This window comes from Aythya fuligula, chromosome 1 (assembly GCF_009819795.1).
Source record: "Aythya fuligula isolate bAytFul2 chromosome 1, bAytFul2.pri, whole genome shotgun sequence".
In the NCBI taxonomy this organism is placed as follows: domain Eukaryota; kingdom Metazoa; phylum Chordata; class Aves; order Anseriformes; family Anatidae; genus Aythya; species Aythya fuligula.
Window position 1 is genome coordinate 195,262,066 of NC_045559.1, and position 142,403 is coordinate 195,404,468.

A 142,403-nucleotide genomic window follows, 5' to 3' on the forward strand; every position below is an offset into this window, starting at 1 on the left:
GAAATTTCACAGCAGCCTAGTGCTGTCTCAGGCAGGGCTGCTCCAACATCCTGCTCGTCTTCACCGGCGTGCAAGTGACTCAAAGTGCTCCGGAGTTATACCCCAGCGACAGGAACAGAATGGGAAATAGGCAGAGATATATCACCCAGCTCGCTCTTCGGAGAGCAAAGGGATGTTTGAGTAACCATTGACAGCCACAGAGCGCTCAGGCTGTTTGTGTTTCAAGTGGACGGCCATTTGGGGTGATGTTCATGGCATTGGGTGTTTGCTTTACCAACAGGCAGCATGGATGAGCGGGATTTCGTGGAAACCCACCTGCCTACTAACAGGTCCCCAGTGTTTTGGTTTCTTGTCTGCCTTGTAGGATTTTTGTCAAAACAGCTGTGTGTTCAGCACCCACACGGTGCGTGAGGGGAGCGTCAGCTGCAGTTCCCCAGTCTGTAAATAACGCAAAGAGCTCTTCTCTCGCTCGCCAGATTGCTTCAAGGAACTGAACATTGCCCTTCCTGCAGAACTACCTGTGTTTCGATAGTGATCTTTGACGGTAAAGAAATGGACACAACCCATGATATCTGTACTCAGGCTGTCAGCCCGGTAACTTCTTCCTCCACGTGTGCACAGCGGATCCACGCCGGCACCCTGTGAAGCTGAGTAATTTGGGCCTGGTGGAGGCCATCATCTTCAGATGGGATCCTTGAGTGATTAAGCATTGTATAAGGGTGATTAAGGATTTTGGGAGCACAATTCTTTTTTAGTACGTGAACGGAGCTTGGCATACGTGGGGGGGGGGGGGTGGTGGTGGTGTCTGTGCCTCCTGCAGGCTAGTGTAACAGAAATAATGCCACTAACAGAGGCTACAAGCCTCTAGGAATGACTTTGGTGTCCAGATGCAGAGGGTGAATGCCCAGGGGAGAGGAAGGGAGAGGAAGGGCGAACAGTGACTGGATTTAGCCAGGCTACCACGGGCGGCTCCTCGCCCATTCCGCCCCCCACCCTCTCCCCTCTCCCCCATCCCCACCCCTCTTGCCTCGCTGCCACACCACCCCAGCCTCCCCCTTCACCCCCAGCCACCAGCCGATCCCCCAAGGGCTGAGGGCAGGCTGCGGCAGCCGGGGGCCGAGCCGAGGCAGAGCCGCCCCGCCTCAGCCCGCCCTTCCCCGCGCAGCACGCCGGGCCGCCATGGCCGCTCCCTGCGCCCGGGGCTGAGGGCCGCCCCGCCGCCCGGCATGGAGGAGAGCTCCAGCTGCGAGAGCCTCGGCGCCGGGCGGCCGGCGGCCGTGGGGAGGCCGCCCAGCGGCGATTCCCTCTCCAGGTAACGAGCAGGGTCGTCCCCCATTGCCCTCCATACCCGCCCGGGGTCGTAGCGGGGTGTGGGATTTGGGATTTGGGATATGGGGGGGAGAGGGTGCTCGGAGGGATGCAGGGCGCGGCTCTGGGGCAGCCACTATGCGACCGATTTAGGAATGAATTGTGAAGGTTTTGGTAGAGGTGCCCCCGCCGTCAGTGTGTGATCATGCTAATTAAAGTCACGTTTCTTCGGTGGGTTTGGGGAGGGAGCGGTAAAGGTGGGGGTCTGCTGGGAGGGGTGCCAGGAGCAGCCCTGGTGCTGCACCCCAAAGGGTGCTCGCTGCGTGCCAGGCTGGGCCTTGGTCTGAGCCTTCAGCAACAAATCCGCAGGGACGTGTCCCCTCCCAGCTCTAATTTGCAGTCTTAATGGGCTTTTAATTCTCTATGGGTGATTTCCGAGGTCCTTCAGTCACACAAACTGGAAAGAGGCGTCCCGTGCGTCGCACAGGTTAGCGGGGAGGAAATGAGAAGTATGCACAGCAGCCACCGAATACAGCATCCACGTACTGTATTTATACCCATAAAAATCAGTTTTCTCTGTTGGTATTACGTGAATTTGGGATGGAACGCACAAGAATTATGTTGGTCTGAAGTTCACGACTCGTGGAAACGCTTGATAATTATGTTTCAGGTGAAATTCATTGTAGAAGTTGAGGGGAGACCTCATCAATGTGGATAAATATCTGAGGGGAGGTTGTCAAGAGCATGGGGCTGGTCTCTTTTCAGCTGTGTCCAGTGACAGGATGAGAAGCAACAGGCACAAACTGAAGCCCAGGAGGTTCCAGCTCCATGAGGGGGCACTTCTGTACTTTGAGGGTGACAGAGCACCGGGACAGGCTGCCCAGAGAGGCTGTGGGGTCTCCTTCTCTGGAGATATCCCAAACCCGCCTGGCTGCCATCCTGCACAACGTGCTCTAGGTGATCCTGCTCGGCAGGGGTTGGACTGGGTGATCTCCAGAGGTCCCTTCCAACCCCAGCCATGCTGTGACTCAAAAGCATGTCTTGCTGTAGGGTGTAGGAGCACGGGGCAGGGGAGGGATGGGACCTCAGAGTGCCTCAGCCCTCTGTCCCAGTAGGGACAGCACTGGGGGCAGGTCAGGCTGCTCAGGGTTTTTTTCCAGCCTGGTATTGGAAACCTGCAAGGACAGAGACCACACAACCTCTCTGGGCAGTGCATATCCTCAATACTTTCTGTGGAGGCTCTAGGGGTGCTCATGGATCCACCCAAAGTCCACTCTGCTCCAGGCTGGACAAGCCCAGCTCCCCCAGCTTCTCCTCAAAGGGCATGCACTACAGCCCTCACATCTCAGAGGCTTCTCCTGAGCTCCCTCTGGTTCATCGGTGTCTTTTCTGTACTGGGGGGTTAAAAGCAGGATGCCCAGAAACACTACAGTGAGTGCTGAGTAAAAGGGATGATCCTATCCCTGGATCTCCTGGCTCTGCCCCTGTTCCTACAGGCCATGGTGGCGTTGGCCTCTCTACCAGGTTGCCCCACACGCCCATGCTCAGCTTTATTGCCCCCCAGGAAGGCACAACTCAGTTTTCTCCTGGGATTCTTCCTTCTTGAGTCCTTCATGACTCCTCATCCTCATTTTGCCCTCCTTCATCGGATTATTCTGTTCTCTCTAACAGTTTCTTTGTGCAGTTTACCTGTGCCCTTCCAGACGTCTAGAGGCCTCTTTTCACCTTTTCCTCACATCCCCAGTATACAATTTTTTTTCCCCTCTGCATCAGTTCGGGCAACATGGACCCAATCCAAAGGTCAGTCACCATAAGAGACACTGGGGCCTGAGGCCATGGAAGGAAAGCTTTTCTTGGAAGAGCCTCTCTCAGCAGCATGCCCTGCACAGAGGGAATTGCTGGGAAATGGGGATGGTAAACCTGTCTCTACTGAGCATGCACGAGACACTCCTCCAAGTCTTGAAAGGCCCTACACTTGAATGGATTTCTTGGGGTATTAAAAAGCTTATCCTAAAACTTCCAGAATTTCAAGTCTCTGCTCCAGTGTCTAACTTGTAGGATAAAGCTAGCCAAATTTTTGATGTGTTCCAAACAACATTTCTTTTTCTCTAGCTGGGTATCAGAAATACATCTTTTTCCTTTGCTGTTACTGATTGAAAAGAGCTTGTCTTGAGTATTCTGTGAAGTGGTTAGTTGGAATGGTGAAGATTAGAGCAAAATTACATGGACGTAAAATGAAGTTCTTGTAATGACAGACGCCTGGGGACCTTCAGAATATTTATTACCAGCTCCCCCTACAAATCTGGTGATACTCGTACACAAATGATCAGTTTTCATATGAACTGGACTATGATCCCTTGCTCTTTTTATGTTTTTTTTTTAGTATTTTTTCATTAAATCTGCAGTGCAATCTGATTTTATGCACCAAAACAATCTCCCTGAAGCTAATGCGTCGAAACATATTTGTACGGACACACTTATTTTCATCTTTTTCTTACTGTGTTTATTTATTTGTTTGATTGTTTTTTAAGTTCATTTTGGGGTTGATGTGGGGAGCACAATGAATTATGAGGGTGCTGTCATCAGGCTGTGTAATCTCTTATTTAAAAGGAACGGCAACAACAACTGAGCAGAAAGGCACTCATCCTAGGTTCACAGTTAACTAGCAATGCAAAGAGTGAGAGTTTTGTTTTAGTGACCTGTTTTATGCAAGATTCCTAATACTCAGAAAGGTGCTAGTATCAAATATATCCAGCAATACATACTTGGGATTCTTTCAGTTTCAGCTCAGAAGCTAAGTGAGTTTCATATTTCTGGAGATATTTACGACCTAACACCTCAGCAAGGCACGTCTGATAGAGTTTACTCACACGTAAAGTTGCTCACATAAATAAATGCCTTAGAAAAAACATATATTATTATGTTCATTTGTCTTTCGATAGTGAAAATGGAGTATTATAATAAAGGTATTTGACAGCAAAAGTTGCTTTGATGTTTTAATAGACCCAAGTAACCTGCAGTACCAGTGCTCCTTGAGTAAGATATGAGAATAACCAAATAAATGTTATCTACTTTCTGTCCCAACTATAAATATTTGAAAAAGTGTGTGAGGCCCACAGTAGAGCTGTTTGTGCATTGTAGAAAACCCCAAGCTCCGTATGGAAATACTGAGTTGGTTCCAGATGAGCAGGTCACAGGTAATTAACCCAACTGCCCTCTTAATTGTGCTGATAGAGCTATTCTGCTTCACAAGCCTGAGCTATCTCACCTCGTGCTAGCTTTGGGTGGCAAGGCACTGGGTTCTGCAGCTCCCCGTGGTTTCCAAAGGACAATATTTAGGATGGGCTTTCTCCCTGGATCCTGTTCTTGTGGAAGGCAGGTGAGCATGAGCCAGCTGCTCCTAGAGAGCTGCACTGGTAGGGAACTAGCAGCTTGCAAGGAGTGCTTGGGTGCCAATCCAGGCCAGGAACAACCCACAGGACAGAAAGGAGCAGGGTAAAACACTGATCCTAATGTTGTCTTTGAACTGCAGCATGGCTACGTGCAGAAGAGCAAGCTTTACTCAGTGCTTTGGACTCCTTATTTATCTTTAAAATGGCCTGGGGATGCTGGGTGAGTGAGAAATACCTTTCACCTGCGGTAGGTAAGCAGACTTCTTTGGAAAGACCTCCCTCAAAATGAATTTTTAGGTGGAGTTGTGGTTTTGCTTTTTAATCTGAAGCTGCACGTGGGCCCTCTGACCTCTGGAATTCAAAGTAACAGCCAGCAAAATTCCGCCGTGACCTTGCCTTTTGGGAAGGAAAAGCCAGATATAGCCGTGTATGACTTTAACAAAGTATGCGACTTTAAGGAAAAGGTGACATCAAACTTCAGATATCTCATTTACTTCCCATTAACAGGGATTGGGTGTTTTGTTTGTGCAGCATGTGATTCTGTGCCTTGGTCTCTGAATGAACATATCTCCTCGTGTTCCTGTAAAATGTTCCTTGAAAAGCATATTGCAGCCCAGCCTGAACAGCGGTCAAAGGAAACAGCTGAGAGTCTTTCTCTTAGGCCCGCTGGAGGTAAATTTGTACTGCCTGTGCAAACATGTGGAGGTGATTGTACTGGAAGGAAACTGCTGCAGGAGATGTCAGTGATACCTCAACCTCGGTATGAAATGAGATAAGGCAGTGGGCAGATGTTTCCTGCCAGCACGAGGGTAGCGGTGTTTGATGTTACCACTTTCTGGTTGCTTGTTGCCACCTCTCTGCTGGTGATTATCATCCGCTGAGGTCTGCAGCTACAGAGGATCCCGTGCACTTTCTGCTGCAGCATGTGAAAATAATCACGCTCCTTGTCCTTATGTTTGCAGGGATAACGCTGAAAGCATAAGCTCTGTGTAAATCAGTGCAGCCAGGCCTGCTGAAGCAATAGCTCCATGAGGTATGAACTCCCCCGTTCATCTCCAATAAGGTCCTGTCAATACCTGCTCTGATTTAAGGCTGTGTTGCAGGAATTCTTTCCCCGCAGAAGAGAGCGATGCTGGAAGGAGCTGGGGCTGTGAGCCGTTGGCTGAGGAGGGCTCGCTAGCACCACATTGCTACCAGATGTGTGAGATTTGCTGATTGAGTTGTTTTGTGATGAGTCATTGAAGTTAGAGTCTGAAAAGGAAGATTTTTGCCAGTTCTGGTGTTTGGTGAAATGTGAGTAGCTGTCTTTTTCTTCCTGGAGTTTGAGAGTATTTCTTGCATTTGATTTCTTGTATGTCCAAAGCAGGATTTCTCAAGAGTTATTGCTGCTGAAGACAAGTACATTGCTGGCTGAGTGTTGATAATGAACTGATTTTCTGTATCTGAGAAACTTAACACTGTGCCTAGAACCAATTAGCAGCTCCAGGCAGGCTCATTATCGTTAATTTTAACAAGAGAGTGATAATTTATAACACTTACTTGCAACTAAGGTCTGTTCTGAGAGAGGTTCTTCAAGTACTGTATGTTGTGAAGACAAAGAACAGTTTGACTTCATGATATGTAAAATCATGGATTAACAGAATGGGTTGGGCTGGAAGGGACCTTAAAGCCCACCCAGCTCCACCCCTTGCCATGGGCAGGGACACCTCCCACCAGCCCAGGTTGCCCAAAGCCCCATCCAGCCTGGCCTTGAGCACCTCCAGGGATGGGGCATCCAAAACTTAAATGGGAATCTGTTGTTAGACTGTGAAGACTTGGGGCAGAAAATCATGAAAATACAGATCTGAAGTCTGTTTGAATGGCTATTTTTTTTTTCAATGCACTTGGGAAGAGAAACTGTCACCTCTGAAGAACACGGGAATTGTTTTTAGCAGCAGTTTTTGGCACCTGTGTTTCAGCTCCTGCCTCTTGGCATGTAAGGCCTTCGGCCTTAGTTTTCCTGTTGGGCACGTCCTTTGTCCAGGCTCTAAATGCTCAGTAAAAGTGCACGTTTGTTTTTTTAAGTACATTTCCATTTGAGATCACAAAATATAATTGACGTTTACCTGTTTCTTGTGTCATAATTGATGTTCTATTGCTGTTCAGAGGCCATTTCTGTGTTGAAAAGCCAGGGAGCAGCTATTGCAATATGCTGAAGCCAGCACTCCTCTATTTTTACTAAGGCCTGGCGGGTCACTCCACGAAGCTGGTGGAGCAGAGCGCTGGGGCTCCTTGCTGAGATACTGGGCGAAGAGCGAGAGGATCTGGGCATGAGATGAAAAACTGCTGTGGGGAGATGAGGCAAGAGCTGACAGCTGGTGAGGAGCAAAGCTGGGCTCAGAACACGGCTCCCTTGGGTCCTGTCAGGCGCTGCCTTTTCTGAAGAGAGCTGGTGCTGTTGTGTTGACTAACAGCCTGTTTGCTGGACAGCTTTAAGTCTTATACATGGCTCCTTAACCACGGGCTGCTTGCAGCACAGGCACCATCGCAGAGCCCGAATTTAAGACTTCAGCTGACCCGGTGATGCCAAATTACACAACCCCTATCTGTTATGTGATTGTGCTCCTGCTATAACTTAACACTGATCTTGACCTGCTTTGTTACCTATTTCTGACACTTTAATGGTCACTTTTCCTTCTTTACTAATTCTTTTATCGCTCTTGTACAAAGGCAAGAACTGCGTTTGAGGAGGTCGTAATGCCTCTTGGGCGGCTCAGCAGAATCAGGAGTCCTCTTTTTCAGGAATGTTTTCCTGATGCCCTGCCTTGCTGTTACTGTTTTTTCCTGCTGGAGGTATCAGGTGATGTAAAAAGAGACCCGATCCATACCCTAAACAGCTTGTGTTACCAGAAGGGGGGGGGAGAAAACCGGCAAGCATACATTAGAAATGTGTTAGAAGTCTTCCAGAGGTCACGCTGATAAGGTGCCATGTACAAGGTGTAGCTGTAAAAGGGGACGTGAGAAAAGTGATCTTGTCATTTGTCCACGGGAAGCCCATTCCAGCGTAACGAAGAGGGCGCCGGGAAGGTAATGAAGTGCTTCGCTTGTAGAGGTGATCGGGATAACCCCGCGATGGGAGACTCTGCAGAAGAGATGTTTTCACAGTAATTACCCCAAGTCTTTGTTTTTAACTAAAAAACATCTGGCTGTTTTATGGCCCCAGTAACTGGGAGATAATTGAAGAAAAATTCCGTGAAAGACAACAACAGAAAATCAGTGGAACTTTTCAAAAACAAACTCTGTTTTTCCTTTTCCTACCATCTGTGGTTTCTTTTGCCAGACGATGTTCTCACTCAGTAATTTTCCAGTGATTTCAAGGTAGTTCTGTTCCTTGCTTCTCTTCCGCCTGTCTGCTCCATAAATTCTTTTCCATTGTTTTCTGAGCCCTGATGCATTTGATGAAGGGAAAGCGTTAGCAGTTTTCTCGTCCATAACCCCTACAAAGTGATATTTCCAGTCATTTTGCTCCCACTTGACAGATCTCGTCATCCTGCAGTCTTCTGGCTGTGGCTGCAGTATCACTGATGTTAGATCACCTGAAGGTTTCTGTTTGATTTGGATCAGGTGTGGGTGTGTGATAATGTTTCTGCTGTTAGTTAGAGAACACAAGTTTATGTTTTTTTTTTTTTTTTTCTTTATTCTGGGAATACAGGTGACACCTGGTTAGAATAAACAGTTTTATCTGGATTAATTTACTGTGATATAAAGAGTGTGTGCCAGCACAAAGTGTTGCACTCAAAATCTTGTTCATGGGCAAAAAGGCAACACAACTGTATCTAACAAGAATTTGTTGTTTGGGTAACTGAAATCCTGCAAGCCAAATCATTATTTGTCCAGATTGAATTGCTACAGAAAAAGAATAATTGGTTAAAACTGTCATACGTGCAGTTGTTAGTTTCTGCCCGTTTTCCTGGAGTTAGGCTCACCCCTTTCTTGCTCCTCTGCTTTTTATGGCTGACGGTTTTGTTCTGGTGGTGGTGGCTCTTACAGAGAGTTTTCAGCATCCTTTGCTGTGAGGAGTGAGAGATTCTTGGTGGTGGTGCCTGCTTTCCTTACTGCAGGATCCACCTGGGATCATTTCAATATGTTTGATAATACAACTTTACAACTTCCTTATTTCATCAGTCTGCAATTCCATGTTGCCTCTGTTTTTTACTATATCTGATTGTTTTTACAGATACTAGATATTCTTTCTGTGTTCTCTGTTACCCCTAAAACCAGTTTTGTCCAGCTCCTGGTCTGTGTTTCTTCAGCTGACCATTGGTGAGTTGTTTATAGCCATGGGGTCTCCGTGCCAAGCCCTTAGCATCCTTTATGCTCCTCTGTGCCATGTCCTGCATCTTCACTCTCCAAGCCTTTGCTATCGTGCTGGGCTACTGCATTTCTCTATACAACATGGTTGTGTTAGTTGTATCTCATTCCATATAGAATAACTGCTTAGTACTGCTGTCAGCACAAAACTGTGGTTGCACCATACACAGATAACAGAAATACAACAAATTAGGTATAGGCACCTGGCCAAAGAGAGAAATTGCTGTCACAACTAAACCAAATTTTTAAACAAAAATTTAACTGATGGACTGAATTGGTCCCACATTTATTGATGTATCTTACATTGCTTGTTGTTTAGTGAGCAAATTGGTTTTGTGATTTATTTTATTATTTATTTTTTTAACTTTCCTGGCCCAAAGGACACTGATACCTGAATCACTGAACTCCTGAACCACAGCCTCTTTTGTACCTCCTGCCTCTCCTGAGAGTAAAGTATTCCTGCTTATTTTTATTGTTCTGTTAGAAAATCCCGTAGTTGATTTGTGCAGGTAGGTGGCAGGACCAACCCTATCAGCTGTTTCAGCTGACTGCACTGAGCTGGTTGCACGTGTGACTGGAGGAGCCGTCCTGCTGCTGTGGAGAATCCTGCAGATGCTGGAGGTAGCGGGGAGTGACTGCAGCCTGTGCTACCAGAGAGGCACTGCTGGAGGCACTGATGGCTAAACCAAGCTCTACTTGACTCAGAGCAGAGCTTGGTTTAACCAGTGGTTGGATACCTCTAATGAGGACAAAACGATCAGCACCTCATAGTAATATTAATAATATTTGTAAGCGGAACACCTCTGGTAAAGAGATGAAAAATGGGGGATCTTCTGCTTCCATTTTAGCCAGGTTGGATTTCAGAGTAGGCTTCTCTTGAAAATCTGGGCTGAATCCTTCAGTCTAGGAATCGTCATCCCATCTCTACATAGAAAATGACCCCTTACACCTCTGACAAAGTTTTTCCAAAGCCTTTTTGCTCAAAGGTTAGGGATGCTACCAGAATGGTCACTGAAAGCCAGGGTGAGAGGAATAGGATGGGGCTGTTCGTGGACGTGCTCAGGGCTTGTGCCCTTCACTCGCAGACACTGCTGGGGTGCAGCTCCTGGTGGCCACTGCTGCTTCTAGCACCATGGGGGCGATATCTCTTTTATTTATTTATTTATTTATTCTAATAACTTCTAACTAATTAATAACATTCTTATAATGACTTCTAATTCTGGACTCCACCTCGTGCTTCCACCTTGCATAAAGAACAACACAGGCATCCTGGATGGGATTTGCCTGCAGACCTCTCTGATGCACATCTCTGCTAGTCTCTGGGTTTCTTTTTGCAGACAGTGGGGACTCATCTCGGTTTCTCCCCAGTGCGTGTACGAGAGCCTGCAGCGACGACTTCAGATGCAAACACCTCCACCCCCTCCTCATCTTGCGTCAGGGACAAAGAGAGTATGGAGTTTGGATGGTCTCCACTCCAAAAAAAGGAAGGAGCTATTTCTTAACTCCTGTTATTCCTCTTTTTCACATGGTAGCTAAATCTCTTGGCAACTGAGAAGAGAGCGGAGATTTGTGGCCTGGTTTCCTAAGCCACGTTTCTTCGTGTGCGGGTGTACATCTGTCTGCTGTGGCCACCAGTAGATTTTGTAACCTTTGAACAACTTTAACTGTGCTTGACAGAGGAGTAAAAGTAGTAACTTTGGACAAGCTTTGCATTTAAACAGATGGAGCTGTGAAGGGTGTCCACGTCAGCTTTTCCATTAAGGAAAATGCTTGTTCCCTTTTCAACAGAAGGAAATACCTGGATGAGAAAGATGTCGTGAACGTGTGCAGATTCTCTTGGCCAAGACTTCTCTCGATTGGAGAAGTACTAATCTGTCTCTCATTTTTGCTTTCCTTCTTTTGTCGTGCCTTTTCTGGTGTCCACAAAAGGCCGTGCTCAACTGAAAACAAAACCAAACGCAAACCTCTGTGCCACACGGCACTCACCTTGTGGAAAGCAGGGTAGGACCCAGCTCAGACTGCCACATCTCCGTGTGGGGCAGGTATCTAACACCTCCCTACCCTCAGCACCAGCACACTCCCCAGGTAATTCAGCTGAGCAGGGATGGCTCTCCACACTGACAGCTCAGAATGATGTTCTCAGCTCCCCTGACAGGATTTCCATCGGCTGAGTGGGAGCATGGAAACTGCTGGTATGTGCCAGGAGGAGCTGAGCCTGTCCAGACCTCGTTGTTCCTACTCCTTACTGGGTTAGGTTGATCTCTGCAGGCACTGATTGCTTCTGGAGGCAAGCAGAGGTATCCGGAGGAAGTGGCTGTGGCTAGATGGTGGGAGATAAGCTCACGTTCAAACGCACGGGAACTGGTATGGACAGAAAATGTTCAGCTGAGCTCGTAAACTTTGTGTATGTCTCATTTCAGTGTAAGGCGCCTTTGTTTTCAGCGTGTACCCAACCTACAGCTGGCCAGTGGGGTGGGCGCGCGGAGCCCTTTGGCAAACTTGGGCCATAACAGGAGGAGTCGATGGCTGCTGAGCACTTTGGAAACTGGGCTTTGTATTTAGGTAATAAATGGGATTATGTGCTTGGAAAACCTGGACCCAGCTGTGAGCGGTGAACCTGGGGGCTTTGAAGAACCTCAGACCTCAGAGTTGTTGAGCATGTGTATCTTCCATCAGCCTAAGGAGAGCCCAGCGTTTTTGAAAACCTCCTTGGTTTGAACTTTTGGAAAGAAACCCACCAAATTATCAAACTCCTGATAGTATTTTAGCTTTGTAACTCCTCTGGGGACCACCTTTGCGGAGGGACTGTGCTGCCAACAGAGCACTGCTGTTCCAAATCCTTTTTTGAGCTGACCGTGGCAGAGCACGCAGCTGCACGGTGTCTGTGAAAGCATACCAGGGTGTTTTGCTGGGTGATACGTGACTCTGCAGACTGGCTGTATTTATATATCCTTCCCTCCTTCATTTGATTATTCCCAGTATGGAGCAGCTCCTGTCTTTGATGAGTAAATTGCTGGTATTTTTAATTCCTGTGGGTGTTTGGTTTATTGGGGCGAGGGGGCTGCGTGGTGCGTGTTTGAAAGAAAATGAGAACATTTAACAATACGTGGTACTTTCTTACCCAGGTGTTTTTTAAACAGGGACATAGAAAAAAACCTAAGGAAAAACTGAAAGAGCACATGAACCGGGGGAAGTACCCATGCGTTTGGATAAACCACACGTAACTGGGCCTCAGCATGTAGCTAGAAACAAGAATTACCAAAATACAAGCAGTAAAAGAGAAGTTGTACCTGTCTATTTATCCCTACTTCCTTCCTGTCTTAAGATGAGTCCCTCCCAGGATAGGTAGTATTTTGACTTCTTTCCTTGATCAAATGAATAGGTTCCTTTAAATCAAAACAGAGAAGAAAAAAACAACAAGGATTTTAAAATAAACAAAGTATTTATTTTTGTTTATAATGCTTTGCTATATGAGGTCATATGTTGCTCTCTGTTTTCCTGTTTCTCCTTGCCCTCAAACTTTAGGGTTATTGTAGTTCAGCATGGGATTGTCAAATTTGCATCAAAACCCCCATCTTTTTTTTTTTTTTTTTTTTCTTGCATGTTTTACTCTGGCTTCATATACTTTGAAGGAAGGAGGTGGAAGCTTGTATGGTAAATACTGTGAGCAGCAAACGTGGTTTTGAACAGCATTTATGATTTCCATAATGACTTTTGTCTGTATTCAAAGTACCCGAGGAGGAAGTTGGATGTTGCCAGCCCTCTGTAGCCAAGGTGCGGTGGTAAATCCAAGGTTGCTCAGCTGGAGGAGATGAGAACACCACCCACGTCTCCTGCTTCTCTGCATGAAATGAGCCCAGGAAATGGCCTCTTGCCCAGGTAGAGCTAAGAGACACCGATGGTCTCTTAACACCAGCAAACGCTAGGATTTGGAATCCCAAAGGTCTGCCCTGGAGATTGGAAACCCCAAAGTTTTTAAGCACAGCCCCAGATGCGCAGAAACATCTGCAGAAAGTGTCAAACCTCTCTGACACGAGCAGTAGGGCAGAGCCACAGCAGCTGGCCTGGCTTTCCCTTCATCTCACCTGGAGATGGGTCGCTGGCCTTGCCCACCCATCCATGAGGAACTGGAATCAGACGAAAGCGTTGGATTATCAGCCTGCTTTCAGGAGATAGGAATTAATTTTGGACTCCGAGAAGCTGGTGAAACAGAGGCAAAATGTCAGTTCCAGCAGAAGTCTAAGAACTCCTTAACAAAATTCATTTTTTTGGCTTTCTGTTTCCTTCCTCAAAGCTGTGTATCATCCCACACCAGCCTGGAGCTTGTCAGAAACCCAGCACCCCTTTTGTTCCTCGTGTGAATGCAGATCATTTCCTAATCATCTTCCACGTGCTCATCAGGACACATTGGTTCAGGCCTCTCACTGCTGCTGTTCTTCCTCTTTTTTTTTTTTTTTTTTTTTTTACCTTCTGGGTCATTTGACTCATGACAGCGTGCTGCGTGGGGCTGTTTGCTGGTATTAATTACATGCCCCGCATTGGTTTGTCTTTGGGTGTTGGCTTTCTATTCTTGGAATCCTGCAAATATTTTCGACAATCAGCCTATTGTTCAGCAAGCGCTCCACGCACACTGTAGGCCTTTTGTGATTTTCTGGTAAGTAAAAAAAAAAAAATAAATGAAAGAATGACTAATGGGGCATGAACGGTGCTCGTGACACTGTAGTGCATTGTGTAACTGTTGAGAGCAGCATCTGCATTCCTAGAAAAGCGTGCTCACGGTCAAAATGTAGGACGTTCCCTCTGGCTCATGGGAGAAGACGTACTCTATATTCAGCTCGGGATGCTGCCTAAAAGGACCAACTTCTACAAAATGCCATTTTCTTCCCCTGGAACGTGAAGTCAGGCTGAGACCCGCGTTTGCTTGGCAACAGGAGCGAATCCTTTCCGTTCAGGCAAGTGGCATGGGGGCTATTTTCGGTCCGTCACGCACATGCGCGGCACTTTGTTCGCTGAAATCTCTTCTTTTTATGTTGCCAGCTCTGCCATCAGCAGCTCTGGTGAATGGCGAGGGCACGTTATTTTAGTGTATGAACTGGATGCCAGGGAGAGCCTGGCACCTGCTTCTCTTCTTCCCTTCAAGAGCGTGTCTGTGTGAGGCTTTCTGCCGCCTCTGAGCCTGTGGCAGGTTGTGCAGAGGAATGTGTAGGGCTACGTGTGCAGGGGACTTCCCATACAAACACAAGTACCTATAAGGACTGCGGGGTCCTCCTCGCCTTGCTCAGCCCCACGGGGAGCTGCTGGAAGCCGAGAGCCTGATCTCTCAGCAGCTGGGCTCCCCAGGCAGCTCCAGCCAGGACAAAGTGATATTCACAGGGAACAAGCGCTGGTTTGTCTCCTGCTGCTCCGATAGGACCCAAAAGGTTTTTTGGTATTTCTCTTCCCTTCTGTGAAGGAAATGGGAGCCTTGAAAGCATTGAAGAGGGAGAGCTGTTGGCTTGAGTGTGGGAAGCGAGCAGGGAGTGCTCAGTACCTCTGCGTAATTCTGCTCTTAAGAAAAGTGCCCAGGTGCTGCAGGTGCTGTCAATTTGAACCTGTTGGATCCTGTTCCCTTGGCATCCAAAGCTTCCAAATGAAATTGTATTTGCCACCAGTCGACATTAATTTGCTGTTTCCACCTTGATTAATTTTTAGGAATGCGCGTAATGAGAAACTTCCACAAAAACAGGAAGAAAGGAAATGGAAATTTGCGCTCTGCGGTGCTTTTCTCATTTATGACCTTTGCAACTCAAACTCCGTGTCGTTCCTGTGACTACTGAAACAAAACACACAGGTTGATAGAGAAGAAGTGGTGTGAGCAGCCAATGCCAATTAGCATCTGAGTAATTGGCACACCTTTGCAGGCAAGGAAGCAGCTGCTTGTAGTGGCAAGGAAGGAATATTCCTAAAGAAGGCGTTGGAGGGATGACTTGATCATCTGTGGCTGCAGTTGGGTTGTTATTTATCACAGGGAGCCAGGTTAGTTTTTTCAGATAGCAGTTGAAAAAAAAAAAATACATAAAATTGTCCTAAAGCCCTACGCATATGCTGTAAATAAAAATGGCTTATTTTCCAGAGATGGCTTATTTTCCTTTCTGTCTCAGCAGGTTTCCTGAGATTTCAGGGTGTTAAACTCCCATCTATTTTCAAAGTCTGAAGAAATTAACAGTGAGTAGTTTTTCAGAGAGTTGGTACCCAGTCCCTTTCTGCATAGGATCCTTACTTACCTTTAGGAAGGTGTATATTTATGTGTGTGTGTATATATATATAAATAAATGTTTTTGCCAAACAGAAAGAGGCAAGCTTCCTAAGAACTCTTCCTCGAGATCTAGGGCCTGAATTCATGGGGTTGCTCCTGGACCCTCATGTGGTCAAATTGCCACCTTTGCTTTCTTCTCTGGAAAACTGTTGCTTATGTACTCTAGAAAAGCAGTAATTTCATCTTCAGGCTCCCTAAATAACAGCTAGCAAAGCAAACAGCAGCAAGTTTATGTTCCGTGTCCTTTGCCTTTGCCTACACCACATTATTTGAATCGGAACGAGGGTCGGGGGGTGGAGGTTGCCTCGGGTGGCTCTGGCGGATGCTGTTTGATGGCAGCTTTTGAAGACTTTACCGCCGCCTTCCCCCCCAGATATTTCCCCTGCACCTTCATAGCGTAAGTTTGCGTGTCTCAGACATTTGTTTGCAGTTTCTGTATGTCGTTGCTGATGGTTCAGGCTGAGCGTGCTGGCGTTCCCTCAGTGCTGCTGCAGCCAGCAATGCCTTTCAGCTGCTTCAACAGGAATCACCAGAGGGCATCTGTCTGGGGTTGGGTTACGTTGGAAAACCACCTGGCGTGTTGTGGGGTAGTCCTTAATAACAACAACGAGCACTTCATCAAGAGTTGAGGCACTGTGCTTGGTTTCCATTGTACTTTGCACATGAATTGTGTGTTCGGGTTCCCTACAGCCCAGGGGCTAACGCTGCACGCAGGCACGGTGTGAGACCCGTGTGCTGCCAGCCCTCATTTGGGCTCATTTATCACTCAAAATCTGACTGTAAAAATGCATTTAAATAAGAATAATTATTAAGATGAAAGACGTATGTCAGTGTTAATGGCATCCTAACCCTGTTTTCTGCTTCTGCTGGGGGAGAAGTGGGAACAGCAGTGACAGGAGCAAGGTGCTTTCCCTGATGGTGCTCCTGAACCCAGCAGGGGTCTCTTTTGGCACCTCACAGACATCAGGACGGGTGCTGTGGAGCTGCCTGGGCTTGCAGCATGGGAAGAGCAGCACTTCTGGAGGTCCTTGGTCTTCATGGGTCTGTTCTGGAGCGTCTGCACTCTGTTCCTTTCCTGTAGGAAGAGCCAAAAGTACTTGGGGAGCCCAAATGCTGTGCCCTAAAACCTTAATGATGTTCCGAGGCAGTGGCTATTTACACGCCTCCCGGGCTGTGGGATCTTTCTTCTTGTATTGGCAGCAGGGACGAACTCTGGATTGCCTAAACCACTGAAGCTAATCAACTTCTGGTGTGCCATCAGGCTAATTAGTTCTCCAGGCAGCGGATCTGGAGCCTGAACGTGGCAGGAGGTGGGGAGTCGTGAGGCAGCAGCGGTTTGGTTCTCCGCTCCCTCCTGTGAGCAGCTGAAGAGGACAGACACGAGCAGCCCCTGCACGACCCACACGGAGCTGTGCAAGGGGATTGTCCGTGTGCACGCAGGCTCTGCTTCCCAAAAGCTGCCCCTGATGCCACTGGTGGCTTCTGCAGGAGCATGGGGACGCTGGTGGAGGGATGCTGGTGCTGGGAGCCTCTGAAAAATCCCTTCGAAAATGCAAATGCTTTCCTTCATTAAAACCCACTTGAAGCCAGGCGTGATCAACAAACACAAAACGCTCTCACAGCTCAGGATCGCTGTGGATTATGGTTCTCTTTTCTTTCTCTCTCTCTCTCTCTCTCTCTTTTTTTTTTTTTTTTCCCTGCACAGAGCAGTTTGCCCCTCAGCCTGCCAAAGCAAAATTAACCAAGAATTTCATAAAAAATCTTTGATTTATTATGATTAGATAATCACTGCTTGCGTAGTAGGTAAGGGCTGGGATCGTACGGGGGCAGACAAGTTGTGTAAGCAGAAAAACTTTAATCATTTTGGTAGTGCTTTCCCCTGGGAGCAGTTAGGAGCAGGCCAGACACAACGTGGGGGTTGCTTGGGTGTAGCTTGCCCTAGCTTGGGGGCGGAGGGAGAGACTGATATTCCCGGTGAAAGGTCTTCCCAGCTTCATTTTCTGTGACTAAAGGACGTGAAATCCATGATGCAGATGTTTTTATTAACACCTTACTGCTCGGTGACTTGGCGGTGGTCACTCTGAGGGTGCAAACGAAGCCAGGCACCTGGGTTAGCTGCTGGTGCATCCCTCGCTTAGTTATTTCCACCTGTGCTGAATGTCTTGAAAACGTTGCTCACCTCAAACACACGTTTCAGTGCACACACGCCTGGGCTGGCGGAGGCTCCTGCCGAAGCTCTGGCTCCCCCGGCTGGAGCTGCGGGAGGAGAAGGCGCAGCGGGGGCCGAGGGAGAGGTGTCAGAGCCCGCGGCACCTCCAGCATCTGCTGATTTTTAGTAAGTGCCGTCTCCGTATGGGATGCTGTGCAGTGAATTAGTGCTGCTTTGAGGAATGATTAAAAAAAGTGTGATTTTTTTTTTCTTAATGTGCCTTAAAAAATCAAATTAGTTAAACAGTTGCAAACACCAGGGTGAGCACTTGGAAGGTGAGGTCTGAATGTGAGGAAACCAGGCTGAAACGAGGCTCGAGGGCACGCATCCAAGGGGTCTGAGCTGGTTTGAGGGAAGCATCGTAACGCTGTGGTTTAGGGCTAAGCCTGATTTAGCATGCCTGCGGGCTGCTGCGAGCAGAAGTGCTCCCAGCCTTCCTCATCTTCTCCAGATACGGATTCCCTCCTCCTGTGCGCTGCCTCACATTTATACAGCCACGTGGTGAGTCCAGCCAGCGTTGTTATCCAGCAGAAGACTTTCTTCATGTGTAGCAAGCGTTTGCTGCCCTGAGAGATGAGCAAGTGGAGCCGCGTGTCCCCGCGATGCTTGCCCAGGTCGAGGAGAGGAGGAGGAGGTCGGTTTGGTTGTCCCACGAAACCCCGCGCTAATTCCATGTACACGGGGGGCCTTTGGGTCTGTGACAGCAGCAGGCTTTGCTGGTGTGGTTCCCGTTACGTTGGTGTGTGATTATTTTCTGTCTGGGCCAGCCACGGCGGCGTTTGTGTGCTGGGATGATGCTGTCCGTGGCTGGTGGGCTGAAGAGTTAAGCGAGTTGGGAAGCCGAGCGATGAGTTCATGAGCTGCATACAATAAATGCATTCAGCGGAATCGTGCTATTCAATGGGCACAACGGCATCATTTATTTTAATTTTATTTATTTATTTATTTATTTTTACTGTTCCCCAAACTTCCATTTCTAAGTTTCTGTTTCACAGGATTAAAAAGTTGCCAGCGAGCTTTAATCCTCGGAGGGAAAGGAGTGAGTCCCAGCAAGAGCCCAATTTTAGCACAGCACCTCCTGTTTCTAACGCCGCCCGTGTCATACTTTGCCAAACTTCGAAGAATAGAAATAAACCCAGAACATTTTGGCCTTTCCGTGCCTGTTTACCAGCAGTTAAGCAGCAAAACAATTTTCAGACAATTAACAGATCTCCAGGCCCTTTGGAAGCTCAGATAAAGCTGTTTGTCGGCTGTCAAACGTCTAATTAATACAACTACTAAGGGGAACACTCCTGGGAATATCCTGCCTTTGCCAGGGCTGGGTTTACAGCTCGGTAGCTGCTCCTTAAGGCTGGCTTTACACCCAGGTAAAACCTTCCTGGGGTCACTAAGGGCATTGATTGCTCCAGGTATTGCTGCCTTGCTGTGGCTTTGGGGTTGGGGACGTTGTTCCACAGAGGGAACAGCAGTCGAGTAGGGTTATTATCAAATGCTAATTTCAAGCAATTACGGTTCTAGGAGAGCTTGCAGCATAAAAATGCCATAAAATAAGCTTATTTTAATTGCTTACAGCTGGCCTAGAAAAAAAAAAAAAACGTATAGAAAAAGATGATGGCTGTTTTTGCTTTGTTTTCTAGCAAGTGGCGCTTTGTATCGTGGCAGAGGTGTGCTGGTATGCTGCGAGTCTTCCTAATTCTCCTGGGGGTTGTGCTTATACCTGAAAGAGGAAAGCTACGTGTGATGGAAAGAGTTTTAATCCTGAATTTAGTCCACGGCTGTAAAGCTGCGGTCGGAGTTGTGCTGGCGGGCGTTCAGGATCCTGTCTGTTTTCATCCAGTTGCAGCGCACTAATTCCTCCCATCTGAAGGGCTGAAATTGAGGCCCTTGGTTTCGGTGATTTAGGATTTGATCAAGTTTGCGATCGTGATGGTGTTAGCTCACTCTGAGCTGGGATTTGGAAGTGAATCGTGTGTGCTTTGGTAATCAGTAGCCATGGAAGGTAAAACAGGTTCTCCGAAATTGCTGCTGGGGACTAAATAACAGAATGGGCAAGGTGGAAACTGGGAAAAACTGCATGATAGACTGCAAGTAAGTGGCCTTATCTGTTAGCTTTTGAGTAATGGTGAGCACAGTTTAATTCTGTGGTGTTTCTCTTTACAGTGCTTCCACTTCTCACTCGGACCACTCTGTCCATACCAAGTCTGCTTCTGCTGTGTCATCGGACTCGGTCTCTACCTCAGCAGACAACTTTTCCCCAGATTTAAGGGTACGTGTGCTTTGTCTTAACAAAGAAAAGGAAAATACGTGTGTGTGTGTGTGTGTATACATGTATAAATATAGCTAGTGGCCTCCTTCACTGGCTCTTTCTTGCTCCTCTGAGTTTGGATACGGTGAAATGATTTCAGCTTTCAGGGTAATGCCAAATTGTGTGTAGCCAAGGCATGAAAGGTCCCAAAGTCAAACCAGTGAAATAGAAATTGAACTTTAATCTCTACCATATTATTTCCCTCTTTATAAAGTTGTTTAATCTTCAAAAAGCTGTCTCTGCAGCCCACATTTGGAGATGAATTTTCAAAGGAATTCCTTTTTCTTTTAAGTGCTTTAAGTAAGTGAAGATCCTCAACTAGCCAGTTACATATCCTTTTCTTTCCTTTCTGTGTGTGTGTGCATATCTATGAGATATTCTTTTTGAAAACTCCTGCTTGTTTGTAAACACTGAGTCCTTGGAAGTATCTTTCAGAGAAAGATTGTTATCTTCAAGCTGATAAAGTAGTCTTCTGTTACAATAAATTGCTCTTGCATTAAAAGTTCCAAACAGGGCTCTTCTAGGTCTGTTAGTGATTTGTTAATGTCACATCCAAAGCTTTAGTTGAGTGTCAGAAAAGTTTTGAAAACTGTCTGTGCGTTCCTCTTAGGAAACCAAGGGGTTTGCTGATTTTCCTTAGCTTTGCAAAAAGGTCCCCTGAGCACAGAACTGGTGGTGTCAGTGCTTTCTGGTAACGACTTGTAGCATTTCTCAGCTGTGGTTGAACAGCTCTGTACAAACACAACTGCATAAAAACTCTGAACGCAAAACTAATTCCTTCCTCTGACAACCATGACGATTTTTTGTTTTGTGAGTTGTCTCAGTGGTTCATAATTAGCAGAAAGTCCTCCTGTTCATAACTGGCAAGAAAGCAAATGTTTCTTCTTAGAGTTGTATTAGCCAGTATTAAGCTATGATTTGAAAATGAGTCAGGAGTTTGTGTAAGTGTTGTTTTGCACCTTTTATCTATGGATACCAAAAAATAGTCTTCAGAACATGTCTGGATAAAGTTACATGTAATAGGTCTGAACCTTTTCCCCTGTGAAGTGTTCGGTTTCCCCAACATACAGAAAACACAGAGTTCAGGCTAAGTGATTCATTGATATAAATATATGTATAAGACTGCAAGCACTGCTACAGCTGTAACTGTGTATATAATGCCATAAGTTTTACACAGACTTTGTTTTACACTTAATTTTGCACAACCGGGTGCACAACTTGACTGCTCTTTTGCAATTTTTGTTATGTGTGGGGATTACCTTTACAGATAGAGAACCAAGCAATGTTCCTCAAGGCTGTCTTTGCTTCCTGGTGCTTGAGGTGGCTCAACACATTTTCCTTGTGACTCTGGATGTGTCTTGTGTCTCCTTCCCTCCTTTTGTCACCTTCTCTGCATGACATGTGAGCCCTATGTGGCAAGGACTCCTCCTGCCATGTATTTGTCTGGTTCCCCCTCCAACAGGGCCCCCATAATCGCTGGTAATCAGAAATGATGTTAGCAGAGGAATGTTCACTTAGCTGCATGACACGTTTTTCAGGCTGAAGATGCGTATGTGCTGTTTGCTGGAGGTCATTAAAAACCACTACTTCCTTGCTGTGCCCCGGTTCCTGTAATTTGCAGAATGATTTCTTCACAGCCTGCCTTTTTATTTTTTAATTTTAATTATTAAGCAACCTAAATTTCTGCCACGGCTGGAATAAATGCCGCTCCCCTTTCATTTTACAACAGCGTTTAAGGAAGGATGGTGAAAGCAGGGGATTATTTATCTACAATAGAGGCGCTTCAAGCCAAGCGTGAGCACATGCCTCTGCTGGCAGAATGCTTCCTGCTGGTAATGTGCATCAGCTCTGTCGGGCCCGAATTCAGCACCTCCTGCTGTGCTCCACCTCAAGCCTGCTCCCGCAGAGGTGGTGCGAGTGGCTGCGATGCTGTCGTGTGCAAGCACAAAGCTGGTTCCTGTGATTGTGCTTGGGTGAGAGCTCGTCGATGCTGGCTGCAGAAAGTTGATTCCTGTGCTCCTACATGTAGTGGGGTATGGTGAGGAAAGCCCGGTTTCTATTAGGACAGGTTGCCTTTCTCTCTCCTACAGGATTTCCAGCAATAGCCAGGTCTTTCTTTGTGTCTGGTGCTGGCAAACAAGCCTGGCAGGGTGCGATGGAGATCTGTCCCCTTCTCATGGGCAGCCCCTTGTGTTGGTATCGCCAGTGTGGCTGCAGTCCCACAGCAAATCCTCAAGGCAATTACAGTCAGCACTGATGTATTTGTGTGTTCTGGGCTTGTTCTTGCAGCCCAGCACTAGCTGCTCAGTGAGAAGGCTCAGGAATGGAAGGTTTGTTCTGTCTGCTGATCAGCTAAAACTGATGTCTTTCAGCTCTCAGAGCAAGTAGAACAGATGTACTCGCTCTGGGCTCATCATTCTTCATCCAATTTTCTCTCAGTTAACATCTCTGCCATGTGACACTTCTTCATTTTTTTTTTCTAAGCCAGCTCACTGAGAAGTTCTTCGAGGTCCTGATTGTTCTTCCAATTTTCTTTGACCTTTCTGAGGTGTGGCTTTGCCTTTGAAAATGCAGATAAGTTCACAGCATTACCTTAAACAGCAGCACGAGTGTGCTCGGCACACCGGGCTGTTCCTTGCACACCTGAGCATCTCGTGGCACTCGGATTGACACAAGACAGGGAGAACTCCCAAGTCTTAATACCTACTGAGGTTTGAGCTGAACACCTTATTTCTTCTAAGAATGAGAAGTTTGTTCCACAGTGCTCCAGGACAAATGTAAGAGAATAAGCACTGCAGTGGGAACTAACACGTTTCTGGTACCCCTGTGATACGGGAGACAAGTACCTGGGCTCCCCGACGTTCTCGCAGGAAGGGGTTGCATCAGTGAGTTTTAAGAGGCTGAAAATAAGCATTTCAGGATTTGGGAGTGGATCTGCTACCCGTGGGGTTATGCTCCCGATGCGTATTTCAATTTTCCCCGCTAGAACGAATCGCCGCATAGATCCATCATCACTCCTACCGCTGCTTGCTCTCTGCCTCTGTGTGCGCATCGACTCAAATTTAGGAGCTAAATTTCTGTGGTGATGGAAAAACACTTTGTGATAGCTACAATTAGCACTCTTTTTTTTTTTTTTTTTTTCTTCTTTCTGTGGGGAGTTTTTAGCAGGGTAGTAGGCGTCCGTCACGGGGAGGGAACGAATGGGAAGGACCCACATCATTTCTTGCGGTCTGTGCCTGCGGATTTCTTTTGGAGTGCAATTAACACTCAGTGTGTGTGCGTGCGTGTGGGTAATGAGGTAAATGAGACAACCACTGGGGATTCCTACTGAATGCATGTGCAGTATTTTTCCTAAATCCTTTTCCAAAGTGGTTCATAATAACTTTCATGATTTTTTTTTTTAATGTGTATTGAGCATTTCAGTATCTGGAGCTAGGATTAAATTTATACAACACTACAATTTATAGAATTTTCACTTCATAAACTAACTCTAAATAACTTTTGGCTGCTTTAGTTGGCTGGAATTTTAAATAAAATAAATTAAAATGCCACCCCTCACCCCCTTCAAAAGCCCAAAGCACTATTGGGTTCGAGTCCTCTACTGCCCCATCCCTGCCTGATCTCAAATATGAAGCTGGTTAGGATTGATTTAGGGAATGTGCTTTTTGAGGGAATTTTTAAGCATAAGTTACTGATCAAGCAAGACCAGAACTGAGTAATTAAAAGTGAAAATGAGCTGGAAATTCATTTGGGATGGGAGTTTAAAAACGTTTTGGAGCCAACGTTGCCAAAGATGTGTAAGTCTCTCTTACAGATTTGGGAACTTGGTGATTAGTAAAGTACAACGAGATTCTTGCTCCACAGTCCTAAAGGTGGTATCTTCTCTTACGCATGTGGGCAGGTGAGGCTGTGCAGTTTATAGCACTTCTCTTAAGCTTTGTTGCTAATGCTCAAGCTTATCAGTCGGGGCTTTCATTTTGAGTTGGCTGTTGATTTACAGGGTAACGCCTGAAAGTTACTACGCTGAAAGCTTTGGAGTAGCTGTTGGAGAAGGGTTGGATCCCTTCCATCTGCAGTTGGGAAGTGATGCATGCGGCCAGCAGTTTCCAGCCACTTTCCTTAAGAACAATATCTTCGCCTGAAAGTTAAAGGTTGATTGTATTTAGTTTGGGATTGTGGGCACAGAATCGTCTAGGTTGGAAGAGACCTCAAGATCATCGAGTCCAACCTCTGACCTAACACTAACAAGTCCTCCACTAAACCATATCACTAAGTTCAACATCTAAACGTCTTTTAAAGACCTCCAGGGATGGTGACTCCACCACTTCCCTGGGCAGCCCATTCCAGTGCCTCACAACCCTCTTGGTAAAGAAGTTCTTCCTAATATCCAACCTAAAATGCAGCAACAGACTGAACCAGAGCTTGGAAATTCATCGTGTTGGCTTTATGTTGCTTCTTGCTGCTGTTCTGCAGACAGAGGAAAATCTGTTAGTAAGTCTCCACCTGCTTGGTTGTGCAGCCTTCAGAAAAACGTGGTTCTAGTCTTTGATTTTGCCTTTGTTCTTTATGACCACTTTGTATGTGTCCTCCCCTTTGAGGACAACACTGAGATCCACAATTCCTGTGATTCCTCTGACGTACAGCAAGATACTATACAAGCACGTGTCCTGTTCTCCATGATGGTTTGCTCCATCCATTGTAGCATTTTTTCCCTTAATATAAGAGGAATCAGTGGGTTTGCAATGGACTTGTGTAAAAGATACAAGAACACTTTCATGGCGTTCCCAGGACTCAAAGGTTAGGAAAGGGAGGAAATGCGCAGTTGCTTGCATAACCTTCATTTGTTATCCATGGCGTGCATTGTTGAAGACTTTAGACAAGCCCATGTGGTTTATTTTGTAAGATACATAACTCACGCATGACAGAAGGTATATGAAGTAGTTTTTTCCTTCCAAGACAGTGAATGGATGCCATCCCTGTCTTCGGTAGGCTTCCAGAATGAAATTCTTTTGAGCAAGTCTGCGTTCAAGCTAGCCAACCGCAAGTTCTCTGTAGTCAACGGAAAGAAAGATGTCGTTTACAGCATGATTTATTGTGATTTATTTAAGGAATTGCCACGCTAGGTGAGAACACGATGTAGCTGAGCCGTGGAAGCCCTCGCTGCAGGACGTTGTGAGCGCTGTTGGAGGGGCAGCAACTGGTTGTTCGGAGCGGAGCTCACCTTCAGCTGTGCTCCCGTGAAAGCGTATTTCTGTCTTGTTGGAAAGCTCTGTCTGTTTCTCCTCCAGTTACGAAGAGAGTTCAGAATAACCCATCCAGATGTAGACCTCTAAAATTGAAGTAAATGCCGTTCCTCGGGCCGTGTTGGGTAGGATTAACTGCAATGCCAGTCGCTGACTTTGCCACCTTCACGTTACTTTATTCTAGCTGTGGTGCAAAGTGGCTTAGACTGGCTTTATGTAGAACATGTATATTGTTAGTAGGAAAACATATTGAAGAAAGATGTGATTTTTTCCCCCCTATCCTTTGCTGTAAATCACTGGAACTAGCCTCAGCGAGCTTTTCCATTGCTATCTCCCTGCCAACGCAGGAAGTGTGTCAGGCTTTGGTTATGCGTAACACATGTTCGGCGAGAGCGGGGCTGTAGAGAGAGGCATCGCTTTTTAAGCTTTAGGCATTCATTGAAGCTATTTTTTAAAACTTTTGCTTTTAAGGCACTTCTTGGTTAGTGGATGATAGCTTAGGAGCACTAAATCACAGGGAAAACATCTGCCTGAGCACCTCCTGAGTAGTTCAGGGCACCGTCCTGCCGCTCGATCCCACCCCTCGCGCGGCGGAGCTCTCCTGTTTCAGCCTCTTCACGTGGGGCTGCCCACAAGAAGACCGGTTCGTAGGAAACACAGAGATGTCTCATGATGGGAGCCCTCCTTCCCAGCTCACCGGACTGCGACTGCTATTAAATTACAGCCCATATTGTATAAGCAACCAGATGGGGAAGATAATTGACCCGTGGTCACAGAAGGCTTGGCTAGATGCGAACCGGTGATGCTGCAGTGGATGCAAACAAACTATCCATTTTTTTGCTGTCATCTGTGAAGACCTGACCATATGTGTTGCTCTGTGTCACCACTTTGGGCTCTGTTATAGCCTGACACAGAGTCACACATCACATTCCTGCAGGTGTACTGAAGTAGAAGCTTCCAGGGGAGAAAACCCAAAGTGGCTGAACTCGGTGCCAAGTCCAGGAGGGGCCAAAGCTTCACACTATCACAGAGAGCAAGCAGGGGGACTTAGGGTGTCTGAGAAGTAGGAAAATCTTAGGGGGAACAATTCTGACTGTGTCGAAATTCTGGTTTTTGGCTATCCTAGTTGCATGTGTGTGTCTGTGGGAAATGGGCTTCCTTTCTCCTCTGGAGCTGACGACGAACAAAGGCACAAAAGGCTGGTTCTGGAGGATGAATGATGCTCTTGTCCATAGGCATGGTCATTCCAGGGCAGCCCAGCGAGTGACTGGAATTCAGCCCCCGCCGTCAACTTGTTTTTGTAAGACTCCGGTTTCCAGGACTGTAACTGCTGTATATTTCATGAGAATTACAAGCTTTTTAATCTGTTTTAAGAGATGGAAAATCTTGGTCCCCTCCCTCCAGGCTCTAGCCATTAAGTCCCTTTCTGTACCTCCCCCGTCAAGGAAACAGAAACACTGAGTAGCCAAACTCTGGGTTGCAAAATATTGATTTCATGCAAATTAGATGGGGGGAAAAAGCCAGATGCAGTTGGTTTTCTGTCTCCTTTACACGGGAAATAATACTCCCTGAGTGCTTCTCTAGTTAGAAGAGAGCAAAGACAGCAATCGTAGCTAATTTTTATTATGTAGAGGTACCTGAACGTCTGAATATGAAGTAATGGGAAGTGAAGGAAATCTCTGGAAGTGTTTATGATTGCCATCTACTAGGAATGGAAAATTGAGGAGAAAAAGAAAATGGCCTTCAGATGTTCCTCAATAATATTTTCAGCTCCTCCTGATCAACTGCTGCGTTTCTGCTAGCTACAAAGTGCAAGAGTTCTCCTTTGGCTGACTAAAACCGGGTAAGAGGTGGTTATTTATTTTTCCTGTAGTTTTAGTTTTGTAGATCGAAGCACGAATCGGGCAGGAATGAACAAGCATGGTATTTAAAAGGAGCAGTCAGATTGGTGACTGCATGTAGCACCTGCCAAGATCTGATTTTTTCCGTAGATGTTTTTGCATCGAATGAAATGTCTTCTTTCCCCCATGTGTGATTGTTTATTGGTTGTAACTATATAATTATTTATGTCTTGACTCCTTGTCATACACACCAGTCATCTCCTAACTGAAGTTCCTGGTAACAGAGACACTTTTCTGTGGCTTATTTTGGTTGGCAGAATTTTTAATTCATTGGTCAGAGCCTTTTTCTGTTATTTTTTCAGACTGATGGTAAGAACTTCACTGACTGAGTTTAAGGTTTTCCTTGAAAATTGTAATCTCTTTTCCCCTTATCTGTTTGCTAAACAAAGCACAGTAAAAACAAAGAGAGGAGAGAGTGAGGCTAGAGTGCTGTCCAAAGTTTTTGAGCAGCCGATGGAGAACAGAACTGTTGTCTTTCAAGATCCCTTGGCTCCGAGGAAGGTTCTGTATTAAAAATTGTTGGACTTGTTCGAATAGATAATATCGGCCGTCTTCTGTGCCAGGGACTGTTGCTGTGTCGAGTCAATGACGACTTTCTGCCGGAGCCTAACAAGAGAATTGTCTCGAGGCACCAAGCCATGCAAACTTGAAGAGACAAGCCAGCCGTGGTTGGGCGAGTGGCCCTCAACAATGCGTTCCTTTGAGCTTCTGAGCTTTGCCTTGTCTTTGTGCAGCAAGGGCCCACGGGACTCAGCAGCCTGAAGAGACTGCTCTTCTCCACCAGAAGCTTGGGTCTGAGTGGAGAAGGCTCTTTGTGGAGAAACAAAGCAGAAAACCCCAAGGAAATACTGCAAGGTGGCTGCTTCCTCCTCCGGAGAAGTTCCTTTACTACCCAGCTGTCTATATTATTATTTTTTATTTGTAACACACTCGTCTCAGTTTCTTTCTAAAGATTTTTCAAGGTGGTGGGAAGGAAGCAAGTGGATTTCTCAAGCCTTTTTATACTTTCTCAAAGCACACACGGTAGGTAGAGATCACAATTGGTGATTTGTTTTTTTGGACTAGGAAAGCACAGCTGAAAGGCAGCTGCGGCGTGTGTTGTATGTGATTATCTAGAGTGCTGTAATCATCTGTTGTCAGAACATTTTATTGATAAATGCCTCTTGTGATGTTTTTTTTTTTGACCAAGCTAGGAAGCCTTCTTTGGTTGTATGCTTTCTTAGGAGCTGAATAAGTTTGATGTGGTCTTGAACAGTATGTTTGATTCTCCGTGTGCTATTCTGAAATGATCCATGAGCCCATGGTGTTTTGTCTTTTTCCCCTATTCAACTTCTAATATCCCAAAAAGGGTAAGACACAAAGCATTTCCCTGCGATTAATATCTTGCTGGTCTGAATGTCTAACAGTTTTCCAAAGCATCTGGTCATAATCCTCAGAAAAATCCCCGCGCCTCAGACATGCAGAGATACTGCTGTTCTTTCTGCTGTGGTATTCTTAATGATTCAAAAATAAGCAACATAGTCCATTTACTTGCTCAATTTGTGTTTTATTACATTTCCAGTAGGATACTTAGTACATAAATCTTCTCAGAGTACACTCGAAATAGCCACAAGTGGCAGCTGAAAATCTTGCCAAAGTAGCACAGCATTTGCAGTCTAGAGGAGGATTTATCAAGTAAGCACAGCCACTGCTTCACGGCTCTCTTAATTGAGCATTAGGAAGGCAGAAGCATCTTGGCAGCAAAATGCTAGGAAAAAACGTGCCCTCAAAATTTACCCCTTCTCTGGTGTAATAAGTGCTTCATTTAGAGAGGAAATCAGTGTACCAATGAAAAATTATCTGAAAGAAGCTTGTGGGTTTTGATTCTGCACATATTAGTGGCAATTCTGCAGCTTTTGTTAACACAGGCTGGACAAAAGTAGACCTCCATGTGTTTTCTAAGGTGAGTGGAGAAAGAGCTTCTGTATCTGTTTTATTTTAGAGTTTTTCACACCATCACTGGCATAATGATGCATCCTCATACACCTAACCGTGGTGGCACTGTCCTTTGTTGATTGGCATGTATGGCAACAGTTGTAAAAGAGGCAAGGGTTGTGGGGTGGCAATTCAGGGGAAGCAGCAGGTGGATGTGGACTGAGACAACCGAAAGGCAGTTTGAAGGAGAAAGGTGTTGGTTACTGTGATTTACTACTTCAATTTACAAATAAAATAATAAAAAAATAAATCAATTATGCAAAAATAATCCTATGGCTAAGCCTTTGCAGAAAGACTGATGTTATCCTCTGAGACAGGAGGAACCTAAAGCTGAGGCAGCTCTAACCCTAAAGCTGTCACTGGTAACTCAGGTAACAAGCCCTGTGCTTTGAGATTGTGCCTGTTTGAATGAAGTTGATGCAATTTTTGGATCTGAGTGTGCTCATCTTTTGCTGTCTCTGCACACAGTAAGTTTGGAGCTCTCTGGAAAGTACAGGCTGACTTCTCTGTGGGATGTGCAGGAGACAGGGCACCACTACACTGGGCACAGTGAGACCCAGGAGCTGGTTTTCACCCTGCCATACAGCTATCTGCATCAGAGTGGGTTATCCTTGTTCTCAGTCATCCTAAAGGTGAATCTTCCAGGTCTCCTTTTCACTGGCTGTACAGAGAGCCTGTGGTGACTAGCTCGGACGTAGATCTGTGGTTTTAGGTGAAATAGATACTCCTGCAGCGTGCTGGCTGCCCTGCCTGCAGAGCAGCACGAGTGCTGATTCAGGAGGGCACTTAGTCATCTGCCAGCCCTTGAGAGAAAGGCAAAAAAAAAAAAAAAAAGGCATAGATTGGATAACTACAAGCAGATTCCCAGGTAGTCCATTACAATTGGAAGCATCAGACAAATGTTTTCCTGTCAGAGATAAAAACCTTTCCTTGGCTATTGAGTTTCAAATCCGCAAAGTTTTTTCCATAATTTGAGAACAGCTTATTTTTACACACAGAGAGGTAGCAGGTTTCATTCTTATATACACAAATGCACAAATTCTTGTGCCCCCAGCATGTATCCTGCCTGCTGCTGACCGGCGCATGATCACGAGACAGACGTGCCAGACCCGTGAGTTCAGGGGCTGCAGATGCAAAGGCTTTTTTTGTGCGCATAATGTTTGTCTGTATGCCCAGGTTAAATATGTTTACGTCAGGGGACCAGGTAAGAGCCCAGTTTCCTGCTGTAGGAAACAGAACAGGGCTGTGTGTTGCTGGAACAGATGCAGCTCCAAGCCTGGAGAGCTCGGCTTTTGGATAGGCAGAGCAGACGTGGTTTGGGGGGAAGGAATAATGCAGGAGCGGGGTGGTCAGTGTAGGCCTGGACGTGGCTTTATACATAATTAATCTATTCACAAAGTGCAAAAATCCTTTGGAGCGTGTAGGAGGTTAGCGAAGAGAGATTAACGCAGAGGGGGGGAAAACGACAATATTTTTTAATTGTCGTGCATTTTAATTTTGTCTAAAACGGAAAGGATTCATTTTGTTCGTTCTAGTTGTGGTTCAGAATAAAGGAGTCTACGCAGAACTGGGGAGAGACGGTTACACAGCGATTTGTTAACACACCTGCAGTCTCCCCTTGAAAAAAAAAATGCATAAAGACAAAAAAAAAACCACAACTTTGTCTGTGTTTGGGTTTCAGGACTCAAGTGTTCAGGAGAAAGTAGAAGAGAATAATTAGAAAATGGGTAGGAGCGGCCCCAGGTGCTCTCTTAGCACACTTTGTCCTGAGGCTGCTGGTTTGCTACCAGAAAGTTTGAGCTGTGGATGTTGGTGTCAGGGCCAAAGGTACTGTCCCAAATCACAGAAGGGTTTGGGTTGGACAGGATCTTAAATGTCATCTAACTCCAACCCCCTGCCATGGGCAGGGATGTCACCCACTAGACCAGTTCACCAAGCCTGGCATTGAATGCCCTCAGGGATGGGGCATCCACAGCTTCTCTGGGCAGCCTGTGCCAGGGCCTCACCACCCTCACAGTGAAGAATTTCTTACTTATTTATAATCTAAATCTTCCTCTTTTTAGCACCTTTCCTGTGAAGACAGGCTGAGGGAGTTGGGGTTGTTGGAGTTGGGGAGAAGGCCCCAGGGAGACCTCACAGCGGCCTGTCAGGGCCTGAAGGGGGCTACAGGACAGCTGGGGAGGGACTCTTTGTCAGGGGGTGTGGTGATAGGACATGGGGGGATGGCTTTAAACTAAAAGAGGGGAGGTTTAGGTTGGATTTTAGGAGGAAATTCTTCACTCAGAGGATAGTGAGGCCCTGGCCCAGGCTGCCCAGAGAAGCTGTGGATGCCCCATCCCTGGAGGTGTTCAAGGCCAGGCTGGATGGGGCTTTGGGCCACCTGGGCTGCTGGGAGGTGTCCCTGCCCATGGCAGGGGGTTGGAGCTGGGTGGGCTTTAAGGTCCCTTCCAGCCCAAGCATTCTGTTCTGTGATTTAAAAAAAAAAAACAACATTAAGCTAGCCCAGGCATCTTGTCTGAACCAGATATGGGAGCAATTATGTGAGCCGCTCTGCTGGCAGGTTTGACAGGAGGCGGTGATCCTGGCTCAGCCTCAGCCAGGGCAGGATGTGTGCTGTCATCCTGGCCATGCAGCACAGCTGGTAGGTAAAAGCCCGCAGGAAATACAAGAAGAAAACCTATCAGTTGTTCTGTTCACAGGCACAGGGAAACTCTAAATGCAGAATTTGAGGCACCCTCTCAGGTACCGTGGCCCAGCACCCAGCGATGCTCAGAGCTCTGGGCCCTGCACGTGGATTTCTGGCACCAGGCTCACTCTGCACCCCCTGAGCTGGCTGCAGCCACACAGGGTTAGCTGCCTGCGTGAGTCGTGCAGGAACATGAATCGGGAGGGGGATTTTCTGGCTGCTGCTTTAGGAAGCAGCATGAACACGTGGCTGGAGAGGCTTGGCAGGAGCACGCTGTCCTGAATCCCAACATGAAGGCGTGAGGGATGAGGCGAGGAGCAGCCCTACCCCCTTAGCAGAACCTGAAGCTCCTTGCCTGCCCCCGTCCACGTGAGCAAAGTCACTTTCTTGCTGAGATCTGAAGGGTTTGCCCGCAGCAAAGGGTTTTCCTGCCTTTGGCACCGTAAGTGGGAGGGTGGGAGAGAGCTCTGTTTCCTCAGCCGGGGGCGGGTGGGGTGGAGCTGACACCGTCTGGGATCCTGAGCTACGAGGAGCAGCTGTGAAACGTCGTGAGTGTGGGTTTGATCTGCCAAGTCACTGCTCGAGAGCAGGACAAAGGTGGGTGGTGGCATGAAGTCCTCGCACCCTCCCCGAGCTGAGGCAGGGCTGGGTTAGGTGCCGAGGTGCCTGCTCACTGATGGGTGCAATGGGGAGATGATGTTGCTTGGTAAAAGAAGGCAAATAAAGATCATTCTGGCGTGTAACTAACCTCATCATCCTCCTGGAGATTCAGTTACCAAGCATCGTATTTTTGTGAGAAAAAAGATACTGAGGACCTAGTTTAGCTTAGAGGCAAGGCAAACTAGCCCACAGGTTTTTGGTGCTTGTGTTTGTTACAGAAATCAGTGCTGGCTGTGATGGACACGGCCAGTGTGTGGCTCTGCATCAGAGCGGCCCCATCTGAAGTAACACGGTTCTGCCCAACTCTGGCCCCAATCTTCACTGCGGATCTCAGAGCAATGATTTTTTTTTTTCCCCTGAAAATTTAAAAACCTGAGGCTCAAAGAGGTGCAGCATCTCACTTACAGGTGTGTATGATTGCTGAGGCATCAGGAGCCAGCCAGCCTCTCAAGGCAGCTGGACCGGTGTCCCTGAGCTCACCTACCTGCTTCCTTGCCTCCTTGTAGCCCTTACTTTTGTTTTGCAAGATGTGCAGAGGGTTAAATTTACGTTTTTTTAGAGTCCAGGAGTGTTATTTTTAGAGCCTTGAAAATAGGCTAAAGTACATCAAAAGGATTTTTCTGACAGCTGATGAGCCGTTATGGGGCGGGGGACACACACACAGTGGGATGGGGAGGCTTTCGCATCATTTCCTTACTCATACAAGGGCAGAGGGTCCCTCACGGAGCTAGTGGTATCCCAGAGCTGCACATGGCTACTTCATCATCCCCTCCTTTTCCTCCCCTTGATCCGTTTCCAAAAATGTTCTGTTCTTATCCCCCCATTTCTCTTCCCTCCTGTAGCTCCCCGTCCTTTAGTGCTGCCCCAGATGTCTTCCCCGTGCCCGCTGCCTGCGTTGTCAGCTGTACAGATTGTGTTTCCCCAAAATCGATCTGAAGGAGCCGTCGGTGGAGGCGGGTTTCAGCAAAATGCCTACTTCTCATTTCTAGGTTTCTGCCAGGATGGTTTCAGGTATTCCTGTTCCAGCTCGGAGGCTCCTTCAAGGTCTAGAGCTAGGCAGATGCCGCAAAGACTGGTACACTGGAGAAGTGTTTGGGCTGGGCTTTCTGACCGTGTCTGTCACAGCCTCTGGGAGGGGTGAATGTTATATCCCTGGGGGATGTGTGTGCATGGGCTTTGCAACCATCAGGAAAGCAGTCCGGGAAGCCCTGAGGTGCGTTGTGTGCCCGAGGTCAGCTGGAGGATGGTAAAAACAATGATTTAGCCCTTAACTCTGCGGAAAAGATCAAAATAAAGCATGTGGGGGGAACAAAAGGCAAAAAGCCTCGATCCTTGAGTGCTGTGCTTGCAGGAGGTCATCTGTCCACTGCCCTGCGTGGAAGCGAGCGTGGATTTGGATCGCTAACCCCTTCCCCTGACCCTGGGGACTCCGTGTGTCAAAGAGCGTGAGTGAGCAGCTGGATTTTATTAGGCATAGAAGAGCCAGTTTTTAAACCAAAAAAGGCTTTCAGCTTTGTCTTTGACAGGATGGTGTGGACACAGATCTGTCTTCCCTCCCCTGCTTTCAGTGCGGTGCAGAGCCCACCTGAGCGCTGCCCACCTGCTGACCGCAGCAGCTCTTTGCCGTTCTGAGTGCTTTCTCTGTACCTCACCTCATGCTCATTTTGGCTTGAGACAGAGCTCCGTCCTCTGAATGTTTACTGCTGGACCTGCTCCCACCAACATCTGCAGGAGAGCGGCGAGCCCAGCTGGTGGCCGGGGCCATCCCACAGCAGCTGCTGCCCGTTTGGGCACGGACCTGCCTGGAGGAGTCGTGCACCGCGTCCCGAACGGGGTTCTCACTCACGTCCTTCCAAGATAAAAGGCAGCAAAGACGCCCACCGCTCAAGGACTAATTAGCGAGGAGCCTCCGTCTCATTTGGCATAATCCGGAGGACATCTGGGTGACGCCGAGTTTCTGCCCGGCTGATTTCAAGGCTGCTGTTGGAGCGCAGAAGTTGCTGCAGAGGAGCTGGGGCTGGGGCTGCATCACAGGCTGTCAGTCAGGGCTCTGATGGGGCGTGTGATCTTTGGCCAACACAGCTGTGCTGACGAGAAGTCCCCAGCACAGTTATACCAGCAAAGCCCTGTTTTCACCGGTATTGCTTTGGGGGGGCAGAGGGAAGAGAAGTTTTCCTGCGAGTTCAGCGCTGACCTCCCTCTGTCCGTCCCCCACACCCCAGCCCTGCTGCACTGGCAGCCTCCCAGGTGAGAGCTGGTGTAAGTGGGTGCGTTCCTGTACTGCTCTTCCTGCTAGGAAGTCAGCTCCACGCTTGCTCTTTTGTCTTTTTTTTTTATTATTGTATTTTTTTAAGTCACTTGAATGCCTTTTTTTTTTTTTTTTAAACATACATCTTGTTCTCAAGAAGGCTTTGATCTCGGTAATCTTTTCATCTATCCATCAGTCTGCTGTGTGAAAATGCCCGAGCGTGCTTTTATTGTGGCGTGGGATTTCTTTGGGTTTTGTTTTCCTTTCTCTGCATAGTTTAGAGAATTTTTCCTCCCCGAGGCTCTCCCTCTGGCTTGATCCTACATGAAAGTTGACCGCAGATGTGTCAGGCTCTAAGTGCCACTTTAGGCCGTGTCTTTGAATCTTCTTTGTAGGGATTTCCTGATACCAAATTAAACCAATTCTTTCTCCTTCCTCACGTTAAGATAAAGGAGGCGTTTTGGCCAGGTCTGCACATTTTTGTGAGCAGCCGTGAGCGCTCTCTGCCTATCTCCACCAGGAAGGATGCACGCCAACTTTAAATCCAAACTCTTGTGGCTGTTACAGGATGAGGCAGAGATGGACTAGCTTACCTGCTCTTCTCTGCCTGTGTTATGAGGTTGAGCAATGTGGCTGACTGTGGTTTTTTGTCTGATTCAGGGCATTACTATTCAGATCCATCTATGCTTGGCCACGTAGACTTAGCCTTAAACTTGGTCTTGCCTGCTTCTTACCTGATGTCCAAACCTATGGCTATGCTTCTATAGTTAGGGATGTGCTTTCTTAAAATGGCCATCTCCTTGTGCTGTGCTGTTCCAGAGAAAACTCCTGTTGAAATGCAGTTACATCAGTGAGAAGTAACGCCCTGTGCTTAACTTCCACCCAAGGGAGGATGGAGGAGGGGGTGTTTGTCAGACACCCCTTAACCCAGACACCCCAGAAAACCTGATGACCTTTTTACAAGTTATGACTACTGAGCCAAATGAAGGGCTTTGCAGTTTTTGGACCCTTGCTGGGGACATGGATGTGATAAGTTGTCTACTGTCATTCTCCTTAACGTAAACTATAATTTTCTCTATGTAGTAGTCGATAGCATCATGGTATTGGCTGATCACTTTAATCAATCCCTTTGGTTCTGCGTGTAGCTGTGTGGACAGAGAGTTTAGCTTGTGATGGTGTCTAGGCTGAGGAGGAGGAGGTTGGGGTGTGAAAGCCAGCAGGTAAGTGTGCTGCCAGAGCACACAGCCTGCTCCAGCAGCTTCTCCGTCACAAGCATCCTCGCTTAAACACTTCTGCCTGGCCCAGTGGCATGCTCCAAGGTTGCAGGGCTGTGCCAAGGTCTCTCATGCTCAGTGTTGACCTTACAGAGGCTGAGACACTGGGCAGTACCTCAGGATCCTTGAATATTTGTTGTTCTTGACGTTGTTGGCCTGTTGCAGGTAGGTGTAAACTTCTCACTGTATGAAAAAGTGATGATTTTTTTTTTCTGCCTCTTTTTACGCAGGTCCTGAGGGAGACTAATAAATTAGCTGAAATGGAAGAGCCACCCTTGCTACCAGGAGAAACCATTAAAGATATGGGTAAGTGAAGAGTAAATTTCCTGTTTGCTTGACCAAATAGAAGATCACAGAGCAAAATGCCCTGCTGGTCATTGACCAACAATAGCAAATTGCTGATGTTTTGTGACCTGTGATCAGATTGTTTCATTAATCATTGCGCATCGTGTGAGCCATGGTAACTGTGTGGTTCCTCTTGGCGTGGAGCAAGTACAACACTATTCAATCTTCCCTTCCTCTGAAAGTGATATTGAAGAACATAACTTCAGTCTTAAAAAAAACAACAAACACAAACACACTTGTCTAACCCCCCAAGAAAGCCAACCCTCCAAACCAGAACATCTCAATGCTCAGTTCTTTTCTCTGCTGCTTTCCTAAAGACTCTGAACTCTTCCTCTAACCACGGGCTGCAGGCTGATATCTAACTCACTCCACAGGCACAGTTAGCTCTGACAGCAAGACTGTGATCTGTTCCTGGGAATGGTTTCGTGTGTCTTTCTCCCATATGGATTCTTATATCTAACAAAGACTGAGCTTCTTAGATTTCCCACTGGTAGCAGCACTAGTACAGCCCCTCTTTCACTCTTGGCATCCATTCTCCCGAGCAGTGAAGGAAATTTAATACCTTGGAGGAGCCTGTTCATCAGATGGATGCTGCTGGAATCATACAACCCTGGTAGGGTTAAAGTCAAGTCGCCAGGCATATGATACTACGTGTGTAGGTGTGAGGGTAACTAACTAAAATTGTTTCCTTAGGAAACCAAGCTAACAAAATGTAAACACGAAGCGTGGTGTGCTTTGTAAGTTGGTAAGACCAGCTTGAGATCATGCCTAGGCTTCCTTACCTGGAAAACGTTTTTCTAGCTACTTTTCCCCTTTACTGAGAAGTCAGATGCATGTGCACATTTTTCTTATTGGATGATGACGATGATGATTATTATTACTACTATTATTACTTCAGAACATTTGGAAACTGCTCTTTCAATAAAGAGAACTGTAGTGGAAAAGCCAGGCAGGGTGCCCTCACTCTTATTATGTGTTTCATGAGGCTGCTTTCAAACCCCTGTCAATCTACTCTTTGAAAAAAGTGATTAATAATCAGCCAGTAATGAAGTATTGGTTTAATTAGAGCTGAAACATTTTGTGTTTAATAGCCCTTCCAACAGTGACGTTTCAATTTAAGTAAATAATGAAGTCACTAGCATATTTATTTATTTATATTTTAATCCCAAAATTCTGTGCTGCCTGTTTTGCTCCGAACTCGTCACTTCCCATCCCTTTTTCCCTTGAACTTTCTAGCTGAGGCTCTGAAAGGAACCAGAGCTGGCTCGGGCTGACGTTACCGCTGCCCTGCAGACCCTGCCTGCTGCTGATTTTTCAGGATTCCTCGGGAGTCAGCGGTGACTGTGTAGAAGCAGAGCTGATGTGAGGGTGAAACGAGTGCCCTAGAACCAAGGCAGTTTGCCTTCCTCCCTCTCTCCAGGCTGAATCTCGTGGGATAAAGGTGGAGGAAATTTGGGGTGTCAGGAAGAAGACCCAGCAACTTTGTGCCCCTCATGCATGGAGGCTGTCACCTGGCTGGGAGGTGAAGCTTTCTTTACGGATTTCACACAGCCCTTGCAAAATGAATCCCCTAGGGCTCGGAGGCTTAAGGTTATTAAAACGGCCCAGGGTTTTTTTGTTTTCTTTTCCAAATTTCATGGAGCTGGCAGCTATAGTCGGTGGCTCTCCTGAAAGGCTGCCTGTGTGTTCGAGGAGTGTTGCTCCTCGTCGGTGACAGCATCAGTCGTGGCCATGGCACAGCCAGCCAGCTGTTCAGGGACAGGAGGTGTGACGGGTCGTGGTGGGCACCGGGGGCAGGGAACAACGCGAATGCTGGCGTTTTTAATTGATGGAAACCAGAAAGGCAGTCAGGAGAGGTGTTTGCTGGGGAAAACCAGCAGCACCTCTTGCCTTTCGCTGGCACAAGCGAGCAACGTTTGAGGCCGTTTATGAAGGGGACTGCTTTGAGTCACCGTCACTCAGGTTCAGAAGGAATTGAATTGGTGCAGGGTAACTTGATCACTGGCTCAAGGCTTCACATCACTGGCGATTGGGTGCTATCCAGATTTTTGGCTGCTGGAAGTCACTGTAGCTCCACTGGTTTCAATCAGGGCCGTTAGCAGGGACTCTACATCCCAGGGCTGACTGTGTGTAAGGGCGTACAGGAGGACCTCAGCATCCTAAAAGCCATCTGTAGGGGAGCTGCTTTCTCTTGCTCTTGATGGCACAAAACGGATTGCTGGCAGTCATTAGTTTTTCATGCAGATTGATGTCAGCTTCAAATACATGCATTCAGGCAGGAATTGCATCCACTTCTCTCACGCGATGATCTCAGCTACTGGTAGAGCATTGCTTGGTAAGTATGGCACCAAAGTTTGCTCCTAACGCTGACACCCCTACTGGGGTAGTGGCTCTGTGCAGGTGGGGGATTCCAGCTGATAGTGCTCGCCTGGAGTTTGACTTACACCCAAACTCTTCTCAACAAAACTAAAATTTCCATCTTAGCTCTAGGCGAGCACCCCCGATTAAGCTTCTTTTCATTTCTTGGTCTTGGAAGGTAGAACTCCCTGAGTGCTCTTGCTGTAATAATTTTCCTCCCATAAATTAATCATGAAATTAACTCTTTTTTTTTTCTTTTTTTCTTTTTTTTTTTTTTTTCTTTTTTTTTTTTTTTAAGCTAAGGATGTCACGTACATCTGCCCCTTCACTGGAGCAATCAGAGGAACCCTCACTGTTACCAATTACAGACTCTATTTTAAAAGCATGGAACGGGTAAGCTTTTGTAACCATCTGCTTTTGTGGGTTGTTCAGTCTTCAGACCTAGGTGTGTTTTGTTTTGTTTGCTTTTTATTTTTTTGTGTTCTGTGCGAATCCTAGCTGTATGGTTGGGCATATTGGCATAAGGGAACAGAAGCTGGGTTTTTCACCCCCCTCCCCTTTGTAAACTCACAAATTTCAACTGTCTACAGGACCCTCCTTTTGTCCTAGATGCATCTTTAGGTGTAATCAACAGAGTGGAGAAAATAGGAGGTGCTTCCAGTCGTGGCGAGAATTCATATGGGCTGGAGATTGTATGCAAGGTAAATTTTTGTGTCTGTTTTACATTGGGGAAGGGGAAAATATATTTTAAAAGGTTTTCTCTATGATACTGTAAGAAGTTCTGGATGGGATACAAACCTTTTTTCAGGCTTTATGCTAGATAATGGCTTTATTCATGGTAGAAACCTAGGTCTGCATCCCAGTAATGCAGTCCTCAAGGCTTCTGTGTTGCTCACCAGGATATTCCAGGAAGACTCTGCTCATTGTGCTGCATGGGATGACTTTCATGCACTTGCATTTCAAGAGCAAGAACAGGGTGCATGTTTCCCTTGAAATCATTAGCTTGTGTCCACCTGCTGCTCTGCTTTGTGGTGAGGGATGGGCGAGTAGCCCCCTTGAGGCTATTCCCTTCCTTTCAAGGGAGTAGACATTTGAAATACGCTTCTCAAGAGCCCTTGGAGTCATTGAAAATGCAATCTTTAATAAAAATTAGCAATTCACCTCCCAGTGTCTATTGAAGGCTCGCAAAGTAGATAAAGCCACTGTCTCCAGGCCTAAAGCCATACCTCCTACCCACCTAGGGCACAGCCCCTTTGCTTTCCTGGGTGGCAATGTAGGAAGAGCTGGATTCTGAACCTTGTAGGTCTCGGGCTGCTTAGAGCTCTTTCCAGGCCCCCCTGAAGGCAGAACGAATGCTACTTTCTGGATAAAAGCAGATGGAGGCCTGAAAACGAGCCCCAGACAGCTCTGGTCACTGCTGTGATGTTGAGGCACCGGGAAGCTGAGCAGACTCTGAAGCTGCGGGCACGCTGAGTCACGAGCGGTGATATTATCTGCACCAAATCATCCAGCTGCTCCCTCAGCCTACTGCAGTCATAATCCTCTCTGGCCACCACAGGGTGCCTGTGCTGGCAGGCCAATTTGTTCCCTGTTTTGCTTTGAATTCTTGGTCCTCTTCTCAGCCATTTTGCCTAGATGCAAACATGCACACACTCAGGTTTGGAGAGAACTGCACTGTTTCCTTGGCTGGGAAACCCAGGCACAGAGTAAATGATAGATATCTTGGCCCTATACAGTGTATTTATATACATTATATTTATATATATATATTTCTTTATATATATATATTTATATGCCAGCCCACCTGGCCCAGGCAATGCAGAGCAGTTTAGTGCTGGTACCAGAGTTACAAATACAGCTTCTACATCCTACATTTTCAGTCTGAGCCCTGCCACCTCATCTCAGTCTTGTAAGACAGCTAAGTCTTTAGCCATTTTTCTCACTCCCTGGCTTGCTGTGCTGTCTTCGTGTGCTTGACCTTGATGGATCATTTCCTGCTGGTGGCTTTTAAACTGTTTACTACAAGCGTTTGAGTTGTAGGCTTGGCTGAAAAATCTTGGCACCTTAGAGATGCTTTATTTAGGTTCTGTATTTGATTTTGGAGATGAGTGCAGAAAGGAGGTCCTGGCTTGCCACTCGTTGTAGGAACTGTGCTGCTATGCAAAGTGGAGGAGTTGTCAGCTTCACACAGCCTTTTGAGTGCTCTGAGATGGAGGCTTTCAAGGGAGATGGCTTCAGTTACTTTGCACTCAACTAGCTGGTCCTGGGCTCCCTCCATGCAGTAGCTCTGTGGAGATGCTTTGTGAGGCAGTCCCTTCCAGCAGTCTTGTGGTACAGCTCAGCTTGGGAGCCCCGTAAGAGCTGGGAGGTCTGCTTCACAGGGTGCTGCCGATCAGACAGAGCCTGTCCCTGAGCCAAGGTCTCTCCCCTAGGCTTTCAGCAGGTGGAGAGCTTCGTTTAGAGGCAAGGCAGTGCTGATGAGTGGCACCTCTGCTCTCCCTTTGCTCTGCTGTGGTTGTGGCAGGCTTTGCTGGAGGCTTTGAGCCAAGCTGAGTTGCTGTGCAGCACTGTTCAGTGTGCAATACTGAATCGGTACTCGAAGGAACATCATGATGTGAGCCTGTGGTGAATGCTGGGGTTTGGAGTTCCTTTGGCTGCTCAAGTGAGTGACAAATCCTACAGTTTGACTTCCTTCTTTGCCCTAGGACATCAGAAACTTACGATTTGCTCATAAGCCTGAAGGGAGAACTAGGCGATCCATATTTGAGAACTTGATGAAGTATGCTTTCCCAGTTTCAAATAATCTGGTAAGTGTTTGGGTTTTTCTCCACCCACCCCATTACCAAAAGATGCAGAGTGGCAGTAAGCTGTTTTGTTGAGTCTCATCTATCTGGTACAATATTCACATGGTGCGTTTTTTTGTTGAACAAGTAGAAATGCTGATTTTTAAATCAGTCTGAAAATTAATTCTGTAGGAATTCAGATTGTATAGAGAACAGGAAAAGTCTACTGCTGTGGGGCTGGATTACTTCGTGACTGGGGAATGACACTGATCATCCTCGTACTGGATGGAAAATATTCAAAGCACAGTGACATCCATCAGAGATTTGCAACTAATGGTGACTGCACTGCTCCCGGATCTGGAATGCAGTTTGTCTGTTCACTGTACAGAGTCACTTTATGACTCCACAATTGTTGCTTCAAATACTGGCTGAATCACCCAGTCACTGGAGAGTTGAGGTTGGAGGTCATCTGGTCCAACCCACCCTGTTCAAGCAGGGCCACCTAGAGCAGGCTGCCTAGGGTTATGATCATGTCGAAAGAGTCTAGTTCTTAATATGTAAGAGTGTTCTTGCACACATAGTCTTTTCCTTCTCTCTTTTAGGAAAAACTCCTTCTTGTCCATGAAGTATTGGGTCGTGGGCAAGAAGGATCAGGGGTACAGAGGAAGGTACATTGTTGTTGTACAAATTACCTACTACAGCAAGTGTGGTGATCTTTTTCACAAAACCCTAAAAGAAAAGTAGCAGGGTAGGGGGAAAAAAAGAAGGACCAGTCAAGAGCTGTTACTGCAGATATTAAACATCTTGAAAACGGGCTCCGAGTGGGCTTTTAAGGACAAGTTTTTTTCTTTCAGCCACTTTTCGCGTTTGAGTACAAAGAGGTTTTTCCAGAAAACGGATGGAAGGTGTATGACCCCATTTGGGAGTACAGAAGACAGGTGAGTACCGTGCCACATCCTTCCTCATCCCCTCTACTTCTCAAAAGTGAGGCTCTGTGCAGCAATACAATTACCAGTTGCATGGAACAGAGAACGATCCTGCTGACAAATGTCTTGCAAAGAGGACTAGGACATTGTTCTCCATAGTGCAGTGACTGATGACAGCAGCACAGCTTTAGGGGTAGCAGCATCCACTGGGAGATTATTCAGGCTGCAGAAGGCTGACTTCAGGCTTTGGTAGAAAAAGACTTTTGCTCTGGCTTAGTCGTCTGCCCCTGCTGGTGGTAAGGAACTGAGGTAGGTATTTTTGCAGGTAAAGGCATCTCATTGTTGAGTTTTATGCCTCTATTTGTGCTTCTATTAGTTCTAATTCTTTCCAGATTTCTGTAAGATATCTCAAAAAGGAACCTGGGAGGAAGCAAATAGTGTAGAATGCCTTCATTTTCTTGGGGAATCAGAGCAGGGGCAGTGGTAATGCATCTAGAATAGACTGGTCAAAGGTTTTAACGATTGTGAAGTCACAGGCTGTCAATTAGGAATGCCAGCATAAAAATCAGAATGTTTCTCCCTGAGGAAAAAAAAAATAAGTAATTATTTATTTTTTTTATAATGAAATCATTCTTCTCATAAAATCCTCAAGTTGAGGAAACAACACGCTTTGGTGGCAGTTCTGCCCTGGATACAATAAACTTTTGCCTCATCCAGATCTGTCAGGATAAAATCAATTTTCCTGTGTAAAATTAAGACATTTACAGCTATGTAATTTAAAGATTTATTTGGATCTTGCCCATAAAACAGAAGGAAACAAGACCTATGTCCCAGTGTAGTTGTTCATCTGATTCCTAACATCCAAAACCTAGGGAGGGGATTCATTTTACTAGCTGTAGTCTTCTAAAATCTGGGCACGCCTTCTAAATTGCTTATCTAGGCCTGTCATTAACAGATGGGGAGAGAGCGCTTCACTGTTGGGGGTGATTTGTTCCCTCCTAAAATAGCTGCCTAAGATAGATCACTGGCTTCTAGGCTGCTATTTGAAAGTGAGATGAATTTTACCCCCTATCTTCATTGCAAAAAAAAAAAAAAAAAGTATGTATTTTGCAACGAGATACCACAATGTAAAATCACAGAGACAAACTCAGATTAGGTATGATCAGGTTGAATTTGACTAGTTATACCGGATAACGCAGAGATTATTGCTGCATTTACAATCTTACCTCCTGGGAGTATTTTAATGATCTGTTTTATAAAGAAGGATCTGCAGCCCGAGTTGTGTGGGAAGGATGTTTCGTTACAGGACTGGGAACTTTGGTGTAAAGACTACAGGGTATGTGTTTGCTATCAAAATAATCTCTATTGAAAAGCACAACATCCACTTAGCTAAGCTTCAGTTAAAAAAGACGGAGGATAAAAGACATTCTTACAATACCTGGAAAGAAGGAAGGGTGACCTTGGAGGATTTCAAGGAAAATGAATCCAGCTTCTCAATCCTGGCGTGTCTGTTTTTAGCATATAGGGCTTTTCTGGCCATAGGAGCTTATATATTGTGATTGGCCGTACCTTAGATTTGTCAGGAGCTTGGTTATACAGTGGAAGGATACAAACTTATTTAAGTGCATGAGATTTGAAGCTCTTCATGGTCTTTCTGGAAAGCAAATAAGACTTAGTGTCACGGGGTCTTTGTTTCTGGTCGTGTGAGGTTGTGTGTTAAGTATGTCACGCTCGTGATGGTGATGTTGCTTCAACATGAGCTCCTTTTGTTACGACCTGCCTTTGTATCATTTTTGAGTGGACAGGAAGAACTTAGCCTGGCTGCTTTTACGTCAAGAAACTGAACTGCTGTCCATGTGCTAACGCCCCCAGCCATTTGCTTATATTGGGAACTGCAAAAATGAATCCCGACCGGGATATTTGCAGCCATGGCCTATCTGAATTTTATCCATGATGGGTTATGGGTCATTCCCATTCCAGATCACACAATCCATCAGTCCCAGCTTATCTCCTGAAGTGACCAACGCCAGCTGCTGAAGAAGAGGCAAACCATGCTGCGGTAGATGTTTATGTTGTAAGCTGGCCAGGAGGAGAATTTCTTCCCTTTCGCTAGAGTTGATTTAGGTCCTGCAACATGAAGTTTTATTTTCCCTCCAAAACTTTAAGCTATTTCAGTCTGTTTATTTAATTTTGGCATTTATAACTATGGATGTTCAATTTATCTGTGTGAATGTCTTAGCCTTTTTTTTCTTGCTCCAGCCATGTTCTGTTAAAGCAATAACTACTGCTACAATAAATCAGGATTACGTCCTGAAATGGCAGCAGGGATTCGTTAACAGTGAAACAAAACTGGCATCATCAAATCAGATAATGGGATTACCTGTCTCTGCCTGTATGAATTGTGATCAGAAATAGAAGAGCAGGACGCGTGCACTATCTGCAGGACCTTTTGGAATTGGTTTAAAAGCTAATACAGAAGAGGTGGCCTGGGGCATAAGCAACCCAGCAGTACGGTCAGGCGTTAACTTGGTGCATTTTAGGCAAGGCCAGTTGGTTCCCTGTGGGCGCAGGGACACAGAGAGGGGAGCAGAAGCCAACTACAAGGCATCCAGAAAAGACTTTTAGAGGAGGATCCACGGTAGGATCTCTGTCTACACTGGTAGACGTGGCAAGTTCTGCGTGTGGTAAGGATTTTTTTCAGATTAATATAAGTGTGTTGATACAATAGAGATCGTAGCAATTAGGAAAGACATTCAGCAAACCTCCAACTTCGCTGCTAGTGTTCTTGGGAAAGATGGAAATATGTAACTTATTAAAAATCTGCGATTGTGTAAAACTACGGGGAGTAATAAACAACCTGTGGAGAACAAAAGGAACTCAGAGAGATTTGGGATTTAGTCAGTAAATGGAATCACATGTGGCAAATGAAATTTAAAACTGAAATTGCTCCCTGATTTTTATTACACACGGGCTGGCAGAGTATGAAACAGAATTGCAAAGTGAGTAAGACTCAGTTGAAACCAAAAGGCCTTGAGATGCCTTTGGAGTAACTTAAAGCTTTCATTTTCTTTAACAAGGTGGGGAGGATTTGGAAAATATTACAAGGGGTTGTGAAGCTGGAAATGTGTGATGTTTCCCTACAGAAGTTGTGCTTGTCTAATCCTATGCTCTGGTCTAAAGTACCAGGGAGCCACAGAACAGGGCTGTGGCTGCTGCTTTCAGAGAAAGCATGTGGAAATGAATTATTTAGAAGAGAAGCTGGAAGTGGCAAGCATCGGTTCACAACTGGAGTGGGGGAGTTAGAGCCTGAGAACAGAAACCTACAGAGGAATGGTGTGCACAATTTAGGAGAGAAAAATGAGAATTGAATTGTTAAATGTCCTGTAGTTTAACAGATTCTGCTTATGCAAGGTGTGTCTTTTCTGCAAAACAGGTCACAGCTCTCTTGTGACGAGTGGAGACAACCTGGGCTGAGCACATGGCAGAGGGGCCAGCTCGGCTCTGGCAGCTCTACCCTCTGTTGGTGCAGGGATGTGCCTGAGCAGCTAATATGCTCAGCCTCTTGGTATCTCATGGCCCAAAACCAGTTTGGGAGGGGAACGACTGGTCTGTAACTCAGGATCCTCCTTGCCTTGCTGAGGGTGTACCTGCATGGCTAAGCTCAGCATCAGTCAGTTGGGTCCAGCAGAGAGATCCTGCCCAGCAAGGACATGATGTCTTTTTCCTGTCAATGCAAGATTGTCATCTGCTTAAATTTAATATGTTTGTGTGCTTTGCAAGGTGCTGATTTCAGTGCTGTGCTGGTTTGTCTTCAGCAGTTTCAACCTGTGGACAAAGTGAACTCCAGAAGGCATGCAGCATGTAGGTCAAGTGATAACTGAGCATGGGCGGCTGAAGTAAGGCAGGGGTGACTAGCCAGAGGAACACTGAGTCTGCTTTGTGCGTGGAGATGATGCAACAGCTGTGTCTTTGTGGTTAGATGATGTGGCTGTAAGGAACATAACTGAGCACTGTGGCAACTTTGTGAGTTCAGGCATAGCTTCAGTCTCTAACATGTCAACTAACATGGTTATTTGGCAGCCACGTTCCCCAGCAGCTTCTGGGTTGTTGTACCCTGTTAGTGAGGCGTGCTTGGGTTCCTCCTGCAGGTGCTCCTGGTGCTGGTCCCGAGCCTTCAGATGATTCCTGAGTTGCGTCTGTGTCAGTTTGGGTTGACTTGATAGTAGGCTTCTGGGTGCTTACCACTTACCAGGAAGCAATGAAATGCATCTTATATAAAGCACACTGGTATTTCCTCACATCATGCTTAGCTTTTTCTATTGATTCCAGCTGGAGAAAGTGCAAATCTGAAGCAACACAAATAAATGCATTAGTTACACCGCGTCACAGCAACTGTCCTGGGAAGATGTGAGTTCAGCTCCTCTTCCAGCACACTTTGTTTATTTCTGCTTGCTTCAAGTCCTTAGAGAGAGTCATGATCTGAATCCCAAGTCCTCTTTGGGTGGTGCTGTGATTCAAGGCTCCTGTGCCGGGGAAAGCAGACATCCCCTGTGATTCAAAGGAAGTGAAAACCTCAGTGACACACACCCTTTTCTTTCTCGGGAGGATATCATGGATTTTCTTGGTCTGGGCTATTGCAGAGGAAGGATTTCATTTGGATTTGTCACGGTGGCAGCAAGAGTGGCAGCCGCAAGACTTGGAGCTTTGGAGGTGTCAGTTCTGGGCTAAGCAGCCTGTGCTGGAGCCATCCTGCCCAGTGCTGTGAAGAGGATGCTTTGCAGTGCCACTGACTGCTTAATCTTCTCTGTGAGCATCAGTAGAATGAAAGGAAGCTCTTCTCCCATGCAACTGCTTGTCAGCCCCTGTTTTACTTGCCAAGACCGTGCCGAGAGTATGGTTTTGATTCAAATTCGGAGGTGGAGGGGTTGAAATCTCTGAGCATTGCTGATGGATGCGGCACAGTCACGTACTGTGAGAAACATCTCAAATAATTTTCTTCAGACAGGATCTTCTGTGAAGCTATTTTATTTGTGATTGCAATGGCGGGCGTCCTGTCAATCAGGAGTGCATTTTAGTAAACAAATACTAACCTTTTATTCCCTATTACCTGACACCTGATCACTTCCCCTGTTTCTGCATTGGCTGAGTACTACAGGTTCACAAGCTGCACAATGCTCCTCTCTACCATATATGTACAATTTTTCTTTTTTTTTTTCAATGTTTTAATTTCTCCTTTCTTATGTTTTGAGAACTTGTGATCTTTTGTTTTACTGTTCTCACACTGTTCTTCTTGTTTTTCTCAAGCTTCCTCCTTATTTTGGAACAGTGGGGCCTTCTGCTGTCCACTTACCTACTTAGCATTTCTCCTTACTATGACTGCACAGCTACCTTGGAATACAGAAGATTAGTTCTCTGCTGCAAAAACACAACTTAGTTTCTCACAGTACTCATTAGGGTAGGACTGAGGACAATTTAGTCATTTACTGTTAGTTCACTTCCAGGTAGCAATCTGTTTGATCACAGCTGATGGACGGTGCCAGCTTTCCCCTGGCACAGGAGCCTTGCACTGCACCACCTCCCAGTCCTGCTGTTCCCTGGCTGACTGTAGAGCTGGGGGACCTAGGAGGTCTCGGCCTTACTACGTACAGCACATGCTGAGCATAGCATCACGGAATCATGAGGGTTGGAAAGGGCCTTCAAGATCATCTGGTCCAACCATCCTGTTACCACCAATGTCACCCACTTAAACCATGTCCCCAAGCACCACGTCCAACCTCTCCTTGAACACCCCCAGGGACGGTGACTCCACCACCTCCCTGGGCAACCCGTCCCAGTGCCTGACTGCTCTTTCTGAGAAGAAATGTCTCCTCATTTCCAACCTGCACCTCCCCTGGCTCAACTTGAGGCCATTCCCTCTAGTCCTACCACTGGTTACCTGTGAGAAGAGGCCGACCCCCAGCTCCCCACACCTTCTTTTCAGGTAGCTGTAGAGAGCAATGAGGTCTGCCCTGAGCCTCCTCTTCTCCAGACCAAACACCCCCAGTTCCCTCAGCTCCTCACAGGACTTGTGCTCCAGGCCCTTCACCAGCTTCGTAGCCCTGCTGTGGACACACTTCAGGGCCTCGATGTCCTTCTTGTAGTGAGGGGCCCAAAGCTGAACACAGCACTCAAGGTCAACACTTCTCATGAAGTTAACTTTAAGACAAAAGCAGTTGGTCTCACAGGGCTCATACCCAGCAGTAAGTTTGGGCTGTGTGTATGTATATTTTATTCAAGGTTTCTGCCACTTTTTTGGTTTCGGACAGCACCAAAACCAGCTTTTCTCTGAGGTTTTTGGACACCCATGATCCTGGCAGCTCTGCTAATTCCTCGTAGCAGCATCTCCTCAGGGCGGGCCTCAGGACCGGGGGTGGTTCACGAGCTGGGTGTGAGCAGTGTGAGACAGGAGGCCTGTCCTCTGCCCCCTCAGTTTTCTGTCCAGGACCTGCTCTGACAGGATGAGCCACTGCTCCCATGGGGAACTGCCTGCTGCTGGGGCGGGTCAGCCCTAATTACCACAGCTCATCTGACCAGGGTTAGGTTTGTCATTTATTTCCCCCGGGAGCCTTGGCAGAGGTAATCAGCCTCCCACCACCCTCCTTAAAGTGAAGCGGTGTTTATTAGAGCACAAGCGTGTATTAAGAGCTGATCTTCCTCTAAAACAGGCTCTCTGCTCAACGCCCTGGCCATACTCACTGCACAGAGGACCTGTAGTAGATGTGTCTTCTCCCAGTCTTCTCCCAGAGATGCTCAGTGTCAGTGCTCACCCCCAGCATGTGTCTAAACCTCTCCGTGTGGGTATGCAGCAGGAACCACGCCGTTTTGATCTGCTGCCTCCCAGCGTTGGCCAAGCTACATCAGCAGGTTTTCAGGATCCTGTTGTGCTTCAGGAGTTACCTGAAGGGCATTGCTTGGGAAGCTGTGAGTTGCTTCTCACCCAGGGCACGCTGAGTTCAGTGTGTGCCTCTCCCAGCCCGAGTCAGAATGACACAGCCAGAGAGCTTAGGCTGAGGGGAGCACTGCGGGTACACATCCCTGTCCTGATCACATACAGACACACAGCTGGAAACATGCAGTTATGAGGCTGTTGGTGGTTTTAGGGGATTGCACAGCTGTGCCACAAGCACTGAATAAGGCCCAAAAGAGAAGGACCCTTTGCTGTTTTCCTATCCAAAATGCCCCTGAGCAAACAACACTTGATACACTCCTGTGCCATACAACAGTCCTTATTTACAAATGGAAAGTCTTTGTCGACCCAGCAGTTTCTTTATGTCCCTTGGCATTGATTTTTGAGGTTTTTACTGCCTGCTCTCCCTTCTGACCTCCCCTCCATCCTGTCTGGGAGCTCTGCTTTCTGTCTCCAGTTGCCACTCACCACGTTTGAGCTGAGTGCTGTGGGAGGAGCGGGGCTGTCAGCCACCAGTTCTGCCCTGCTCCTGGCCCTCCCCTAAACACCACTGTGAGAACAGGAGTTATGTTAAAGAAGCTCTCAGGGGATCGCCTCATCTGTAGCCTCCACGGTTCGTTTGCCACAGATTAGCCTGCCTGCAGTCTTCTAATTTTCGTTTTCTTAATTGACCTGAGCAAAACATCTACTTCTCTGAAATGCTAGTTAGATAATGCAGTCTTGGGCTCCAGCCCCAGAAGTCCTTCATTAACAAAAGTTTCCTTGAATTTCAAGTCTTGGAATTTGACGGTGCCAAGGCCTCAGAGCAACTTGTTTGCTAACCTGCTGTTGTTTTCTCTTCAGGGAATTCCCAACGAAAGCTGGAGGTTGACCAAGATTAATGAGCGCTACGAGCTGTGTGATACGTACCCTGCCATTCTAGCTGTGCCCGTAAACATTCCCGATGAGGAATTAAAACGAGTAGCATCTTTCAGATCAAGAGGACGCATACCAGTGAGTGCAACAAGAGAAGCTTCTTTGATGTGGTTTAGTTACATACCTTTGGGCCATAAATAATGCCAAGATCAGGCTGAGTGGATTCCAGGGACCAAATAAATGGTCAATGGATAATAAAAGTGACAGCAGCATGTTTGAGGAATTAGAAAACAGCATTATCTGCTGGAACTACTGTTGTGAAAGAGATGTAGACTAAACCAAAATGAGGAGATAAGATAACTTAGCACAACCCAGACTGAATCTCAGTTCCATTCCTGGGAAATGCAGAGTAGTCCTGTTTGGTTGTTGACATTTGTCTGGCCTGCTCTTACTTTCAGGACAGAGGAATATTAGGGATACTCGTTGTGAAAATGCTTATTAAGTCAACCAAGACAAATGACATCACTATGATGTTTATTTCAGCAGTAACAGAAAATGGACTGTTTTACTTCTCAACCTTACAGAAAATTAGATCTGTTCCCAAAGTGCTTACATTTTCTATGGTGTAACATGGAGAAAGACATAGCCCAGTGATTGTAGCGTGAAAAGGTGTGTTTGTGACTCATACAACAGTGAGAAAACGTTCAGACTTAAGCCTATTCAGTCACCTCTTGTTTGTTTCAACTTTGGGAAGGTAACCAGAATGAATAAGTACAGTAAGTTTCATTCAATCACTATTTAATGGATTCCAGCCTTTTGGAACCAACTAATGTATGGCAGGGTCCCAGAGCAAGCCATTGCAGGTAAAACACTTCACTGGTTTAATGAATCCATATTTTCCCTCATTTCTTTCTCATTTGTTTCCACAGGTATTGTCATGGATTCACCCAGAAAGTCAAGCAACCATCACTCGCAGTAGCCAGCCAATGGTGGGAGTGAGTGGCAAACGAAGCAAGGAAGATGAAAAGTACCTTCAGGCCATCATGGATTCTAATGCTCAGTCCCATAAAATCTTCATATTTGATGCAAGGCCTAGTGTGAATGCAGTAGCCAACAAAGTAAGTTTTTTTGTTTTTTTTTTTTTTATTTCCTTTGTCAAAAGCTGGGAATCTAGAGCACACATCACACCAACATTTCAGATAATTCCTCAGGATCACAAAGGGTTTTCCGCTCAGGATACATGCACACTGATCTGATCTGCTAGGTAAGAGATTTGCTAGACAAGATTTTCTAGACAGTTTTACCCCTGTACTGGTAGCAGTAGATGTCAGCAGGACTGCTAAAGGTCCATTTGGATTAATCCATAAATCAAAATGAGATTGGAAGGGGAAAAAACAAGGTGGCTGAAAAAGACACAGGCTACTGAGGTCAGTAGTATCTGCCAGAGAGACTCTAGCATGCTGAATCATGTATGTCACCATCCTTTACTCCACGTAAGCTGAAAAACTGCCTCCTCTGGCTGTACCAGGCTCTGTCCTTGCTAACTCTGAAGGGAGCAGGAGATGTTCAGCACATCTGAAAATAAGGCATCGTGATCTTTAATTTCAGAAGGAAGCTGGGGTTCTCTAATGGCCAGGAACATCACTGTGTTCTTCCTGCTGTTGTGTTTCATGCAGTCACTGTAATCCATGTTTTAATGGTAGAACTGCTTTGCTGCACTAATGTTGAATTATTTTTTACTTTCCCACTACTTAGGCAAGGCAATTAGTGTGTGGGATATACTCCTCTGTAATAGAATGGTAAATTTGTAAATGACAGAGTAGTGAATCTAATGAGCTAGCAGCTTGAATGGGGAAAAATGATAATTACTGAGAAAAAGAAAGCTTGTAATGTGATATTATCCAGTAAAAGTTATAGCATTCATTACTCTGCAGGAAAGAGAGACAAAGTGTGTCCATGTACATGTTTGTTCTCAATTGTAAGATAAATCCAATGTTTTCTGCCTGCTTTAGATACCATAGCCACTGGGGTATTTTGTCAGCTGATACCTGCTCAGGACAAACTATTGGGATCAAATATCAAATATGCTTTCACTTAGCTAATTTTCTATGGATTTTCTTTTTCTTCAGGCTAAAGGAGGAGGCTATGAGAGTGAGGATGCCTATCAGAACGCAGAATTAGTGTTCCTGGACATTCACAATATTCATGTCATGAGAGAGTCGCTGAGAAAACTGAAGGAAATTGTGTACCCCAATATTGAGGAGACTCACTGGCTGTCTAATTTAGAATCCACTCACTGGCTCGAGCATATCAAGGTATGCATCCAGTAGATGAAGCTGAGTAGTCACAGGTTTGTACCAGTCTGTTCATTGGGAAACATTATCCAGAGCTAACTCCAGTGACAGACTTTCAATTAATAAGAAATTTCAAGATTAAAAATGTAGCTTTTAAATAGGAAATGTTAAATTTACAAATCCACAGTTTCCTGGAATGGGGAATTTTGAAGAGGTTGGAAATAGAACAGGAGAGGGAGGTTTTGAAATACCGAGAGATGGTGTTTTCAAAGTGAAGTGTGTTCCTGGGTAATGTGTAATCATAAAAACCCTTGGTAGAGCACAAGAGTCCCAGATCTTCCAACCTCTTTACTCTGGGATTTGTGGCATCCTGGTGTTACTGCCTGGCCCAGACCAGCAGGTGTTGGGAGTTCTGCCCTCTCAGCCTTCCAGGAATCCAAGCAGAATCAGAATGACCAGGGCAAAATGTTCCGGCTTCTACAAATGTTGGCTTTCAGACTAAGCTCTGTCCAGATCACACCATGTCTGCCTGTTAATGCAGAAAGGAGTCAGTCTGCTTCTTGAGCAGTTGCAAAGCAATGACCAGTTGTTTTCATGTTCAGACACAGAATGCTCCTGGGCTCAAATCTTGACCTGTCCAGAGACTGAGCGTAGTGCTGGGGCTCTTCTAGAGTTGTGCTTGCATTGTGGTTTAGATATGTTGGCATCTTGGTGGAACAAAAAATGCGTTCACCAATTTGCTGTCCTAGTTATGAAGTAGTTGGAACTGCTTTGCCATTCTCCTTGAGGCAGACGGAGCCCTTGGTGTGCCCTGTGTTGTCAGTAGCCATTTCTCACGCATAGTTTCTGTTCCAAAGAGATTTTTGTAACTTTTTTTTTTCTCTTGTCCCAGCTCATTCTTGCTGGAGCCCTTCGGATCGCTGACAAGGTGGAGTCAGGGAAGACATCTGTGGTTGTACACTGCAGCGATGGCTGGGACCGGACAGCCCAGCTCACTTCCCTCTCTCTGCTCATGTTAGATGGCTACTACCGAACCATCAGGGGCTTTGAAGTACTGGTGGAGAAGGAGTGGCTGAGCTTCGGCCACAGGTTTCAGCTGGTGAGTTACTACCCCTTGGAAGGGACTGAACAGAAAGTTATTGCCTACCTTGAAATCAGAAGGATTTCTGCTGGGAGTAGGCAGGGACCATTTTTTTTTTATTTTGTCTGTCTTTCTTAGTTCAGTCCATTTTCTGAAACCGCTCAGACACTGCCATCTAACAAAGGCCCTAAGAGGCTGGGGATTTTGTTGGTGGCCTTGATCTCACATTTTCTTTGGGGGAATCTTGTTAATTGTTCAGGCAAAGGACCAACAGCTTGAGTAGTTTGTGGACGAGTGCCTGGAGTCTTTAGAGGGGCAGCTTTGTCAACCTGTGGCTTGGCTGTTTGTTACCATTTGCGTTGATGGAAATTGGGAGGACACTTAAATAGTGTTCTTCGTCTGTGTTCCTATCGTGTTTTGCTCATAGCTGTTCTCTTGTGGTTGTTTAATTTTGGCAAGGCCTAGAACAAAGTCTGTTTACAACATAGGCAACAGCAGTGTGCTCGAATGCTGTTCACCACTTCCAAAGAAGGCAGGATAACTGAGGTACCATGTAACTAAGGGGTCAGCATCAGCAAAACTGTTACCTGGTGTTTAACTACAAGCATTTTAGCTTCCAAGTCTGTAAAAGGGAGATGGCATCGATTTCCTCTGCTAAGAGAACAGTGTTACAGAGGAGTTGGGGATTGCTCCGTTACTTACGTGCTCTTATTCTGTCTTTGCACAGTGCTGAGGGCTCGCGGGTAACACATGCCAGCAATGTACTATCCTAGGAATAAGGAATTTTGCCTCATGCCTTATCAAAGGCCACACAGCCGGGGCTGGAGGCCTGCTTCTGGGGCTCCTTTCATAATTGCCTCTCTGGAGGTGGCAGGAGATGGGCTGGGTTGCTGTTTGTACAGGGCTTGGAAGCTGCGAGGTGTTGCGTGATGGTTATCACCACACGCTGTGGCTGTAGGTAGTGGTTGGATCCAGCACACGCTCCTACTGCAGTAGCCAGGACAACAGCTGCAACCGAAGCAAAAAGCTCTTTTTTTTTTTTTTTTCCTCCTTCTGAACTGTAGCTATTAACTGAAATCAGTGCCAGCATAGCATCTGGAGCCTCTACTCAAACAACTCTTGTTTTAATTTAACATGGAAATATCCCCCTAAAGAAATTTCACTTCAAAGACTAAGGGAGTAGCTATCATTTACTCCTTTACCCACTAATGAGGACAAAGCAAAATCAAGATTCATTTGAACCTTCTAAGAGCTGTTGATGCAGGCTTGGGTGACAGAGATGAGACCCTCACCTTTTCCCCACGAAGCCCTGAGTGACTCCTGTTCGTTGTCCTGCTCTGTTTCAGAGAGTTGGCCATGGAGATAAGAATCATGCAGACGCGGATCGCTCTCCTGTCTTCCTCCAGTTCATCGACTGCGTCTGGCAAATGACAAGACAGGTAAATTGCTGGGTGGCACACGTGTCTGCAAAGCTAAGGTACATCTGCAGCCAAGCACGTTGCTCCTCATTCGTGCTCGAGTTACAGAGCCAGGAGCCAAGTTCCTCACTCAAAATCAGGCATGGCAGAGGCATAGTTTAGGAGGGATCCCTTATGGCTGGTGGGAGTTTTTATCCCTATGCGTGTGGGGCCTGGGAAATCCTTATGGTCTGCTGTGATCTCTGTGCTGTATTTTGAAGCAAATACCAGCAGTGGTCAGGCAGTTGACTGAAAAAATCAGGCTCATTATGGACTGCAACAGGTGAGATGGGGGTAAAAAAGGATCCCACTATACATGAAGCCGTACTGTATCCAGGCAGAGAAGGAGGGAGAATTGCCTTCCTCAGAAGTCACGTCCCTTGTGCTCTCCTCAGAGCTCTGAGGAGCCCACGTCCTGATGTGCAGCCGGCGAGGCAGCAACCAGGGCAGTCTGGGGAGAGAAGGGTGTTTTCCGAGGGAGGAAGGCCTCCAGCTGGCCTCTCCGTCTCCCCAGCACATCTTGCACATCCACGCCGTGCGCTGCGTGCATTCCTCCTGCCCCTTCGTGGCGCGCCAGTTCTCCCTGTGACATCTGATTGTTCTGCGTGGTACCTCAACAGCAACCACGGCCCCATCCGCACAGCGCCGTTCGTCCTGCTGCTCGGTGGTGCGTGGTGCCTCCCTCTGGAGAGGCGCTCTGTTGGGCACACAGGTTATTTCCTTTTGGCGCCAGGGAATTTCGGTTTCTTTTAATGTATTATTTCACATATGCTCCAGCTTTTTGTCCACGCCCTCGTTGCATGGTCTGTCGTAAGGGGCAGAACAAGCTTTGACTTGAAGCGGCACTGAGTGTGTGTAAACACAGCGGTCAGACCCTTCGGACCTCTGGCTTCTGCTCAAAATTCTTCTCTGCACGTGTAAAGCAGCTTTCCAAGAGAGACTCTTGCTCCTGGAAGGAACAAATATGATACCAAGTATCCAGACAGCCAGAGAACAGAGACAAATCCTGTTTTAGTAATGAGACTAAGACCACAGAGTGGGAGAATTTTATTTTATTTTATTTTAGGCGATTTACTGTCTTCTGTTTTTGTCCAAAGTTTCCTACAGCCTTTGAGTTCAACGAGTACTTCCTGATAACCATCCTGGATCACCTGTACAGTTGTTTGTTTGGGACGTTCCTGTGCAGCAGCGAGCAGCAGAGAGTGAAGGAGGTAAGGCTGCTTCTCTCCAAGGTGAAGGTGGGGTGCTGCGATTGCTTCTGCTGGCCAGGTGTTGCCTGAGAAATTGCTTGAGCCCTCAAAGCGAGTCGTAGGTGCAGTTCTGGGTACTGTGTCAGCTGCTGTCAGCCGGGGATTTTATGTTTCAGAGCACCACCATTCCCTTCTGGACAGGTCCACTCTTCTCAGCGTGGCCTTCGGCTACTTGCTGCTGGCTCAGTAGCTCCTGGCGTTTCCCAACTAGCTAGAAATCCAGCGTTCCTCTGAACTTCAGTTTGGTTTAACCTTCTCTGTGGAAACTGGTACCTTTTTGCCCCCCCGTTTTCCTTGATGTGGTCCCTTTAGCAGGCTGCTCTAGGTTTGTTGGTGACCAGCTCCCGGGGAGCTGTGTGTAGCTGTGTACAGCCAGATACATTCAGACGCTGCCCTGCTCAACCCCAGCTGGGAATCGGAAGGAAAGGGAACAGCATGGAAAGGCAACAAGCGTTCTCTCTCCTACCTGAGGACAAGGGATTTTATCACTGAGAGCTTGCAGCCCAACATCCCCGAGGACAGTGCTGTGTGGGCCTGCTGTGATGGCGTTTGACAGCTCACCAGTTTAAAAACTAAACTAAACTAAACTTACTGCCGTACAGAAGCAATGGCATTATTCAGACGTGAAATCAGAGTCCCTGTTTCTCTGGAGTCCACAGTGATTGAATAATTGTGATTTCCAGAGATGAAAACCTGCCTGCTGTTTGTGGCTTTGGATTTTTTGCTTTTTGTTTTTTCTTCTAAGGCCTCAGCTTAGTGAGGTACTTAATCTACGAAGCCCTTCAACTCCGGTTTCACTGGGACTATTCACAGGCCTAATTACTCCACTCCATCAGGGCCTGAGTCAAACGCGGTGAATGGTTTTGTTTTTTTCCTCTTTCCCCTCCAATTCCATACTCCAGCAAGTCCTCCTGGAGCTCTTTAAAGAGCTGAAGTTTAACCAAGGCACTGAGGGTTCACGCACCAGTTCTGCGGTGTCCCCTTTGCTGCCCCAGTGGCGATTCCTGGGCTGTACTGGGAGCTGGGTGCTGTGCCAGGGCATGTGTGTGTGCCTGCCTGCAGGCATCCATGTGCTTCGATTACAGAAACCACATCAAAAGAAGAGTGTTTTTCTTTTTTTAAGCTACACGAAAGCAATCAGATCTGTATTAATGACAGGCACATGTATACGCTGTTGTAAGCACTCCTAAAGCTTTTGGAGATAAATGCTAGCATTCGTATGGGAAATAAAACCTCCTCTGCCCCTCCTGTTGCAGGGCCTTCCGAAAAAGACCGTGTCGCTTTGGTCTTACATCAACAGCCAGCTCGAGGACTTCACCAACCCCTTGTACGTCAGCTACTCCAACCACGTCCTCTACCCCGTGGCGAGCATGCGCCACCTCGAGCTGTGGGTCGGCTACTACATCCGCTGGAACCCCAGGATGAAGCCCCAGGTACCAGGCTTGTTTCACTTTCTTCCGAGGGTTCTGCTTTCCTCTCCCTCTGTGCGAGTCCTAATGCTGTCGTGGTGGAGCTCCAGGCCTTTAAAGCACGAGAAGTATCGTTCAAACTTAAGCTGCCACTGCTTACATCTAAAAACAAAAGCCTAATTTCAATGTCATGCGAATTCAGAGCAGCATTTCAGCTGGCTGGTGCTTGGCTGGAGATCGCCACCTTGTGAGAACTGCAGGAGCTGAAGCTGCTCAGCAATTTGTAAAATAGTTTTGAGGAGCAGCAAAAGTATCCAAGTGTCTCTTCTTTACAAAAAAAAACCCTAAAGACCCAACACTTGTGTGCGTATCTGAGCTTTGGGGCTGCGATTAGATTACTGGCAGTAGGAACCTGCTGCTCATTTTGTCTGGCTGCAACTTTGATAAGAGCAGAACTAGCTTTGCCAAGGCAGGCACCTGAGACGAGCAGTGTGATTATGGCCCTAAATGCTTAAGTTGCTTTTAGATAGAAGGGAGACAAATTCTACCTCAATATCTAGCTGAAGTTAGCAAAGTTTTGCAAATCTGGACCCCAAAACACTTTTCAGTACTGTTTAACAGCCAGGGCTATGCGAAAATCCTTAAAAAATTTTATATTGCTCTTTTCCCCAAAGCTCTGAAGTTGTGGCTGGGCTGAGATTCCAAGGCCAGTGTCTCCCAGAAATGTGAGATCAAAGCTCTGTAATTGTCATCTTTCAAAATAACCTCTTAAGATTTGTTTAGCCGCTGTTAGTGTAGCTGCATGCGTTGGGTAAAGTAAGAGTATCCCCAAGGTACTGCTGTGTGGTTCAGGTTCCCACTTCCACCCTTCCGTTCCAGCACTCAGCTCTGTGTTTCCTTGCAGGAGCCTGTCCACAATCGCTACAAGGAGCTTCTTGCCAAGCGGGCTGAGCTGCAGAAGAAAGTGGAGGAACTGCAGCGAGAAATCACCAACCGCTCCACCTCGTCCTCGGAGAGAGCTGGCTCTCCCGCGCAGTGCGTCACCCCCGTGCAGACTGTTGTATAACACTGACTGTTTTTTTTTGCCAACTACCTTCCCAAGACCACCGGGACAGCTTTTCTGAAACCCTCCGGATTCCCGTTACGGTGTCTGGGAGACGCCGACCTATTTATTTATTTCTCTCCAGGATAATTTATTAGTACTGTAGCACTAGAGGAAGCTTAAGCAAAAACAGAGGAACAACCAAGGCCCCCTATGCAATTAACCTTCTCAGTGGCTAGGTGAGGATACAAGCTACTTGCACTTGCCACTTAAAAGAAACCCAGAACTCTTTTTTTGCTCACTTGTGTTGGAAATCACTTTACTTTCAAAAAGGGACTGTGTGCTAGAACGAAGTACTATGTAGGAAAAATGTCTACTCAGGAGTTTGAAAAAGCTCCCCTCTGCTAAAGGTTTTGAATCTTTGTCAGAGCCTTGAATACACCTGTGTGAAGTCATCAAAGTGCAGTATTAACAGCTGCATAGCAGCACAAGGGGGTTTGCCAACACACAAAGAGTAGTGCTAGAAGCCAGAACATATCAGTTATTTTTCCTTTGACCTAGATCTAGGAAGCCATGTAAGTGATGCCTTATTTAAGAAAGGGCATCTTCTACCCAGAGAAACAGTGGTAGAGGAGCAACCTCCATGACTTAACTTTATAGGACTATGTTTACTTCCATCTCTGCAACTAGATTTTTGCTCATGGTTTACATGGATCATGCCAGGGTATAAATTAAAGCACCTTTGTTCCTGAGGGATGGAGCAGAGCAAGGCTCCCTCGGTGCTTCCTGCAGCTCTTTGTTCTCCAGTGCCTCAGCCACAGCAGGAGGAAGGTAGGGGGGTGCCCAGGGGCACACAAACTGCTGGGAGCAGTCATTTCATTTTGCTTGGGTAAGCGTAATTAGTGGTGTTTGTGCTTCTGTGCAGGCTCATAGTGGCATATTTAACAGAAAATTGAGTTATTTAACTAATAGAAGCAACCGTATCAACCAAAGAAGCCTTTTTGCCTACACTGCGACTGGTACTTCACACCACTCTGGTAGACTAAACAGCTTAGCTGGTTTCTGAGCCCTAGCGTTGAAGTCTTTTTCCTCATAGCACTCTTCAAGAATTAGTGGCACCTGCCTAAACTTAAGTACAAACTCAAGTTTTAATACAAACTTTTATTGTAGAAGTAGTGATGAAAAACATTTGGTGAAACCACACCTGCTGCATTGCTTCTCAGACACACAAATAAGGGGCTGTAGGTGGTAGGGCTTACACTGCCATGGCACATCTGCAAGGATCTCCATTCACTCCAGGCTGCTTCTCATCTCTGCAAGGAAGGAAATCATGCATGGCTTGGGCTGGGTCCCTGTGCTGCTCTCATGCAACAGGGTCCCACACCGTGGGCTGCTGCTTAATCTGCTCATCAGCATGCTTTTACTTTTAGCCTTTCTCCCAAGATGGGTATTTTTGAGAGGGTAGAAGAGTGGACAACTTACAGATAAGGAATTGCCTTCCAAAAGCCACATTCCACCTACAGAATGACTTCCAGCTGCAGTCTATTTCTACCTGCTCTGCTGCAATCAGCATCTCAGTACTCCGAGGGAAATCCACTGCCACCTTCTGACAGAACGATTAACAGCTCGTGTAGCACTACTGTGGTTGTACAGGGTGGGCTGAGAGTTCATGGCTTAACAGTGCACAGAACCCCCACGAAATAGCTTCTGAAGGACTTGAATTCGCTTTAAGGTTGAAGGGCAGACGTGCTCTTATGTACAATCACTCTAAGACAGCTCATAGCTTTATTGTCTATTAGCTAATTGGCTGTGTGTATATGTTGCTTTGTTTTTTTAATGAAGGCTGTTTGGTTTCTTTAACACTAATAAAAATAAGCTAAATGGATTGAGCTCTTCTTGGGATCGTGTTTTCAGCTCCATGGTTAGCAAAAAAAAAAAAGGTGTAGGCATGTGAACAAGAATAGCACTGACCTTAGCATGTCAAATCCGAATCTTACTCCTCCTTACTCATGCAGCTGGGTTCGCAAAATGCTCTTGTTCCAACTCTGAAATTTAGAATCACAGGGAAACAACTGCTCTTTGGACAAGTTTCTCTTACCCTGTACAGACCACTTTTAGCACAGATACAGTATATGGCTGCATGGTAGTATAAAATCATTCCTAGAATGACAAATAACCCATCTCTGCAATTTATAGTGCTTTAGCACAGGAACTTCTGTGAAAGAGGAACATTCACATTTCTCCATGGAACTCACGTTGAAGTCCAACTTCAGCAGGATAATTTGGGATCAACAGCTCAGGGCTTACCCCCTGACACTCCCATTCCCAGTAGGCGTAACTCCAACCTCTGCAGTGCACAGTGACTGAGGTACCTATGGGGCCTGAAATACTCCTAAGCCCTAGCTCATTTAATACATCCTGAGGTAACGCTGACACTAGCCCTCCTCCAGCCATCCTTAACAAGCAAACTCAGTGATTATAACCTCAGCTACAGATTTCCGGCCCCTCCAGGAAGAATTTCAGCTACCCAGAGCCCATGCCCCCAGCCCCAGTGAAGTTCAGGAGGCTGGCACCAGGTGTAGTAGACAGCTTCTGACTTCTCATAGCTAAACCCTCCTCTGCCTCAGATGCAAGGAGATGACCAGGGTGCACCACCTAGAGATAATTCAACTCAGATTTGAACTCAAATCCCTTTCAGCAGACTCAGTCTGACCTGCACTGACCCTACAGCCATCTCTGCTTGTTTGGCTACACCAGGGTGGACAACTGACCTCACCTCACCCACAGTTTGCTTGCTCACTCCACCAAGAACACACACTAGAAGGGGCACAGCACTGCAGCGAACACTCAGCGAGTTCAGAGGAACTGCAGCTTTCCCACACTCGATTCAACAGGCAAGCTGGCTTTATTGTTTTTCAACTGTATAAACAGATGATCTGGGTCTTCCATACATTCCATGAATAGGAAATTCTTTACATTATTAACATAATAAATAACATTCACTCAGCTGTGCAAGTCAGTGCAAAACGAGTTGCACCACTACCAAAAATCGATAGCTCATTAAAGCACGTTTCAAGTTAAAAGCAAGATGCCAGGACCGAATGGCATGATTGAGGCACTTGCAGTTTAAAACACTTGTGGTTTATCTCACTCCTTTACCGCCCAAAGCCATGGGTTGAAGAAGGGTTGTTACCCACATTTCCTATAGCTTTTTCAGGAAAGCACGAGTTCTGAAGGAAAACTCACTCTCCAGACCTTAAATACAATCATTATGCAAAAATAATCTGGAGAAGTCACTTTGCTCCTTTTGAGTACACAAACATCCACTGCCATTAATGCTGACTAATGAATGTGCAGACCTAGGAATGCTTTGTGAGAACTAAAAACAATTAAAAAAAAGGAGTTTACCTGTTCTCCCTTTCCCACTCAGTCTGAGTAAGGGCAGCTGCACACAGCTCAGAGCTGACAGCAGCCCTCAGGACATGGCACTTTTCAAACAGATGCATCTCAAGAAGCCTCCCAACGCACAGAGATCAACAACAGCAGTGTGAAATCACACTGGCATTTCACACAACCCAACTCATATGGACACTGTGTTGTTTGGGGTGCTGAAAGGAAAGAAGGGAGGGACTGCTGGAATCCTGACACGAGGGGGGCTGCTGGGGGGAGACCTGTGCTGGGATACCTTAAAAATGGAACGCACTTTGAACTAGGCCACAGTATATACAGCCAAACCCACAGGTGGAGGGATTAAGGACCCAGATTGCCAAAGTGCACTTCGCATACAGTAGCCTCTTTCACACAGCAAGAAAGGCAGCTGCTTTATATCCAGAATGTGAGTGAGCTTGACTGGGGTGGCTTCAGGAACATCTCCCACAGAGCAGTCAGTAGTCCCAGCTGATATCGTCTTTCTGCAGCGAGGTCTGGATGGTCTGCATGTCCCTCAGCAGCTGAAGGTTTTTCCGACTCTTCTCCCCAGGTTTCACTTTGATGGGACCAGCATCCTTCCCTTTCGTGGTTACGGTAGTTGTGACTTTGACCTCGCTGACGGGGCGCCTGCTGTCTTTTATTGGTTTAGCAGGAGTCTTTCTGGGCTTGCATTCTCTCTTCAGTCTCTCCAGCTGAAAGAGAAGCCCAAAGGAAAACAAACTGAAACAAGGTCACTGCTCGAAGCTCTGCAATTCTTCCAGACAGCTGGAACATCCCACTGCTCATCTCACTCAGCTAAGCAAACAGAAGCTTCCACACCACCCTGAGTGAGCAGTATTTTATTTTCCTGACACAGCAGTGCTATAGCCACATCTGTAGAGATGTGACAACCAAACTGCAGCACAGGTAGCTTCCACAGGGCCCCTCATTTTACGTAGTGATGGGCTCCCCTCCCAATTTATAGCACGCAGCACTTCTAAATGCTGACTCTGAGAACTTGTCAGTAGCTAGTCAAAAGGCTGAGTATATGGAGAATCGTTACTACTGGGGACTACTGCACATCTGTTCCTCTGCAACAGTTCCTCTGCAGATCACAAGAGAGATCAAAGGTAAAATGCTTTTAACTGCTTGAAAACATATTTCACATGCCTCCCTTTTGGATGTCATCAGCAGTGCGCTCAGTACATATTTGATGTATAAGCTACACCAGATGAGGGTGAGTCTTCGTGGTTCACATGAACTGGGCTGGATTAAATACATCAGGTTAAGCCCCTTGGAAAAAAAATCACTAGAATGGATGATTAGAAAAATCAGAATCGAAGAGTTTTTTACAGCTTTGAATGAAGAGGTTACGTTATTCAAAAAATTTTGAAAGGGGTTTGAAGTAAACAGATATTTCAGGTTTTATGAAGTACAAAATTAAAACAAATAGGCTGTTAGCACCAACAACAGGAGAACCACTAAGAGTGAGCTCAACAGTGAAAGCCCTTGGGAATCTACCTCTCTTTTTAAACCCAGTGTAGGTTACTAGAAGCTCCGAGTTTCCTTCAGTGTAAAGAGCAGCATTTCATGAGGCCTTTCCCCTGCACACTATGTGCAGCTGGCTGTTACTAGGACCTCCCTGCAAAGCAAATGCTTTAGTTAATTCCTCATCACTGTCTTACATATGCTGGAAGCAAGAGTGGGACTGATCTGAATGCCCAGGTACCCGATGTGTCAGGAAACATGACCAGGAACACTTCCAGACTGGCTGCCCAGGAAGCAGGCTCATCCCTTCTTGCCCTATGTGCTGTTTCTCAGCGTGTGCTGCCCAGCCAGTTTGTGCTGTGTTTTAGACTTCAGACAGCTGTGGAATTTGCTATCAAACTCTTCCTTGTTTTGGGGATGAAAGGAGTATAGAAGGCAAGGTAAGAAGAGATGCAAAATTCTGCCTGGCATGGGATGAGGAGCAGACACAAGGTAACATGGCAAGGAATGGAAAGAGGCATGCAGACAAACTCTGGGACATGAAGCTAAACAAAGCTAGGCACAATGCTCTACAGTAGTTATTTCTACTTTATTGCTGCTACATTAGGATGTAAGGCAAAAAAACATCTTACAACAGCAACTTCACCAAAGCATGAACACAGGCACGTAACTCACCTGCAGCCAATGCCTCCGGACCTTGCTGATCTGGTCTGCCTTTGCCTCCATCTTTCCCACCAGTGTCTCAAGTTCCCTCTCCAGATCTTCCCTCACTGCAATGGTTGGAGCTTCCTGGACAAGCTTTGACAGCTGCTGGTGGTCACTAGCATGGGATTTAGATAGAGCAAAGCTTGCGTTAGGTTCTCGCAGTTTCTAGAGCTTGTGTAAATAGTTCAGAAACAACACTTCCAGAAATCCATAGCATCAGCAGCCCAACACATTCAAGGCATCATAAACCAGTCACAACAGTTTTGTTGGTGAGTAGCATCAGTGAAGTAGCACACCCTGGCAGCAGACAGCTGCTACATTAAATTGTCAACAAGAAGTGGCTTCAAACTTCAGCACACACATTTAAAGTTACCAAATGACCCCTAAAGGAAGGCATCTCAGCACTTGTCCCATTGCTGTTTTGTACATTTGTATTTCCTGTAGCTGTGCAGTAAGGTAACAATTTGTGTTCTGTTAGCCAGGATGCACAAAATGGGCCTTGGAAGATGGAATATTTGTCCACTGCATCAGGGCTGTTATCACACTTTCCCCCCCACTCTTCACAAGTTTGATATTGATGCATATAAACACTGGTATGGAGTCACTGTTTATCAGAATCTGCCTTTAACTGCAAGGAGAAATGAAAGCCTACACAGCCAACAGAAGAGATCAATTACAGGCTAGAGATTTTACAAAACTAATTCCTTTCCCCAGCAAAACCTTTGCAACTTTAAAGTGGAAAGACAAAGATATAAAGCATCCACATTCATAATCTGCAACATCAAATACACCAAACTTACAAACTCATCTGCCCAAATTCATCCTGTAGAGTCAGCAGAACTTCTGAGAGTTCTTCGTGGGATGAGGAAGAGTCCTTTGGCAGCGATGCCTTTCTGCTCTTGCTGGCGGGATGACTGGTACTGATGGATTTTGCTAGCGGGGTGTCGTTTACCACACGGTTGTTACACAAAGCTTTGGTGTGCTGCTTCATCAGGTGCAGGACATGTTGCACGTTGGCGCCAACTGAATGGCTGGGACTGGTAGACTGGAAGGAAAAGACTGCTTTTAAATGACATTGTCAACAACCTCCTTGATTATAATGGAGAACACCAAAACAGTATTTAGTTTTGCTTAAACGTGCGTAACAAGAGCAGCTTGACTAGCAGCATGGAGTGAGCTCATTTTAGGAAATACCAGCTCAGCAAGTTACTGATATGCAGCAGGCCTTTTGAAGATAAAGAAGCTCGTCAAAGAGCACAAGATGATCTGACCGCTGGGTGTCAGGAGTGCACCAAGCCAAAGCCACTGAAGGAGCCGCAGCTACTGAGCGTGAAGCTTCGCAATTCGGCAGCTCACCTTCCCAGCTACAAAGGGTACGTCGCCCAGACACAGTCTGTAATGGGGCTGCGTAGTGAGATGGCTTGTGGGGGAGCATTTCTGTAAGGAAAGGAGAGAGAAATGCTTACCAAAGATAACACTACAGCAAACCCATTTTTTGCTTTGCAATAGAAGAGGCTGCTTTCTTTCTGATTGCATGCATAGATCCTTATTTAACTCCTCAGTAATTGCCCTTCTCTCCCCCTCTGTTACCTTCTCTGGCTGCTTAGTTTTTTTCCTGGGTTTTCTTGCCTTTGGAGAAAGCAATGGTGATGCTGCTTGAATCAACAGTCTGTTGGTTTCCAGGCCTGTCTGAAGCTGTAATTGAAGGAATGAGGGAAGTTACTGAAATTGTATTAATAGATTATCAGAGAGAATGCACTAAGATTTGCAACACAGTATTTTTTAAATACAAGCTCTCCGAAAGTAAGGGCTGCGAGTGTGTAGGATGCCTCTGCAGTCTAATTTAAACATTAAATAGGATTTTTGCCTCAGATAACACGTCTCATCACTAATCTTGGTTAAGTTAAAGAATCGGTTGTAGCGAACTACTCCCATGTAGGCAAGTACCAAAACATCAGCTGTGTTTTACGCTTGGCAAAGTATTAGGGAAGTCAGGTAACCAACTCTGACTGTTCACTTGATTCTGTGGCATACAGTTAGCAGACAACTATTCTTCCTGATCTATTGATTTTGACAGGAAAAAACTCTCTCTAAAGAGCAAAGATTAGAATTGTCACTGTCAAAGACCTCTATACACTTTGGTTAGGAGATGAGTTCTAAAGCCATGTTTTTTCTTTGTATTGATAGAAACAATCTCATCAAGAAGCATTCACAAAACAATTATTCATGATTAATTTGAGCTTAGCACTCATTAGAAAGGTTAATGCCTGCCACGTTACCTACATGTCTTAGCATACAGCTGATCAGTACATAAAGACCACAACACTTCAGGGTTAGAAGGCCACTGTCCTTACAGATCCATACCCAACAGTACAGGGCCCTTTTTTGCCTCTTTCTGCAATATATCTAGCTGCAATTACGAAAAAAGGAGTATGCTTTTTGACCTTGGTGTATTTAAAACAGAGATCCTTATACATCCTCAACTACAAATCAGTCTGAATTATTTTTCTTTTCCCACTAGTTTTTTCATTAAAGAAATGAAGCTTCATTAGGAAAAAATTCTGAAGCACTCTGAGAACTTCAGATGTGGGGTGGAGGGAAGACTACAATGTTTTCATTTTTCTCTATATAAAGACATTATCACCAAGTTTATCAGAGAAAGTTGATGAAAAGAGCTAATTACAGTGCATGCTGTACTAGAGAAATTTCCTGTTGTTACCTCAGCTGCTTTTTCCTGAACAAGCTTCCTTGCGTGTTCTTCCTCCTGAAGCTTCTGTTCCAGCTCTTTCATTTTTTTCTAGTCAAAGGTGAATGAAAACAGTTACTACTGAAACACGTTTCTTTTTTTCTCTGAAGAGTAAAATACCAAGAGATTGAGCAAAGCTGTTATCAGTTCAGCTTGCAATTTCAGACTAGGCAAGAACTTCAGAATTAAATTAACTGAAGAAGTTCTACCTATACAGGCATAATAAACACAGCAGCCAAGTTCTTATGCCTCAGACTGAATTGATTTTTTCTATTTTTACTTCCACAATGGGTATGTGGATTTAAGTCAGAGCCTACAGGGAGAATAATACACAAAGCTGAACTCTTAAGACAAGAGGGATTTTTGAATATCTAGCCACCTCCTTAATTAAGAGCAGAGAGGAAAGTTCATGATGCTTGAGTTCCCTTTAAGCAAACATGAATTGACGTAATCTTTTTATGGTAAAAATACTGTAAGAATTTCTTAAAGCCCCTTTCAAGAAAAGAGTTAAAAGGAGAGGCACACATCTTTGTAGACATTTCAACAAGATGAAAAACCTGTTTAAGCAGGATATGATTAAACTCCCAACATGAAGGTTTTTTAAACAACCTTCTAATTTTATACAGCAGAGTGAAAATGATCCAAAGTTCCAGAGCACACACAAAAAAAAACAACCTTCCCTTCTCTTCCCCCAAAGACTGAATATTATTCACAGAGCCACTAATCAAACCTAAGCCAGAAAAGCATGCAATTCAAAGCAGCAGCTAATTTTGGACACTTTAATTTGCATTATTTATAGAGCCAGTACCCTAAAAACTTAAAAGAGGTGTTAAATATTTCAATTCACCTTTATTTAAGCATTAACTGTAAGATTAATATAACCAACTGTTATACAAAGGTGTTAAAATGCAAATCCCTGGGTGCACATCCAGGACAAAGGCACTGTGCAAAGGAACCAGCTTTTCCTGTTGAGTCTTTTTTCCCCCATTCCATAGGAATTAGAAACATTCCAAGTAACTTAAAATCATCTTCCACCCTTTACATGTCAGTTTTTGATTTCCACACAGACACCCCCATGAAAATCCTTCTTTAGCCTCTTACACATAATCTTTACTATACAAATGCTGCAGCAAACCTTCTGTTTGAGCTGAAGACTGACATGAACCCAAACCACTGCTTCTGTGCTGAAATGTACCCAGTGTCCACTCAGTTGTCCTAGCTGCCACGTGTAGCTCAAATCGTGCAGCAAGATGGCATCTTACTAAACTTTCAGTGACAGACCACATTGGAAATTCTCTAAGTGATATTCCCAAAATATATATATTTTTTTTATTTCTTATAGAAAAAGAATAAGAAATCCCTCTTCCATACTCAGCTCGCAGAATGGCCACATCCCCCAGGCAAATGCAGATTACTGGTCCCATCACTAAGAGGGAAGCAAGCCAGAGGCCTGGCTGTTCAGGAAAGCGCACACATTCCCTGAGCACGCTCCCCATAACATAAGGTAGCGCAGCACAAAAGGGAACTGCAGGTCAGCACCAAGCTGACTAAAACATTTTCCCTAGTCCCCACTAACCACTTTAAAAAAAAATCATAAAAAAAGGCCAATAAATAAATATTTCAACATATTCTTTTGCCCATTTTCTAAAACAAATTTCATGGGACCACTGCACACATCATTTGGGCTGTCACTGAAATAAGTTTCAAACAACTTTAACCAGAGGCTGAAAGGTATGACCTCAAAGACACAAAGTGCCTTTATTTCTGCAAACAGGGCTGCTGGGACAAGCACCCAGTTCCGTCCATCAGAGAGGAAGTGCCTGTGGTGTGAGGACAGCTCACATCTGTGCTTCACTACCCCGAATATCAGCACCTGCTTAACAGCTGAGCAGCCAAGTGTTGCACCTGGTGCAGGTGCTGCTTCTCACCACCTGGCAGGTAGGGGAGACAAGAAAAATAAGAGGGGTGGGTGGCATACCTATAGTTACCTCTGCTGGTCACAGAATGGAGGGGTTTTGTTCTCTTTTTAAGTCTCAGTGTTAAGAAGAGATTGATTACTACCAACTTCAGCTCTTTAAAACACATCCAGTCAGATTCTGCCCATCTGACACCCAAGACCAGAGCCCTACCCACTCCTTTAGGGAACAGCCCCATCCTCTGCCTCCATCCCCACACACAGACACGCTCAGAGCCTCTCAGCCAGCTGTCCAGACACTGCACTGCAGGACTGCAGTTGCAATGAATGTACACTAAAAAATGTTTTTGGAGGTCAGCGCTCTGATTAGGAGACCATCACATGAATGAGGACCTCCACAATCCCTTTATGATATGCTTATATGGCTAGGTAAGGTAGCAGCTCTGCAAGTTTTGGAGATTAAATGCTCTCAGCACGTAAGACACACACACATTTCACTCTGGCAAAGTCTGAAATCAGTCTAAAATCCTTGCCCACTCATGAGTGGTCATCTCACCAGTTTGTCTCAGTACACTGTGCATGGAAGTAGTCCTTATTTACTTCTAGCTTCAAATTAAATTTGCAGATGTTCCTGTGGTCTTGCCACAACTAAAGCAGAGATCACCAGAAGCAACAGCTGTGACTGTTTTGAGCAGAGTGCAGCCATCCCTTGAGGACTGTAAGGTCCTGAGCACACAGAGGAACGTGACCAACAAGCACAGAGGCAGCCTGACCTGCTGGCCAGAGGGCGACTCGTGGCAGGAAAATGATTGTAAGGAAAATCACCTTTAGACAGAGCTAGTCAGTCGGGACTTCTCTTGGTTCTGAGAACTGATTCAAAACTGTAAATTTAATGCCCAATTCCACTAAGAATGATTTAATTATGACAACCACTAATTTCTAATGATACTGAAGATTCAGCCTGATCCAGGAAAAAAAAAAATTTATGCTGGAATTATGTTCACTAGCCAGGCACAAAAAGACAAATAACCTAGCCCCATCAAACTTCAGCTGCTACCAGACAAGAACTTGGTAAAAACTCGTGAAAAAGCAATTCCTCTTGGTGAAGCAGTTATTTCAAACCTGACCCTGGATGAACTTACTGCTGCTTTCAGGGAACAAGAGGTGGGAGAAGCTCATCTCTTTGAGAGAGGTTTGCCCAAATAATGCGCTCATTTTTACTCCCCAAAGGGAGCCCACAATGGGGTGTCAAGATCAACAGCTTGTCAAAGTTGCCTTGGGTCAGAAACTCCCAAGAAGAGCTGTAGTGTCTAGAAGGTGCTGTAGCAGACCAGCCAGATGAAGATTTACTATCAAACATCTTAAATACTCCTGGAAAAGCACGTGGGAAGGGCTGGTAAGCAGGTGGCAAGTGTAAAATTTTGGTAAGAGTCCAGAGCTACCCCTAATACCACAGTCTAACACCACTAACCACTGCTGAAAGGGGGGAGAAAAATGTCAAAAAAAAAACCACACAGAAAACCAAGTGAAGTCTGGGTCATAATTGACTAACTGCCAGCATTGAGTACAAAGTAACTCAGAAAGTGTTCAGAAACACTATCTTATGTGCCCCTGTGCCACCCAAACAAAAAATGAACACCTACAGATCCTGTCAAGTCTCAACTAAACTCCAATTCTTTCTTGTAGTGACCTACAGCCTGACTTCCAACAGTAACTGCAAGTTTTTACACCACTTCAGCTTTAAAAAGACATTTTAGCTGCTATATTTTTCCTCTTCCAGCTCTGTTATCAACATGTAACTATGAAATGTTGATTACAATAAACAAGGTAAGTCTGATGCAAGTGCAAGTGACAGACCTCTGCTATGGACTGCATGGTAGTAAGCCTGGTGTACTCTTTCTCCAGCATATCCAGCTTTTCCAGTTTAGACTGGACTTGGGATTGATCGAGCCGGTCTCTCTCCAATGAGCCCTTGATGGGAGAAATTAAAAGCAAAACTGTTATAAGCACAATGAAACATATCTGTAGCAAGCTTTACATCTGCAAGATAAAGGAAGACCATAAACAGATCAAAGGAACTACTTTCTCTGCACTATTTTAAGTGCTGCTACAATTAAGGAGCAACTGGGCATTTTTGACACAGTTGGAAACTGTGCCAACATTGGGAATCTCACAGCCAGCCAAAACCAGGTGAAAATGTGCAGTCTCTCCTCCCTGCCAAGCCAAAAATAATAAAAACCCTTTACTCAGCTATTAGAGGTAATTTTCTTAATTTCAGTGAATATTCAATACTCCTAAGACAGCCACAAAGACTGTGGAACAGAGAGCACTAAGTGATAGATACTCCTATAAAACAAAATTCAAAAGCTCATTTTAGATATAGGACAAATCCCACAATCACTGATGGCAGAAAACAAGTTTTATTATTATTTCTAGATAAACTGGGTCTGCCATACAGATTCTCAAGAAAAGTACCAGTGGAAAAAAAAAAAAGAGTTAAATACTGTAAACACAAAAGGGAAGGTTTTTTCCACTGGCACACAGGTATTATCCTCTGAGGGATACAGATGAGCTAACGCAAATCAGTCACACATAAGCAGTTAATTCTAATTAACACCAGAACCTACAGAATTGCCTTAGAGACAGAAGCACAAAGACAGAAAAGACCAGGGTCCTCACAGGACTGAAAATTAAGTGGAAAAATTGTTCATACCTAGGTATATAAAGGCCAGTTCAATGACATCTACAGCTGAAGGTATCAAAATCACAGTAAATGAGAAGTTGTGATGTAGTCACTGATTTTTTTTTCATTTAATCCTGAGATAATCTTAGGAGCACACCTGTTTCTCCAAGAGATGTGACTTCTCATTTTCTGCATGCTGGATCATTTTCCTCATGTAGTCCAGCTGTTTCTCTAAGAGGCTGCACCGAGACTCAGAAGCTGCCAGCTGAGAAGCCAGTTCTGTAGGTAACAAGGCAGAAAAATGAAATCATGCACTGCTTGTTGCCTGTTGTTCTCAGGACAGTTCAAAAACAAGCAAGAAAAGAACCATCTGAAACTCAGATTAAGCTGAATTAACCATTCGTGTGTGCAAATTCCTAAAATTATGTATGCTTTAAAAATTATTGCTTCAAAATTCCACTGTAAAATATACTGAACAAAGATAATTGAAATAGTTTTGTGCATTGATAAAACTCAAGTTTTATCCACATCAATGTTCAGTAGTGCGTATAAAAACATAGCAAACCACCTTGATTTTTCTTTGACACTTCAGTTCTGTCCTGCTCCCTGTGTTGCATTTGCTCGCTCAGTACTTTCTTGTAGTCTGCTGTTTCTCTGCTGAGGTGTTTGACATTCTCTTCTGCCTGCAGCCGCTCCAACTCCAGCCGACGAATTTTTTCCTGGAGATTCTTCAGAGCAGAAAATATTGCTGTAATTGAGCAAGGACCTTTTGTTAGTTACACTTCAAGATAACACTGAGTTTGAAACACGTTCCATGAGAAAGCCAGTGTGTTCCTCACCACCAGCCAGGACTTCTTCCGTGAGTTAGAACCCTAAACTGCAACCAATCCTAAACCAAGTCCTAAATGAATAGATGCTTTTGGTGCATACCTTCATCTGAAACATCTGGGAAAAGATACATCCATTGCCCAGGACAGGTCAAATAAATATTCCGTACGTTAAGCACAACCAGTGCTTCTTCTGATTTTTTATCAGAAGGAAATTAAAGGTGATGACTGAGTAGTTGAAGCAGTGGAAGTTCCCTGTATGCTTATTACTGTTCCTCTGCAAGTGCACACCAGTGGGACAAATATAAAACAGCATTCACCTTGCTGATCACTGCACAGAAAAAGTGTTAGATATCAGCAGAGCTATAAAGATGTTTATTTCTCCAGGCATCAGCTCTTCTGGTTTAGCATTTGTGATGGCCTCATGCCCACAAGATACGCGCCTCCTTTGTGCCAAACAGCTTTCCCACTTTCCTGCTCCAACAAATACTCAAAGCCTTTTTTTGTGTGACAAATATATAAAGAAAGCAGCTGTAATAGAACTCATCTTGTGATTAGACCATCTGCTGGTAATCTGACATATTGCATCTGGCTGTATTGTTTAAACCTGCAAAGGGAACCAGAACTATCAGCCCCTTCCCCTATACACAGTCCTATTAAAGTAAAACATGAGAACTACCCTATAGGCAGCTCATAACAGATTTATCTGAGAGGTCACTCCTTAGCCTACTCCTTTGTGCTTAAACACACTCTAGAGAAAAAATGGAAACATGGAAAAAAAACACAGGAAAAGTTGAGGCCGCGTACCTGGTTGAGCATCACATTAACAAAAAAAAGGAAGAATTGTTATCAGAATGAGTTTTCCTGAGTGAAAACACATCAAATCCTGAAATGCAGAATAGGACAGAGTATCAGAACTACCTACTCTAAGTAATTAGGAAGTGGGTGACAGCAGCCACAGATAAAGGGAAAGTTGTTGATAACCTGATCCTATTAGCAGGGTCACCCTTTTCCTGTGTTTATGGCACTGTTATCAGGATTCAGTTGAAGTGGGCACAGCTGGAACCATAAACAGCTTTGTTACACAACACTTAGAGCTCAATTAAAGTCTCTGTGTATTTACAGTAATGACAAGCAAAACACATCAATGAAGCAATCTGAGCAGTGGGTAGGTAAGGGTGAAACCCAACAGGATGCCAGGTAGCAGGCAGGGCAGGAAATCAGTGTCAAAGTAACAGATACATTGCAACAGTCATCACAGATGCACAACGTAAAGGAATTAAACCCCAAATAAGCAGGATTTACTTAACTTCTGGATTTTTTTGTTTAAGTGTGAGGCAGGAACAGGAAGAGCCCCCAAGAACAACCAAATCTATTTTCTCATCTGAAGATAACTCCCAAATCCTTAACCTTATATACACTCCTGAACTTGTAAACTTACTTCAGAGTTGCAGAGCTTCTACAAAAAAATAAAGTATTGCACGAACTGCCTGCTGGATTTTTATTTTCCATATGCATTGATATCTATATAAACATTTTAGGAGTCATAAAGTCTTAAAAGGCCTTTATTTTCCTAAGAAGGGATATGGCTTTCAGATTCTATCCCTCTAGCTGTATTTATTTTAGAGTTAGCAAATTACCTGCTTGAAAAGAGTTGCCAGGTGAAAATTTGGAAGTCAAAACTTTGTCACTAATGCAGCACACAACACAGTCTACAGAAATACCCTTGTATCAATCATTTGCAAGTAAGCCCTTAGCTTAACATCCAAATTTGTCATACAAGTCCTTTAGTTTTGTGTTAGCCACACTCAAAACAGATCACGTTGTGCATGCCAGAGCATATATTACATTTTAAATGGCACTTCAGGAATTCAGGTTTCATCTACTAGATAATTAACATAAAAGTCCCTGGTAATTTCAACATGAATTACATTACTGGAACAGGTACTGGAGCCTACTGTGCTGTGTTTTCCCCCCAGTCTGTCTTATATTTAGAGTAATTTAAGGGTTCATCCTAAATCTCTCTCGCTTTTCTTTCTGTAAGGAATAAAATATTTTTTTCATAGCCCTAACCCTCCATACAACCAGTCTTCAGGGGTTATTTTCTCAAGGACCCCAAGCCAAGCAGCTCACAAAGAACCCACCCTGTCCTAGCCTCCAATTCCCTCAGCTCCCTCCTGTACCTACCCCCAGGCAGCTCTGGGGTTCCTCTCCTTATAGGAGAAGCCAATTCATTAAACAACAGAAAACTAGCAAAAAATGTTTTTGTTCATCTCTGATCAGGCAAAATTAATGTTTGGTTCTGGTGTTCGCTTCCAGACAAAGTGGGAAAGACAGGATAAAGAATAAACCAGAAACAAAAAAGAATAAATGGGAGTACAACTTTCCTCCCCCTGTGGTAATGGTGAGCTCTCAGTTCAGCACTTTGCCACAAAACACCTCTTTTCTTCTGTATGTGGTGAGCACTTCCCTGATTCCCACCACACCCTTTGTACATTACAAGCCTTCTCAGTTCAGCAACACGGATTCTCTTCCTTTGCTCCAAGCTGTCTGGAGAACTCCAGTCTCATTCCAAACTTGGTTGTGAGCTGGGGTGGGGAACGACAGAGGGACAGGAGGACCAGAAGAAGGAACGAAGAACATCTCAAGCCCATTTCACTGAGCCAATTCTACATCTCTCTGCTACTGAAGTGAGCATCCTTCTCCAGCTGTAAGACAGCCTCTTTCATCAGGCATTCTTCAGACAGAGAAGCAAAAAGGATTTACAAAACAGGTGATCTGCACATCACTGGGAAGGGATAAAAGGCTAAAGAGACCATATCCTCTGTGGGCACAGAATTTTTTTGTGATGCTTTCACGCACAGCACAAGCAACTTGGAAACAGGTAAAAAAGCAGCTTAGCTGAAGTCCTACCTCTGCTGTTACTCTCGGGATATGGAATTACTGGTTTCTGTGGGGAGCGCAGCAGGTCTGAGTTGATGAAGGGCTTGTACTTCGGGTAATCGATATACGACGTTGCAGAGAGTCCATCTGTGGCTGACGCAGACCTGTGAGCTTTGTGTAGATCACCCTGAAAATAAAGCAAAGCTGTTATTCAGCACCCTTGTTTCTCTGTCACAATAAAAGCAGAATCAGTTTATACGATGTGGAGAAATACTGCTGCAGGAGACCTGTGGCTCAAAGGCTGTATTTTCTTCCTTGGAGTCTTCAGTATGTACAAAGTCACCTCTGCTAAAAACTGTATCAGAACAAGTTTTTCAAGCTAGTTTCCAATTTCTGCTTTTGTTTACTATTATTTATATGCTTGCTTACTGTGAGAAGGCACTACACCAGACACGGAGGACAGAGCTCTCCCCACTGCAGCCCCAGCCCCTCTTTTCCACCTCTATCTTTCTCAGCCTTCCATGAACACCTTGAACATCCCCAGCAGAAACACCAAGATGACTTCACCTCCCAGCTTATCAGTGTCACTGGCACAAGAAAAGCAGCAGAAAGCTCAAAGCCAAGAAAGGAGGTACCTCTGCCTCTCAGTGCCAACAGGCTGCTAAGAGCAGCTTAACCCTGATCTCAAAAACACGGCCATGAAAGCTGCAGATTTTCCAGCACTCTACTTGCCAAGTATTTGGTGCATTTTGGAGGATGCAGCCACCAGAAGGGATCACCTTGTTGTAAACATGCTATGCAGTCAGGACACCAGCAACTGGACACTTTCCAGCAAGGTTCTCCCAAGCCAAAGGGGCACAGCACTCCACACACCGTGTCTGTGGCTTTGACTGAAACCTACCTTGTCTCAGCTTTGTGTACAGGCTTGGTGGGTAGGAGTGAAATAAAAATATAGCTGCCTAGTTTGAATGTGCTAGGAACCTTCCTGCAGCCCGAGGCAGAAATGGGCTGCAAGCAGATGTGATGCTCTGGATCCTACAGCTCTTCACAGAAGATTCACTTCACTAATAAGGCAACCGAGTAATCGCTCACCTTGGCAGGGCTTTCCTAAGCTTTTGCAAATACCAGTTATTGTGGGCATATTGTGACCTAAATTAAAATACAAGAAGTATTTGTGCAAATACCTCATGGCAAGTTAGACAATACACCCAAAACACATCATAAGAAATACAAAGGGAAAAAAATAAGAAAATTAGTAAGTCACTTGAAGCCTACACACACTTAATTTTCCTCATACAAAGAAAAGACGAAGACCCTAAGCACCCTGAACCTTTCAGGCGGTGTTTCTGTTTTATCTGCAAAGCAATACGTTGCGTTTGTTATCTCCTACACAGCACAAGTGCTTTTCTTGGAATTTGCACAAGAACTTCGGCCACCATGGAAACTTGATTAAAACACAAATGCCTAATTAAGAATATATTAACAAAAATATTTTGAGTAAGTCTGTGTGTATATGGGCACTGTTTTATGCTCCATAGCCACACAGAGCAAACTTTGCAGAATGAGTAATGTCAAAACGGAAAGAAAGGCTGTTAGCAGGGACCTCAGCCCTGCAGAAATACCAGCCTTACAAGGTGCTGGACCGCTGTGAGTGGAATAAGATTAAAGAGCAAAGTTAAAGTGCACGAAGCAAAGCACAGCATTTCATGCAATAGGCAGCAGAGCACCACCAGCAGCAACGTGAGCCCGAGTGGCAGAAACTATTGATTCAAACACCACTCTGCTATTCGTGTGAAACAAAATTGGTCTGCTATGGGTGAGAAACAAAAGCATCTGATGGTCCTCGGGGCTGAGAGATGGGGATCTGTCTGAAATCAATGCAGGGCTGCCACGGACCTGAGTTTTCCTAGGTCTCTATTTTTCACCTGGAAAACGTTGTCTGTGGAGAATTAAGAATAACTAGGTAAAAAAAAAAACAAACAAAAACTAAACAGAAAACCTAACCTGCTGCCTTTTTTGGCCTTTTTTTCCTTTTTAAACTGGCAAAAGCAACACTTACCTAGCCCGCACCAGGCTGACCCCAGGAGACAGCCTACACGCTTCTGCAAAAATTACACAAAGTAAAGCAAACACAGGCGTGTTGACTAGTTGCATTTCTTACAAATATCACCTGGATGGAGGCCAGGGGCACAACTTTCAGTGGCATCCCGTCAGCAAAGCCCCTGGCTCCAAGTAAACGCCACAGTACCGCTGTACAGGTGGGAGCTGCCACCAGACGCATTTGCTACACGTTTAACCAAGCCAGCTCCGCGTGCTGCTTCAGGAATCACAGCTAAATAATCCTGACTGAAAGAAAAAAGTGACAGAATTCCGGAAATAGAGTCCAGGTTAAGATCTATTTAACGCTGCTTCTGCCACGGGGCGCACCACGGTGCGCTCACCTCAGGAAAACGCTGAAAATTCGGGAAAAAAAAGCCCCAAACGGGTGAAGGTGAGAGAACTTATAATTAGTTACAGCCCCCAGCCGCCCCCCAGAGCTCTTTTTGGGCAGCCCCGCGGCTCCTTCATGCTCCCGGCCCCCCCGCAGCCCCCTCCCCGCCCCCGGCCCTCACCGTGCGCTGCTGCCGCCGCCCGCCCGCCGCCGCCATTTTGTGCGCGGGCGGCCCCCCTCCCCCCGGGGCCCGTCCCTTTAAGGGCGCCGCGGCCATGCGGCGGCCATGAGCCGGGCGCGGGCTGACCGACGGCCGAGCCGACCAATGGGAAGGCAGGACGGCGCCGCAAGCCCCGCCCCCCGCCGGCCTTGCGGGACGCCACAGAGCCGCGCTTGAGCGGCGTGCCCGCCGCCCAATGAGGACCGAGGGCGGAGGCTCGCGGCCAATGGCAGGCCGAGCCCCGCGGGGCACCGCCCCCCGGGCCCCCCCCCGGTCCGGGTGCGGGCCCCGCGTCCCCGCCGGGTGAGGCGCGGATGGCGGCGGCGGCGGCGCAGGCGGCCGGGCCGGCTCTGTACGCCTGCACCAAGTGCACGCAGCGCTACCCCTTCGAGGAGCTGTCCCAGGGGCAGCAGCTGTGTAAGGTGAGCGGGCCCGGGGCCACTGGGGGTTGGGGGGGGAAGGGGGGAGGCCGGGCAGGGGGAGGGCAGGCGGGGAGGGGTTGGGGCTGGGGGGGAGGCCCAGGGGAGGGGGAGGCCCAAGGGAGGGAGGGCAGGGGGGAGCCGGGAGCTGGGATCTGGGGGAGGCTGAGGCTTGAGGGAGACCGGGATCCAGGGCAGATCAGGACCAGGGAGAGGTTGGGATCCAGGGGAGGGTGGGCAGGGGGAAGCCAGGATTCAGGGGAGGTTGAGGTTAGGGGGAGGCTGGGACTCTGAGAGGTTGAGCAGGGGGAGGGCAGGAGCCAGGGGAGGACAGCACCCGGGTGAGGCTGAGACCCAGGGGAGGCTGGGCAGGAGGAGGTTGGTACCCAGGGGAAGCCAGGATTCAGGGGAGGACAGCACCCGGGTGAGGCTGAGACCTGGGGGACTCCAGGCAGGGAGAAGTTGGGACCCAGGGGAAGCCAGGATCCAGGGCAGACCGGCACCCGGGGAAGGTTGAGACCCAAGGGAGTCTGACCAGGGAGAGGTTGGGACCCAGGGGAGGACAGCACCCAGGGGAGGCTGAGACCCGAGGGAGTCTGCCCAGGAGGAGGTTGGTACCCGAGAAAGGCTGGGATCCAAGGCAGACTGGCACCCAGGGAAGGTTGAGACCCAAGGGAGTCTGACCAGGGAGAGGCTGAGACCCAGGGGAGGACAGCACCCAGGGGAGGCTGAGACCCAAGGGAGTCTGGCCAGGAGGAGGTTGGTACCGTAGAAAGGCTGGGATCCAGGGCAGACTGGCACCCAGGGAAGGTTGAGACCCAAGGGAGTCTGACCAGGAGGAGGTTGGTACCCAGAAGAAGCCAGGAGGCAGGGAAGGACAGCACCTGGCAGAGGGTGAGGTTTGGGGGAGGCTGGGACTGAAGGGAGGTCAAGCAGGAGGAGACCAGGATCCAGGGCAGATCAGGACCAGGGAGAGGCCAGGACTCCAAAGAGGTTGAGCAGGGGGAGACCAGGATCCAGGGGAGGACAGCACCCGGGCGAGGTTGAGACCCAGGGGAGGCCAGGACTCAAGGGAGGTCAGGTGCGTGTCCCAGCAGAAGGAGCTGACCCTGGTGTTTTCTCTCCCCCCAGGAGTGCCGCATCGCACACCCCGTCGTGAAGTGCACCTACTGCCGCTCCGAGTTCCAGCAGGAGAGGTACTGGGCTTGGGGGGCGTTGGGGTGCCCGGTCCTTGCTGTCAGCACCCACGGACAGAGCGTGAGCGAGTGACCAGGGGCTGGTTCAATATCTGTATGTTTTTATTTCTAGCAAAACCAACACCATATGCAAGAAGTGTGCCCAGAACGTCAAGCAGTTCGGAACGGTGAGTAGGCTCTCGGTTCTGAACGGTCACGTTAGGTCCAGCCGCCTTGTAGCTCTAAAAGTTCAGGTGAGATCCATCCCTTTCTCAGCTCTAAAAGTTCAGGTTAGGTCCATCCCTCTCTCATTTCTAAAAGTTCACCTTAGGCCCTTCCATCGTTCAGTTCTAAAAGTTCCCGTTAGATCCATCCATCTCTAAAAGTACACCTTAGGTCTGTTTGCCTCCTATAATTAAACAGCTTTCAGAACCAAATAACAAAAGCTTCTGGAAAGGTGATGAAAACTACAGGCAGCTCTTCGCTTCCTTTACGGCTCACGGTTTCTGTTTTTTCAGACTTAAAGGCGTTGTGGTTATGTGTGGTTTAACAGTTATGAATAACTGCAATGGAGTTATTCACAGCAAAAACAATGTTAATTCACTTTACGCATGTAAAGTAGTCCTTTGCATATGCTCATGAATGCACGCTTGACAGCAGGAAGACTATTAGCTGCCTGTGTTCTTAATGAGTGGTAAATGGGAAAATCTAATCATACCACATCGCTCATATTATGTAAGTCTTCAATTTTTAGATGCGTGTTAATCATCTTAAGCTGCTGAGTAGAAAAGATTTACTTTATTCCTGTTACTTTGCATTTTGCCCATCTTGAATTTTCAGCGTGGGTTCCGTTAGAGAAATTAAACTTTTTAATATACGAACGTTGTAGCTGAGTGCCCTGCAGACAGTTATTCAAGGAAGGTATCAGGATAATCTCGTTTGGGAGACAAAAGCCCGTAACTTCTTCATACTTGGCATCAAGCACGCTAGATGAAATTCAGCTTAGTGGAGAAACGTAACAGCTGTTGGTATGTAGTCAGGCATTTGGTGAATGTAAATGATGTAAACTGAACAAAGAACATTCTTTGAAAAGCTTAAAATGTAGTGCAATTAAGAACAGGGCAGATCCAGCAATGTTTTATCGGTAGTTCATCAAGAAAAGGGAACTGCAGGGAAGATAATCAGCTAATTCTGACCTATGGAAACTGTCAGGAATTTTATTTTCTACCACTATATTACTCTAGCTTACTGTCTAATCAGAAACTTGATTATCTGTCCCAGTGGTGCCTGAAGGGCGTTTTTTGTTGCTTCCTTTTATTTAAGTTTCTTACAGAATTGTAGAGATGAAGATACACATCCTGGAGGTACAGGGCTATCACATCCCTGAGTAGTTTGTGGAGAGGGACGTTTTCAGAACCTATGAAGTTTAAAAATAACTCTTATTTTAAATTTAAGTAATTTGTTTAGCAATGTAGTAAAACAGAGATAAATATGATCGTTAAAAAAAAAAAGACGGGTATAGCAACCAAAAAGTATTTCTTTCACTGATTTTGTACGTGAGCTTTCTTGGAAAGTGCAGTGTTTTTTGATCTTTGAAGGACTATTACTGTTATTACTAAAGACACTAAAGGCAGGAAAAAAGTTTTTTTTTAAGGCATATCATACGAACCCATAGTAGTTTAGAAGCATCGTGTGATCGGAATGAACTGCGTTAATGCTTTCTGGTTTCTGGAGTGAACTAACCTCAGTTCAACTTACCTCTTTTCCAGCCCAAGCCTTGTCAGTATTGTAATATTATTGCAGCGTTTATTGGCACGAAATGTCAGCGTTGCACCAACTCAGAAAAGAAGTATGGCCCACCTCAAACGTGTGAACAGTGCAAACAGCAGTGTGCTTTTGATCGGAAAGAAGAGGGAAGAAGGAAGGTAGGCTTTGTTCCAGAGCTGCAGTGGCTTAGGTTGACAAAAGATGTTCCTGCTTCATAAAAGAAAGATGAACAGGAGTGTTTGAGTTCACTAATATTAGATTAAAGATGCCGTGCTTTTCAGTATTTGAATTACATTCATTAACTTGCAATTTTTACATTCACTACAGGGCTATTTTATTTTAAATTAAATCACTCTTTTTTTAAGTAGGCTTAAGAATACTCTTGACAGTGGTCGCTGGGAGCAGAGCAGCTGAATAGTTCTTGGTGCTTTGATTTTTTTTTTGTGTTGCTCTATTCATTGCCTCTTAGTATGTCCTTAACTTGATTCTGTCACATTGCCTCTTCCCATTTGCCTGCCTTGCCTTAAAATACAGCACCAGAGAGGTAGACTCTTTTTCACCTCTCCGTGTTTTCTTAAATAGTTTTGGTGAGTGCCACTTTCTCATTCCAGAAGGTGCTGAGGAAATGACCTCAAAAGCCTCTTGCCCGAACCCAAGACTAGTGCGGTTTTTACAGAAGAATTTACTTGGTACAAGTGACACGTTGGCTGGACATCTTGATTCTGCTGGAATACCATGGGTTGAGAGAGGTTACATGGTGTCTAAGCTAAAAATGATTTGCCCCTTATAAAAGTTGTCACTTCTGTGATACAGAGTAAATCCAATATTTGCTAAGACTGCCTTCTAGCGTAATTTCCAATGACAAAAATAAAAGGAATAAGCTTCACTTTATTAAAGAATTACACGCGTATGTTAGAGATACAGTAGTGCTGTTTCCTACCAAAGGGATGTCTGGATTTTTCCCAAAGCTATCAGAGAAATTGAAGCAATTGCAAATAATAACAGTAATACTGAAATGCATCATTTTAGTGCAAGTATACCTGGGGAAGAAAAAACACGTATGAATTATTTCCCAACAGGTTGATGGGAAGTTGTTGTGTTGGCTCTGCACCCTGTCCTATAAGCGAGTGCTACAGAAGACAAAAGAACAGAGGAAGAGTTTAGGATCTTCACATTCTAACTCCTCATCTTCATCTCTTACTGAGAAAGACCAGCACCATTCGAAACACCACCACCATCATCACCACCACCATCGTCACAGCAGTAGTCATCATAAGTAAGTATTTCAATAATTAAAGTAGCTTTAGGTACCTCTTCTTATTCTGTGTGCTGTTAGTACTGAGATCAAAGTAAAGGAAATCAGAAATGTGGTTTAAAATATGGCATCAAAAGCAGGAGCAGGAGGTCTGTCAAAACCTTTGTATTCTCACAATTTGGCTGAAGAGAAGTCAGTCAAATCCAGAAATTCTTGGTAGCCGTCAGACTAACTGATTTTACAATAGGCAGCAGGGCTAGAAAAGATACCTGCAGGATGGCTGCAGAAAACCAAGTTACTTGGGGATAAACTTGGATTTCTAAGCAGCAGCTGCTGTGCGATACCTGCTATGTGGCATGCAGTTACCATGCATGTATTTGCACCGTAACTTCATTGTGCCTTGTTTGTGTGCACATCCTTGTTAAATGGAGAAGCAGGAAAAGCATGGGATCGCCTTCTGTCTGCGAGCAGTTTGCATCTCTTTGCTACTCGTAATCAAATCCTGTTGTAAGAAGCATTTTGTGAGTGGCTGTCCTAGGAAGACATAGGAAAACAACGCTGTCAGTTCATTTACTGTCACTGATAACATTTCAAATAGCTATGTCCAATCTCCTGCAACTTTTCTCAGCGTGTCATCTCTGCTGGTGGTCTAAGCAGCATACCAGCTTTAATTTAGATACCCCCCCTATCAAATCACGCCTCCCATGTTTCTTCTGCTAGTACAATAGCTGTCATGATTTTTATTTTCATTGACAGGCTTATGGCAGCGTAACTTTAGATCTTCTTTTGTTTTGTATATAGTGTTGGATAGTGAGTACTGCAGCTGCAGTGGTAATGACCCCTGTCATGAAAAGACACGCAGACTTTTTTATTCCTCAAGCTTAACTTTTCCAGTGCTTTTTTGTTTTTGACTGAAACTTCTCTGGCTAAGCATGACATAAAGATAGAAGCAAAATAAGCTGCAATAATACTGAGAATGGGGAGAAGAGAAATGTAAATACTCTCAATTTAAAAAATATACTTTTTAGGCACTTGAGGAAGAAAATTATTCTTGTCATACAGACAATTATTGTACTGTTTCTGTTCTCTAATCTACTGAAAATTGAGTTACAACAAGTTACAACATCTAGTTTAATGCATGTGACAGGTGTAGTGAGGATTAAATAAAAAAAAGTTAGCTCTTTACTATAATATGGAGCTTCCAATATATTCAAGAGTTACGAAAAAATATGACCTGTATAGAGATACACTTAATGTTCCTTGCTTAGCAACTTTTTTCCCGTAGCCTGCCCTGGGTCAGTTGCTTCTGGTCCAATAAATACGAATCTCTTTCCTTCTCCGTTTCAGTTATTGTTGAGGTGAGAGAATAATACAAGAGAGGCATACAAAATCGTTGAACTGTTTGATTCAACGCAGTCTTCTAAATTTTATTATTCCTACGCCCATGCTGTTCAGTAAAATTACTTTTGAAATTACTGGAAACGTGTCGTTAGAATTGAAAAAGTTATTTTCAGGGATCCGAAACTTAACATTGCTTATATGCCACCACATAAACACCATTTTAGGCAATGTTCATATTACAGTATGGGAATCCCAAGAATGCTGTTTTAGGTCAGCTTGCTGATATCGAGATTAGCAATATGAAGGGCACAAAAATTGGGAAATATCAGAAAAAGCTTTAACTGTCAGTCTTGAAATCTAGCCCTTGCATCTTATGGTAGTGTGAATATATAGCTGAAATAATTTTTTTTTAGCATACTGACATAATAGAGTTGTCATGAGCATGACAAGCAATACAACTGCCCAACTGAAATTTTAAAATTGGTAATGTTTGTAATTTACCAAAAAAAATAAAAGGAGGGGGTAATTTGTCTCAAGTACAGATACCGTTCACACTAGCTTAGAAATAATGGCATGTTTGGTCAGTTACCAAGTACATTTCACATATTTCAGAATCAGCAGTCTGAGTCCAGAACAAGATCAGGGACTGTGGAAACAGAGGTAAATATGATATTATTTGTTAATTTCTTGTTAATTTATCTTGCAATTTTTTTAAAGGACTTTCTTTTTCTTTCATTTCTGACTAGTCTCTAGCATTCCATCTAGGAGCATGAGTTAGTTATTTTACATGTGCCAAATGGTGTTGTTAGAGAGTTACATAGTACAAGGCTTTAGGTTTACATTTTGTTTGATTTCAGCCATAAATCCTCTGCAGCTATTCAGAATGAAACTCCAAAGAAAAAACCCAAACTGGAATCCAAGCCATCAAATGGAGATAGGTAAAGTTATGTTTTTGTAAAGCTGAGCCATTTCAACCAAAACAGAGTGCTGACTTGTGGCCAGTGTCTTCCTTTTCCTTTTTTTTATGTTTGAAGAGTGAGGGAGGTGAAATTGTTGTCCAGCCAAACAGATTATTGGGTGGCATCTGAGTGCTGTCAGTTAACTACATTACTTTATTAGCAGAAAACTGGCACAGCATTCCTTCTTTTAGGCTCTTTGGGGCAACATTAAAGGTTAAATAACAAGGCAACAGTTAACAGTGAAATAGTATTCCCTAATATCACTGTTTTTTTTTAGATTAGGTGCAGGGTTGAACCCACTGTTTAATGTTAACCTAGTATCTAAATAAGTCTTTTGGGCCTTAAAGTGTGAGACTGAATCTTTATTCTGTCTCTGACCAAACAGTGGGAATGAATGTAAAAGTGGCTGTTCAGTCAAAAGGTATTTGTCCCCCTCAAAGCTAATACTTAATTATATTTCTGCAGGTGTATGTAATGTGTGCCATTAGTAAGGTAATTTGCCAGTTGCATCCATTTCTGTCAGGTACATACTTTTTTTGCATTAGTCCTTAAGGATGTTTGTGGAATTATTAATTTTTGAATATATACTTTGAAAAATGAACTGTTTTTTATTTACCATTGATGTTGCAAGTAATTATTGTTTTCTATTTTTAGTAGCTCTATAAATCAATCAGCAGACAGTGGGGGAACTGACAACTTTGTTCTCATAAGTCAGCTGAAAGAAGAAGTAATGTCGCTTAAACGTCTTCTGCAGCAAAGAGATCAGACTATTTTAGAAAAAGATAAAAAGGTAAACTTTTCATCTGCTCAATGAGAACTTTATCATTTTATTGTCAGTTTTGTAGACTCCTAACAATGTGAAAACAGTGAGATTAAAAAAAAATGCATCTGATTTTTATTTTTCTAGTAACTAATCAGATCTTACCTTTTAAAGGACAAGTATATATATCGTATATATCATATATATTCGTGAAACTATATCTTGAATATGTTTTGGCTCTAAGGCAAAGAGGAATTCACCTTACCTTACTTCAGCCACCTAGAAGATAGCGATCTGGTCCACTGGTACTCAGGCAGCATGTGTCAAGGGTGACAGACAAAATGCCAGACAGTAGGTTTTGTGTTTTAGATATTTTAAATTGAATCACAGCAAAAGTCCCAAATTACCTCTGTAGGCTGATGGACACCCAAGATAAGAGGAGGAATAATAGTAAGCATTTCAAGTTTAGCATAGCTTTTGCTTAGTTCTAAATTTAAGATACTATAGCCATAATTCATGAGATGGTGTACAAATGTACATGTACAATGTATGAAAATCGTTTAGATTTTTAAATACTGTTAGTGGATGTGTAGTGTAGGTTATCAGATCTTGGTCAGTGACTGGAAGAGAAGCTTGAATTAGATGTCTGGCAGTCAACAGAAGTTAAGCAAAATATATTTAGGCCCAAATGACTACAATGAAACTCATACAAGAGATTCACCTTTCAAAAAAACTAATGGCTGGCAAGTAAAGAGAAATAACTCTAAATATGTATAATACTTCTTTTAGCCTTTATTAGAGCTTAGTTCTTTGCCATCTGTTTAACTGGATGGATTTAAGACACTATCCATAATGGTGGCTCTAGACCGTCTATTCAGGATTGAGTAAGTTACGAAGTTATATTAATAACTTCGTAAAAAAAATTAATAAAGTTTCCGCTTTCGGGCTGCAGATCAGTATCTGAACTTCTACACTTCAGTCTGTTCTATGGAGGGTATTGAACCTTTTTAGTTAGTATCACTCTTCTAATATACTTGCTAAGTTTTAGAACTGCTTGCTACTCCGAGCCTTTAAGTGGTTAATGTGAAAGAGATGAATAGTCTGACATGGATGCTCTTTAGGTAGTTTCTTCAAAGGACAAGCATTAAAACCTCTCTCTCTCTTATAAAGCCTACAGAAGGTCACAAGTCAGTTGGAAATTCACTTACCTATTTTTAAATTTCATCTACCAGATAATACTAGCAAAGGGTTAAGTAAGGAAATGTCACCTGCTTCTGCATAGTAACTTTATTTATGCTGTTCCCATAGGGAGAGCATTTAATAATTTTAATATCCCCACTGTTAAAACTGTTTGTTGAACCTCTGAGATCTTTGAACCTAAAGGCTCCTTGAGGCATGAACTATTCACTTTCAGAATGTCACTTCAGCTCCTAGGGCAGGGGAGGAAAAGCTGAGCACACAGTAGAACGTTTGCATAGGTGAAAAATTTACAACAAATGAATGCATTGTGGGGGGGTTGTTTCTTTCTTTACTGTGAAATAGTAAACATAAAGATGCTTGCTTATATAAAAGTCTGCAAATACCAGTCTTGAACCTGATTTGCGGGACATTCTTATCCTAAGGTTTGTGTAAGGACGGTGCTTGAACAGTTTGGAGTGCTCCAAAAGAAAAGTCTTCCAAATGTATAACTTGGGGCAAAACCAGCAACTCAGTACACCAGCTCTGCGGTACTATGTAGTACTCATTAGTCAAGATCTCAGCCACGTCACTATCAGTGCTTAATGACTGCCATACTAGCATTTTTTGGCTTTCTGGATAAAATGTGAGACACCAAGACATTTCCATAGGTCCCTGAGATTTGACCCTCAGGAAGGAGGCACCATTTCCTGGAAGTTCTGGTTGCATACTTTCCTACAAATAATCCATAATCCATAAAGACTGATTAGAAGGCATATTGCAGCAGTCCAGGGAATCTTCACAGAACTTGTGTTTTTAGTTGACAGAGCTGAAGGCAGACTTCCAGTACCAGGAGTCCAACTTGAGGACAAAAATGAACAGCATGGAGAAAGCTCACAAGGAAACTGTGGAACAGTTGCAGGTAAGTAGCTGCTTATTGATACCTGAACAATATTTCAAATGGAATTATGTATCAGGCTGTTCGCTCACTGCAATGAAATAGTACTGAGTCTGGAATGATCGTTGTTATATTTAAGTTTGTACCCATTGTACAGCAAGCAGTTCTGCAGTCAACAATCTCCATGTAAATTAAACTTACTGTAAGAATTGCTTTCTAACCTGAAGAGGTAGAGGCTTACCTCTTGCACCTTCTGAAAGGTTTTTTGTTTTTTTTTTTTGTCTGTCCTCTGATACTTCATCAGTTGTCAGTGTGCTGTTGATCTGATTTTTCAGCTTAGCATAATGCAATCAAGAGTGAAATATTTCATGTTAAGCTACATGTCTACTTTGACAGGAAGAAAACCTGAATTAATTGCCTTACAAATCACTGAATGAGCAGATGTTCAGTGCAATACCTCAGACACTGAATTTTGCTATGCAAGAAGTGTGGTTGCCTGTTCTGTTAAACACGAAATATACATATCAAGTCTTTGAGTATTCTTAGCATGTACATTTTGAAAAATAATTTCATAAATGCAATGGGAAATTAGTGCATGACACTACTATGTGAGGCTTTACAGTAATTCATAAAACATCTTTTTTTTTTTTTTATCTGTATTGCAGGCCAAAAACAGAGAACTGCTCAAACAGGTTGCAGCATTGTCAAAGGGTAAAAAGTTTGATAAAAGCGGGAGTATATTAACGTCTCCTTGAGGAACTGGTTATCCGTGGGGTCTACTACTCAACGTAAATTTGAGTAATTCTGTGAAGCCCTTAAAATCCTGTGTAGTCGAAAAAATATTTTTGCACACCAGATTAGTTGGCATGTTTCCTACACATTTTTATAATTAATATGCAGCTTTTTTTAGTTACTGTTCAGATAAAATACTTCAACTGGCTTGAAGAATGTTTTTTATTTTTTTTATATTGGAAACCTTTTGCCAGCAATAGTATTAAAAAATGGCATAGAGAACATAGCAGTGCTCTCTCTAAAAGGACAACATGCAATAACAAACTAGGTGTACTTTTTACAAAGCAGCAACTGAGTCTTTGAAACTGTACGGATGTCAGCCAAAAGTTCATGAACCTGCAGTGACGCTGAACACTGGTTTCTGGCAACTGTTCTTTTACTTTGTATCAAAATACAAATTTAGAATGGAAATCATGGTGCTCAAGTGAAACTGAAAAAAAAAAGACGTATATGTATTTGTAAATACAACTGTAACGGTTATATTCTTAGTTATAACAAGTAATTAGTGTTTTACATTCTTGTGATAGGGATTTACTGAAAGAGTATCTATTGTACAGTAACAGAGGCAGCGTGTTTTTTGTAAGATTTACTGTAGATTTTTCTTGCAAGTGCCTTTCTCCAACTGTTTATTTATAGGAATGTTGGTATTTTGTACATAAGGTTTTTATGTTTTAAAATCATGTTTAATAAATGTTTTATGTAAATATAAATGTGTGTACAGAGGAATCTGAATCACAGATCAAAGTGGCTAGTGCAGTGCTTGAAGCAGCATCAAGAGCTAGCTAATTCATGGACAGTGAGTATTGGCTTTAGATAACCTTTGTAGCTCGTCTGTGAGGTGTAGAGTTCTGTTAGTGCTGCTCATGCCAAACACGTCCTGAACAAAAAAAGAAATGTTTTTTATTTGGTTGTTTTTTCTGCGACACTAAAGTTTAGCAGTTTGTTTACATATCTCTCTATTTGGCACCGTGCTATAATTTTAAGTCCATGGCAGGCATTGTACCCCCAATGTAACATTTTTAATTAGTGATATACACTCAAATTTAAACATATATTCCCCACTGTCTGATTTAATTACTTAGTGTTAAATTACGGTTGCTCTTCTTAATGAACTGCAAGGTTCTTATCCCCTGGTAAAGACAGACAACATGAAAAGAGTAGCCAGAACTAATGATCTTGAAATGGAGAGTGGATATGTTGTCAGGGGGAGGGTGTTTTAACGTTTTTGGGTAGATTTTGATTCTAAATTACATCAGTTTAGTTTTAACTCTGCTCCTAATGGACATCAGTCATGTTTAGAAATTTCTATTAACCATAACCTAGTGTATACCCCAAGGTCTCTGTTCAGGGAGGTGAGTTACAACTCAGCATAAAGTGAAGTAGACTTACATGAGTAAAAGGTTTAGTTCAGCTCTGGGTACTGACTGGTAGCTCAGTAAGTTTAACTGTAGAGTAAGCTACGCGCCTTTTAATAAAAGAACTGAAATCTAAAGTTACTTGGCTGTCCACCTATGAACTCAACTGTGAACGCTTTTTCAGTAGTTCAAACAAGTTCCAGCAGTGACAGGCTAGCAAATGATTTGAAAAATCATGCTAGCTTGTTTCGTATGGTTTACGTGTATTTTTATACACTACAATCAACTTCGTATGTTTATAAATTCTCCTTCTTTAAAATTCCTAAACTAGGCTAGAGAAAGCTGCTATCCTTTTGGGATGCTAGTCTTTTTTGGGTTTTAATATACAAATGTATGACTTCCGTTAATTCAGAGTAGTATTTTGATACTATTTTTTTCCACGTGAATGGCAACCCGCGTTTGGTGAAATTGGTTTTAAAACATGAAACTGCATAGCAAATTGAAATATTTAAATTAGAATAACTTCTTGATACCTGTTCAAGCTGCACTAAGGACACTTTAAAGGAACAAACTGAAATTCTGTGTTAGAAGTAATTGATTTTATAATCCCAGACAAAAACAAAAACTTTTAGGGGCTTCACAGTATTTGGTTCTAATTAAATACCTGCTCTTTTTGTTCCGTAACCTCATTTTTAAACTTGAATTTTTTAAAGTTCTAAACTAGCCAGCTGAATTCCGATCTTGAAAATGGTGTCCTGGAGCTGTAGGTCATTGACCTAATAAACTGATGTTCTTTAAACGTGGATCTGCAAGGAGGTTGTTGTAACGTATTGTGCTTTTTAGCCTGTTTCCAGATGTTGATTAGCGTTGACCAGTAATGGCCATTTTGGCTCAAGTTATTTATGTATTTTAAGCCTGTGAATATTGCGGCCCCCTTTTAGCTAGGATGTCTAAATACGCGTTCTGCAGTGAGGCTCTTCAGCTGTCCACTTGTATAGACTATTGAAATACTGTACTGGCACACATCTGACTGTTGACATTTTGTACCTTTTCTAAATCCGATGTTTCACAATAAAATCTTGTCAAAACATTAATCTCTCCTTCTAAAATCATTCATAAATTCGTATTTCATGTTAGTCCTTCATGGTATATCAATAATTAAGACTGTGGCACAAAAAAAAAAAGACAGAATTTAACATTTGCATTTGATACTTAGATTTCTGGGAAGATTAGGCACCTTGAGCTGTTTACAAATTATTACAAATTAGAATTTCAAATTAATTTCTTAAGAAAAATTCTGTTTTTCTACAGCAGGATAATAATACGTAGAAATCTGTTGTTGAGAAGAAAGAAAAAACTTAAGTTTAGGAGAAAAAAAACAACAACAACCTTTAACAGAAATCCAGTGAAATTTAATAGTCTTTATCAAGCTTTTTATGCTCCTAAAATGAGGAGGGAAGATAAGCATCAACACTTGTATTTAAAAGTACCTGAACTTTTGGTCAATTATGTACAAGATTGTTTTTCCTTTTCATATGTTGTGTACAGGGGGTTGATTGAGACTGGAAGTGAAGCTGACAATTTCTGTGTCCATTTTCTTTGTTTAGGGAGAAGTTGTGTGCCCATATGCTGTGTTCTAAGTCACGGTAGCTCCTAGTGCTTAAAGCTTTTGTGCTGTAGTTCGTAGTTTTTTTTTGTATTTTTCTCAGACATCAGTTCCTCTTCCCAAAATCTAGCAGGATGTTTCTCATTTAAGAATTAAAAGTTCAGAACAGGGGAAAAAAAAAGTCAAAACAAGAAATAAGAATCTGTAGCTTTCTGGTCAACACAATTATCTACAAGGATATTTGTATCCTTGTAGATAATTTGGGTTTCAGAGCCCTGCTCTTACAGCAGTGTGGATTTTATATTAGATATAATAATGCATAATAGCTATTATAATATTGAATTGTTCTTAGCCACATCTTAATGCAAATCTGCAGTGGATTTGGTGAAGCCATTTATTTTTAAAGCTGACAACCAAGCAAAGCCATGTGTGGTATCTAGTTTAGATGTAGTTTCCACGTAACCCATGCTAAACTTGCATAGCTGGCTATGCAACAGATTGCCTCCCTAGAAGAGATTTGCATCATTAGAAGCAAATTTCTTTAAGAAGTTTTATTTAAAACTGATGTCACCTGTGTGTAAGCACTTAAACTGTTCTTGATGGTCTTCAGTAGCTTTAGAAGCTCTAAATCCACACTGATCTATTTGAAAACACTTAAGTTTATGATTTCAAGCTGTAATCTTAACAAACTTTTTGAAATGGAGTAAAAGCTGTTCATGCAATGTTTTGTTGCTTCAAATGAGTTGCTAATCTTGTTTCAGTTGAAAATATTGCAATAGAAAATAAGTTTTCTCATGTTATGTGCAATTCCTGTTGCTTTCCTCATGGAAGAGGTACTGATAAATAAAATGATGTATGCTGAATCACACAGAAGTAGTAGGGGGAGCCAGGCCAAGGGGATTGTTGGGGTAGAAGACAGATGTTTGACATGTTCCTGAGGAATGGAGCAGGGTGATAAAAGCTAACAGAAAGAAATCTCTGAGGTGTGTTACTCATTCAGGTGATGTGCTGAATCACAAGGAAGTTTTCTTCAAGCCACAGGTATCTAAGTATGCAGAAATGGCAATCCTTTAAGGTAAAATGCAGCATTGTCTACGGGAGGGTTTTTGGTTTGTTTTTCTTTTCACAATAGTAGAGAACAAATTCAAGAAGAGTAAAGAGCTTGAAAATATAAAGATGTGCAATGTAAAGTACATCTTATAAGAAGTAAGTCATACTGTTTAGGCCTAGATAAAAAAAGGTAAAACTGTAACAGAGCACTGTACACGTTTACCACAGCTGGGTCATGGTAGAAGATTTAACATACAACTTGAACCCATTTTATCTGTCTGATCTTACACACTAGACAGAAATCATCCTTGGACATAAACAGCAAATGAATCATTGATGTTTTCTCTTGCTTTAACCCAAACAGAAAGCACGTCTGGATTTGCAGGTTTCCCTGTGAAAACTTTCATTTCAGTGTGCTGGCACTGCTCTAACTGACCTTCTTACTCCGGGAATTTCTTGTCTCTATTTCTCCTTCTGTTGGGTAAAGGGAATTCTGCATTTTGACTGAATGGAGTTTAAGTACCAAGGATGCTGATGTGCTGAACAAGCCAGGTGAAAGTCAGGTGAAAGTAGGGATTTGTGGTTTTGTTTGTTTGTTTGTTTGGAGTGTAGATTTTCCTTCTGTTAAGGTTTTCTTACTTTTAGACTGCCTATCAAGTTCCTAAATTTGCAATTGGAAAAGAAGCCTTCCAACCTCTGAAGAATACTAATGGCTGAAGATAAACCTGCATCATCTTTGGGTGTTAAAGGTTGGTTTTAGAGGCATAAGCAGAAGACTGCTTTTATAGTGACACATTTTTGATTACAGAAGGCTTGTGGACAAAGAAAAGTCAATTGGACCAACAAAGAGGTCAGAGCTGCCAAGGTGATTGTACTTTGGGTTGGATCACAGGAATTTGATGCATTCCTGCTGTGGCTTTTACAGGTATTACAATTTGCAGCCTAAGCTGATTTTTTAGCTCCAGATGTAACCCCTTTTTCAGTAGTAACTCATAGCACATTATCTGGAACTGTATGCTGAAGTCCTGGAAATGTTTTCCCTTATTTGAATCAACAGATACATGTTTTGCCTTATTTCAACAAAAGATAAGTACATTCACAACTTGTCCTTCATCACATATATCTAGTCAAGTCCTTTCCCTTTTAGGGAAGTTTTGGGAGCGAGTTGTATTTACAAATGTTTCTTAAGAAACTTTTTAAACTTTCTTAGACTATTCTTTGCATACTGCTGCAGATATTGCGGAATTGTACGTGTTAATTTCCCCTCATGTTTGTATGCTCAAAATTCCACTGCATAAATGATAAAATTATTTCCTGGAATGTGTTTGTTCAGTCATGGTCTGCTGTTGAAAATAGTATATGCCTACATTGATTAAAATTCAACTTATGAAAATTTACTATCAACTAAAAACAAAAAATGTTTACTGCCAGAAAAATGTCTTTTTTCAGGTAGAGATTATTCCGCTTGTTGGATGTGAAGGTAAAAGTGAGGCATTTTCTTTCACCACTGAAAGTCTGATGTGTTAATCTAGCTGAGTGCACTGAAGCAGCACTAATAGCTCTCCTACAACCTGGACAGTGCCATAGTTGCACAACACATTACCAAATGCAGCTGGGAACGGTAATTTCAGTAATTCCTTTGGGATCTGCAAGAAGTTGCTTGCCGGTGACTTGTCTGACTCAGGCTGTGCATCATTCATCAAAGTTATCTTGGTGCAAGATGCCTTTATATCATACAACAATAACATCCACCAAAGGTGGTGAGTACTCGTTCTTAGTCTTCCTGGAATAGCATGAAGTCATCTTGCTTCAGAAATAAAATAAAATAAATTGCCTTGCAAGATTCGGCTGAAATTTAATTTGAGTGCTCCTGGGTTAAAGATCATTCAATCTTTCTTCCTCTAATAACTCTGCTCCAGTTTCTTAGGGTGTGATGAATAGTCCTTTTCCTCGTGTTTTACATTAAAAGTAATTATATTTAAGGATTTTAGTTTTAAAACAAACCCAACTTTAGATCTTGTTTATCAAAAGTCTGACGGAATGAAACTCCTTTCTTCCTACATTCTAAGTTTACTAACTGAAGCTAGAGCTAAATAGGAATGACTGCCTACATCAGATTAACCACTAGATGCTGCTTAAACCACACAGTTTCTCAGCAGAGTTCAGCTGTAAATGCTTTTTGCACACAATCTGGCACTCACAACGGGTAGCTCTTCCAGTTCAAATAGAATGCTAAAGCTAAAATGGGAATATCCTAACTACTGAAGTGCTTGTACTTTGGAATATATGTTAGAAAATATGAAATATATTTTGGAAAAATAATCAGTGATATTCAGTATATTTAACATAGTTCTATATATATATATGATACTATATAGTGATTTCTCAGATTGATTTACCTTAAGAAAGAAGCACCCGTGTTTTGTACATCAGGAAGAATATGTTGAAGTCTTACTCAGTCAATATAGATGAGTGATAAATCCATAGCGTTAGTCAGTGGATTTAGCATCTCAACCATGGATTAATAATGTAAATGATTTACTCATACTGCAGCAAGCAATACAAAGGTGAAAAGAATAGACTTTTTACTTGGAAAAATAAGGTTTAAAGCACACTAGTTTCCTCTTTATTGGAGTCTGACACACACTCCTGATAAGCATTTTCCCCTGTTTGAATCAGTAGGTATACATATTTAAAATCTTGTAGCTAGATAGTGAGAGATGTCTGCTCATCTGCTCATTGTTTAAAGGCAAGATGTCTTGGGTTCACAAAGACCTAACTGTAGTACAGGAAAACATGTTTTAATTTGTACGTTTTATTGGCATTCTTTGCATTGTAATTATATTTTCTACAAGCAGTAACAGCTCATCTTAAGGAGGAAGATCAAGGGATCTGTGTCTGCAGATGACAAAGAACTTGGAAGAGTGGCTGATGTGTCACAGGGTCGTGCTGCCATCCAGAGGGGCCTCGAGAGGTGGGCTGACAAGAATCGCATGAGGTTCAGCAGGGAGAGGTGCAGATCCTGCCCCTGGGGAGGAACAACCCCAGGCACCAGGACGTGCTGGGGGCCATACAGCTGGAAAGCAGCTCTGCAGAAATGGACCTGGGGGTCCTGGTGGACATCAAGTTGAATGTGAGCTAGCAGTGGCTGAGCCCTGGCACAGGCTGCCCAGAGAGGTTGTGGAGTCTCCTCCTGGGAGATCTTCAAAAGCCACCTGGACGTGGTGCTGGGCAGCCTGCTCTGGGTGTCCCTGCTTGGGCAGGGCTTGGACCAGATGGACCCAGAGGTCCCTTCCAACCCCAACCATTCTGTGATTCTGTGATCTTGAAACTTAAGTGGGTAAACATATTTTCCTCCACTTGAAATATTAAAATACATGACCCTGTTTTGAAAAAAAAAAAAAAAAAAGGCCAAGCAATGTTTTGATGTTTTCAGCTTTTTATTCACTGGGTTCAGTTTAATAGAACTAAAAAATAAAATAAAAATTCACCTGTTAAGCAGCGTTGCATAGTGAAATACTTTAATTGAAAGTAGATGATTGTTATGTAATCACCAAGATAGTTTGCTGAGCTTGGAAAATAAATTGTTTTGCTTGAAGAAGCGTTTCTATAAGCTATTTTTGGAAACAAATGTTAAGTAAACAGAGCAGGGAGCTGTAACTTCCCATCTATTTGTTTCCCGTTAATCTGTTGCCAGCATGATATCATTCTTTTACAGCATGGCATAATTTCTTTTATGATTCGAATAAGTCTGTTTGAAAATAGGGAAGTATGGTTATCTCGCTATCCAAAACCTTAAAGTCCTTTTCCATTATTTTTTATGGTTAGTAACAGCATTCTAAATAAGTTTGAGGTGAAGGTTGTATGATGTTAAGACTACATAGAGTTTTTGTGGTGTTTTCCCTTTATCCTAAGTCATATATCTTTTAATAAATATGTATGTTTTAAGTGGTGTCTTATGTGAAATGTCAGTATGTAACATGACAGTGTATGCTCTTTGAACACCTTGGTTTTGACAACAGAGCATTTAGTATATATACCCTGTCTTTTTTTTTTTTTGAAGTCCTAAGTACTGTATTTTTAGAGGAATTTGTGTTTTTTGTTGTGTTTGATCTAGTTTTGTTTTTAGGTTGCTTTCTAATCAGGCCTCGTGTTAATTTAAACTTCGCTTATACATCAAAATCACAGGTCATACAATAAGAAAAGCATTATTTTGGAACTGATGGATTTTGTTATGCATTTTTAGTCTATGCATTTACTGTAATCTATATGTCTAGCCTATACATTTTATACATAAAAGAGCTAACTCAAAGTACAGAGTAGTTCCTCACTTCTGTCTTTGTGGCAGGAGCCCGGAGTCCTGCAGTTCAATGACGAATGTGATTTCCCTTTAGTTTGTTGTTTTGATAAGAACAGATGCTTTTTTTTTTTTTTTTTTTTCTGAAAAAATAAGTATCTTTCCAACAACACACAGAACATTACTTCTGAGTGAAAACACAGGGAAATAGAAATCACAGCAAAAATCAGATAACATCTTAATCCATTTATAGTACTGTCATACTTTCCATTAAATTGAGTAAACTAGGTGATAGTGGAAAAAAAATATTAATCCAGATCACTTTGAAAAGCAGTAAATAGAAATTTTATGGTGATTCAGAGTGCACTCATAAACTTAGTTCTGCTGTCAAGATTGCTATCAGGCTGATAAACAAACATTTGATCTCATAAAAAAAAAAAAAAAAAAAAAAAGCATGTTTTACAAAACAGCAAAATAACATGTTTCCCATGCTTGGTTTGTAGTTAGGAGCATAGATGTTGATATATTATTTACTGGAATAGTATCAAAGCTTATAAAAACAGTAATTTATCTAGTCTAGAAATATCACTGCTACTTCAGTAGAAAGTGAAAGAGATTTGGGTTAATTGATACAAAATACCCTCGTGGCAGATAAGTTTTCTTTTTAACCTGTATTGAAAATTTGTGTGTACCCTAATTTGTTTCTTAAATCTTGTGCTGTGATCTCAGCTATATATTATGAGGAAAAGGTCCACAAAAAGTCATCTACCTGGTCCTGTGCAAAGCATTTGACACTGTTCCCCCATGATATCCTTGTCTCTAAACTGGAGAGACATGGATCTGATGGATGGATCACTTGGTGAGTAAGGAATTGGCTGGATGGTGGCACTCACAGAGCTGTGGTCAAAGGCTCAATGTCCAGGTGGGCAGCACAAGAAGGACGTGGAAATATTAGAGCAGGTCCAGAGGAAGGCCAGGAGGATGACTAAAGTGCTGGAGCACCTCTCTTGTGAAGACAGGCTGAGGGAGCTGGGGTTGTTCAGCCTGGAGGAGAGAAGACTCTGGGGAGACCTTATAGCGGCCTACCAGTACCTAAAGGGGGCTACAGGAAAGCTGGGGAGGGACTCTTTGTCAGGGGTGTGTGGTGATAGGACAAGGAGTAATGGCTTTAAACTAAAAAGGGGAAGATTTAGATTAGATATTCAGATGAAATTCTTCACTCAGCGGGTGGTGATGCCCTGGCACAGGCAGCACAGAGAAGCTGTGGATGCCCCATCCCTGGAGGTGCTCAAGGCCAGGCTGGATGGGGCTTTGGGCAACCTGGGCTGGTGGGAGGTGTCCCTGCCCATGGCGGGGGGTGGAGCTGGATGGGCTTTAAAGTCCCTTCCAACCTAAACCATTCTGTGCTTCTGTGATTCTACAATTCTAAATTCTGTTTATTTCACAATCTCTATGAGGGTTCTTTCTTAGTTAATACGTTTATTGACTTAAAACGTAAAGGCTCTAACACTGCCATCTGGGATCGGCATATTCAGAGATCCTCCTACTGTTTTTTATTCAATTAAATGACTTAGTTTGTTGCTATTCAGCACCAATGACTTTATCTCTTTGCAGTAAGATGTGTTCTTACAGAAGTAAATACGTTAGTCACTGTGCACATGAAAGAAAAAGGACCCTCAGCTCCTCAATATAAAATGCATTTCCATCTTCTTGACTCTTGTTCTAGTGCTATTTTTTGCCAACAGTAAAAATTCATGGGTTTGGGTGCTGGAACTAGTGAAAGAGCTTTTCTGGCTCTCTGTGAAGGGACTCCACTCTCTAGTTCCTCATCTCCCCCACTGAGCTGACCGAGGTCATAGAACCATGGACGGTCCCTCCCATGTCCACCCATGGTAGTTCTCTAACAGCCACCATGTGTTAGGGCATGATGGAGCATGAGAGAGGTGAGGGAGGGTGAATAGGGATCCTACTGTAGTGATTGGGACAAATTGGTGTCCCCATGCTTATCTGGTGGCAAGAATATGCTCTACAGCAGTGGTTCCCAAAGTCAGATCTGGAGCCCCATGGTCATCATTAAGTAGCTCGGAGCTCATCTGCAAAAGCATGGTGCCTTTGCAATGTGTCCAGTTATACGTCTGTTAGTGAGTGTTTGTAGTGGAGTATACATGGTCTTAATGACTCACAGCAAAACACAGTTACAGAAAAATTGGAACTATTCCTTCAGAAAAAGAGTTCCACTTTCTTAAGCATGGGATGGGGTGTTGCTGGGCAGTAAGTCTGGTCTGGATCTTCTCTCTCAATCCCTTCATCTCTTGAAAGAGTGTTAAAAGGTGTAGAGTTAACCTAACAACACTTATTGGGGTACAGTCAGAGGATGGAAACTCTGGGGGGAGCAAATATATGAAGCTCATTTGAGAAGGACGGGGCAATCCAGATGGCAGACCCCTGAAGGAAAGAGCAGACTGTTCAAGTTGTGTCTTTATTAGCTAGCTCGAGACCAAGTTGAGATATTTCAATGTCCAGTTCCACCAAAGGGGGCTGATCTGGTCCAGCGCATTCTTAAGGCCATTTGTGCTGCCCACATGAGGAGGACAGTCGGTCTAGGCTTCCCGTCAAGTTACCAGGTTCTTCTAGTGAGCAATTTAGAGTAAAACATGAATTCTCAAATTTGTCCTCTGCCTATTTTGCATCAGTGTGTACGTGTCCTAATTCCCTAACATAGGAAGTGTGAATGCTCACAGGGTAACTTTTCCAAAAGAGGTCTCAGTTGGACTTATTTATTAAAGCAGAGTGCACATGTAAATTCTAGCCAGAATATGCTACTGTGTATTAACCTCCTGCATTCCTGCAGGAAATCCTTCTTTCTTTTCACTCATCCAGTCTTTTAAAATGTAATTACATTCAATGATGCAATTTCCAGGCAGAGTTCTGTGCCCTGCTGACCATACAATAAGGCTGCTGAACAGACATATCTGAGTAGCTCTGATTTATGGATATATTGAGAATGTCTGGTTACCTGTCTTTACTTTCACTCAATGCAAAGCTAGCTAACAACTACTGGAAACAGTAGCTTGGGTCCAAGTCATGCTTTCTGTTGTTTGTAGACTTGTTTTCTTCTAAAATCAGGGAGGCTCTTTCCACTCAGCTGCCCTCTGATCAGTCTGTAGATATCAGTAGGATTCTTCTTTGGTTTGAAACCTAAGTGGGTGGAATAGGGAGTGGAGAGTGGTTTGGTTTTGAAGTTGTGGGGTTTTCTTGGTGTTTTTCTTTTCAAACATCTCTTTTCCAAATACATCTGGTCATCCCGTGAAAGGTCTCTGTTCCCCCACAGGGAGGGACTGGGATCTGTTGTTGTCTCCAACAAGTAACAGGTTAATGACAGTTCCCACTCAACATTTCCAAAACAATCGCCTTGATAAGCCTCCTGCAGGACACCTCCCAAGTTAAGGTGCAAGTGGGTGAGTACTGTAAGGGCTAATCTCTTAATGGACAGGCAACAGCTTAGGTAAAAGAGAAAAATACACACGTAAATCATACCTAAAAGAATTAGCACACCTCTGATTAATATTTTACACTCAGCAGGAGTGTTTATTAAGCCCAAACCAATCTCAGAGCTGTAGAGTAGCAAAAAAACTGATAAGGTAACCCCAAATCGAGCAGGAGGACAGGCTAGCTGCTCTGGTGAATGTAGGTAAGAGATTTCATTTCCTGTATGCCCCAAGCGTACTGTCTCATCGTTAACTCATACTTTTGTTTTCAGTCGAGCTCCTACTGGATGTAAATTGCTAAACTGTTTTCCACTTTGTGCCTTCCACTTATCTCTGCAAATTCTCCATGATCGCATTCTCAACTTCTTTTCAATAATAAAAAAATAAGAAGTGAGCAACCTTTTGTTGCTGATCTGCAGCTGCTGAGTGCGATGCTATGGTCCCAAATAACACAAATCACTGTATCAGCTAGTAGTCGGGCTTGTGTACTTTAGAGCATTTCTGCTTTCTGCTCTGGGATGCTAAACATCATATGTGTTTTGCAGTAGTAGCATATTTCCAGCCATCTGTAATTGCCTCCTACTTGCATATGCTTAGTCACTGCATACAAACATACACCTTCTGCTGAACTTTAGAATTATGCTCCCCTCTAGTAAAGCTCATTATGTTTTTAGCCGTATGGTATTCTACAAAGCCTCTTTTGACAACGTTAGAGCCAAGTAATCCAGATTTACCGCCAAGGAGGCCAGAGGAGATAATTTAACCAAACCATTATTGTAAGTACTTACTTTCTCATGTGATCTGGTGACATTTTGATAGAACTTTTGTTGTTGTCATCAGTTTTGCCAAGTAAATGAAAACACGCTAATATGAAAAAAGTAATGAATTTAATAGTGGTAGAGCCAAAGTAGCATCATAGGAATACTCAAAAACAGCACAATTTAATAACAATTTTACTTGCCCCATATTTTTTATTACAGGTCTTATATTAACCTTCATGCTTTTGCCAGCTGAATACTTCTCAGAATCATGGAGTACTCAAGGGTGCATTTCTCTTTTCCCTCCAGCTACTGGCCTGTAACTCAATAGTTGTCTCTTATTGTCTTGTCTATGAGTCCATTTTTTCCAAAGTGGATTTTTGGGGTGGGAGGTTTGCCTATCTCTGAAATCTTGAGGTTTATGAATACCTAGATTTCTTCTGATTGTCATTTTTTGAGTTCATTGACAAGTCTACTGTACAAAGTCTGCCTCCCCTTACACCACTATTTGAGAATTTAGCCAGATCACAGCTCTCTTTGGCAGTCCCTGCCAAAAATTTGTGTTTGGGGGAAGAAGAGCATGTCTTGGAAACTTGACTCACTTCTGGCCAAAGACAGGATCCTGAAAGAGGAACCAGATACTGAGAGCAAAGATATTCTTTCCATGATCACAGATATTTGAAAATTCCAAAATAGGGAAGACTGTCAGGCTATGCCCTGACTTCAGGATTTTTCTCTCTCAGAGTTTGATAGCACTGAGATTTTTTAGAACAGAGTCCTTTTCCCTAAAATTCCTAAATTCAGGTCAAGAAAGACTTAAGCATGGGCCCTGATGTGATGCACCCACGAGTGCTGAGGGAGTTGGCTGATGCAATTGTGAGGCCACTCTGTCTTTGTTTGACCATCACAACTGGGAGAGATGCCTGAAGATCAGATGAAAGTAAACACCTCTCTTATCTTCAAGAAGGGCAAGAAGGAGGACCCAGGGAACTACAGGTTGGTCAGCCTCACCTGAATCCCTGGAAAGGTAATAAAACAGCTAATTCTAGAACACATTTTGAGGCACGTGAAGAAGAGGAAAATCATGAGGAATGATTTGCATGTCAGCATGAATTCACCAAGGGGAAGTCATGCCTGACCAACATGATAAGCTTCTTTAATAAAGGACCAGCCTGATGGATGAGGGGAGGGCAGTGATGGTCTATCGGGACAGCCTTCGTTAAGTCCTTTGAAACTGTCCCCGATAATACCCTTGTAAAGAACATGTTGAAGTATGGTCTGGATGAGCAGACAGTGAGGTGGATCAACAACTTTCTGAACAGCCAGACCCAGAGGGCAGTGGTCGGTGGCACAATATGTAGTTGGAGGCCAGTAACAAGCAGGGTATCCCAGGGGTCAGTAGTGGGTGCAGACCTCTTTAACATCTTTGTTAGTGATCTGGGTGATGGGATGGAGTGCACCCTCAGTAAATTCGTGGGTGACACAAAGCTGGGGGGAGTGGCTGGTTCACCAGAGGGCCATGCTGCCACCCAGAGGGACCTCAGCAGGCTGGAGAGGTGGGCTGACAAGAATCTTATGAAGTTCAACCAGTACAAAGTCCTGCACCTGGGGAGGAAAAAACCCAGGCACCAGGACATGCTGGGGGCCACCCAGCTGGGAAGAAGCTCTGCAGAAAAGGACCTGGGAGTCCTGGTGGACATCAGGTTCAATATGTGTCAGTCAGCAATGTGCCCTTGCTGCTAAGAAAGCTAAACAGTATTCTTGGCTGCATTGGGCTAATATTGCTAGAAGGCTGAGGGGGGTTATCCTTCCTGCCTACTCAGCATTGGTGAGGCTGAGCCTGGAGTCCTGTGTCCAGTTCTGGGCTCCCCAGTGTGAGAGAAACATGTACGTACTGGAGAGAGTCCAACATAGGGCAATAAATGAGGAGAGGCTGAGAGAGGTGGGACTGAGGAAGATGAGCCTGGAGAAGAGGAGGCTCAGGGGGGATCTCATCAGTGTCTATAAATACCTGAAGTGTATTTATGAAGGGTGCAAAGAAGAAAGAGCCAGGCTCTTGTCAGCAGTGCCAAATGTCAAGACAAGAGGCAACAGGCACAAACTGGAACACAAGAGGTTCTGTCTGAATATCAGGAAGCACTGGCACAGGTTACCCAGAGAGGTTGTGGAGTCTGCCCTCTTGGAGATTAAAAAAACCATCTGGACATGGCCCTGGCCAACTTTCTTTGGGTGTCTGACCTCCAGAGGTCCTTTCCAACCTCAACTATTCTGTGATGTTCTTCCAATCTATGCCATTTTATAGTGGTCTAAGAAAATCCTTTGGAAATGTGTCCAGTCAAACTGTTATTGGCATTTCAGTCTATGCTGCTGCATAAGCTCTCCCAGTCAATCCCATTCCTGTAGGGTTGAACTCTGGAGGACCGATATGTCAGCTACACAGGTAGAGCAGCTCTCCTGGGGTATCCTGAGAGAAATGAATGAAGTCACTGTGTAATCTTATCCTTCTTTCCAACTTCTGGCCAAAGAAAATGAAATAATGAGCTCTGCAAACACTTATGCCAAATAGTGCAAAGGATTTAGTAGCTTGATTAGGGATTTGTGGTACTTGCTCACGAAAATGAGGAAATCATCTCTTGCTGCTTACTGCTCCTGTTTGATCTGAGTTCTGTCTTTGTGAGAGAGTTTCAGCATATCGCTAATATCCAAAAAGAGTTGGCAGGCTTATTCTGGAGCACTGTACAGACTTCTAGAGGAGGGATATTACTATGCTACATCCTGTATGTTGAATTAAATTCTGTGGGGAAAAAAATATAAATAAAAAATTAAATATTACTCCCTATCAAAATTAAAATCAGTTCATAAGAGAGTATTTTAGGAGCTGTTTCATGCAGCAAAATGTTTTATCAGGCAGAAATATGTGGTCATATTTCTCAGAGGCAAAGCAACTGTGCAGTTCTGTGGCTGGTGGGCCCAGCTGGCTGCACCCTGGTGCCTGAGCTAGTGCCTGCACAAGGGGACCTGTGAGCGTGGCATGAAGGGAAGACACACTCAGCCTCTCCATCAGCACTGCGAGCCTACATCTGTTCATGCTTTTGATGAAACCATGCTCACAAGCTCACCCTCTTTGCTTCAGTTCTTGATCCAGGCATATGGGGATAATAGCTAAGGTCTATAAAAATACATTAAGTAAAGTGAGATAGTTGAACACCAAAGTAATGGGGAGTGCAGAAGTACTTTCATGGATAAATAGAGAAGGTTGCAGTTAAGATCCAGATTTTATGTTGTTGTTTATGTGGAGTGTTGTAATTGTGTTGTGATTTGATTAAAATACAAGCCTCTCAGAAAGAACAAGAACAAAACACATTGTCTCTGCACTGAGATTGTAGAAATAATTCTTAAGATGATGAAGAATAAGCACTTTTTATAAGGCAACATTATAATCAGCTAGTTAAAATAATGAGCTGTTTGGAGAAATTATCAAGGGATAAAGCAACTCTAAGGGAATAAGAGGCATTACGGGAAGAATAAATGCCATGCAAGACAACACCAAGAGTTTTTAGTTATCCTTGTCTAGGTTTGTATTTATAAATTGCACCACTGTTTACTTTGTCTATGGACACACAGTTTTCTTTTTGTTTTCATACAGTAAGACTAGAAAAAGCATATTGATAAAGAGAATAGAAGATGTTGGAAAAGATCAGTAAATACAGTTACTTTAGTAAAACAAAGGTCCCTAGATTTGATAGATATGTGAACTGAGAAGCATAGGAAGGAAAACAAGCAGATCTCAGTAAACATGTGATATTGCTCTCTCTTCTTTATAATGGGGAAAAACATTCAAAAAAAGCATGAGGCAGATCTACAACTTTGGCATTTAACATCTGCAATGTGCAATGTTTTGAAGACAAAAAAAAATCAAAGCTCAGATTAAATCAGATGAGTGTGCTGATTAGTCTTAATTGCTGCTCATAAAGGTAGGAAATTAGAGGGGATTTAAGACATTTTTATTACTTTAAAACCTAGCCGAGCTACTTGCTGGATGCTAGATATTGAGACACATATTGAGTCTTCCATGTATTACAATTAAGATAATGGAAGGAAGATTTGAGCTTGACACTGCAATAGTTTTAGGAGAGTGGATGGTTTCTGGCTTTTCTGGTTTCTCTGCTAACCTTCTCTGGACTTCACCTCCCCTTTTAGGTTCCCTTCTTTAGATGGAGTTCAGGTTACTTTCTCCTATGCTCCCTTTGTCTTCCTTGTGCATTTTGACGGGAGTTGCTCATACTTCTTTCATGTTCTTTGCCTTTCCATTTGCTCCTATTCATTTTGCAGAAGAGGAGGATGTCTGTCCCCCCTTCCCCTGCATAGGTAAGATCTGCATGTGTAGAAGATCCTCCCTGTTCTTAATATCTATGTATGCGTAAATGTTGGTATCACCTGGAATTTGTCACCCACTGTTGGTGATACAAGAACAATTCAGGAATCTTGCTTGTGTCCTACTGGGGAAGGGTATGCCCACTTCCATTTCAAGGAAGACACACTTTCTTTGTGCCAGTCCTTTGTGGTCTTGTTGAATTCCCTGGTGTGTAAGCTTCATTTGCCTATCACTGTTGCACAACTGAACAGCTGTCATCCTCGATCTCCTCATTATTTAACTTAATACAACTATATGTTAAAAGGGGGTAAGCTGTGCTTTTGTGTCTTACAATGGCACATCGTAAGAAGATGGCTGATAACAGGGTGAGAAGAAAGTGGAGGCACCAGTTGGTTCATATCATAACTTTTCTTCCCTTTAAAGGGTTTATCAATTTTTTCTATCCTTTGCACCACTTCTTACCTTTCTCTGCAAAGCAGTTCCTTGATAGTTCTTTGTACATACAAGTGTGCAGAGTTGATTCTTCTTGGGTATTAATGTTTCAAGCTTATGCTATCAGCTTACATTATCTGTATCTACTCCAACACCATTAATGGCTCATAGTTTCCATCATTTCAGTGACTACACTTGGGACATTTATGTCTGAGATAAGCCAAGGATTTGTATGTTTCCCTGCCTCCTGGGCACTTGAAGCTCTTACGTACAATCTAGAAAACTGAAAGTTATTTTCATTTTCAGAGACTGAGATAAAAGAGAAAATAAACTGAAACCCACCAAAATATGCATGAAACCTCCGGACCAGAAACTTATTAGAAAAATTCATAACAACTCTTGACAATCTTGGCCCTGTTTTTCTTGCCCCCAATATATTCCTTCTCCTTGTAGTCATTAGGGTAAGCACAGTATGCTAAATCCAGCCCTTCAAGAGGAGCTATCATAAGGCTTTTGCATTATTTATGTCCCACTTGAGTCTTCAGAACTGGCCTTTTCTACAGAGGTGAATTTTACCCAGTGAGAGCTAGTGTTTTGTCTCACTGTGTAGCCATCAGCCTCTCGTACAGCCAGGTCCCTGTAACAATATTTATAAGCTCTTTCACATCTACCCTTTCAAATAACATAATAGTTTGTTCTCCCGGGTTGTTGTTCTCCCTGCTTGATTAGCTGTATACTGCTGAATAAATTGCCTGAGACATTTCAATGCCTCAGACACTTCGTACAACTGGCAATTATGCTGGTTGGCCTTTCAAGAGTGTTAAGCCTTGTCCAGATGTTGCTGTCTTGCCTGGTAAGCATTACTGCTTTGGCCTCTCGGTCGTTTGCTGTGCAGTTTTGGCAAAGGCAAGGCTCATGCTTTTGTCCTTCTTTCTCACTTTGAATGGTTCTCTGAAAGTTTCTAATTCACATTCGATACAGAGCTCAACTTTTCCCTCATATCTTATAATTGGTTTTAATCCTATTAACGTGTATGGAAGCTTACAGCAGTTTCTATTGCAGGACTTTGAGTCATCCATGCTTTTTCCAGGATTTAGTTTATTGTTCTTTTTTGTTTCCTGTTTTTCTTGAGCTTGAAACCTGATCTTAAATATTCCAAAATCTTTTCATCTCTAAGATAATAGATTTTGCAATTAGTCATTAAATTACTAGCATAATGCACTTACTGGAACTGTCTGGAAATTGTTTTGCCATTTGACTATTTTGCTCGTTAAGTATTTGAAAAGGTATCATATGCTGATCTCATTCATACTTGCTTAAATCCAGAAGGACTATGCTGAAAGCAGAGGAGACACCTTCCTGTTAAGTTCATGTGTTTAGGATAAGGATCTGGGCCCACCTTATTTTTGCTTTAGTCTTCATTTTTGTGGAGTGGAAGAATTCACTTCCCTATACAACGATGTTTAGTAAGTTATGCATCCCAAAACAGAAAGCACATTTTAACAAAAGCAAATAGCTCTTACTATTAAACTTGTTAGAAGAGATAATTTGTTTCAAATTCATTTATTTATCATAACACATCCCTGTCAAGGGAGCCATAATAGCAGAAACTTTGTTACTGTAAAAATAGCAGGATGAGATGCTGATATTTACTTAGCACTTTGTTTGCATGTTAACAAATAGTTGTCTTCCCCTACAAACCTGCACACCCTGAGCTTTGTTTGGAAGAAGATATGTTTCCTTCCTAGGAAAAATGCACTGAAACTAAAAACACAGCCAATTTCTTTCTTTTTGCAGCTCCCTATCAGAAAGTGCAGAAGAATATTCCCACCTGTTCCTTGTCACTCCATAATCCTGACTCTTCAAGGTTCACAGAACTACAGTCCTTGCAGTGGTTTGGGATGTCTGTGCCTATTTTTTGTATGGAATAGACTGCAAAAAAAAAATATGTTTTGTTAACAGCATTTCAGGCTAGGCTGGTAGTCTAAAGAATCAGTTTCAACCAATGGATAGAAGATCATAATTTAACAATGCACACATGTATGGAAACAGAGCAAAATGCTTATCCGCAGATGTTCACAAATGTGTAGAGATGGCACCCAGTACATTACGTGAGCTGTGAAATGAGCTAGAGAAAGATTTCCCTCATTCACTGATAGTGTAACAGCGTGTCAAACCATACTTACAGCAGGTTAAATCAGAAGTGTTACATATGGTTAGTTATTCTTAGTTGTTTACTATTTCATCCTCTATCACTTAAAGCTTCTCAGTCTCCCAGTGTTGTCCTTCTGCTTCATACATGCCTCACATCTTCCTCTGCAACAATCCCCTCCAGTTTGCCAGTGGCATCAGCTTTGACATGTCATTTGTCATCGTCTCCCAAATATCACCTTTGCCTTGCCCTACACTGCTCCTATCCACATGGCCCCTGCCTGTTTTTCAAAGATGTTCCTCCATGCTTATGGGCTGATAATGACAAGGGTGAAGGTAAGCCATGACTGGTAAAATACTTTTATTTTTTATTTAAATTCACACTTCATTATGTCACTAAGACCGTGCATTATCTGGAGCAGAGGCAGTCATCATATAATTTCACGTTTGCTTTTCCTTTTCTCAGCCCTGCACTTCCTTGTCTGTCTGTCTGCACTTTCAAGTGTGCCAGATCTCTGGAAGCAGCCGCAGTGCAACGCACGGGTTCCAGTCTAGCAAAGTACTTGACCATATGACTAACTTAAAACATCTATTAAGACATATGCTTATGTGCTTTGATGAATGCTTTGCCAAGCAACTTCTGTGTCTTGCTGGGAAAAAAATACAATGATAATATGCCAAGAATTTGAAATGACTATGAGACAGTCATTAATGAATACGCCGACATGGAATATTTGCTTTTCCAAATAGGCTTTTGCTATGCATTCTCCTTTGTGCGTGGAATTTCAGAGCAAGGATTGAGTTATTTAACTGATGAATAGCTATGCAGCTTAGTTATACTAGCTAGTAATCATATGAAAGATCTCTTTATTATTGTAAAGGGATAGACTGGAGGGAGAAGAAAAATCAAATATGGAGCAATAATGTAGCGAGTGAGATAACTTTTCCTCTTTAATGGCCATCAGTACACCCAGTGGAGTTATGCCAGTGCCAAACCAGTGTAACTGAGGAGAATCCAAGTAACATTATTTAGAAGGTTGCAGTCCAAGGTGGATTAAGGTGCAGATGTTGTTCCAGCAATGATTGTTGCTCAGGATGCCAGTATTTCAGCAAGAAGAAAGCCTGTGAGACTGCAGAGAAGGAGAGAAATGAAGTTTAGCTACTCATTTACAGAGGCAAAGAAACTGAGATAAGGTTACTTTTTTTTTTCCCCTCTATCTGGGTTGCCCCTGGGGTTGTGTTCTGGGACTGTGGTGCTCTCTGACAGCTGCTGCTGGTGATGTGCTACGTCCTGACTTCAGCCCGGCTCCTGGTACGTTCACTCCTGTGTGAGAAGCCTTGGCGGTGCTTCCTCCCTCGCTCCGTGAATCAGCCGCAGAACAAAGCTATGATAATGAATGGGTCTCTAATTGCTTTCAGTCTGGACCGGTTGCAACTTGCTACCATCGTGGGACAGAGGAGAGGCAAGGATTAATTGTGGCCCTGTGAGGAATCTTGTGCCATGGCTACTCCCAGGACTGCTCCCGAGTCGGAGCAGCCTAGGCCAAATATTTTGCCCCCCTGCAGAGACATGTGGTTGTTTCTATCCATCACTGATCTTCTCTCCAACAACAACACTCTAATGAGTGGCATATGCAAAATGCTCATCCTAAGATTGCATTCTCTCCAGCAAGAAATTAATAGAAGGCTAGTAGTGTAGTGGCACTGAGAATATTCAGCTCCACTAGAACAATAGATCAAAAGGAGGTTACTGTGAGCATACAAACTGAGGCAAGAAAATGCAAACCTTAAATGAAGGAGGAAAAAGAAGAAACTGTGGCATCCTGACATAGTTAGGCTCCAATTCCCAGTAGCTAGTTTTTCAGGAAGAATTTTCCATGGTGGTGGTTACCTGGTGGTAGTTACCTCTTTGTTTAGATGTTAGGAAGAAATTCTTTGGGGTGGTGAGGCCCTGGCACAGGCTGCCCAGAGAAGCTGTGGATGCCCCATCCCTGGAGGTGTTCAAGGCCAGGCTGGATGGGGCTTTGGGCAACCTGGGCTGGTGGGAGGTGTCCCTGCCCATGGCAGGGGGTTGGATCTGGATGGGCTTTAAGGTCACTTCCAACACAAACCATTCTATGGTTCTACCTAGAGCCATAGGTGGTGCTGGGGTAGTAGTGGTGGCCGTAATTGGTAAGCAATTCCTGAAAGGCAGTGCAATGAGTCTCTTGGTGTTATGAGTACCTGTGGACCCTAAGGAGAATCTGTGAGCAAAAAGTAAACCACTGAATTTCTGTATTATGTTACCTAGAATGCATCACTTTCCCCTAAAGTTCTTTAAATCACATTTTTGTAGAAAATGAGAGTGAGCTTGTTCTCCTGCACTTAAGTAGATGTATTTACCAAGTCTTTTCAAAAACTCAGAACAAGAGCACTGTACTTCCCGGGGCTCTCTTTTTGCATTCAGCTACATAGTTTTTGCCCACAACAAACTCCCTTTCTTTCTCAATTTGTCTGCTTGCACTATAGGTTAATATTTTACTTCAGAGATGCTAAACACCCAACAGTACCCCACCAAAAACATTTTTCACTGTACCTTAGTGCAGTGAAGTTGGAAGTCTTCAATTTTCTTGGCACACTAAGGACCCATTAGCACTGAATGGAGTCCATACTGTTAAGTGATGCCTTCACAGACATGTCTACACTGCCTGTCCTTTGGTTTGATCAGTGGTGTGTTTGACCAGTCCCGACAATTATGTATACCCTCTACTTTAGCATTTGCAGGATCAAGAAGAATATTTTCACTCTTATATTACAAAAGTTGACTGCAGTAAGAGGAGGGAGCAATTTTCCCCCTTTTCTTGGAGACTGGTGATGGTTTGGTACAGTGTTTCAGTGTGGGTATTTTGCTATATGTCAGCTGCCTGGTTTTACTTGTTTTGCTGATTGCTGAAGATGTGATTTGGGATCACGAGTTTTCTCCTACACCAGATTGACAATATCTGGGAGGAGGAAAGTTGCTTTCCTCTACAATATGGGACAAGGTTCACTTTGAAAGGCTGGCCTGATTTTCATATAACCAGTCTCCTTCTTTTGCAAGGGATGACCTGGAGCACTGGCCATGCCATGTGTTTCTCCTGCTGTCTCCCTACAGACACTGTATTGACTACTTTTGGTATCCACTAGGATTGATGTCCATTAGAAGTGCAGGAAGACAGCAGTCTTGCACACTTGGCAAAATCTCTTCAGTACCTGAGGCTCACCTGAAAAACCTGAGTGAACAAAAAAAGGTTTCCTAGGAAGATTTCTGAAGGAGAAAGGTGAAGCCTTGGACTTATGCCTTTCCTGAAAAACAGTCTTGCCTGGTGATAGTAACTGTGGAATGAGAGAACTGTGAGAGAGGGATCTTTATTTCCCTCTTTCATAACAGAACACTTAGGTACAAAACCCCATAATTTCCAAATGAGTCATTAGAAAAGGGTAGGTTTCAAAGGAACCACCGTGAAGTTTGCAGCAGGTGAAACCAGCCAAAAAATGAGATAAGGGTGAGGCATTTCGTGTTCATAGCTCAGTCAGCAACTTCATTCCAGTCAGCTCATGCACATATTGCGTTCATGTGGGAGACCATAAAACATGGTGGGTTTTTATGGAATGAAAAAACAAGAGTCTTCAGAACTACACATGGACTCTAAGTCTCTCAGCTCATCATTTAATCTTGCCTTCAAAGATATTTCTTCTTAAAAGCCTACAGTTGTAAACTGGATTAGCCAAAATATACACTGCAAGTCTGCACAAATTTAAGCAAAAAATAAACTGCCTTCTTTTTTATCAGTTTAGGTCACAAACTGAATGTGAAGAAGTGCAGCAGATCCTTCATCCTTGTGTTTTTGCATCAGAAGTGGATATGTTCTTAAAAGAAATTATCTAAATACTCCAATGAAGATTTATATGACAATGTATAGATAAAACCCTTTCCCATGTGCTAGGCTGCAGCTCAGACTTGGTGGCTTTACTTTGCCTTTTAAAACCTGTATTCTGTACAGCAGGGTAAGACCTCTTTTTTTCTACTGCAGGGTAAGATTTCTCAGCATGCCTTGAATTGCCAAGCTACGTGAGACTTGATCCAAATGTCATTGAAATCAGCATGATCAGTGTCAATACCTTCAGAGTGCTAGGGAAGAGGCCCTTAAAGTACGTGTTTCTCAGGCTAGTTCATCTTCTGTGTCTTTATAGAGAAAAAGGCACAATGAGCTGCAAGGAATATGACTCGTCCTAGCTATGGTACTAGCTACATGAGTGCCTTGAGGATGTCACAGCCTCAGCACCTACCTCGAAAAGGAGAAAGGGCTCCAGGAAGGGCTGCAGAGCCCTCTGCAAGGGGCCGATTCAACCTGTTGATCCCTCCCCAAATCCACTGTGTTTTGCTGGGTTAGTCCTCTACTAGTTTGCTGAACTGAGTTAGCTCACAGAGGGTTTGCATGAACGCTCACAAGAAAGAGATGGGCCTTATGGTTTTGTGCCCAAGCTGTTGGGGTGTATCAGCCTCCCTTCAGAGATAGGAGAAAGCACTCGTGCTTGAAGCTTCTCTTTTTCTTCCTGTATTGATGAGTCTAATATAAGCTCTTACCTCTTCCTATAAACTTGCTTGCTTTATCTTTAGACCATCAGAGCTCCAATATTGCTATTCAGTAATGCATACAGTGATCCCTTTAGTCATTAAAGGAAATCCCCAGGAGACATCCTGGGTTGAACAACCTCTGGGAAGACCTTCGCAAAGGCTAGTTATTACGTGGAGTGGACAATAAAGGGAAATGAGGTTTACGTTTGCTTATCCAAAAGGCCAGAGAGAGTTCATAGATTATTCTTTGCACAGATAAGCTAGACCTAATGTAAACACTCCTCACTGGAAAGTATCTGCTGTTTGTTTTCCTAACTTTAACCATGTGGCTAGCACAAGCAGAATAAATGAAATAAAAGACAGGCATTTCAATAATAAAAAAACAGCGTCTTTGAAAACTCATGTTACTGGCCCCTGAAAAAAAGTTAAAATGATCTTTGCTACTCGCTGCATGGAACACATGTTGATGTGGCTACAAAGCTTTCTTGTACAACAACAAAAAAAAAAAGCTAGGATTTCAATCCCATGCCACCAGATATCCTTCATCATTACATTAGAGCAGAGTGGTCTGCTCATTTTATTTAAACAAACCACTGCTCCGATACCCTTTATTCAGGCAACTGATGTTATGTCAGGTTTGCAATGAAATTAATGGGATATTTGTCCAAGTGAGGGCTGCAGGATTAGAAGGGAGAGTTCTAAAGCTTTCCAGTTCTTCTATAGAAAACTCCAAACAAAATCCTTGGATGAATATAAATTAGTTTAGTATGGCTTTTCAAAATCTCACCCACTACCCATCTGTATCTTCAGGTTCATAAATATTTGAGGAAAAAAAAAAAAAAAAAAAGCTAACTTATCTGCCAAAGCTGTTTACAGATTATTTCAAAACAACCTGTGATTAATTTGTTTGCTCTTCACTGCCTTTTTCAAATGTGACTAAACTTAACAATTTATCTCATCGAAGTCTCCACTCTCCATAGTAAGTTGTCCTACTGTGCCTGGATATTTAGGAGCTAACCAAACAAGCACAGCTTTACAATGACTCCTTTTTGATAAAACTTTCCACTCAGATGAATAATACCGTCTTTTTATTTATTTATTTATTTATTTATTTATTTATTTATTTATTTATTTTTTCCCTCTTTTTACATGAAAAAAATCGCAGTGTGTTGTAGAAGAGTTGGAAACATGGGGTTGGGTCAGGGAAAGGAGGACTGGCCCCAGAATCAAAACAGAAGACCTGCCTGTTCGAGCTGGTCCAACTCCACGATGTAGTGATGTTTGTGATAGCTTCAGTTCCTATGGCAACGTGACAGCATGATTTACTGCAATAACAGAGGGAGCGAATGTGAAGCTTTTGTTTAACTTCAATGCCATGAGCTCTGTGTTGATACCGGAGGGGGAAGTTCTTTGACTTCTAGTAAAGCACATTCCTAATGTGTCTTATATATAAAGACAAGTCAATAAAGGAGATTGTGGTGTTCAAATTTCCCTTGCATACACATGCATACCATGAGTTTGGCTTCCCTATGATGCATCCTGTAACACCTGTCCATGATGGAGAGCTCAGGAGAGCTGCACTGCTGAGGGCACCAAAGAGTCATTGGTGGAGTTGCTGGTTTAAGCTGCCTTCTGTGCTAGGTCTTCTGGCTGGTGGCACTGCAGTTGGAAGGTTAGGTGAGCTACTGGGCTAGGACAGCTGGGGACATCCATTTCTGGGATATTTCAGCAGGGAAGGGTAGAGGTATGACACCAGCAAGCTGAACGGGTAGGTCTGTTGGAGTCTGTGAGGGCTGCAGGGTCCTGCTGAGGAATGATGGTGTTGTCACTGATGCTGGGAGAAGAGCATAGGTTTCAGAGAGGATCCATACTTATCATGGGATTCCCCAAGTTTTGGAGGGCTAAGATGGAGCTTGTGCTGGTAAACAAAAACTGCTTATAGCTGTTGTGACTGAGGTCTGGTTCTTTCTGCTGGGTTAGGGTGAAAGTTTGTGACAAAGAGGCAAAAAAAAAGTATGTTTACTGCCTGCTCCCACAACACCCACAAGGCAAAAATAGAGGCCAGTAGGATTAGAAGCTAATTAAGATTGACTGTAATGAAAACTGGAGCTGACATAGGGAGAAAAGGAGAGGATCTGGGACAGAATGGGGCTCTATATTCAGCTTTATCTAATTAAAGGCTGGTGTCAGGCATGGAAACCATCCATCTTTTAACCATGGGTAGATGTGTCTGGCTAGGATTAGGTGACTGGACACTGGGGCTGGGCGACTTGACTCTACTATTGCCTTATTTTGAATGTCTTTTCCCTTTCTGTCTTTCCCTTGCTGATGTGCCAAGACATGAACATGAAGGAGTGGGGTCATCCAGGACAACCCCAGCAGGGAGCTGAAATACCCCCAAATAATACTGGCTCTGCCACTGGCTACCCATGTGAGTGGCTGTGTGGGGGCTGCTCAACACCAAAAACAGACCAAGAAAGATTTTCCAGTTTCCAACAATGCATCCTCACCTGAAGTTTTCACCTGACTTGTTTTGTGACACTCTTCCATCTGAGAAAGCAGGATAATCCTGGGTCCTTTGTGCCATGGCAGTGCCTGGTTTGGGTGCCAGGAGTGGTGAGGCACCCAAAGAACCTCCTCTATTCCTTCTGTGTCTTACATTTACATGTGTCTATCACTGTTGGCTACTGAGCACTTCAAAGGACAGAAAGCTCAACTAGGTAGCTCCCATCTACTTTAAGACTCTTAGAGAATATGTCTTTATTGCTATATAAAGCACCATCTGATGCCAGCCAGAACGGAGCAGCTGGGGACCCTAACAGCAGGTTCCCCAATCTTTTGTCTGGGCTCACTCCTGAACCCTGCCATGCAGCTCCACTCCTCTAAATGGAGGTGCTGCTGCTTTGAAGCAGTGCGGGTGAGATACATATCAGCTCTTGCTGTCCTCTGTAAAATATATCTGATGTCATATAATGATATTTTTTCCCCCCGTGTAAATAGCACAATATCATACATCATTAGTAAATACCATTGTTGAAATGGCACAAAGCTTTGGGGATAATTATAGGAAAGATCTTGCCCCTTTGCTTTCCCTATACCTTGCAATTATAGATGGGTGTTTGTTTATTCTTTGTTTAATCTGCACCAGTTCTTATTCAGTAAGATCCTTCTGTGGTGTGTGCTGCTGGAGTGCATTTGTAAAACCAAATGAGCAAAGAGGACACAGATGTTGCTCTGCATTCTCTTTTTAGCCATACAAATTATAAACAATGTCTCTTTATATTAAGATATACTTTTCTGTCCCGTATTGGTTTTAGAGCTGATTCTTTCAGTATGTTTTCTGTTTATAGCAGCCGGTTCTTGTTTAAATATCCCCACTACTGTAATTCATGTGAAGCAGTATTGCTATCACATTGACTGTGCATACCTGAAATCCATCTGTATACTACTGAACTGATGTAAGGACAAAAGAATTAATAACATGGTAGAAAGCCACATGAATAATGCATCTCTTGCTGAAGTCTACACTGACAAGTCAGCGAGTGTACTTGGGTTCACGTGTAATGAGGTAACAGGTAGCAGCTCCCAGAGAAAAAGCTCCTTCATCACCAGTACATGGTCTGAGCACGTTAACAAGGAATCCAAGAGGTGATGGTGGATACTGAATTATCTTTCATCAAGATTGCTTTTTTTTTTTTTTTTTTTTTTTTTTTTCAAATCATTTCTACTGGAAAACACGGCATTCAAGGACTCTAATGCAGAACACTTCGTAGCATAGATTTTCCTTTTTTTCTGTCCCAAGTCAAAATAAATTGTCCATGTTTCTGGCATTGTTTTCTTTTCATAACTGTGATGTTGAAGGCATTCAGACTTTTGTCAAATGTTGATTTGATTGACTTGTTATTGATCTGCTCATAAACAGACATATTTAAGGTGAGTGCCCTTTTTTTCCCCCAAATCAATAACTAGGTCATATGGTTTTTAGTTTGACACAAGGTCACACCAAAATATATTTTCAAAACCAAGTGTGTTAAAATCACTGCTCTCAGATTCTGAATAAACAGCAACAGATAACAGCAAAACAATGTGTGCATGTCAAGGGAAGGAGTGTTATAATTGCCCCAAACTGGAAGAAGTTTATCATGAAACTGCGAACAGCTGTTATTAGGAGTTACTCTGAGCAGAAGAATGCACCTCCTGATGTTTCTGCTCATTCGAGACATTTCTGTGCCACATGTTGTCCATCATGCTGAATGCTTTTCCTATGGGCTGGGTAGCTAATAAGACAGAGCAAGCTTTATGTTGAACAGTAAGATGCCTTGACTCAGCATGTCATATGTAATAAAAAACTGTGGACTTGTGTGGCGAAAATGAATTCAGGATACTACAGATCTGCTGACAAAACATTTTCTCCAGCAGTGAGCATCATATGAAAAAATGAAATAGTACTACTTGATCGTATTTTTTTGTTTGTTTTAGTTTTGGTAATAGGATATTATCTGGGGCTTTGACTTGCTCTTCAGCAGGACTTGACCTGGATTTTAAAGACTTTTTAGAATCACTGTTTGGGTTTTTAGTTATAATTGAACATGTTGCTGCAACTGCTGGCATCATTTGGAGCTTTATTAAACTAGAAACTTGCACAAGGTAGGGTATCGGTCTGTGAGGGATCTTAAAATTGGAAGTCCTGACTTGTATTTGGGAAACTAAAGAGATTGAGAATGGCCCTATCCAAGATAAAGAATAACCTAGTTCATGGACTGTGATGGATTTATCTGTATTAACTCACCACTTAGCTTCAGTGTTGAAACCAATGCAACTGAAAAATAAGCAACCATGAATCACCTAACAGAAAGTTTCACTTTTACCTCTCCATTTGTAACTAGCATACCTGAACTGTGAAGTTTGAGAATACATGCTTTGAAGAAGCTCATGCAATGCAAGAGCTTTCCACTTGACTCTTCAAAGCACTAGACTATTTTCCCTGCGTGCCCCTCAATTTCTCGCTCACTAAGTTTGGCAAGGTGAAGCAGCCCCAGACCTAAGGCAGCCATTCTGCAACCAACAGCTGCCTCTCCCCGCTCCAGCTGGCAATCACCCTCACCTCTGTTTTCTCTTTTGTTTTATTGCTGACATGTTTTCTCTCATTATATCTTCTGAAAACACTTTGCCATCGAATGGCAGTCCTTTCAGGCTGCGTTGGAGCTGAGCTCTGGCGGAAGGTCGGACCATTTCCCATCATCCCCTCTCACATGCAGCCTTCCTTCAAACAGCCCTCAAAAATAATCCAAATGCATGCAAGAAATCCACAGCTGGCTTATATGAAGAATCATTCATTAAGTGTGCACGGAAGAGTTTATATAGCTCTCTTCATAAAGCGGGGAACAGGAGCTGGAAGGATTCCAGTTGGTGCCTTGTGCATCTTGTCATGGCTTAGCCGAGTCCTTCCCCTTCAGCCTCAGCCCGTCCCTCCTTTTCTTCTACTTCATCTCAAACTGTCAGCCCTGTGTTCTTCTTCCTGTTTGCTGTTGTGCAATCGCTTCGCTTTAGCTGTCAACCTCAGGGCGAGATGAACTGTGCTTCAGAAGTGCCTATCATCATGCATTAACCCAAAAGGAAGCTGAAATGACTAACTCGTATGCAAACATCTATCCTGCAGCCATCTAGAGACAGGCGAGAGATTGCGCCAGCCTCAGCACTCTGAAAGCGACAGATTAATAGAAAAGGGCATTGAAAGCAGAAGAGCACAGGGCTTGCAAACATTTCATCACAGCACTGCATGAGGTACTGCTCTCCTTCATGAAGACCAGGCATCAGTCACTTGTTCCAAGCAGTTTGTCAAAGAACCAGCAACTGAGCTTTTTTGTTTGTTTGTTTGTTTTGTTTTGTTTTGTTTTGTTTTTCACTGTTTACCCCACTATATCAGAGACAGTGTTTTTTCCCCCTTATATTTTTAGCATTGGTAATTCATAACTGAAAGGTGCCTAGGGAACCTCAGTCTTGGGGGTTTTAGATATAAATGTGGGATCTGGGAAGCAAGTTTGCTGTCTGCCTATGTGCAGACCTCCTTCCAGCTTTTTGCAGGAGGCAACTTTAAAGCTCTTTAAGATTTTTTTGTCTGTTTTTTGTTTCAAGCAACTGGGATAAAAGCCCCAGTCCTACTGAGGCTTTGTCATGGACTTCAGCACAGCTAGGATTTCACTTTCTGTGTATCTAAAGCACAGCTGATCATCTGGAAAACAGAGGACCTTTCCTTTCGTTTCTGTTTTGTCTCTTTAGGTTGTCAGCTGCTCAAGGCTGGGTTCATTTTCTTACAAACTAATATAGCAGAAGGCTGTGCTCAGCTCAGACCACAAGGCATCAGATTATTATTAGTGTTACTCCTGATGTCCTGGCCAGGAGAACTTGTAACACTTCCTATAATGAGCAGGTGAGAACAGGTTGGTATTTTGACTTCATGCTTCCTTTGTATATCCAGGATAACATATATATATATATAAAAAAAAAAAAAAAAAAAAAAAAAAAAAAAAAGTAGAACCTTTGTACTCTAAACACTCATTTTGTTTTTCAAGTGTATCAGAGTGTATCAGAAGGATAAAAGCAGAATTTGCTCCCTGTGCGTGGGCATGCAGGCTTGCATGCACGCACACAAACGCATGCCTGGGAGCTGCTTGCAATACTACCATGAAGCAACCTCCTGGAGCTGTGCTCTAGGTCCCCAGGGGAAATACTGACTCTGCTCTTTTCCATTTGCTGAGAAGAAACATTTCATTTTTGAGTCTGACGCAGTGAAAAGACTGATAGCAGCCTTGCTGAGAAGCCTGCCTTCTGAATAAACACTGACTCGCTTATCCAAAAGGCAGTAAAATCACCCTTGGTTTGATGGCTTCAGCTGCAGTGTTGAGTAATGAGTTGAAAAATAACATTGCACAGACCTGTCAAGGCACCTCTGCGCGATCAGATTCAGCTTTACGTGAGCTGACAGCAGCCCGTGGTTGGAAGTTACCCAGTGACAAGCTTTTTCAAACCAAGCTAACTCCTGTTTTGTACCACACAAGTCACATTTGTCTCCACAAGTCCTCTCAGAATGGCTTCCCTTTAACCACTGGAAGCTCCCCTGGAGCCTTTTCAGCTTTATCTCCACAGGCAATGACAACCGTGAGATGTGGCCTATAGGGGACATCCCTCCATCCTTTTTGGGATGATGGTAGGTTGAGGCTGCTGCGTGCATTTTGGGCAGTGTGCTCAGCTCCATGCTGGAGCAATATGCAGTTTGGGCTGAGGGAACCCTTAGCACACCACGTGCACTGTGATGGAGCTGGAGGGGACCCGCTGAAGCAGTCCTTGAGGTTTATTTTGGACTTGTCCTTTCTCTCTGGGGTGGCAAATAGCCTTCTGTGCTGCAAAAACGGCAAACCCAGAAGAGGAACAGCATTTCCAAGGCCCTCTGCAGACTACTTTTCATACCAGTCACTCTCCCACTCCTACTCCTCAAAGGGAAAAGGGGAGAAAATACAATGAAAAGTGCTCAGAGGTTGAGATAAGGACAAGGGGATTATCCACCAATTACTGTCACAGGCAAAAAAGACTCAGCATAGGGAGATTAATATAATTTATTGCCTGTCACCAGTTGTCTTGAACAGTGAGAAAAAAAAAAAAAAAAAAAAAGCAAACTAAAAACGCCTTCCCTCCATCCACCCAGCTTCCACCTCCTCCCCAGGAGCAGCGCAGGGGAACAGGGAATGGGGGCTGTGGTCAGTCCATGGCGCTTCGTCTCTGCCGGGATGCCGTCCTACCCAAACTGAGCCTGTGGGGGCTGCCCACAGGCTGCAACTCTTCAGGAACTGCTCCCACACGGCTCCGTCCCACGGGGTCCATCCCCCAGGAGCAAACTGCTCCAGCACGGGTCCCCCACGGGTGGGCGGCAGCTCCCCCCAGACCCCCTGCTCCTGCGTGGGCTCCTCTCCATGGGCTGCAGCTCCGGCCCAGGGCCTGCTCCTGCTGGGGCTCTCCATGGGCTGCAGCCTCCTCCAGGCCACATCCACCTGCTCCGCTGGGGGCTCCTCCACCCATGGGGGCGCTGCAGCGTGGAGATCTGCTCCATGTGGGACCCATGGGCTGCAGGGGGACAGCCTGCTCCACCAGGGGCCTCTCCAGGGGCCGCAGGGGAACTTGTGCTGCCTTGTGCCTGGAGCACCTCCTGCCCTCCTGCTGCACTCACCTTGGGGGCTGCAGGGCTGCTTCTCACTCCTCGTTCTCCCAGCTGCTGTTGTGCAGCACTATTTTTGTTGTTGTTGTTGTTTTGTTTTGTTTTGTTTTGTTTTACTTAAATCTGCTCTCACAGAAGTGCAAACATTGCTTATTGGCTCAGCTCTGGCCAGCAGCGGGTCTCTTTTGGAGCCTGGGGCTGTTCAGCCTGAAGAAAAGAAGGCTCTGGGGTGATATTATGGCAGCTTTTCAATACTTAAAGGAGGCCTATAAAAAAGATGGAGAGCGATTTTTTGCTCAGGCAGGCAATGACAGAACAAGGGGAAATATTTTTAAATTAAAAGAGGGGAGATTTAGATTAGAGGTTAGAAGGAAATTCTTCACTCAGAGGGTGGTGAGGCCCTGGCACAGGCTGCCCAGAGAAGCTGTGGATGCCCCATCCCTGGAGGTGCTCAAGGCCAGGCTGGACAAGGTCTGCACACCTGGCAGTATATCCTGGCACATGGCTTGCACTGGAGACACCATACAAATAGTGACCTGAAGAAAAAGCTTGTGTGCCTGCAAACTTATCCACTTTTCCAACTGCAGAAGTTGTAAAGGCTGGGAAGCTGACCTAACAAAACATGTTCATTCTACCTATAAAGTTTGTACTGTCTATCCTGAAACTATCAAGGCTACAACAACATTATCAATAAATGCACCTGTATTTCACTGCATAGCCACTTTGTAAAAGCCTGGTTTTCTTTGTGTGAGATCCTTCCTACAGCACAAGAAAGGTAATTCAAAACAGACTCAGGAATAATGGGATACAGTATCTGCATAGAAACCAAGGTGACTCTTTATATAATCTTTAAAACCTGCAAAACATTAGTCTCTTTTTCTGTCTCATGAGGACAGAAACCCTGAAAATTTGATCCTTAATATGGAAAAAACACTCGAGAAGTGTGAACATGACATAAACTGATCATGATACTCCAAGTTAGGTTGTGTTCAGTTGAAGAGTTTGCCAGCTCTTTGCACAAGCAGTATATATATAGCCTTATCTGATGATTAATGTCTGTTATAAACATACTATGGATATGTCAAATGAGTTAAGTGCATTATAGATAGTACTGTAGATAGATGCAAGCCATTAATGTAGGTAACTTATTGATCTGTTAGTCTTTGTAAAGACAACAACCCAAACAAACAAAACAAACAAACAAGCAGAAAACAATCAGTAACAGCTCATTAAAAGTTACTATAACATGAAGGGTGACCCAGCTTGCCCTAGGATGGGGATGCTTTCATCCAGATGACAGATGTTTTAGATAAATTCCCAATATCTGTCAGCATGTTTCAGCACTTGCTCAACACTTGCCCTATTAGCTCTCAATAAACCTTTACTGCTTACCTACTAGGTTGTGATAGCAGGATAAATTTCACGTGGCTTTGTTTACTGTAATGTCCTGAAGATACCCCCTATTATCTACACATAGCCTTCCATATTCCACAAATGCACAAGAGAAAGGTGAGATTTAAAAATCATTGTGGCCAGCAGGTCAAAGGAGTTGATTGCCCCCCTCTACTCTGCCCTCATGATACACCCACCTGGAGTGCTGCACTCAGCTCTGGGACACACAGCACAAGAAGGATATGGAGCTGTTGGAGCAGGTCCACAGGAGAACCACGAGGATGATCAGAAGGCTGGAGCACCTCTCTTACGAAGGCAGGCTTTCATCCACAGACTGGGGTGCAGGTACCTACCACGTCTGGCCATCACCTGAATGCTTAAGTTTTAGTGCTGCCACTGACCACCTTGAATGTGTTATGCATGACATATGAGCAGAGACCCAGCCCCAACCCCAGTCTCCTTCCCCATCAGCCTGTCTCCTGTCTGACCTTGGAACTGAATACAATATTTTTTCTCCTCCTGGATTCCTCTTAACCACTGGCGGTCTCTTCCTTGGAGTCCACCTGAAACATCTCAGTGATTGTCCCATGAGCACAATACAGCCCAAACTCTTACCTCAAAGTGAAGCTAGCCCTGCTTCAGGCAGAATTTGGAGACAGAAATTCTCTAGGGATCTCTTACAACCTACATTTTTTTCCTGTGGTTCAATGAGAAAAATGCCTATAGGCTGATTTAGTTGCAGAAAGGATGCTAGGGTCACGCTTCAAATTGCACTGTATGGTGGATGTCAAAGCAAAGCTCAGGGAGAAGTTCACCTACCCTTCTGAGATTAGGATCCAACTTCTTATTTTTAAGTCCCATGCAGTATCTTATTTTTACAGAACCCTAAGACCATTGTCAGGCAAATCCTGTTATGTACTATTATCACTGATAATAAGGTTAGAAAGACGTGAATGATAAGGAAATGACCAACTTACTTTCAAGTCATGGACTTATTTTGGGTATGCCAGTAAATTTGGGATGACTCACCAAGGGTTTCTGGCTATCTGATGTGCAATAAAAATGCAATTTTCTTGTATATGTATTTTATATATTTGCAATCATAACTTGCAGAAAATGATAAAGCCATCACAACTGTTAGGGATATCTGCCTGAGATTCACGTGTCTAGGCAGCGCTTGCTCACGTACCCTTGTTTGTCAAGGTTGTAGCAGGATGGCACAGGGAGAGGCCATCACTCCAGCCATTTACGGATTTCTAGATTAACAAACACACCTTGAAATACCATCCTTGTGAACTGGGCAGCCAGTCAAGAGCCTGGAGCACACTTTCATGTGTGGTCAGTATGCAGCTCTGATTTACAAGTGAGCTGTGTTTTGTTCCAATTTCAGATGCCTGTCTGTTTTTTGACAGCATGATCTCACCACTGGTTAAGTGAAAGATGACTGCTATGTTATACTGCTGGTGAGCAGGAAAACTCTTGTAGAATACAAAGTGACTGAGAGCCGGGCCTTCTTCTGCATTGCAAAATCCTTCCTGACAGGCTCACGGGACACTGCCGTCTCCTGAAGGTGTGCTTGAAATGCTGTGCCAAGCCAGGAGCCAGCGCTGTGGTCTCTAAGGAGAGCAGTGGGCAAAGCAAGCAGGCAGCTTGGCAGCGTTCCTTGAGTGAGTGCAAGGAGGCAGGTCGCAGGGTTGTTTCTGAGAAAGGAGAGAGTGAGAGATCTCAATCAGGAAAGCCAAGTTTTGCAAACCCATACAGTGTGTCCTAAAAAGCAGTAAACATCATTAAAATGATTTAATGATTTTAATATAAGTGTACAGTGCTTTCCTTCTGACCAGAGTGTAACTATATGGCTTGCATTTTCCTCTGAGCAACTGCTTGCTGTGTTGACTTTTGCATATATCTTTCTCATATATCTTCCTTTTCAGTTTCTAGCCAGCGCATGCCTTCTTCCCTCTCCCTCCAAAGAAGCCTCCATAAGAGATCTCTGGCCCTACAGCAGAGCACAGAAGTAAAAGATGGTCTCAGAGCAGAGAAATGAGCTTTCATGGACTGCTTCAGCTGGTGACTCTAGCGAAGCTATAAACAGCTAGCCTACTAAAGATGTTCCCAAAGACTTGCTCAGCATGATAACACAAGGCTGGGCGCCAGGGGTGAGGTAATACAGTAATTACTTTACCAACACAATAGCCGAGCCAAAAGCAGAATGCAAAGCCAATCACTTAAAAGTGTTTATTGAACTGCAGAGTGCTCTGATCGGGCTGTGAAGACGTGTCTGCCCATTGCTTCACCATACCTCCATCTTCTCATCAGAGAAGCAGCTTTACAAAAAGCCCAGGACAGTGACCTTGATATCAGGAAGGGGAAGGAAAGGCTGGTTCATCTCCTAACCCCATGTAAATATGCTGGTTCGTGGTGCTAAACACTGAGAGGCCAGGGAGTGCAGGAAAATGGTACCAGGATTGTGTTTTATGGCTGAAAATGCTGGGCCTTTATGGGGCATGTTCTGCTTTGCCTTGTCCTTACATTTCTAAAAGCATGCTGGAGAGAGGCACTGCTTTGTAGTGGGTTTGGCTGGACCGTTTTGGAGGATCACCCCATATGCCTACACACAGACTTCGTGTCTGTATTACGTGAAGACTGTCATCCTCTGATGATATGAAATAAAGGAAATGTAACTGTGCCAACTGATAGCAAATGCAAATCCTACCCAAAGCTTGCAGCTAACCTTTGTGTTTGGAAAAATAGGGACTAGGTGGAGTCCAAGCCTTCTTTTGGATTTCTAGTCCTTCTCTAGAAGACATTGTCCAACCCAGTGTCAGGTCTGTATCTCTAAATGTTTAAGAATGAAAAGCCAAATCAAAAGAGAAATTGTAAATTAAGTCATGAATCTACAGAGGGTTTTTATTCAAATGTAGGCTATGCCTTGGTTGGACATTGATGAATCCATCACCTCATTAAGACCATCAAATTAGGTATTCCCTTGCCTCAGTCATTGAGAATCCTGAACTTTAGACGTGCTCCAGATTCACACCCTTCCCGCTCTGGTCTTGCAGCTCCCCTCCAGGGCTGTTCCTTGCCGATGGGTCAGGGTGGAGGGGCCAGCTCTGTTGGGTTGGGGATGAACCTCTGAACCCCAGTACTGGTGTTGGACTGGGGATAAGGATATTGGCCCTGGGGATGGGATGCAAACTGGGGGGGTGCAAACTGGCGATTCACACTCTTTCTGTGTGTGTGCTGTTTCCCAATTTTTCTTTGCCTCTTTCAGAAGAGGGTAGTTATATCCTCCTGCTGCTCCCTCTGCTCTCCTACCCATAGGATCATCTTTCAGGGCCCTGCAGAACCGGACTGGCTTTGCTTAGGGCATCATTACTCAAAATCCTCCCCTGTCAATGTGACATTTCCAGGTATAATGTTACAATGCCACTCTGCAAGTTTTAGCACTCAAATCCTCGGCAGTGTGGGAAGGGAGGAACAAAGGACTGAGCGTGTTTCTCTGTTTGCTTTAAAGATGCTTTGAAAATCGGGGTATGGGAGTTATATGGCTAAAAGTGAGGGGGCTCAGAAAAATAGTGCCAACAGTTGGATTTTGAAAGGCATTTGAGAAAGACCTTTGGTCATTAGGAAAGCCAGCAAGGAAGATGCAGCAGGCATGAAAGCATGAGCTGGCAGCAACCTAACTGGGTTTGGGCTTTGGGGGCTGAAGGCAACACAGAAATTTGGATGTGCTATGGAGGAAAGCAGGGTCTGCATGAAACAGTTTGGAGCAGAGGAAGGGGAAGACTCAACCTAGTCAAGACTGAGGACTGAATGGGTGTGTTATAATAACAGGAAAATCAGGGACAAGAGGAGTCTTGATGGGGAGGTGCTGCTTGCTTCTTCTCTACTCAGTGGGCCACAGCAGTGTCTGATCTTCCTTGTGCTTTGCATCCATCCCACATGTTGGTCATGGGTTGGATATTTAGAAGGTGTCCATGGCGGTCTGGTTCCCCACACCCACCAAGCTTTGGGGCAACGTGGATGCTCCACTTTCACAAAGTGACCTTGAAAAATCTCATCCAAACAGAAAAAAAAAACCCTCTTAGACAGCAGCTTCAATGAATGTGTAATGTTCTCTGGCACCAGGCTGGGACACGAGATGAAAGCTGACTCAGAGAGGAGATTACCTCCTACAGCATGACTTCACTGCCTTCGGGAGCAGCCAGGTGTTTCTTGAGAGACTCCCGTCCACCCCAGCCAAGGACACCCACTGGGTGTTGGAGGGTGGTGGGAAGAGAGAAAGGGGAAGATCACCAGGCAAATTATCTAATTGCAGGAACTGATCAATATGACACACACTGTGGGTAGCAACATCTCTGAAAGATGCTCTTTTCAGATGAATCAGAGAGGAAAATTCAGAGTAAGACAACAAAGCAGACATGAGGCTGTAATTTTATTTATTTGTTTGTTTGTTTATTAGGGCATTGTTTATAGTGCAGCAGTCTCCAGTGGTTCTAGGGGCCTCAACCAGGCATGGAACAGGAGTGCCGTGCTCTTACCCTATAGTTTATAAGGCAGACACTTAAAGACAGGAAGAGTGGGATTTGCACCAACCTCAAAGTACTTACAGCAGCAGAGCTTCCTCTGTTTCAGTGGGACATGTGTCCTTGAATCGCAGAATAGTTTCTGAAAATCCTACCCGAAGGGATTTCTGCAGAGAGACAAGTAAGTCACAGGAGGGATTGGGTTCAGCATCCCCCAGTTCTCACCAGTCTCATTCAGAGCCTTGCCCATCATGGTCTTGGTGTTTCCCATGCAGTGTCACTCACAGCCCTCACGAAGGTCATCAAAGGTCTTTAGAGAGCTGCAAAACATCGAGGAAAACCATAATTAGTGAAGCTTACAAAATTCTCCCAACTCCTCAGGCCACCTAGGGGCTCATACCAAGGCAGCTGTGCCAAAAAGTGCCTCGTGCTTCCAAAATGCGAAAGAAGCCCTGGTGGAATTCAGGCTGCTGCTCCAGGGGAATGTTTCAGGGGGAGGATTGCCCTGGAAAAGTGGCACAGGAGGGCTGTAATGCTGCAATTAGACCTCTCTGGGGAGCTGAGTCACATCACCGCTGACACCTCATCGTATCTGATGCCCAGCCTTGAAAGAAAGTCAGAAACACAGCTGGGAGCCTGCTACGATGGACCGGGGCAATCAGCCCAGTCGACCATCAGCATGGAGGCGGGCAGAGGCTGGGGTGAGGCCGTCCATACGGAGCAGTCCCAGACCCCGTGCTAATGCACAGCCCCCTCCGTGCAGAGGCAATTCCAGCCTTTCATCCTTCTGCTCACTGCCCCGACAAGCAGCCGGCCTCTTTCAGAGCCCACTGCAGTAGCACAGACACAAGCTGCCCCCTGCCAGAAGAACAGCCTTGCACAGAAGAACTCAATGTCCTGAAGATGCCTTGAGTAATTTCACCAGGGTGGCAGGAACAATCAAGCTCTTCCTCACCATCAAGCACCCCTTTCAACAAGCATGAGTTTACGGGAGGGGATTTCGGAGGGTGCACCGCCACTTAAGCACCAGCATGCAGAAAACTTCATAACATCCTTGCCTCATGACTTCAGTACTTCCTTCTGTGCTGGTGCCTCGTGCCTCCAGAGAGGGTTACACAAAGGGCAGGGTAAGGATTGTGGTGTTCGCCATGGGTGGGAGCTCTCCAGGTTGTGCTTACAGGCTCTCTGAAGCAGGAGGCTAGAGCCAAAATCCATCTGGGGCTGCAGATTTGGGATGTGATTAGCACAACTTGCTCTTGCATCCAGCATCCTGCACAGGAGATTTTGCAGTGGGCTGATTTCTGAGACATGTGCGAGGAAATTAAAGGGGACAGATTAAAGCTTACAGTGTGAATAAACAGGATGCAGACTCTGTGCAATTCTAAGCGCTCAGAAGCTGCAAGAGCAAATCTCCCTCACAGCGTCTGCGCCTTCCTGTTTGCTGATTGTGTTCATTTGGGGCTGCTTCTGTAAATGAAAGCCACGAAGCACCGGCTCAGCATTGCCTGAAGTTTCTGCACCTCAGGTTGTAGTCTCAGCTCTCTCGGCTCACCACAGATGTCGGAAAGTCATCGTTAATGTGCCCTCACATTATGGGCAAACAAGTGAATGGGAGGAGGGGGGAGCAGTAAGAAAATAAAGGTAGGAAACGCTGATGTTTAGCATTACTTTTTATTATTTTCTCTTTAATCAGGAGCCTAAATGAAGCTAGTTTTTGCTTAGGGAAGTAGGTAAAACTTCTGTAGCTTTTAACAAACACAGTGCTCTGCTAGAAGGACGCATCTGAGCGAGGAAAATTCATCTTGGGCATTTGCTGAACCATCGTCAGGGACTTAAGACATCTTTCTGACAATGCACCAAGCCAGCTAATATCTGGGCTACACTACTCTTCCAACAGGAGAAAATAGGAATGGAAAAGTGTCTCTCAATCACATATGATCCCACAGAAGAGAGCTTTGGTGCTGGGACATTGGGTGTTAAACATCTCCAGCTCCGAGGACAAGCAGTGCAAGTTCTTGGTCTGGTTACATCCCTGCTCCGGGATCCATCCCATCTCCTGTAAGCTGAGGAGCTTACTTTATAGATGTGTGTTCTGTGTCTGAGCTGTCTCCTCAGTGCGAAAGCCCCAGAAGTGGAGGCTGCAAGGGGCCTGTGGGGCCAGCAAGCCTGACTCCCTTCTGCAGCCACATCACACAGTGCCTACAGCACCCCGAGGATCATCTGGTTTAAAGCAACCGGTGTCCCTGCTCCTGCTGGATGATCCCTTCTCCCTGCTGGGTTGGTTGACCACCTAAACTCGCTGCTGGTTTAATATTATCTCCAGCTTAAACAGTTTTTCTCCTTCCCAGAAGATTTTCCTGCTCGTAGGCAGCAATCCTATATGCCAGGCTTCACTTACTGGGTCAGACACCTCCAGCTCTTTCCAGGTCTTGGGAGGACCTCACCAGCAGCAGCTCCTGGCCAGGGCTAGGCTGCACTTCCCTGGGGCCAGACGGAAAATGTCAGGGGACCAGTCAGCAAGGGCCTTGCCTTGTGTACGTGATTACAAGAGAAGCCTTGAACCCTTTTTTCTCCCTTCCCAGCAGTTGGTGGCCAGGCCATGGGTACCCCAGGCTCATGGGAACCTCAATATAAAGGTTAAAAATAACCAAATAGTTGAGGTTTGAAGTGGCTGAAGGTGCAGACGAATCTCCCCCCCAGTATCACAAACAATTTTAGGACCTTGTCCATAATCTGCCTCTGGCATTTGTCCAGGACACCCACTGCCGCACGCTGGAAGCTCCTTATGCCAATAAACCTGGGATATTCTCTGGGGTAAAATGAGTTGTGCAACCAGCATTATAGAAATGTGAAATGTTTAAATTTGGCATATTTCTGCTGTATTGATGTAACTACACGCATTTGGCATGCGGTTGCATCTTAAGAACATGAAACAAACACGTGCTTGTCTGCCACAGCCTCCGTGTGTGCACAGCGCTGGATCTGGCAGCAGTTGGGTCCTCCCTCTTCTGCAGCACTCCCTGTCTGAGCCGACGGCAGAGGAAGGCTGTGTTTAAACACTGTGAGCTGTGACACATGCTGGAGTCCTGGCCTGTGGGGTCTGAGCCTGGCCACGGTGCATTTCTCTACGGTTGCCTGAAAGCTCGGGTTTCCTTGCGTGAAAGTAAGGAAGGAAAGAAGGGGAGCTCTCACCTCGATGTGATTTCAGAACAGAATGAGGGCAGGAATCTGGATGCAGGAGTTTAAAACCCACCTTCAAACCAAGATTCAGTTACTAGAGAAAAGTGCTCCCTCTCAAACTTCATGAGACTGCTCCCTGGGACCGACCACGCTGCCATCCAACAGCTACAGGCGCTGCCTGGTTGCAAAGGGGAGCAGCGCTCATCCCCCTCCTCATCCTCAGGAGGAGCTGTACAGTCCCAAGGCTCAGGAAATCTCATTCTTCCCTTCCTAGCCACTCCTGACCCACTGCATGGCCTTTAGTGGGCAATACAGCCACTCCATCACTCACTTTTTTTGCTTCAAAAATCAGGGAAACACCGGCTAACTTGTTCATGGGGTAGGGTTGTAAGGCTGCATCTTCTACTGGAGCACTGACTAACCCTCCATATATTATTCAATACATTCACAAACAGGATTTTAGGACACGTTTCTATAATCAAGAAGGTGCACCCAGTTCTGCAGTCCTCAATCCTGGCTGTTAAAGCTACGAAAACTGCGAATCCATACCTCTCAGGAGAAGAGCGCCTCCAAAGAGCAGCACGTTGGAAGAGCTGCCCGATGAAACAGCCCCTGTCATAAGCACCAAATATATCACAGATGCAAACAGACCCCAAGCCCAGACCTCGGGAGCCAGTTGCTGAGATGCCTTTGAGGATCTGGGCCTAAGGGCTCATTCCAACCAGCTGAAGTCAATGGGACCGTCCCTATATATAAGTTGTGGCTGGATGGGAGCCAAGGGCTCAGCATCTTGCAGAACTGGCTCTCGTGATGCCGCATTCCTTGAGAGCTGGGAAAGAGAGCAGGGCGACACACAGCAGAAAGTGCCCGTCTGTATTACCGGGTATTAGCCACAGCCTCTGAAGGCCTGGTCTGTGTAAAAAGGTTTTCGGCCCAGCACCGGCGGCTTCCCAGCAGAGGCAGGAATTTCCCACGGCCGCCACGCCACGAGCACACAGAGGAGCTGAAACAACGGGGCGGGTAATTAGCTCGGAGGGCAGGCGGGGTGTGACGGGCCTTGACGAAGTGACCTGGAAAATGGATGCGACTCCGAGAGTGCGGAGGGCGAGGGTTTTAGCTGTGCCTTTTTTAATTTTAAACGGCGCTGCCTGTGGCTTTACAGCTCCATGCAAAGCCGGGCAGGCGAACCGAAGTATGAAAAGAGCCTTATTAAAACACACCATACATTATGTATGAACTTGAACTCTGCCTGACCTCCGCAGTCCTGGATCTGCCCCAATCCATAAGCGGCTTGGGCCAAATCTTGTGCTGCTGCAGTAAGTAATTTGAATAAAATCACAAGCTGTTATTTTCAAGACAGTGGCCCCAGTTAAGAAAGCGCAGGGTGCCGTTTATTACAGCGATGCCTATCTATCTCTGGAACATACGTGAATAATGCAGCTCGATGTAAACACTTGTCTGTAGCTGTAACTCCTCTGTAAACCAAAGCACAGCCCCCTCCCAAGCAAGCTGTTAGCATTTCTCCATCGCCACTCGCTAGAAAAAAAAAAAAAGTATATTTAGAATGGCAAATGCACGATTGCACTGAGAGCTGGTTGAAATATTCAGCATGAATACATGATCTGGCACATCAATCTGTTTCCTGGACCACAGACTCTTTGACCTGCTCTCCGTTATTGCAAAAGGCTCATATTCAGCCTTGGGTATTCATTTTTTTGCTTGCCAGACGGAGCCCCAGTGCTGCTTGCAGGCTCCTGGTCACCCTGCTCGCACATCGCTGCTTCTCTTCCCCAGTTCTCACCCTGACGCTTTTCCTCAGCCCAAAAAGTCACATTAAATATTCTGGCTTCTGTGCAAAGCATCCTCATTAACATGCAAATGGGAATTTAATGCAAGGCAGGTAGCCGGCTCCGAGCTGCTCAGAGCCCTCCGAGCCTGCTGGTCCCTGATCCCTGTCCCACCTGGCATCCGTGGTCCCAGTTCTATGGGGTAGGTTTGGGAAAACGAGCATGTCCTGCCCCCTTTGCTCAGGAGTGATCTAACCCAACCCCAGCCACATATCCTTGGCATAGGATCAGCCCACAGGGGAGGAAAAAGCCCTCTGAGACCTGGCAAGGTGTGGCAGCTCTCCTGCAGCCGCAAGGGTGCCTGAAGGGGTGTCCACCTGGCTGGGCTGGACATCCCTGCCGTGGCTCTGAGCATGCTATAAGCAAGGTTTGCCTTTTCTCCTCCAGCATCACGTTGTGGACTCCTTGGTGAGTATCTCTAGCTATAAATCCTTCTCCAAAGGGCAGATGTCTGCTGGGTGGGGGCCTTGGGAAGTCAAAGAGGAGGACGGGAGGACTGAGATGGATTTCACAGGTGGTTTATGCGAAATGGCTGGAAAGCAACCTTCCAGCGAGCCACCAGGCAGCAAGTGAAGTCAAGTCATCAGCACAGGAAGGGTTTTTGCCTCAGTCCTGATCCCCCAGAAGAAAGGCAGCAACTGCAGAAGTGAAAGAGAGAACTAAGAGGACTATGGAGCTGTGTTATCCAGAGAAAGTGAGAGGAAGTCCCTAGGACGCTTCTGAAAATTCAATTAAATCGAAGGCACCTTTTACGCAGACATATTTTTGATGTAAATGAAGGATATTTGGCAAATTCCAGGCTACTGAGATACTGATCGGTTCTTTAGTTTTTTGAGCAAGTTAGGAGCATTTTGGAAGGTAATTTGTGACTTGTGCTGTGAAGTGCAGCCCGTGAAAACAAAATATAAAGTGTCTCTGGAAACAGCCATCACAACGGTGATAATTGCTGGCAGTGGCTGTAATTCCCAGTAGCTGCCTGTACTCAGCTTTACATGAAATTGATTTGACTTTGCATTTACTTTTCGATCGGGGCTCAGGTGATTTGAATCCGGGCTCAAATTAAGCCTGCTTTCCCTTGTTAGGCTGAAGCAATGCATCGAATACCTGAGGGAAAAGAGCAGAAGGGAGCTGGAAAGCACTTCGTTCAAACTTTTAATTATTTTAGCTCACTTGCAGTCTGCGTGGCACAAAGCTGTGTTTCCATGTGATCGCACTGAGCTTCCAGAGCACCACTTTCTTGCTGTAGCTCCGGCGGCACGGAGCGGTTTCCCCACGACGCTCGCAGATGTGAGCTCTGCTCCCCACACATTGTGGCTGGAAGCTGAAACCAAAAAATGCCCAGGCGCTCACGTTGTGGCAGCTTTCGTCTTCCACACCAACACCAGGCTTGCCTAAAACTGCTTGCATGGCAGAAAGCACTTTTCCCTGGATTCACAGAGCTGCTGATGAGAAAAACTCCTAAATCTTGCTTACAGGTTTCCAATGAATGTGAGCAGCTCAGAGTGAATTTCACCCCAAAGAGTGGGCACCATGTCAGAGAGACCTGGTACAATTTCCTACTGACTTCTCAGGGGCACGGGGAAGGGGTGTCCTTCTCTCTGAGCTGGACTTCAGCATCAGCTTCCCTGAGCTCTGCCCATCCGCATCATGATGCAGGAGCCATGCCAGAGCTAGGTAGAAGACAACACACACAGGCCCTCCGAGGGCAGGAAGAGCCCTGATCATCAGAACTATTTTTGGAGGGATCTTTTAGCTTTATCCCCCCTCGCCCCTCTGAAGGCAGAGAACAGAGCTGAACACCCAGAGGGGAAAAAAGAGGATGAAAGGATTTTTCTTCCCAAGGGGAGGAGAGACCATTATCAGAGTCACAGCGAGAAGATCAGAAAGAGCGACATAAAGCAAAGGGGCAGGCTCTTTCCATCTGAAGGAACGAACTGAAAGCTGGCAGAGCACCTTGATAACAATTTTTTAAGCCCCACACATCTGTTAATTACACCCCACTGAATAAAGTTTACATCAGCACATCCCACCAACGCGTTAGGAATCCAAGCTGGACCGTCAAGTTTTGGGGGACCAGGGGTAAATCTGGCAAGAGAAAAGGGAATAGCTGTGACAGGGGGATGGCTTTGGTGTCCCATCTGTGGCAGCAAAGCCAGGCAGCGCCGGAATGGCGGCGGTGAGGAGCTGCGTGCGAAATGTGCCCCGTGCTGCTGGCTGCAGGGCTTCCATGTGCCGGCCGGCGAGGACGTCAGCCCTGCAGCCGGGATGGTTTTCATCAGCAGGAACAAAGACATGTGAACAGCTACTGGCGGCTGGCCAAAACTTTCCCCCAGTGCTTTTTTTTTCCTTTCTTTTTTTTTCTTTCTTTTTTTTTTTTTTTTCTTTTTTTTTTCCGCAGTCGTTTTGAATATGACCCCGAGAAGACCTGTTTGTTTTGCCATAAAAGGCAAAGGGCCTAATCCCGGGCAGTTTTGTGCTGATGCTTCTCATTTTGCAGGCGTAAAAGCTTCTGCCTGCAGGCATTAACAGAGAAAAAGGGATTCGAGCTTGGTCGTGTCCTGGTTCTTCGCAGGGTAAGAGAGGGAAAAAATTGCGCATCGGCCCAAGAAGGAGGTGTGGTGCTTAACACATCAGCACTTGCTAATAAATGCTACCCAGGCCCAGATATTAGAAATGTGTGTGTTTGTGAGGATGTCTGCGTGCTGCTGGTGACAAGAGCAATGCCATGAGATTTATTAGCGGTGACTGCTGCACAAGCAACTGCTCCGTGCCAGTGAAGGAAGTAAGAAATGGCTCCTGCCATGGCTCTTGCCCCTTGACATGGGCACAGGCTTGGGAACTCTGTCCTGGTCAAAGGGCATGCATTATTCTTGAAACAAGGTCACTTAATAGCTGACGTGCAGCTCAGGACTAGTTAAATTTGGTAGATCGCATCTATGAGCCTCTACAGTTCAGTGCCAAGTGGAAAGTTCCTCCCCCAAAAGGGAAGCTGACACTGATATCGCAAGACCCATTTTTGTAAAGATGTCATAGGTTACATCAGCAAAAAAATTTGCTTGCATGGGATGCTGGAGCAAACTTCAACTAAAATTACAAAATATCTACACGAGGGTAAAAAGAACAGCCATTTTTGTATTCACACAGCTCTCCTACATGTAGGCTGGACAAGTCTTTCTGGATTTTGACTTGTTTGAAGAGTGGTTCTTACAGTGTTAAGTTGGAAGATGAGCACCTGAAAATCAGAAGAGACCATGTAGAGGGTTGTAAATGAGACTTCAAAGGGTGAAAGTGCAAGCTGGAAGTGGGGAGGCAGCATGAACGGCTGGTGCTGGAAAGCAAGCATACGTTAGTCCAACATATTGGATTCATTGTCCAGGCAAGGCTCATCCTCATGGAGGTATTTCCTCCTCACAGTGCCAAGACCAAGGAAAGCTGAAGTTACTGGTTGCAAAAGTTCCAGTTGTGTAAGACAGACATCGATGGAGGATTGTTTTAACTGGCATGTTCTCCTGTTTGAAAGATGTTCTCCTTCCTTGCTTTTGTGGATTGCTGTTTGGTTGTGCCAGCGCTGTCTGTTCATCGCAGTTACTTGCTCCTCTGAGAATTTCCTCTGAACAGACCAGGCTACTTAAATTTCTTAAATTTCTTTAAGGATACTTAGTTTTCACCTGAATGACTACATACAAAAAACGTCAGAAAAAAAAAAAAGTGTTTAAATAGGTGAAAAAAAAATACACTGATAAATTTGGAAACACTGTTGCTGAACTTAAAGGCTACTGCATGGTATTTTAACACCTTTTTAGAAATGTGTTTGTTTGGATAACAACTTACTCAAAATATTAACCAGAATTATGGTGGACAAATAATATCATGTTGATTTTTTTTCTATTATATCAAAGGCTTTATTATTATTATTATTATTATTATTATTATTATTATTATTATTATTATTATTATTATTATTATTATTATTATTATTTTGAGGTCTTAAGGGTGATAAAGCTCCTGAAATATTCAGTGTCTCTTTACTTAACTCTGAAAAGGGTAAATGGAATGAGCTGCTTAAGACTGAGTCAGTGGGTCTGACTTTGGCTCAAGGACTTTGAACGACTACTGCTATACATCTTTATTATGAGGAATTAAAGATGGTTAACATAATCGAAGTCAAACAATTATTTATGACAAATAGGCCTGGTGTACCCAATGTGATATTTTTATGAATTTCCAAAGGTGATTGATAAGGGTAACTGCACAAATACAGTGTATGCTTCCATAAACTACTTGATTTACCATACACTTCTTAACAAATAAGCTAGAGTGATAGAAAACCCTTACGACACATATGAAAATGATAAAAACTGAACTTAACACTTAAAATACTAACTCTCAAAATATAATAATAAAAAAAATAGAGACATTGTTGGTTAGGTGCTTTCCTAAAGAAGTCTGTCAAAGGACTTCCACTTTTCCAATTGTCATGGACATTTTTGTCACTGGTCTAGAAGAAGCCAGATGACTGTTTATAATGTTTCAGGATGATACAAAGACAGTGGGAGAGGTGAGGAATGAAGGGGGAAGGACAATCGAGGAGAGAAAAATAATTAAATAAAAGATGATCCATAGTGAGACAACTCGTTTGTAAGCTGGGCAGAAACAAGTGGCACATCCAAGGCAGATGAAGGTAAGGTCACGTCTGCAGGTGGCTATACATGTAATTCAGTCATATCTAGAATAAGTGGCTCCCTTTCTGAGAAATGGAGACGCATAAAACTGGCAGAAGTTGGGGCAGGGCAACCCGCTGATATCCTACTTCCATGAGTTGGCCAGCCAGCCTTCATTAGCATGTGGCTGAAGAAATAAAGATATCTCAGCTAAGATTAGGGAGGTTATGTCCCTTCTGGATCTGGAGAGACCCGAATATTCCTGGAATATTATGCCAGGTCTGGGGTCTACCTTTTATCTTGCATCGTTAAAAGTTGGAGACAACTCAAAGGACCACAGTGTGATCAAAGGACTGGAAAGCATATCTTACAGCATGATTCAAAGGTGTCAGTCTATTCACCCGAAGTACAAGGAGAGACTTCAGTCATTGTTCATAAGATGATCTTGGAGGTCTTTTCCAACCTTAATGATTATATGATTCTGTGTAAAGAACAGAAATTTTCTGACAAAGGGGTTTTATACCCTCACAGACACAGGCATTTGCAGATCCAGTGGCTGGAAGTTTCAGGGGGGTAAATCTGAATTTGAAACAAGACACAATATGTCAGCAAGTGGTCTCTTCTGATCTCAGGATGTAATGAACATTACGCGTCCAAGGTCTGTACTCCAGAGGTGCACTCATGGCCATACTGCTGTATGCGGCTCCTCTTCATCCCACCCTTCTGCTTCCTCCCCCTAAACCTCTGCATCTCAGATCTTTCACTTGCACAGTTCTTCCTTCCCCTTGGCATTGCTCTTGCCCTTCCCTTTGCTTTTCCCTCTTCTTCATCTCTACTTTTGGTCAAACTCCAGAAGTATTTGACAAAAGTCTGCCAAACAAGTGAGCTTTTTGGCCTTGGGAACATTGGTGCGGGAATTGCTGAGTTAGTTTAAAAAAAAAAAAAAAAAAAGCTATTACTGACAGAATTTTTTGAAGAGAAACCTGCATTTTCAGAGTCAGAGGGTACCACATGAAGGTAAGATGACTTGGGCAGCAGGAATGCCCACTTATCAGCACCAAGCCTCAGAGACCCCTGCAGTGACCAAGCCCTTCCTCATGTGCAGGGCAACCTAAAAAGTTAGCCTGGAGTCTGGGCTGGAAGAAATCTGGGGACTTTTTCATAGTGTTGTTGCCAAAATACTCAGGACCCTTGTAATTTCTTTTTTCTTTTCCATCTCTTATTCCACTAGCCCCTCAGCCAGTTTGCTTGTAGATATAAGAAGGGGAATTCTGCTGCACAAGTAAGAGCTTAGAGCTGGCGAGGATAGAAGAGAAAATACTGAGGTGCCCACTGCTTTATTTCACGTGGATGAGGTTTCCAGCTGCACAAAATACACGCCCTGGTGCAGGCTGCCACACTCAAGGAACTGCAGATGGTGACATAGCTGATACCCTCCAAAATCTCCTGGAAAGGGAAAACCCTCTGTGATTTTGTAGCTTTCCACAGGGCAGAGCTCCATCAAATTAAAGCTGCGTTCCTGCGTTTCCTCAGCCTTCCCATTGCTCCAACTGACTCCTTGCCCTGAACACTGGAGTAAAATTTCTCCTGGCTCTTCCAGGGCTGGAGAGCAGGGCTGGCCCTGCTGGTTGCTGCAGGAGGCTGTAGCATGGCCAGCACCAAGAAACCCCACGGGGATTTTGCTCAGCTTGGCTCCAGCACTTCCCTGCAGGGGCTGCAATTCGAAAGACACAATTTGGCCAGATGAGTGAGAGTGGATTTCCATGCACGAGGCCAAGAGCACATCCTGATACGCGGGTCATTCCCACCAAGAAATGTTAGGTCTCTGCTCCAAAACATGAGTATGATCTGCTTTTTATTATTATTATTATTATTATTATTTTGTGTGTGTGTGTTTGTTTTTTTTTATTATTTTATTTTTTATTTTTTATTTTTTCCTAAGAAAAGAGTCACCAGGAATGTATTTTTCTTCCATCAGCCACTCCGGCTGAAATGAGCCCCTGCACACGTGGAAATCAGCCCAGAGCAGAAAGATGTAATCCAAACAGTTAAACTGGGACTATCGTATAAATAACTGAAACCAGGGATGTGTAAGGCACTCGTCATTATAACAATGCCCAGAACAGCCAGATGATAGACAGGAACCAGTAACCTCTTCAGTGCCAGAACAGCTCCCAGCTTGCTGCAGCTGCACCGCTTCACAGACCGCACGCTTTCTAACCAGCGAGGGCATTTTATCATATTATGTTATATTACGTTATATTTTATTGTATTATATTAATTCTATTAGGGATTGTTTGGCCGTTTAAAAGAAGAACAAAGTCTCACAAGAGCCTCAGTCCCTTGAAGAGGGAACCATATGAAAACCTCCTGATAAATAACAGTTGCTGAGAGCAATTGCTCAGCCCACATGCTGCCTTGTGCAGAGACGATCAGCTCCAGGAAGATTTTAAGAAATCAGAAGAGCGCCTAAGAAAAAGCAGCAGGAGGGATGGAGGAGTGGGGGGAACAGTGTATGGAGGCTGGAAACTTCTGTCAAGCAATCGCTCGCCTGAGTCAAGTGGTTTTTCTTTAAATATTTGCAGCACCAGGGCCTGGGTTGGTAACTTGAATATTAATGTAGTACATCAGCACCTTCTAAATCCGTGCCTGAAAGCTCCCAGGGCTCGTCCCGCCTGTGCTCCTTCTCCTGCTCGTTCCCAGCCATCTCTGCTCCGCGCTGTTGTGTCAGGTCACTCGCAGGGGGAGGGGGAGGCTCATCTGGAAAACTGCTGCATATTTATAAAAAGACCATCTATTACACCAGCGCAGGGCGGAATTGAAAACATATGGTGCCCTGGGAGCGGCTGTTTCTTTTTTTAGGCTTCTTATGCCCTTCAGAAATGTCAAGATAGAGGAACGAAAATGTCAGGAAACTGCAATCCGCTTGCTCGAAAGGCCTCCCCTTGGTGACGTGTTTACGGAGCTGTTGGGGATTTGATTTCCATCAGGCGCAGCAAGAGCCTGGCTTCGAAAGACCCCGTGGACAGAGTGGTCTGCTGAAACCTGTCCCGCTCTGCACCTCCGTGCGACCTCCTGCTGCCTGCACCACGTGCCCCAGTAAAAATAAATAAATAAAAAAAGCAAGCAAACAAATAAAAAACACCCGCTCTTGCATCAATGGCTCAATGCCATTTGATTGTAGGGGTCTAAAGGAGGCAAGGGGTCCCTGTGCCTTTGCTGCTGTGACCAGAGACCTGTTTTGGTGGGCATGGGGCCACACGGACCACTTAGAAATGTCCCAAAAGTGCTCCTAATGTTTTGTGCTTAGAGGCTCACACCAGAGCTTGCTTGGGACTGATGGCTTGCTGAAGGCTCAGACACTGACCTGAGCGTGGTGCACAGCAGACTCTGCAGGCTGTGTGGGGCCAAGGAGAGGAGCAACCCAGACTCGTTCCCTCCCAGGGCTCCAAAACCCACTTGCCTGCAGGACCAGCTTAGAGTCTGCACCTTCAGCAGGGCCTGGAAGCAGCCCACCGAGGCAGAATTGCCTCCAGTGCAAGGTAGGCTGAGGGTTTGCTTTTAAAACTAATCACAGATGTGACCTGCTCCGGCTGTGCTCCAGCAGCAAGGACTTCGCCACCATGCTGGAGCTGGGCCATGCCAGAGGGCACCTCTGGGGCTCCTTTCCCAGCCTCCCTGCAGCCTCACGGGGCTCTCAGGTTGTTGGTTGGGGGCTTCAAAACTCCCAGTGGGAGAAGCGTGGGGCTCAGGGGCATGGTGGCCCAGCTTAAGGGGCACAGGAGCGTTCATCTGGGTGGCCATGCTCGGATACCCTCCCTAGGGGGCAAAGGAAGCATCGCTTTTCCTTGCTTATGGCCAATGACGCAGTCCAAAAAGAGTGGAGAAAGAGGCTTCCAGAAGGAGGCTGGAAGAGATGGTGGAAATATTTCAGTCAAGCTTCTCAGGGTTTTAAATAAATTACACTTATCAAACATCATGATTATTTTTTTTTTCTCATTTCTGGCAAAAGTTTCTGGCAAGGAGCGCAGAGCTGTGACCATATTGCAGTTCCTGCTATGGGCTGCATTAGAGAAAAAGGATGTGGGAGGTCTTGGACTAGAGGAGGGCTGGGGGAAACAGATATGCCCAGCTTCTAAGCCCAGAGCCTGGGATGAGAGGTGGAAAAGCAGTAAACTGAGGACAGATTATGGAGGGGCAAGGGGCTGGACCACTCCCAGAATAGGGCTGAGGGAGAAGAGAAGGGGTGGGTAAAGAGCTTAGCCCTCACGCAAGGATCTCAGCAGCCCTGATGCACCATCAGGACGGGCCCAGCAGGTCAGCTCTCATCTGCAGCTCTCCTGCCACACACAGCCTCCTGCAGACGTCAGTTCCCTCCTGTTTCAGTTCCTTTTATCGTGCCAGAGATAACATCTCTGGGACAGGCACTTTACACAGAGCAAGTGGATTTGGGTAACTCATTTCTGGGTGAACCCTGAGGCTGTGTCTCCAGTGGGGATGTAGCTCCCACTCCAGACCCTCTTCCAGAAAAGGAGGCAGAAAACACCATTTTGGACTGTTTTGGTCCTGCCTCTCAGCCCTGGTGTACAGCTTACACTGCTCCTAGCTGCTCTCCTCCCTTCTACATGCTCCTGCTAGCAGGGGAAAGACCATGCTGGAAGTGGTATGGCAGGAGAAGGTTGGAAAATAAACACCCCGGTATGCAGGACAGGCGAGCCGAGCAGGGAGCAGAGAACAGAAATGGACAGAAACATGATATTGGGGAGAAAACTGGAAGGACTGCAGGAGCGAAAATAAAAAAAAATAAAAAAAAAAAAAAAAAAAAGGATATCACGAACTACTGGAGAAGATTAGCATCTGAGCAATGGCACATAAAAATTCAAACAACCCACGCTTCTGCTTGCAGGAACAGCCTCTGCAGGTCTTTCACATATTTGTGTGTCTTCCCCCACCCCGGAACCAGTCGGCACGTTTCCAAAGGCAGAACCCCCTTCTGCTGGCTGTGGGTGGGGGCAACAGGCTTCATTCCCAGCACTGTGGGCTCCACGTGTCCTCAGAGAGAGGAGGAGGACAACAGTGGGGATCATGTTAATGGTTGAGGCTGGAGAGAGCCACGCTGGAGATGAGGAACAACAAAGAAAGAGAAGAGGGACATGGGGGAAGTTGTCTGAAATGCTGTCAGCTCCTGGGTCTCTGCGGGTGCTGGGGAGCGTGTCAGCACGGATATGAGAAATACCAGTGAGAAATGCTGATGCAGTGACCACTGCAGAGAGGTTTGAATATTAATGTAGTACATCAGCACTGTTGTACTACACACCTCTCCTGTGTGGATAAAGCAGTCTGGCCGGGCCTTGCTCTGCTCCTACTCAATTGTCTCATGCAGATACGACAACATTTTGTCTTTCCCTTGCAGCTCCTGGCTCTTCCAATGGCCTCCATCAGCTGTTGTGAGGCTGTGCTGGCACAGATTTCTGTGCCAGAGGAAAAGAAACGTGGCCTGCGGCTTGGGGATAGCGTAGCTGGGAGGTGAGGAGGTGATGGCTTCACTCATGGCTGTGCTGTTGGTTGGCAGCCAGAAGGCCCCCATGCCTCTGTGAAACCTTCCTCTTCCACTGAACCCTCTTCTGGGTGGGCTTATTTCACAGGAGAACCATCCGCTTTTATTTATTTATTTTCTTGTTTGCTCAATCATTCAGTGAAAATGAATGAAATATCCCAAACCACCCCAGGAATCGTGATTTTGCAAGCATCTCCAGGAGAGGTTCCTGTCCTTGCAGCAAGGTGTTGCCCCAGGTGCTCTCCGACCTTCATCCTCAGGGGCTGGAGCAGTTTGGCTGGGGGCTAGGGGACACCAGGCTTGTGGCAGGGGGCAGTGCTGGGGGAGATGCAACCAGCAGCTGCAACTCTGCAGGCTGGGAGAGCTCTGCTGGAGCAGCCTAGATAGGAACAGGGAGAGAAAGGCTTGCAGGAAAACCTGGAGGCAGTCATCCCCATGGCACAGTTGCAATCAGAGGGATGTGCTGAGGTCTTCTTCAGGTGG

General features: G+C 44.5%; 3 protein-coding genes across 8 annotated transcripts; 2 read left to right on the forward strand and 1 right to left on the reverse strand.

Moving 5' to 3' along the window:
• The first annotated feature begins 1,159 nt into the window (after nucleotides 1-1,159).
• MTMR2 (myotubularin related protein 2) lies at nucleotides 1,160-59,986 on the forward strand. Of its 3 annotated transcripts, XM_032207456.1 has the most exons (15): nucleotides 1,160-1,312; nucleotides 19,715-19,820; nucleotides 36,076-36,151; nucleotides 38,847-38,941; nucleotides 39,139-39,249; nucleotides 41,254-41,355; nucleotides 42,186-42,269; nucleotides 50,047-50,196; nucleotides 50,988-51,176; nucleotides 52,188-52,373; nucleotides 53,245-53,451; nucleotides 54,780-54,872; nucleotides 55,988-56,101; nucleotides 57,397-57,573; nucleotides 58,454-59,986. In XM_032207456.1, the coding sequence occupies exons 1-15, from the start codon at nucleotides 1,227-1,229 to the stop codon at nucleotides 58,613-58,615; spliced, it is 1,938 nt and encodes a 645-aa protein (XP_032063347.1). In that variant the 5' UTR covers nucleotides 1,160-1,226; the 3' UTR covers nucleotides 58,616-59,986. The 3 variants fall into 3 exon arrangements, with proteins under 3 accessions (XP_032063347.1, XP_032063348.1, XP_032063349.1); XM_032207457.1 differs by lacking the exons at nucleotides 1,160-1,312; nucleotides 19,715-19,820 and adding an exon at nucleotides 26,544-26,945; XM_032207458.1 differs by lacking the exons at nucleotides 1,160-1,312; nucleotides 19,715-19,820 and adding an exon at nucleotides 27,845-28,026.
• Nucleotides 59,987-61,477: 1,491 nt separating this feature from the next.
• On the reverse strand, nucleotides 61,478-77,894 carry CEP57 (centrosomal protein 57). Its single transcript, XM_032207459.1, has 11 exons — nucleotides 77,859-77,894; nucleotides 75,277-75,433; nucleotides 72,105-72,284; nucleotides 71,694-71,815; nucleotides 70,711-70,824; nucleotides 66,912-66,989; nucleotides 65,783-65,887; nucleotides 65,549-65,629; nucleotides 64,993-65,237; nucleotides 64,163-64,307; nucleotides 61,478-62,712 (listed from the first exon to the last, which is right to left on the reverse strand). Exons 1-11 carry the CDS (start codon nucleotides 77,892-77,894, stop codon nucleotides 62,476-62,478), a joined length of 1,500 nt encoding a protein of 499 aa, XP_032063350.1. The 3' UTR covers nucleotides 61,478-62,475.
• A 296-nt stretch (nucleotides 77,895-78,190) lies between these two features.
• On the forward strand, nucleotides 78,191-88,882 carry FAM76B (family with sequence similarity 76 member B). 4 transcript variants are annotated; one of them, XM_032207594.1, is made up of 10 exons: nucleotides 78,191-78,319; nucleotides 79,448-79,512; nucleotides 79,625-79,679; nucleotides 81,261-81,416; nucleotides 82,338-82,534; nucleotides 84,467-84,514; nucleotides 84,712-84,792; nucleotides 85,468-85,603; nucleotides 87,570-87,671; nucleotides 88,313-88,882. In XM_032207594.1, the coding sequence occupies exons 1-10, from the start codon at nucleotides 78,212-78,214 to the stop codon at nucleotides 88,400-88,402; spliced, it is 1,038 nt and encodes a 345-aa protein (XP_032063485.1). In that variant the 5' UTR covers nucleotides 78,191-78,211; the 3' UTR covers nucleotides 88,403-88,882. The 4 variants fall into 4 exon arrangements, with proteins under 4 accessions (XP_032063485.1, XP_032063486.1, XP_032063489.1 ...); XM_032207595.1 differs by having other exon boundaries at nucleotides 85,471-85,603; XM_032207598.1 differs by lacking the exon at nucleotides 84,712-84,792.
• The last annotated feature ends 53,521 nt before the right edge of the window (nucleotides 88,883-142,403 follow it).

Excerpts from the sequence above, each read along its gene's own strand:
- MTMR2 (XM_032207456.1), top strand. The coding sequence starts at position 1,227 with ATGGAGGAGAGCTCCAGCTGCGAGAGCCTCGGCGCCGGGCGGCCGGCG. Across the intron at positions 19,821-36,075 it reads ACTTTTCCCCAGATTTAAGG|GTCCTGAGGGAGACTAATAA; the intron begins GTACGTGTGCTT and ends CTTTTTACGCAG. Across the intron at positions 42,270-50,046 it reads TTTGGGAGTACAGAAGACAG|GGAATTCCCAACGAAAGCTG; the intron begins GTGAGTACCGTG and ends TTTTCTCTTCAG.
- CEP57 (XM_032207459.1), bottom strand. The coding sequence starts at position 77,894 with ATGGCGGCGGCGGGCGGGCGGCGGCAGCAGCGCACG. Across the intron at positions 70,825-71,693 it reads CACATCTCTTGGAGAAACAG|GGCTCATTGGAGAGAGACCG; the intron begins GTGTGCTCCTAA and ends TCTCCCATCAAG. Across the intron at positions 62,713-64,162 it reads TCCGGAGGCATTGGCTGCAG|CTGGAGAGACTGAAGAGAGA; the intron begins GTGAGTTACGTG and ends CTTCTCTTTCAG.
- FAM76B (XM_032207594.1), top strand. The coding sequence starts at position 78,212 with ATGGCGGCGGCGGCGGCGCAGGCGGCCGGGCCGGCTCTGTACGCCTGC. Across the intron at positions 79,513-79,624 it reads TCCGAGTTCCAGCAGGAGAG|CAAAACCAACACCATATGCA; the intron begins GTACTGGGCTTG and ends TTTTATTTCTAG. Across the intron at positions 82,535-84,466 it reads CACAGCAGTAGTCATCATAA|AATCAGCAGTCTGAGTCCAG; the intron begins GTAAGTATTTCA and ends CACATATTTCAG.